Source organism: Tenebrio molitor, chromosome 1, assembly GCF_963966145.1.
Source record: "Tenebrio molitor chromosome 1, icTenMoli1.1, whole genome shotgun sequence".
NCBI lineage: Eukaryota > Metazoa > Arthropoda > Insecta > Coleoptera > Tenebrionidae > Tenebrio > Tenebrio molitor.
The window spans coordinates 12,666,377-12,810,555 of NC_091046.1; the positions used below are offsets into that span (position 1 = coordinate 12,666,377).

The window sequence follows — 144,179 nt, forward strand, 5'->3', positions numbered from 1 at the left end:
TAAAATACAAAATAGATTTGCATCAATAATATAAAACACATAATGTATTCAATTTGAATAGTAAGAAAAATTTTGACTAGTTAAGAACTAGCCAGAGATATCAGTTGATACGTACAGTATCGACTTGTTACCTGATTTAATTACCTACACATTAATTAATTTATATCTCTTTAAATTTAACAATAAGATATATATATAAGATATATATCTCTTTAAATTTAACAATAAGAAGCAAATGATATAATTGCACCATGAAGACAGACATGTTCTTATATTGTCAACATGTTGTGAGTTGAAATTATAGAGAACATTTTACTAAACATGTGAGTTACCTACTGTACTTCTGCTAAAATATTTCTGTTGTCAGACTTACACAATTATTTGTCACTTATTTCAGTCCATCAAGGACTAAATTTGATTTGAAATTTAAAAGAATGCTCAGTTACACCCTTTTATTTAAATAAATGCTATCCTTTCAGATTTCAAATAGAAATTAAAGACATTTATTTTAATCAATGAGAAGTACGTAACTCTTTAATAACTAGATAAGTAAGTAGGTATAGGTAACAATTGCACAATGTACGACGGCTGATAAAGTTTCCACTTAGTTCAGAGATTTTCTTCGCTTGAAAACACAAAAATAAGGACAATCTGACCATTAACAAAAATTAACAAGACGCTTACAACTATCTGAAATACCCAATAAAATGCATATACCTATTTATGTATAATGATATGCTCATATCATAATATTGTTATTAAATAAATGGTAAGATGTATTTTTCGACGTTTGTATACCTACAGTACTTATGTTGGGATTAATTGATTCAAATTTACGTAGATTTTCCTATACAACATAAAGAACACACCACTAGTAATTAATAAAATTATAAAAAATTAAATATCTATAGTTTACCCCTGTCTATATCCGCTTCTTGACAAATTTAGTACCTAGTATATTTTATTCATTATCGGTTAGTAACGTACAGCTTTTCGAACCTCTTAAAGGTTGGAAGTGAGCAATTACCCGCGTACAATTCAACCGGTCAGTAATAGTAAAAAAAGGAGTTAGTAATGAGTCGTAATCGGTTAGTAAGGAAACCTATAACTAACCTGTGAGGGCGCTACTGTCGCACCAATCGTGAAAATCTCTGTACGTTTTTTCGGTATCGTAATTTGCTTTTCTCAGGTATTAGATTGAGTGTTAATTGGTGTGCGGATTCCCGCAATTCTGGAGAGGGTTGCACTATTTCACTATCGCACATTTTGTTTTTTAAACAATCTGAACAAATGTCAATTTGGTTTGACTTTTGTGAACTAATAGTATATTAAAAGACAAGTTTCATAAGACCAGTCTTGAAGCACGAATTCAAGATTAAAAAACGAGTGGCGTAGCCACGAGTTATTTTAAAGAATGAGTGCTTCAAGGTCTTATGAAACGAGTTGTTTATACTATTTTTTGTAATTTGCCCTTTTTAAGCCGTTTTTAAACAAAAATGTTTACTCTCCTCGATTTAGGGATCTTCGTGGCGGTTTTAAAAGTGAAAATTTGATCAAGTCTTCAAAGTCGCCTTTTGTTTTATCCAAATTCTGTCACAAAACACGAATATGAAAGATAATCTTTCATGTACGCCCGCTGAAATATGTGAAATTGCCAAAAATACGGTCGCGAATTTGTTGCTTGATAAATCCCGATAAATAATCCTTTGCACATTTTGTAATTTAAACTGACACGCATGACGAATCAAGTTTTGCCAACCTAAAAATTTTCGTAAAATGTTCCGTGAAATAATGGCTATAAGGACATCCCAGATGATGACGTCGCGTTCGTTAATATGTCTATTAGAGAATCAAAATGGAAGCAAATTACAAAAAAAATATTACAATCTCAATCGTGCGCGCCTACTAAGTTTTAAAATTTGGTCGAAATAAACGATAATACTATGACACTATGAGCGTTCAAATATAAACCGGAATTTGGCTGTATTTTTTTATTTAACTGCAATAAGTACCTATATTATTTTTACACTATTTCTTCACATATTCACCCTCTAAGTCTATGCACTGTTGTCATCGTTGTGAGAGTTTCATAATGCCACGTTTATAGAATGTTTTTGGTTGGCCGCGAAGCCACTCTTGCACAAACTCGGCAACTCCATCATCGTCTTGAAATTGTGAGTTACCAAATGCCTTTTTTAGCGGTTCAAAGAGATAAAAATCACATTGTGATAAATCCGGACTATAAGGTGGATGTGGAAGAACCTTCCAATGCATTTTTTCGAGGACATTTGTAGTCAACTGGGCAGTATGAGATCGGACGTGCAGCAGAATGACACTCCTGACTGAACAATTTCTCGTTTTTGAAGAAAATGCTGGGTTAACTTTTTCAGTAAGCAAGTCAAAATAATAAGGGTCATTCACGGTACGTCGTTTTCTGAAAAAAATCGGTCAAGAGAACACTGTGACTGTCCCAAAAGACGGTGGCCATTACTTTACCGGCTAAACGCTCAACCTTCGCTTTTTTCTGTTTTGGGGAGTTTGAGTGACGCCACTCTAGACTTCTTAAACTTGTTACATCATTAAAAAATCCTGGGTTTTTGATAAGGCGGATTCTTCATAGTGTGCTTCCGCAACGAAGACATGAAATGCCTGCTCTGTTATTTTGACAATTACTCAATAAAAACAAATGAAGTGACTATGACATTATCCACCTCTTCTAGATACCCCATTGCAAGAATGTTAAGAAGGAATTGCCGCTAGGGCCATTCGTTTGATTTTGAGAATAAAATTCCGGGTCATATTTGAACCCTCCTCGTATTATGGAGGTTGGTTTTTATTTATTTTTTATTATTATAACGCTGCTTATTTTATTAAATGATTGATTGTGAATAGTTAAAATAGTGTACAAACCTCGGCGAAAGTACCATTCCTGTGTCTCGAGAACTAGTTCACCTCGAGGGCAAGAAATTTAAAAAACACCCCCTTTTTTATTATTAATAAAAAAAGTATCAAAGTCTGTTAAACTGTTTTTCATTTACAAAAATTTATTTTTCAGAAGATTAACCACAAATTTGCCAGTCTTAATATAAAATTATTCTTGCATCACTGTACAAAATTATTTAATACATCAAAGATTGTAACATATTTTTAATAATTACTGAGTAGTAATAAGTCAAATTATGTTTATTTCTTTGATGTAAATTTTATTCTAAAAAAAGCTAATACTAAAGTATTCTAAGTAATAAAGTACACTCGCACATTCTCGTTATCAACAATTCCAATTAAATTTTTGTCAGTTGTTTTAATACACTACGGTACTGTTCCTTTAGCTTGATAACTAAAATTACATAACTGTCTTGGATTCTATTATTTGGTAATGCTGGAATGACGGAATAACGTAACTTCTTGTCTTTTTATTGTATCACAGGAGAATTCGTTTTTGTTTACCAACTATGTAATTATGTCTTTTAGAAACATATTACCTGCTCTAAGTATTACGATAAGTACTAGTTGGAAAAAATACGAAGTTACTCACTAAAAATTTTGCCAGATATAAGGCATGAACTTTTTCCCAAGCTTCCTTATTTTGCGACAGAACTTCTTTTAATTTTGCCACAATCTAACCTTGCTTTTCTTATATGAGTCCAAATTACGAAGATGTATATTTTATAGGGGTACATTTATGAGTTGTTTATGTAAAATTTGAGAGCACCACCTAATTCTTCTCAAATGTCTACTTGGTTGTTACTTATTAGTTCCAATAACTCATGCTTCAGACCAAATTTCTCTTCTCCAAGCGGTTTTCATTTCTTTATACTTCACCTACTGTTCAAGATTCTGTGAAGAAACAAACTCTAAAAGCGCCAACTTGTATACATTAAATCATAACAATCTTAACTATAGATCTTCAAAGTAATTCCTTTCAAAAGGAAAACTACTTTTGGTAAAATAATTATTGGTGGTTTAAAAGTTTATATAAATTAAAATCAGTTATATATATTCTGAAATAAAAGTTTTCATTAAAATGGATTTTATCAGAATGTTTAAATCAAAAAGATTCAAAACAAATTGTTAAATAAGATACCAGACGGTCAGTTTGATGATACTGCTACATTCATATTTGCATCATGAATTTATACGAAGATGCGAAGATATATTAAAGTTGAAATAATTTCACATGAATCGTTGAAAGTACCACTTGTGCGTATGTTGAGTGAACATTTAATCGCTGCACCAGAAGTGAGCATTGCACTTGAAAAACCACATCAGTATAAAGGATTTGCGGATATTAAGTTCGAAATAAGCACCCCAATAGCCAGCGGGTGATTTAATAACAGACACTTCAGTTTTGCCCTTTTTATGAAAAAATATGTAATAACCTCAAAACAAATATTTAAAGTACGAACAAAGCATTAATTTCAATCTCCCTGTGTGTCAAAAGGTAATCAATCAGTCAACTATACAAGTTATGCAATATTCGGAAATTAGAAAAATGTCCAAACTTGTTCAACTTTTCAATAGAACATCCTTCTTAACTTTTGTCGGCGGCAACTTTGAGCAGCTTTCTGTAAAAGAATCAAGAGCAATATTACTTACAGATGAATAAACCTCCCATACAGGACTCATTAAAAAGGACGTAAACTTCGAAACCAATATCCGTCCCAATATCTGATCGACATTGCACAAAATATAATACAAAATAAATACCGTCTCCTTTTTATACGTTTCCATTCAGTCGCCCGTCTCCCTTTAATTCAACTTACAGATGTTTAAAAACGTTTTTGTAAAATCAAGTGAGCGTTATGAAGTTTCTGTGTAAACATCAAGTGTACTTTGACTCATTGCTCGATCAAATGGAAGTGCAAAAAAGAAAAGAAATGCACCACAGCCTCGGCATAATATCGTCTGAAAGATATTACTTATATTGAACACTTTGTAGTAAATATAAATTAAATAGAATGAAAACCTTATTTTTAAATAAATATGTATAATACACTGACCGGCAAAAAAAAACGGCCATCCGAACTGTTTTCTTTTTAATCGTTAATACGAGTAAATGCTTACATACTCATTACTTTAATTAGAAATTAGTATTAATTTAAAAAACCATTCATTATTGATTCAGGATGCTCAACTTACGCAATAAAAAATAAGTTAAACACAAGAAAATAAATTTTAGCCACAATTACCTTATAATTGAAGTTTTATCCACACTTATGAACCGTATAAAGTAACACTTTATCTACTAGTGGAATAATGAAATCACTTTATTCCACTAGTGGAATAATAATACGATAGCAGAACTTCCTCATTTATTGTCATTACCCCCCCGTCCTTCTTTCCAATCATTAAATTCTGAAAATACTTTTTCATAATGTTCCCTGGACTTCGCAGGCAATAACTGGCGAGTCGGTTCTTCAGCTTCCTCAAGAATTGTCTCAGGAACAGGATCACTTTCTTCCATTTTCACCAACTTGCACAGCGTTTTGTACAAATGGAGTCGATAAACAATCAAAAATAAATAGCGACTATTCAACACCTCCCATGTTTTTTAGTTAATTTCAATGATTTTTGAGGTGACATCCGCTGTCAGAGTGTAATGTCAAATCATTTTTTGATGACATGAGATGAAATTTTGGCGATTCTGATTTTAAATCGCTGTAATTGTGGATAAAACCTTATATTGCATTCGTGTTTTAGTCGCATTTTATCCACTTAAGAATATTAAACGCTCGTGCGTTCGCACTCGCGGTTAAAAATTCTTACGTGGATAAAATGCTATCTAAAACACTTATACAATAAATAACTATAATTTGAAAAAGTAACAAAAATAATAAAAATCATTAAAAACACCATTGTTGTTCGTAGAACTCTTAGAACACGTCAAACTTACTTCCAAAACATTTGACATAAGCCTATTTGATTTTTAGTTTCAACAATTGTTAACGAACGAAGTGTGTAGTAAACTGCTAAAAAATTTGCAGTGGGAACATTCTAATCTTGGCCATTGAAATAAAAACCAAAGGGTGTATATTTAACATCTTAAAACATTGATAACAAAAAATAATATGGTTAACCCCTATTAGCCTAGCCCATCAGATTCTACGATTTTAACACACTTTAAAAAAAAGTTCAGGGTGGCCGGTCAGTGTAGTTATTTATGCAACGAGTTCCTGTGTAAATTGGGCTTTTCTAATTGCCCGAAGGACAAAATTAAAACACGAGCGTAGCGACGGTTTTCAAGCCTCGAGAGCAATTGGGAAAGTCCAATTTACCCAGAAACGAATTGCATACAAAATTGTATTGTTCGAAACGACATCCCTGAAGCTTCCAAATCTTTTAAAAATGGTTTCGCATTTGCTTTTGACACTTTTGACAAATTTTTCAAGACCTGTCAGAAATATGACGTTGAATGTGTTCTCTAGAGCAACGGTTCGTTATCTGCTTATTTTGCTTTAGGGCAGTTGTTAAGAGGCAGTTTACAAAGGAGAAAAATTAAAATTTAAGACAGTTGAAAACAATAAATAACTTTACGTTTTTTTAAATAATTGTAACCTTATCAGTGCGAACGAGATTAGATCTCTCAACAATATTTTGGTAAAGTTTACATATTATGCAGTTTTCATATATCGAGCGATCCATATTGAATTTGTTATTAAAGTTGGCGCTGGAACTGAAACCGTAGTTCTTTTTGAATCGATACACTTATTTAAATAAATCGATAACAATCAATCATGTTACAAAATGCTATCAGTGGAGTTAAACGAAGGGCCCGTTTGTGTTTAGAACAAAATGGTGAACACTTTCAGCATCTGTTGTAATATTTGGTGCGATTCTGTTTTAAAATTTACCCATATTGCTATATAACAATGTTGTAGTTGCTATGATATGACGCTGTTGATTGGTTTAATCTATGAAAAATCAATATTGTTCAATAACAATATTGCTAAATTTTGAAACAGAATCGCACTAATTGTTAATAAAATAAACATTACCATTGTAATTTTTCTCTTAATCCCTCGAATCCCTTAATTCGCCATTTTCTGTTTTACAATTGTCATTAAATGTGACGTTTGTCACGATAGTTCAAAACTAGACATGCCTTGACAGTTCCAGCGCCAACTCTAATAACAAATTCAATGGATCGCACGATATTAAAAAACATTAATGGTTGTCAGCCATAACTCTTCAAACATCAGATGCTTTGTTGATATCTAAAGATGATTAATTCTCTAGTAAGGTTCCACAATAGTACCTACTATGGCGGCCAAAAATTTTAGCCGTCAATTTCTGTCACTTCAAAAAAACAATGTGTAAGCCACACTTTATTGTCATTATGATTACCGTCTTGATTATGAATGGTAATTTTTGGGTGGTAAATTTCAAAATTCGAAATTATTTTGCCATTTTCTACTACACAGACGTTTACCTCAGGTTATCTATGTACGACTACTCTAATTTTGTTCATTCATGACGGATTTTTGGAATATCTGAGCTTTAAACAGTTTAAATTGATTGTCAGAATAACAATATATATGTCAAAATGACAAGAATCGAATGTAGGGTTACGGTTCCTAAAGGTTTATTTACACTTTACATGAATGTCAAGATAGTGACGAAACAAGTTTAGAAAAGTATGATGGCAAGTTGCTTCAGCAACATTAATAAATAATCAAAAATGTTTTCCAAATATGTACTGTCATAAATTTTGAATATTCCAATTTGGAGAAGATGGAAGCCCAAAATAGTAAAGCAGAAAGCACGTTTTCTTTAGGAGAAGATATTTTAAACGCAGCTATGGAAGCGTCCTCCGGTTTGTTCCAAGAAAAGTCGAAAGAAAAATATGAAAACTGCTACAGCTAAACTCGTTACTATGCTGAAAATTACCACTAAATGCTAGCAACATAGTCCATTATTGTATAAAATGCGAAAATTAGTAGTTTATTTAGCGAGTCCGTGTGTAAATTGGGCTTTTTATGAGTGGGCCAGTTTAAAACGCGAATGAAACGGGCGATTACCTTTGCCAAAAAGAGCCCAATTTACACAAGAACGAGTTGAATACATTTTTTTTGTTCGACGAGCCCCTTAAAGGCTCCAAATCGCTTAAAATCTTTAAAATTAGCTTGACGTTTCGTTTTGACAAGTTGTGACATTTATCAAAATCCGTTCAGACAAGAGAAAATTCTCAAATTCTGACAGTGTCGAACAAAAAACATGATTTAATCATTTATATTACAATTAGAATAGTCAAAATATTTGTTTTGTTTCAGCGACCAAAGTAGATGTGGTCAAACAGCCTCACTGCTGGGTAAGTTTTCATCAAATTTTACAGTCAATAGGAAATTAACTGTAAGTACAGTCGATGGACAAATAAAACTGGAACAAAATGATAAACATAAATTCAAAATTTACAAATCTCCATCGTTTAATTACGGCTTTCTCACAAATAGATTAACTTTGGTATGACAGATTATACAGACACTGACAAATATATTGATAGTTGAATAGTCTAATTTACATAGCTTAAATTTTAAATGTCCCAGTTTTATTTGTCCATGGGCCGTACATATTTATATGAATTTGTAAAAAAAATAATTTTCTTGAATTTATCTTATCAACTTAATTAACATTGCAGTATGAAGTGTTTTAAGAATTCAACAGTACATTTACTATATATGTATGTATGTTTTTATTTCGTTCACTTCTACATATAATGCGTTTATGTAATAAAATAATTGTCTGAGGTTAACAGTTTCTTTATAAAACTGAAAATGTAAAAGCTTAACGTTATTCTACAGTAGATATCTCTTACATTTTTTAAATTTTAAATCGGTTACCTATTATTTGATAAATCTGCATGCACGAATAGGTAATTATTTTGCGATAATAAATACATTTCAATTTTGTAACAATAGATAATCCACTTTCAAAAATAGATAACTGATTGTGATTTTATGTAAAGAAAAATGTAATTATACATTTAAAAATTTTGAATTTTAAGATATGTAGTCTCTACCAATATCCGCAAAGTTGATCGAGTAGGTACCAAAAGTTAAACTTGAAACGAAAAGATTCAAGGAACTGAGAAAAATGTTGTTAGCGTACCATAAAAATAAAGTTATCAAACATGAATTTTCATAGACATATTTCAACAATATTTTTTATAAGAAAGAAAACAAATTTTGCATTTTAAGACTTTTTACTTCTTTACCTGTAGTAAAGGAATGTAAGAATTACGAGGAGATACCCACGGAAAAATGTTGTCTGCTTAACAGCTAATTGAAACTTATTTTCCACATTCTAAAAGCTCACTTTTGAAGCACGTCTTCACTTTTCCCATTAAATTACACACTCTAACGGTCATGCGAGGTGTAAATTTCCCACTATAAAACAATAAACATAAAGTCGTGTGTTCCTCTAATAGAGTTGTCTAGTAGAGGGGTTGATTGAAGGGACGAACCCCTCTTCACAGCCACTTCAGCTCTTATCTGGGTTTGCAGTCGGGCTCTCGATGGCCATCACGGCTACACTGCTACTGGAGTCTTGAGATAACAACCGTAAAAGGCTGTTTGTCTGACCCCAATTTACGCAACGCACTTTTCTACAGGGCTGTATTAACTTAACTGCCGCCACACCACCGTGGAGTAAATAATGCAAAACATCAGAAAAATAACTTGTCTGAAATGGCGTTCTTAACATTCAAAATTATGAGGCATCCGTGTAGCAATTCCAGACTCTGAAGGTTGAACCAAGTACAATCGGATAGTTCCCCCTACAAAAACAAATTCATGTGAAAGAGGATTTGCATTTTTGTCTGGCGATAAATTCGAGTGTAGTTGATGATAATGGAAACCGTCGTCATAGTACCCATAGGATGGTCATAACACCGGTAGCGATCAATGCATTGTTACCCAAACCAAATCAAACATGAACACGTGCGTGCATTTAGTACTCTAATGATGATCGGTTAGTTAAATGGAGTGATCTTCATCGAATAATGGGGTGGTATAGGTTTATCCGCCTCCTGCGAAGTTACCTGGATTAAAATAATTGTATTGGCAAGGACCGTTCACCCCATTAAACTAACAATTTAACTGAAGATTATTATATTTACAACCCTTCTGTTTATTTTAAGAACTATGCATTCAAGCTCGAGAAAATTCCTAGACTACTCTCTAAACTACTAACAAATGGAAGCAACTTAAATCTTATTAAGGTAATCTTGAATGTCATCCTCAATATTAAGGGGGGACAATTTTTTTGTACCTTCACATATTTGTCTGTTTTTTCGTTTTCAAAGTGTAGGTCAGTTTGTAAAAATCTGATGAAAGATAAATTCTGACCGAAAAACAAAATTGTTTAAAAAGATGAGCGTCGCGTTGTAGAAAAATCATTATCAAAAATGTGGTAGTGCCTAAGATAATGCCACACCAGTATCAAGTGAGCACCAGCAGAGAAAAGAGCTCAGATAAGTCAACTTTATTTCTTACAGGATCATCTTCAAATATTTTTTTTTGCCTTTTTCCGTTTCCGGCTTTTTCTTGTTAATTCTTGGTGAATTAAATACATATTGCTATAATACTCTAATCGTTCTTACTCTTTCAATTTTATTTATATTGTTACTCTATAGTTTACAAATTAGACATATGGGAATAAAAAAAATTAAAATTATTTTTAGTAAGTACCCTTTGACACGTAGACCAAGGTTCTTTCGTAACTAGTAGTTATTTTGAGGAAAGCTAAAGAAGAAATAAATGTTCTTGACAGTTCTCAGTGGATTCGGATTCTTTGCATAGAAACCTTTTAAAATTTATGTTCGGTACAGAAAATCAGCTATTATAGAGAATTAAATTAAAAACAAATATATTATAACAATTTATCTAATTTAAATAAAGAAACTGCAGCTGCAACTGTCGTCGCCTGCCGTCGGCCTAGGAAGAACTCTTAATTGTTGCGCAAGTTTTAGTACAAAATAAATTTAAAAATATTTAAAATTCCCAATACTCAATATAATATGTATATGTCACCGTCTTACATTATGATGGTCCATGTAGTTTTAAATAATTTCAAAACTGTGATCAGAGCGGTGGATAAGTTTTGGTTGTAAATATTTGACATTGAGGTTTAATTTTATACTGTCGTTCCAAGATATGATGCTATTTCACAAACCTTATTGACAAACAATATATCTACACATACGAGTATGTCATTTCTGATGTTCTGCACGAACAAAAATATGAATCATTAAATTGGCTGTACGTTCTCTATTTTATTTTTCTAAGCTTTAAACTTTTATCGACATTCTGGTGTCTCAATAGTTTGTTATTGATGGTTTACTTCACAACTTGATCAAAATGGTCCAAACAGATGTCTATAGGGCCGATAAAACTGAATAAAACACATTATTTACTTACTTAAATTTAAGTAAGTAATAGCATAAATGGTGTATTTTGCTCCATTTTCATTTTTGTCAAGGTTTGCAGTAGCACTCTTACCATTTAAGACGCTTGTCTTCTTAGATTTGTAATGAAAATTTACTATACTGGACATTAAATTATGATTTGAAACTAAGTCTGCGAGATATTATCACCTTGCCTTATTCCTAACAAATCTAGCAGATTTTTCGCCCTGGATTCGATACTGAACTTTTGAGACATAAATATTTTGAAATGAGGTAAGTGTCAATTCTTTGACCAGGAGAAATAATACAATAATAATAATTTTTAATTTACGAGCCTTTGGAAAATTTATATAAATAGTCTAATTGTCAAAAAAAAATTATTTGATCTAAAAATAATATAATAACCTCAAAATTTACAATTAATTCATGTTTTTCAAAATTTTTTGCCTAAACGAACGCGAAAAACGTTGTGCGCACCTCGACCAAAAAGTGCCTTTTGTCCTCGCCTGTTTTCAAGTCTCGGCTGCGCCTCGACTAGAAAACCCAGACTCGGACGAAAAAGATGCACTTTTTGGGCCTTGATACACAAATAACTATTTCATCAACTAAATTACTGATATAATAAAATGCGTCAATATTTTTTTTTTTGTATTTACCCTCCGAAGTGTTCGGTGAGTTAAGTCTACTAGATATAAAATTCTGTTGTATTTCGGGTGGGTGTATTCCATAAGAAATTAATTTAAACTTTTTTTATATTGGAAACAATATTGAAACAAACATGTATGTTTTTAGTATTAAAGCCATAAAAAATTGTATGCAAATTGATATTTTTTTGTAACGACAACTATTATCATGAAAATAACAATGAATAAATGGAATAATTTAAGTTCATATTTTCCGGATGATGTCCTATAATTTAAAAATATAGATATCTTATACTAAAGATCGTAATAATGCCCATTATGCATAAAAAGAATATTTTTTAACCTTTAACTAGTACATATAATAACAAAAGATAATAAGTACAACAAAAAAAATGCTATTTTCTTGATTATATAAATAAAATTATTTTCAATTAATTATGGATTGGATACAGTTTGAGTTTAATCAATAAAGAAGCATGTGTGGCGTGCGAGCAGAAACCCAACAAGTTGGAACGGAAACGATTTGACGCCTTTTAAAATCCTTTAATAACCTCCTTAACACCCCCAAATATTTGAAAAATCACTAAAGAGAAGTCGTCAATCTGAGATAAGATAAATTCGGCTTAGGAATCTAAAAAAGTTGTCATCAAAATTTCGGGTGTTTGATTACAGCCTACAACAAGTTGGACTTTATTGTCCTTGATACAAGCGTCAGGTTTCTTTGACACCTTGACCCAAGAAGAGGCGTTAGCGACGACATAATCCTGAAATACAAAAGAAACGTCATGCCTTGCCAGATTAAGACAGATTAAAATACATTTTAAACAACTAACGTCTAGGGAGCACAGTGTTTCTTCGGGTCCTGTCAATGGGTGCAGTTTACATAGGGGTTGTCGGTTGGTGAGAATTCCCAAATTCTACCCTTTCTCTTTAATTCAATCAAAACACTCCAAACACAAGTGGGTTAACGTGTCCGTTAGTTGAACATTAAACAAAAACTAATTCACGGTTAGAACAAGCAAAATAAAATGTGAGGACTAAAACAGAAGAAGTTGTAATTATTAGTTCCGCTGCGGTCTTTTTGTTTCTTGATTAATTAAGGAATAAATTGAACGGCATCGATGTAATTGACGTGCACTTTTCAGCATCAAACAATCTGGCTAATGGTCCATCATTAACGTTATCAGAGTGATCATGTCGTGTCTAACTCGATTGCCACCCTCTGTTTACCCCTAATAAGACGGAGGGGCCAGTTTCCGACATCAAAAACTCCGGGCTAGATTTAAATCGCATAAAACGTCAGCATCCTAATTGGCACAAGGGGCTAATAGACTATTACCCCGTTCACATAACAGCAAAATTCACAAACACCACACAAAGCGGCATCTTGTGTCATCTTGACTCTTTGTACGATCTAATGACAATTACGAGAACGTCTCTCTTGAATGAAACCCAATTTTTTGAGTTAATCGCGTAGAAGAGTATCTGAAGCGTTCGTTTGGTAATAGGAAGAATGTGCATTGACCAACGGGACAAGCGTTTCGGGGCGTTTTTAAGGGAAGATGTTTGTCTGATGCCGCCTTAAGCTCTCGATAATAACAGTATTTTCTACATTAGTGACCAATTCTTGCGTTCTTAGATTCTCCGGCACCATGCTGTCTGCAAACTGTCGTGTCCTTTTCTTTGTGTCGGAAAGGGGTGACACTCTAGGCAAATAGTGAATGTTGATTTTTTAAAGCTTCATCCACTAAAAACGATCGATCTTCAATGGGTAGGTACATTCAACCGACTGTTGCACGGAATAAGATAAATACATTCTATTTAAATTGCGAAGAACAGGCACAGGACACAAAACATTTTAGAAAATTTACACTATCTGCTTCACCAAGTTAAATGAGGATTGTTATTATCTGTCATACAGGGGATTCTCAACAATCGGTAGAGCTTGTTTAATTAACATAGCGCATAAAAAGGAATGTAAAGAGAAAAATTAGGACGTCTTGATGTACTATTTGACAGCAAACTGTTTTCTGTGGATCATATATCAATGTTGTTTCAGCAACCACTAAATTCCTAAAATTTATAGTTTTGAACATTAGATATATTATATTATAACTATTATTAATAGATACAACTTGAACATAATATTACACTTATGCCACAATATAAACACAGAAATAGGTGAGCCGTTTACATGCAAATCCGAATATGAATGTAAAAAAGAAGAAAAGAAATGACAAAATAATAAATATGAACACACTATAGATCTTACGCTTCACATTTGCATTTCAGTTAGATTTGAAGTATGTTTATAAATTTTTCAACGCCCGTATATACAGAGTATTTCACGAGTAATAATGAGCCCGGCGGAATTGAAAATGCAACCCACAGTACATTTCCAAAGTTAACGTGGCTGTTTTTAAATATCGTACGATTTTTACGGTTTTTCCACATAGTAATTCCTGACTTCACTTGTTTCATTATCTTTTTAAAATTAATTATTAAAAATCTTCATGTCTACATGTTATTTTAACGTATCAAAATGGAAATATGTACATGTAACAAATTTATCTCTTGTAAAATTTTGGCCAGCTTTTTAAAGAAATTGATACGGTTAATAAGTAGAGTAATAAAATTTAAGACTGTTTAAAAATTTTACATTCAAATTTACACGATAACAAAAATTACAATCATTATAATATGAAGTCGTAAAAACAGTATCAGAGATGCTACAAAAATGGTTTTATTAGCTATATCTGTAGTCGTACATTGAGTATTTATACATACTTGTCCCTATTATGTTAAGCTAATTGGCTTGATAATAATTATTCGTATAAAAAAAAATTACCATTTGTGAATAAATGTATTACATCTATTCAATGGTTCCTATTTTAGATATAATATTATAATCTCATTGTAAAAAAAGGTGATTTATAACTACAGCAAACTCTTCATTTACAGATGCAATCCCGAAAGCGAACTGACGTTTCCGGGCTTTGGAAGCACTTGCGGCGGAAGTTCCTCAAGTATGGCCTATTTAAAGTCGGCCCCTTACCCCGTGCCAGGTTTAGGTTTACATGGATTACCGGTGGACTCACTTCATTCATCCATGGCTGGATATCCAGGAGGTAATTACTGCCTCGAACATCAGTTTAATACATTACTTCAAGTGCCAAAACTTTTACAACAGCTCATGAGAGCTCATAACATTTTCACCACAATTACTTTGGGTAAAATTAAATAATGAATAAAAAATAGGTAGCTTTTACTTCAATAATACTTTATTCATTATCGTATAATTTAAACATTTTACAAAACTCCGCATATACATTTTTAGTACAGTGATGTTGGTATAATTTTAAATAATAAAATATTGACAAATCGTAATGTATTTTCGGTTGAATAAATACTGGGAACAAAGAGATTCATATAAAACAAAATAATTTCGTTTGTAATTATTGGTGAATAAATATGATAAATCCTTACAATTACGTTTTATGTGCTCGATATGTTATTTTAGGTAAATTATTTAAATTTATTGCAACCGAATCGACACCAAAGTACTCATTTATGTTATTAAATAAAATGTATGCACCCACGTCCACATAATGCGCTTCTGCCGAATTCCACAATCACATCAGATTCATGATACGTTTTATTCTATTTTATCGTTAATCGTGATTGATTTATTAGTCACATGCCGCATGTGCCACCGCGAAAAATTCCAACTGTTAAAAACCATTCCCGAATAAATATGACGCCCTATTTTTTTATCGGCGAAATTGTGTTCGATTGTCTACAAAGACTGGCTGTTTCGCACCTTTGAGCCGTTTTAATGAGTGAGGAGGATTATAAAGGTGGTAATCCTGATTCATGTGTTTGCGCAGGTAATCAACGAAAACAGCGCCGGGAGAGGACGACCTTCACCAGGGCTCAGCTCGATGTCCTGGAGGCCCTCTTCGGAAAGACGCGGTACCCTGACATTTTTATGAGAGAAGAAGTCGCTCTTAAAATTAATCTGCCAGAATCCAGAGTTCAGGTAATTTGAAGTTTTTTCGCGGAACGAACAGGTGTTTCTTTAACGAGAGATAAATTCGTCCCGCACGGTAAATTAAAATTTATTGGGGAAATTCTTACACGAGACGCTAATGCTGTCTCACGTGCGACACAACAGACATTTTTTAAATGACGAAAGCAGGTATGTTTTGCTTGTTTTAATTATAACAACATTCTCTTACGGCTAAGTAACAATTAGTACATATTAGAATCAGAAATTACAAAAAAGAGTTAAAAAAACTAAAACAAAGAATTAAAGACTTAGGGACGTGGTCGAAATCAATTCTTCTTCTGATTTGGCAAATAGAGCGGTGCAGTAAAATGTAGTTTTTTAGGACTTTTTTGTAAGTAAATTGCATTCACGTTGTTTTGACATAATGGGAGGCCATAGAAATTTTGCAATAAAGCTGTCTGTTGAATTAGGTTATGTTTTTCTAAGTTTGAGGTTATAAATAGCATAAATGTCTAGTGCATTGTTGTCAATTGTATGTACTATGGCGGACAATAAATTTAGGCTGTCATTGAGTTGACATCAAAATGTGAAGCTGGCATTATGTTCAACTAACCCCATTTTCGATTTTTGTCATTCTTGTCATCGTGACAGCGATAATCAAAATTAAAATTGGGAAAAGAAGCGTGCACCAGAGAGAAGTGCTACTACAAATCAGTTATGCTAGTACGTCATGATCTGTAAGTTACGAAAAAGGCGAAGGAAACGCCAAACAGCTTGAAAACCTTCAGTTTGACAAACTGACACATCAGTCATAATGACAATAAATGGTCGCTTGCATTGACTTTTTTGAAATGTCAGAAATTTGCCGGCCTAAATTTATTGTCCGCCATAGTACTAGTTTGCAATAGAAGAATACCTACTCAGACATCGAGGGAAATTCAGTAACATGTTAAAGTCCATTCACGTTGGATTTTCCTAGTCAAGGTCAAATAATTCAATAATGTGGCGGTGTGATTTTTACTTCAAAAATGCTTTAGCTGTGTATGTCACCAATACGGGCTGATAAAGTAACCAAGTCATTCGTAGACTGTAGAGGTTATGTTATTCGCTGTCAGCAAAGAAACAGTCATTTTTCAAATATTGTTTTTAGAGGATAACAATAGGTAATAATACATCCATTTTGTGATCATTTGCACTAAAAATAGTGTCAGTTGTTAATCGGTATGATAGGATTAGGAATAGGAACATACAATAGGTACCTAACTCCTACCTACTGATGTTTGTTGCTTGCGTTGTTGATTAAGTGAAAAAACCCTTAATGACTACAGTGATGACTGATGAGAAACCAGAATAAGTTATAGAAAATGAACCCAATACGAAATTGTGTGAAGTTTCTTTCATTGGAAGCGATGGAAGTAAGGAATGCATCTAAATGATGGAACAAATTTGGCAATAAAATTTCAGTTATTCAGAGACACTTATACGTTTTGATTGTGGTTGTGACGTTTCAAGAATGTATTGTTACAATTGCATACCACAAAAGAAAGGTGTATTTTGATTTTTAATGATTTTTTTCTAATTTAAGTTTTTTCGATGTACACATTACCTTTAAGATAACGTTGTATTGTTAAAACTGCTCAATAAAGGTCGTAAATAGATTATAATCATGTTAATACATACAATACATTAAATATTAAAGAATTCTGACTAATTAATTTTCGAACTGAAGCTATTTTTTCTTGAGTCCGTATTAGCTTGCGGGTTTCGTCACATTACGTCAGTTGTGGAAGGTTAACCCAATTTTAAAATTAACCTTTTTTTCTTTTCGCCATGGTAAAATCACCCAGGAATAGAATTTTATTAAAAAATCTGTGACTTTATTTCACACGTCAAACTAACATTCAAAATTAAAGACGTCAAATCGCTCTCAATTGCTCTATCACGAATAAAACACGATAATGTAAAAATTACTAGGAAAGGAGGCGCAGGCTTGCAACGTGAGAACAATTTGGCAGAGAAAATCCAACGTGAATGGACTTTATGTTCATTTTGATAGGTCCGCATGTCAGGCACTTTAGTGACGGAAATCAATCAGTGTCTCCAACGTTAAAAAAATAAATCATGGCCTCCCATTATGTGAAAACAAAGTGAACGATGTTTAGGAATAGGATAAAGTAGCAACCGAGCAAGATATTATAATTAAATAAAATATTCTCACGTTTATTAATCTAAATGTTACTCTTAATGTAAATCTCAATATTTTTCTAGATAACTAAGGTATTTACATATCTCGTGTAAAACAGTTCAAGATTAATTGATACGTCTAGACCTACAAAGAATTCCACACGTGCTCTCCTGCTTAATTCATGCCTTTAATTTATCACAGATAAGTGATAAGATTCCTACATACTCGTACATACGAGTATATCCGTTCTGACAGGCATTTATCAACCAGAAAATTAATTTTTGACTTATACAAGAAACAGATCTTTTCAACGGGTAGTGAGAAATTGTTACTCATCCCTGCAAACATTTTGGGTGACATCTCTATTCAGTGTTGCCAAATTCAGGTGTGAAAAATGTGAAAAAGCAAATTAGATATTGCTATTGTGACGAAAAAAAGAGATTAATTTTGTACCAAAACTTGAAATTAAAACGATTAAAACTTGTAAAATAAAGTAAGTTCTATAGTTTGCTTATCAAAAAATTATTACGAAAAACATTTACAAATTTCTTGATATTTAGATAATTACTTACATGTGATTTTACAATATTTTGACTAAGACTGTACGTAAAAGTAAACAGAAGCACACTGAATTCAATTTTCATTGCATTACTGTTAAAGTTCTTAACGTAACTGTAGTAAAACGTGGGATATGAGTGTAATATTGCATACCGACGTCAATTATATGCATTTTGTTCACTTTTTATTGATTTTAAAACAGGTACATAACCTCAAAAACCGTGTTTTTCCACATACATACATACATAATTAGCGATTACATGGAAAATCCTCGACCAACTTTTGTAAATTCATTAGAAAAATCTATGATATCGATACTTCATGTGTGAAAAATTTAAGGAAAATTGGCCATTTTGAAATATGTTTTTTATCAATTTATATACGAGCATTGATCGATTTCTCATAAGAACGCGTGTAAAATATCCCGAAACTTTAAAAGGTAATAACTTTAAAATTCCTCGATCAATTTTTTTTTTTAATTTGGCACAGTACTTTACCATGGATAAAAGGACTATTGTACCAATTTTGAGCAATTTTCGCCATTTTTCAATGTTACTCCAGTTCATCCTTAAACAAATTATAATTAATAATAATTAAAATGTCAACCTAGAACTACGATTTTAAGGTTTACAAAGTTACAAACTTCAGTTGCTCACTCATGTACTCGTAAGTAACATGTTAGTGGCTCAGATTGAAGACTGACAACAATTAAATATTATATTTTTTGGTCAAATCCAAGTTGTTAATGTGGTACATACATATGTACATCATAGGTTTTTATCAAAATATTTATATTCTTGTAGATGAAATAATAATTTCTCATTTAAACAAAAATATTTTGAAGACAATGGTTTTTACCAACTCACAATAATAGGTATGTTTAGGTGGGTACAATAGTACCCACCATTAATAAATGATGTTTACTATTTCTACAACTGTTCAGATACATCTACTTATGTATTATATGTATTATTTATTTTGTATCATATACAACGCATGCTTCAAAACATGAAAACAGAATTCCGTAGGTAATGTTGAATATGAAATTATTCTGAAAACAATCTCCCGAACAAAAACGGCGTGTAGGCGGTGTGGCGGGTATATGGTTTTAGTCATAGGTATCAGACACAAGTCCAAAGACGGTAGTTGATAATCTATTATTTATAAAGGCTTTGTTATAAATTTTACACAGTAATAAATTATAGGTAAGTGGGGTAAAGCCCACCCTAAAAAGCCGTCGTAGGCTTAACCCAACCAAAACTGTGCATTGCGCAACAAATTACTGTAATTGAGAAGGTATAAATGACAAATGGCGCGCCGAGGATTGTCATCCATAAAGAAACAAACACACGGGAGAGCAATTTGTCGCCTCGGGTCCTAGGGGTCCCTTCGTAAAGGAACAATAGCCGTGGGCGAGGCGTGCTTGTGCATTACACGGTATAGCTAATAAGTTAACGACCAGCTCTCAACAATTGTACCATTCACTCTCAAATGGATCGCTTTCTAATGTGCTCCTTACTGATTTATTATGACTTTGCATTGTGCATTTCGTTGCGCCCCTGCGTTTTGCGATTGTCATGTCGGTTAACGATTTTATTGTTGGCACACGTTCAAGATCACTTTCGCTATTGGAGCTTAAAGCTCTTTTCTAGCGGTTAGTAGGTGGCGGCCAACCAAAAATCAAAATCAATTGATATTCATTGCAGCAGACGATAAAAAAATAGAAATATGTATAAGGTCTTGGAACTCGGTACATTTCACTTATGGGCTCTACACGTGAACAATGTTTACAGACGTTACTTTCAGAAATTTTAAGTATTTCTCCATTAAAATTGTACTTTTAAAATTAGGCAAACAAGGCTACAATTATGACGTTGTAGCTAATAACGGTCAACAGATCGAACAGAGAAACCTTTATCTGCATTGAACAGAAATTCTGTTCTCATTTCCAGCAATTGTGAGGATTCCTTTTGTCAGAATGTGACACGTAGTCTATCGATTTTCAGTTATGGGGTACTTGATATCACAGCTCAGTTACATTCTTGTATACAGCGCACTGAAAACTTAAAATTATCGCGACGTGAACTTCAATTAAGAATATGTTCCTTGAATAATGTATATCACGTACTTCGCAGAAGAACATATGTTGTTTTAAATAATTACATTTAAATTGGTAAGAGCGATGAATTACTTCAAGTGCGAAAAAAATTGCTTTATTAATTCACTTTGCTGATTAATTCTACTCACGTTTTACCATAAATATTTATAATAAATCATCCGTCACACCCGACGGTGAAGTTACGTCTGGTTAGTCATTAAGCCCGACCGGTACATTCAAGACGGTCCTTGCAAAAAATGTATCCTTTATATTAAAAGTCCTGTCACAGTGACGGTGAATATCACAAAATTAAGGCTGATGCATAATGATTTAGTACATTTCAAGAACTAGCTGAAACTTGTTGTAAAAATTAAAATTGAAGTGAATAATAATTTTTTTGGCTCTGTAATTATGTTTTGTAAATAGTAACATGCAGGTAAACACCGTACAGGTTGGATTGAGCATTGCTAAATCGCATTATGTTGGTTAGCTGCATGTTACTATTTATAAAACATAATTACAGAGCCAAAAAATTAAATTATTTGACCTTGAGAGGAAAATTCAACGTGAATGGACTTTAATGTCCATTCAAAAATCAAAAAACCACCACCTGTTGCTTTAGGTTGGTAAAATTTAAAAAACCCTAGTTATGTTGGTAGTTATAAATCATAACATTTATTTGATTCAAAATAAAATTCAATTGCTTTGAATTTCGTTTATTGATTTATTATTGATTCTTATTATTTTTACTTAAACATGCCTAGAAAAACAAGACACTTAATAAACATTTAACCTCAAAATTACAAGTCTCACCAAATTTTACACTAGACAGCGTTGCCGATAGTAATTATCGAGGAAAATGCGAAGTTGGTGGTTTTTTGATTTTTGAATGGACTTTATTTGTATTTATGGAACAAAATCCCATTTTTAAGAGAAACGTTATAGTTTTATTAAGCATCATAATATAATAATGTTTCTGACGGAGCTTTATTCTATTCATTATTATATGAATTATGTGGCATTAAAATGAAGATTATCGTTTCTAATCTATAACATTAACAAACTTATTAGAACACAAAGAAGTTATATTATCATGCCTATTCAAAGAAATTATCCTCTACATATTAAATAAAAAGAATCTACATCAACAAGATGTGGAATGAGTGATAATAACAATATAACCATAAAATATTTTAAATACGTTTTCTTTATTACTGAGGTTTACATTTTATAAAACAAATTAGAAAAAATTGAAAATGAAATGGTAATACCTATGTAATGTAGTTTATTTTCATGTATCAAAAAAATTTGAATTTTGTAGGTAATTACTATAGAACGAGTCATTTACTTTATTTAATTTACCTCCTAATGAAAAACATGTTTTAAAAATACCATATTGTTGACAGCAAACCTAACGATTTATTTTTATTATTTTCATATCTGTTTTTTTATTTTATATGGAAGATTTTTTCGTTTTCTACAACAGCGATCCATCAGTTATAATTTTGAGAGTTTTTAGTTAGTATCTTTGAATATTTTATGAGTTGTTAAAGTAGGTACTGACGACACTGAATATTTAGCAATTTATTGTCTGTTTATAACAATTTATAAGACGGTAACCACAGTTCTTGAACATTATTTTTTCAAATGTTGGGAGTAGGTAAATAGTTCTAAAGTAACAATTTTTAGTTTTGGTAAAATCTGTTGCTGCAGATTCTACATATAATAATTTGCAACTATTTATGTAGTGTTTTACATTTGAATAGTGGTTCTGTTTTAAACGCCGAACAACCTATCACTATTCTTTTTATTTGTAGCCGTTTCATTCGTGATTTCAAAAAACGAAATCTTCACCGTAACGAACCAATACTGTTGTGTTTTTCAGGTATGGTTCAAAAACAGACGAGCTAAATGCCGCCAACAACAAAAACAACACAATCAACAACAAAGCGTTGAGAAAACAACCAAGTTAAAAAATAAAGCGGCCACCATTTTGACCAAATCATCACCGACACCAGTTTCGATAAACAACAATACCAGTACGAGGTAACTTGATTTTTAGTTCTTTTTTATCCGCCTCTCATTCTCGAACGATTTCAGTTCTTCGGCTAGTTCGCCGAGTGTGACGGCGGCGCCACACCTTAGAGACAGTCCGAACTACATCAAACCCCAACTGCACGTTTCTAGTGGAAGTACCAGCTCGCCGACGGTAACTCTTCCAGTGGTCTTCAACAATGCTCTAAGTTTGAAATTGCAGATTGCTTCGTCGACTTACACGAACTCTGCAAATTCAAGCATTTGGTCGCCGGCTTCCATAGACAGCTTCACTCTAGAGCAACATCGTTCTTGGTGCTCCTCCTCGCAGCCCCCGGTTCTCAGTACTACAAACTCATCTACCAATTGTTACAACAACTATCCTTATTACTCCAATATGGATTACCTCAGTTCGTCGACGATGGGACATTCTCAGTTTGGAGTATGATTTAATATTTGAATTTGTATGCACAAAGTTAATACAAATTTTGCTTCAGGAAAATAGTTTAGAATCCAGTTGGGGCAAGTCGCGTGACGAATCCTCGTGGTTTTACAATTCTGGCTGGGAGAGAAAATGAAAAGAAGCTGACAGTAAGGATAATTAGAATCTTCAATTTTTAGTCGACGGACAGACTTACCTAATTCTTTTGACCTTTTAACATTGTATGCTATAATGGCAATTCAACAATAGGGCGACCACGACACATTCCTTATACAAATTAATCATAATGTAGTAATACAGTCATATCTACAACTTGTATTCATCATAGAATACTCCTGATACACATATTTAAAAAAAGGATGAAATAAAGAAACACGTGCTGTTAAATCACCTTATACTCTAATGTTAAAATAATCAAGTAAATTAATTATGGTACATACTAACTTCACAACTTATGAATTGTAATCGTAATAAAAACAGATTAGCCTATGAAACTTATACGTATATTAACAACTGACCCCAGTAAAAAAATAACAATTTTTAGTTTTGGCAAAAACTATTCCAGATTCTATAATAATTTGCGAGCATATTTTTTTACATTTAAACAAATAAAATTTTTACATTGGTAAAATAAATGTTTAAACTAAAACAAAAAGTGCTAATGTGTTAAATTATTTGTTAAAAACCCAAAAACTGACTAAAAAATAAAATCTAATAACCATTTTTGTTTTTAGTTATTGATATTTGATATTTAATTATGTATTACACATCCTTATTACTTGAAAGTTAGTTAAATAAAAAAAAAAAGTTTATTATTAAAGAAAAATTAAAGTTTTTGAAAGTTGTTCTTAAGAATTTATCTAATAAAATTTCACTATTTTAATAATCGTCCAAAATCATCACTTTATAACTTATCTGTTTCTATGATGAATACTTTCATAACAAATAATGTGCAATAAAGAACTATAGAATATACGCAATTTCATATCACGAAACTGTACATACTAATAGGTGGAAAAAAGATAAGCTGTAAATTATTAGCATACGAGTAGACTCATAGTTTTGACCAATACAATAAATTTTACGAATTTATCATAAATAAGAAATGCCCTAATATTAACTAGTCAAAATAATTAATTGTGCCAAACGGGCAGCTGGAATATACTTCATCGAAATATCATTTGATAATTTTTATATAATTCATGTACATATCTTTAGATTAGTTAAAAAAAATATCTGTCTAATGTTCAGTGATCGTTAGGAAATTAATTTAAGGCCTAAATTAAGTAAACGAAAAGGTACATGACTAGATTTAACGTTTTCTGTAAAATAGTTTATTTCCATTCAAATACATATTTGTATCTTCCCATAAAACTACATTGTACAATTTATGATTTCTTCACGTTGTATAACAGATGCTGAATCAAATAATTTCTGGTTTTTTTATCTAAATTTTTGACAATGTCCATCGCCTCGTCCTCTGTTTTCCCAGCCTTTACATAAACCTCACTCAATAATTCTAACGCAGGTTCGTATTTTCTACATTTCAGTTCTGTGAGAGGTATGTCATAGTACAATATAACCTAAAATAAGAAAGTGAAAAAGAAATAATTCTCCTAAGTGCATTACCAACCGAATTTTTGAACGTGATGTAGACAAGACAAGTGACTGCTTGCTCGTTCACCGTCAGATTATAGTGTCCGCTGTGAAAAGCTTGAACAGGTTCGTCCAAATGAAATCTGACACAATTTTTGTCCTGGTCAAGAATGTAAGTTTGGCCATCCCAAGAACACACAACTATGTCGTCAGACCCGTTTCCGGTAACGTCCAACTTGGTTAAGGCAAATATTTGATGGTCGACAGCGATAGCCCTGAATGCAAAATAAGTTACTCATTTAAGAACTTACAGTCAACCTACCATAGTATAACTTCATCTTGAACCAGCATTATTGTACCATCCAACGTGGCAACTGCGTACGGACACCTTTTCACGACCTGGCTACTCTCGCCATCTTTCAGAGAACCTCTATCACTTTCGTTTGAGCCTTCCAAGGTTCCTGTTTTAAAGTCACCCAGAATTTCAGTTGATATGTTTTGATTTCTCATTCTAGAAATGCCCAAGAACTGGTAGTCCACAGCCGATCCCGGTATCGTATCGCTGGGTGCGCTATCAAGTTAAACATAAAAAAATCTACAACAGCAACTTTGAACTTGCTTACCTACTCGAATTGCTGTGTTCTAAATTCTCTTGACCCGTGCTGATCTCCTCCGGCTGACATTTTATTCTCATGAAAGTGCCACCAGGTTGCGCTATTAGTAGTGACGGTTTTCCATCACCTGTGTGATGCAGTGTTATGGAACCGATCTGGTTGGCACATTCCCATTTGCTTAAAGCTATTAATTTGCCACGACACTGTACATTATCTACAAGCGAACAATCAAAATGTGAACCACTTGATTTCCTTAAAAATCTACTTTCTTCGCCTGCGTCGTAACTGATGTTAGCTTCAATTGAAGACTTGGTAGGTTCGTTGATCCACCTGTAAGACCTTACTACTCGGTCAGTTAAACCCAAAATCATCTCAATCATTCCGTCATCATCGATATCACCCAGTACAATGTTCTAAAAAAAATAATTATGCAAATACATACATGGAAAGAAGAAATCTATAATAATTTAAATTAAAATCTTGCTAACAACAATTAGATTAAAACAGATGAGGGAAATTATTTTCCAATTGCTTTAGATTGTTATTTTTTATATCATGTTTTTTTAAATTTCAACTCAAAGTAGGCGTTGAAGAGTCACTTTTTGCGTTGTTTGTGTTTTTACTCTGCAGACTGACGAGTGGTGCGTTCACAATCGACTCTTCAACGCCTATTTTGAGGTGAAATTAAGAAAAAAACACCTTGCTTATGGATAATTAGAATATCGTGGAGCTCAAAATATTCATATTTTATAAACTAAACCTGACTTTTTCAAATAGAGGGTGTTTTTAAAAATTAGAATTGACCAAAAAAAATCAAATGAGCATGGACGTTAATCAAAAGTAACTATAAAAAAAAATAGTACGTATAAAAGCTGTTCAAAAATCAAAAAACCATTGTGGTGCAAATGACTTATCTGTCACTGTGATAAGTAATAGGAAATGTCATGAAAAATGTGTGTTATTTGCACCAAAATGGTTTTTTGATTTTTGAACAGCGTTTAACTATTTTTTTTTTTTTGTAAACATTTTTATATCACGCACCTCCTCAAAATAGTTAGGTTGATCAAAATTAAAATAGCCCTTCAATTTTTTCAAAATAAGTAAGAAGCTGAAAGTGAATGAGTAAGTACCGTGTTATCGGAAAAAATCATAATATGTATAATCTGATTCAAAATCAAAAATCCACCAACAGTGCATTCTACCACGAAAATACAACCGACAACGTCGCCAACTTTTGTTTTTAGTGTCTGCAAGTGTCAGAAAAAAGTGGGGTTATGAAAGAAAACTGTTGGACAGTGGTTTTGGTCGTAGTTCATCGTGTTTTTATTTTCATTTTGTTATTTCACTCAAAAAGTATGATATGGTCGCTACTACCTTTTTGTACATAATAATTATTTTGTGTTACGTAAATAAACTCAACAGTTCAATGTCAATTTTTGGCGGGAGGTTGAGCCAAACCAAAAAAAGTAAACCTCTTCTAGGGATTTTTTTTTGCCAACATAATTCAACAGGTGGTGGATTTTTGATTTTGAAACAGATTATACAGGGTTATTCATGAGAGGGGTACTTCTGAATTTTTATTTTGGCGCAACCAACAATACCAATGGCAGTAACTACTAAATCAAATGTGTTATTTCTTTTAAATTAGAAATCAAAGTAAGTTGGATAGATTTGTGAGAAATGTGAGATTGGCAGATAACCTGTATTTAATCAAAATTCAACAAATAAATTAGTAAATTAAGTTAATGTAAAAGGTGTTCGAAGTGTCTACCATCGGCTTCTAAACATCCGCCTCGCCGACAAAATTCTTTCCACACTCTCCATAAATGAGGAGCATGTCAGTCTTTTCGTCGTTATTATAAAAACACATTTTTCGAATTGACAAAAATTTTTTGCTTTAACGTCAAAGAGACAGAACTAAGAGCCATCGTGGATTCAGTTATAATTATTTTCAAAATTTGAAATCAAGATATTGTTGCAATGTGTATAATGGGTTGCGGTAAAAAGAAATTCAGAAATACCCCTCTCATGAATAACCCTGTATATCCAGTAAACCATAACCATCATGGTTCAGTTGGCAGCGCTGGTTTAATTATTGGCTTCTTTGACAACAGTAATATTTAAATAAATGCTGCCATATGAACCTGAACCCTAATAGTTATGGGGGCTGACTCAGTTTATTTATTTTTTTGTTCCAAATATTTCTCAAAAATTAAAAAAATACAAGTAGTTTGTAAATGTAAGTATTGTGGGTTGCCGTCAGGCTCATTATCACTCGTGAAACACGCTGTAGATGTTATGGCTTATTTAAAATTTTCTGATATTATGAAAGACATTATGTTTCATGTACCTTGGCATTTGCTGGTATTCTCTGAATATGAACACAGACTAGTTGCTGATTTTCATCCTTCTCAGTTTGACTCTTACTTGATTCTGTACTGTGCTCCAAGTTTTCTCCAGACTGTACCTGACCATCAACCTACAAATAAATGACTTTCACAACAAAAACATTAAATTTAACAAAATGCCACACCTGGCTCAATTCTTCATCAGTTTTTTCAGTTTCTTCTGTTTGTTTAGAGTGATTGTCGACAGTTTCATAGATGTAGCACCAACCATCTGTTGTGACAATCACCAAGCTGTTCTTTTGTTTATTGAATATATCACCTACAGCCACACAACTGACAAAAGTAAGGTCTATTATTTTTTGGATTCTCTCCCTACCCTACAAAATTTTATAAATAAAAATTTTTTTTTTCTCAAATTGATCCTGTGTTGTACCTTAAAAATTGCCACTTCTCCTTTGGTGTTCCCAATTATCAATTCATTGCAGCCATCATTGTCTACATCTCCCAAAGTTATGGCATTTCTGGCAACATTTCCCATAAATTGAAACTCTATACGATTAACTAACGATATTGCACGCATTTTCTATTACAATAGCTATAATATGGATTTAGAACTTAGATTAAGAGGTACACGCGAATCTGGCAAGAAAGATGGGATAAACTGCCACCGAGAAGGGGGCCAAACGATACAGGAGGCTTTTGCAGTAACTAAACCAAGTGACACTGGACCAAAATTGTTTGAGTCCATAGAGTGACCTGTGTGGTCACCCTCCACCCAACAGTGCCCTTCAGGAACTCTTATTATATGATTTTTGTAACTTATTGTGGCCACAATATCTCCTACAAGAAAACTCTTTATCTTCTTTAAATGAAATAGGATATCTAACCTTGAACTCCTACTACTCTTTTAATAATCTTCTGTGTTGGATCTTTTGGAGAGATCAGGGAAATGATATCGCCTCTCTTAATGTCGTAAGATTTCACTGACCATCGATTTAAAAAAACATAATCTGTCGTGTGTTGATGAGGGTTTAACGCTGGTTGCATGGAGATTCCATCCACTCGAGCTACATAACCAACGGAATCAAGTATTGTAATACCTATTGGTACGCCAACAATTACGCTCTTAAGTACGGTTGCAATTTTCATTGAAGCTTTCTAAAATTTAGGAACAAAAACAATGCTTAACCTCAAATATAGATAATTTACGTAATGTAAAATGACATTTCCATTCGAACGCAAAAGTACTCAAAAATGCGCGAACATTTGAAATAGTGTTATTTACATGGTCGGAAAGTTGTTGTTCAGTGTTCAATGATTGAAAATAAAAATTTTAAGCAAGTTGCCATCCTCGTTATATTGATATTGGATTGTAAAAATATAAATTTTTTTGAAGCTCGAAGTCTAAAATACTCTTAGTATTTCATGTTTCTGCTACAGCTGAATTTAAAAAAAAAAAACGGAAAATGTCAAAAAAAAACGTTTTTTTTTTTTCATTTTTGTCAGTTTGAAAATGGTTTTTTGGAAATAGGTTAGAATTATTTGAGGGTATCGGTATCTCAGTTTATAAATAAATATGTTAAATTTTAACAAATTATATAGGTAGGTATATCAGTTTCCAATTTCCCGCTCAAATGAAATCCTGGGCTGGGAAGGCGTTGGAAACCGTCAATTGTTCAATTGTTGTCCTTTTTTAAAGCGTAGATTAATTGGAGCATGTTGACAACTAACCTAAAATTTAGAGCCAAGTTTTTTTTTCTTTCTTTGCAATATTTTACATCAAAAATACATAGAATAACGTAACGATTCCTATTCTCGAAGCAAATATCTAAGGGCACCCTTTGCTGAAAACAAACATGTTCAATTATGTCCTGATTAAACATAAATAAATGTCATTCGTGTCAAACGGAGGGAAATTCAAACTTTACACTGTTCTAAACGGTTTAATGTTTCCAACGCCTACTCAGCCCAGGATTTCATTTGAACGCCCGATAGTAACAAATATTATGCAGTTTGGCGGGCTGCATTTATGTGCAATTAAATTACATAGATCTAAATAAAAAATAGCAAATGTCAGATGCAATCACCTTTAAAATTATTGCCTGGTTCAAACAAAGGCATCAATTCTTTCTTTCTTCCGGTTCAAATATTCAATAATAGTCATTATGCAACCTTTCATAGGGGTTATATTTGTGCATCGTTGGCACAAAGCACCGGTCAATATTTTGTCGCCTCAGTTGTCAAAATGGCCGCCGAAGAAAGAGCGAAATCAGAATTTAACAATATTTTAGGCAGCATTGACAGAAAATACGAGATAATAGACGTAAAGTGGACCGATGACAAGTTTTTCGAAATAAAATTCCGTACTCAAATCCAACGAAACAGTGAAGATTTCAACGAACTGTGCGACGATTGGGTCGATTTGTTCTCGGAAGTTACTAATACTGTTTGGGCGAAAAAGATATCAAACACAGGTCCGAAAATAAGGTTTAGAAAACAATATCAATGCTGGACACAAGGCGGGAAAGTGGTTCAAAAAGAGCTCCTCTTTGATGCGAGAAGGTGTAAAGGCACATTAGATATTAAAGTTTTGACTGATAATCCATTTACAAGGAGAAAAAATAAACACATTAGACTGGGATTAAATGTGGTGGTCAAAGTAAGTGCTGTAAATACTTTTGTAAATAATGGTTATCATATTTGTTTTTCAGATAAACTTCACCCACTTGCATCAAGTCGATACATCTAAACCTTTTGCATTTTTTGTACATGTGTGTGATCCCCAACCTGAACTTCCGAAACCTGTAATTCAGCCAAATGATAGGTTACCGCAGCTGGTGGCAGAGATGGTACAAAAGGGACTTAACGCCTCGCCCAAAGTCGTGAACCCAAATCCACAGCCAACTGAACATAATAAACAAATTAACAATGAAAGCAAAGACCAAACTCAGTTATTCCAAACAAATTTGTTGCAAGATCTCGAGAACAAGTCTCTGGAAAATCACCAAACTCCAATAATCCACGAAAACATACAGTTGCCCAGTATGCAGCAACAGACAATACAACTGGTCCAAAATTTGCCTATTCAGGGAATGGAAACGATTAAACTCGAATTACCTTCACATCTACAGCAGTATACTCAATTTGTAGTCAGTGATATGTCTGAACCTTTATTGATGTGTCAGTCATTGATGTTAGATACATCACAAGTAATTCCAGTTTCGACACATACATTACCATCACATTTTGTACAGATACATTCACAAAATTTACATAATCAGTAAAGTTTATATTTATATAAATTATACTTACTTATATACTTATAGTAGGTAAGTAAGTAGCTACTCAGTTGGGACTTCTTATTAATCAGTTATGTATAAAAAATGTAACTTTTAGAGACTGATGGGAGTAATATTTATGAGATTTTTGAAATCAATATATCAATGATTGTGTTTGTTATTTTGTGTTATTGAAAAGTAAAGGTTTTGATAATAAAACTTGTAAAAACATTTTTTGTTATTCTTTGTTGGTTTATGTGTGGCCTTAATGAAAAATGTAGAAGGTTACAATACCTTTGAAATGATTTAATTATTTAAACTGTTATTCTGTGCACCATTTTTTCATGGTGCTGTGCAGCGTAGACAATGGTCATGTGATAGAAATTGCTCGAACTTGTGCACAAAACAGCAAAAACATTCCAAAAAACTGGCTAATTTTACAAAAAAATCTTCCAACCATTTTCCATCCTAATCTATACAGGGTGTTAGGGAATGGTCTCCCAAGAATGTCAGGGTGAGTTTCTGAAGGAAAATATGGTCGAAAACCTTAATACCATTTTTTCCCTACATGAACGGTTTTCTCAAAGATAAAAATTTTAAATGGTGCCCCACTGTTTGGGAGCTTTTGCACCATTTTATTTTCAGAAAACGGTTTAATTTAACCAAAAACGGTATAAAGTTTTCGACCACATTTTCCCTGATAAACTCACCCTGAAATTCTTGGGAGACCATTCCCTAACCTCTGTATACTGGGTGCCCTAAAATTCGCGGAACAACTCAACGAGGCAATGTCAATTCATGTTAGAAAATAACGAGAAAAATAATTAAAAAATTCTATACCTCTTAGATTTGAAGATATGGGGGGCAGCTTTGATCTCATTATTTTTAATAAAAAAGATTTTGACTATTTGTCTTTTACTAGGCAGCGGTCTATTAATTTTGAACGATTGTGATCAGGTTTGCAATTATTTTCTTCATTAAGTATTTCCAGCATTTCCAAGTAGTAATTTTATGTTCGTTTTACCTCAAATAGCGTACGGCAACACGGCTTTGATTTTTCCCTCTCATTTCCAAGGATACAACAAAAATGAAATATTTGCAGACTATTGGAATGCATAGAATGTTTTTAAATGTTGCCACATTTAGTGTAACGAATAGGTCCATATCTTCTACAAAAAAGAAGATTGATTTTTTTAAACATTTTTACCTGATTTCTTAATGACTACTTAATAACATACATACATACTAAGGCTTTTGGAAAATTACACTCGTCTCCTTTGCCGACTCGTGTAATTTTCATTGCAAAAGCTACTCATGTCTTAAATGACACATTTTGTTGGAAAAAATTAGCCGCTCATTGTACGGGTTATTCTAAATGATTGTAGTCGAAGTAGGCGTGAAAACGGAATGTAAAATTTATGGTTGCCGCTCCGCATAAAAAAACATCAAAATGATGTGAATAAGTGAGTATACACGGGAGTTAAATTGGGTGCAAAACAACTCAATATTTCTAAATTCAATCGGTAATTTAACCAAAATAAATAAAATTCTCAACACCGCACTTTTCATCTAAAAAAGGACAGTGACAGCGGCAAAACTGATAGTTCACATGAAAGCGGCAAATATGTAATAACACGGGCATGGCCTACTTCGACTACAATCATTTAGAATAACCCTGTATTATTGTTGAAAAAAATCTGGAAGATTTGAAGAATAATCTGGAAAAACTCAATCCAGTAAATTAAAATAAAATTACATTTGCTTTTACTTTTGTGTTATTTCGCGATCTGTCCAACGTGGCTTATACTTTAATCAAAAACTGTCTTTTCATACCAAAATTTAATTTTTTATTAAGAACAACTCCATTTTGGAAATTTTCTAATTATGTTAATTCAATTCATTCTTCTTTAAAGTATTGTTTAGAGAGAATACTTAATTTACGTTTAACTGATTTACAATGGCGTCAGTCCACTTTACCGATTAGATTTGGTGGTCTGGGAATTCGTCGCATTTCCGATATTTGCCTCCCTGCTTTCCTATCTTCAATTAATGGGGTTAAAAAGCTTGTTTCTTTATTACTAAACTCAAAGGATAATGAGCTTAATATTCACCATTATGATGAAGCTTTAGCAGTCTGGGGTGCAGCAAATGAGAACGAAATACCAACAATTCCACAATTTCAGAAGAATTGGGATAATATTAATATCAAAGGAATAATTGCCAATGACTTAATCTTTAATTCACCTAGAGACTTGGCTCGTTTTAAAGCTTTGCAATGCAGAGAATCAGGATCTTGGTTACATGCAATACCTTCTCCTAATATTGGTACTCTTTTAGATAACACTTCCTTCCAAGTTTGTATTGGTTTAAGATTGGGTTGTAATCTTTGTACACCTCATATTTGCAAGTGCAATGCGAAAGTTGACGAAATTGGTACCCACGGTCTAAGTTGTTTCAAAAGCAGTGGTAGATTTTCAAGACACACTGAAATTAATTCCATTATCAATCGGTCTTTAACTTCAATTCATGTGAATTCAATTTTAGAACCAAACGGACTGTCTCGGGATGACGGAAAACGCCCAGATGGGATGACTTTAGTACCGTGGATTAAAGGTCAACCTTTGGTTTGGGACGTTACTGTTGTAGATACACTTGCAGACAGTTACGTATTGAAATCATCTGAAGTCTCAGGTTTTGCCGCTGAAATGGCTTGCAAACGCAAACATAGCAAATATAGTTCAATCATTTCGTCAAACTACGTGTTTAAAGGTTTAGCATTTGAAACCTTAGGCCCTTGGTGTAAAGAAGCCATCGATTTCATTAATGTCATCGGAAACCGACTTATCGCGGAATCAGGCGATTCAAAATCAAAGAAATTCCTTTTCGAGAGGATTTCCCTTGCCATTCAACGTGGAAACGCTGCAAGCATTCGGGGCACTTTTCCAGATTCCGCAATATTATCGGAAATTTTTATATTATAAAACAAAAATGTTTATGTAATTATGTTATTAATATAAGCTCTTTAATAATGTACGTAGTATTAGTTGTTTTATTTCTATTCCAATTTATTTGCCTAACGGCCTACATGCACAAATGTCATTTGACAGCTGATTGTGAAATTGGGAATCAAACCAATCGGATTGTTTACTTGAACATCGATCTTGCAATCGAAATCGAAATGTAAATACCTATTGGGTGATTCAAAATAATTGTGGATAAATCTGGCAACTATGTACGAAAATTTATGTGGCAACCAAGGAGGTTAAAGTAAGATGAGAGAAAGCCAGTTTGAAAAAGTGATGCCACCCGCCAAATCGTGCAGAGCCATAAAAGGTTGCTAAACAAGGGTGGTTGGTGGGGATGGTACCAGTGGCGTATAAAAGACGGGGCGCACAGATGCATTTATTGTAATTTGTAACATAAAGTACATGAAAAAAATTAACAAAAACAAAAGAAGTAAATTTATAATTCAGAAAAAACTATAAGTACATGACGGGGCGCACTGGAGCATTTGTTGTAACATAAAAACGCTTAACACCTTGTTGGGGGGGTTAAAGGAACGCCACTGGCGCCAAAGCGATGCGATACCCGGTGGGCCGTTCAAGGACCAGCATAGGGCGCTTTCCCTCCTCTTACTTTAACCTCCTTGGTGGCAACTGTGTGGGTAGGATAGAGTTGACATTTCTTTGACAGTTCATAGTCGCGCTATTTTGAAAGTTGTCAAATCAATCCACGCTTATGAAATGTCATACAAATGTCAACTCTATCCCATTCACACAGTTGCCAAATACATTTTCGTACATAGTTGCAATACTTATTCAGAATCATTTTGAATCACCCAATAAAACTGTTTGAGATTCATTGTGATTTCAAATTTAATGGAAGAAAATAAATCATTTGTTTGGACATGAAATTCTGACTTAAATTCTGGAACAAAACCGCATGGTTCCAACTCGATCACATTCCAGGCACATCACACATGCAGGGGCGCACCCACGTTTAAATATAGGTACATATTTTATAACAAAATATTTTAAAATTTAACAAAATGTCCGAGAAAAAAAGGAAAATATGTTGCACAAAAATAATTTTTATTGTCATTAATAAAAGAATCAAGTTAACCGATCTCCATTATTCAAGAATTTTTATGAATTATTAATAGTAGTTTATTTAACGAGTTCGTATGTAAATTGGGCTTTTTTTGACATGAGTGGGTCAGTTTAAAAAATAAATAAAATTTGCAATATGAAACGTGCGTAAAATTGACATTTAGGTGAAGTTCAGCACACTACCAACAAATTTTAGTTTATGAAATAAGCATAAATCTAATGTTCCTTTTTTTCTCGGAAATTTTGTCATCAAAGGGTATAGTTTGTTTATGCCATTACAATCAGAAAAAAATCTAACAACCAATAATAGTATGTAGTTTATTTCACTCGCGTTTTAAACTGGCCCACTCATGCCAAAAAAAGCCCAATTTACACTCGAACGAGTTGAATACAAGGTTTTTTTGTTCGACGAGCCCCTTAAAGGCTCCAAATAGCTTAAAATCTCTAAAATTAGCTTGACGTTTCGTTTTGACAAATTGTGACATTTATCAAAATCCGTTCACACAGGAGAAAATTCACAAATTCTGAGTGTCGAACAAAAAAAAAATCAAAGGTTACCATTTGAAAAATAAAAATTGCCCATTGTCCATAAATGGGTAAATGGTATAAAAATTATATGCTCACTCCAGTTTGTAGTATTTTTACAGCCATTTCCTTTCCTGAATATTTTTTTTCATTTGGATCATCAATAGCAAAGTTATACCGTGGACCGTTTTTTTTAAACGCCTGTATCTTTTTCCATATTTTGCATCTCTAAGTTTTTACAATAAATGTATCCATCTTAGGTATTTTTACATGAAGCCCCCCCAAAACGTAATTTCTGAGTGCGCCCCTGCACACATGTACAGCATTTCAGTAGTGCAGAATACCTACTGCCGATACAATTCATCTCCCATGTAAAATTCCTCATTTTTACTTTGTTTACACATTTCCAATAGCTTTTCACAAAATGGTCACAAACAAATTTAGGTATTGAATGGACAAGACAACGTCTGCGGGTCAGCTAGTAGATAATAATTTTATTTCTAATAACCATACATATGAGTAAGTTGCGGCTTTAAGGCTGACACTTTCTTGGATTTTCGTAGTCGAATAGTCGCTTGAATATTTATTCGAATAGTATGTACCTAATTTGAATATTCGAACAACTATTCTAATATTAGAGAGTTTTCGCATTACGTTCCGTTAAAATAACCGGTACGCTATTCGCGAGCAATTACTGTAATCGCTTATTGTAATAATGAATCGGTTACGCTATTGCCTAGCAACACCGGCGTTAGCGTACACGGCTATCTGAAAAACGTAACGCGAAAACTCTCTACTGTGTAATTCGAATATTCCAATTGTAATTCGAAAATAGAATAACTATTCGAATAAATATGTATTGGAATATTCGACTATTCGAATATTAGAATCTACATCTAGTCGAATTTTTCATTGTCAGCTATTCGAAAATTCGAATACGTTTCCTAGCTTAGACAGTCTAGACATCACCGCTGGTATCGCGACAAAAGCGCGCCGCAAAAAGAGCGCGCGACAAAAGAGCGTGCGACATAAGAGCGCGGCGACATAAGAGCGCGGCGACATAAGAGCGCGACGACATAAGAGCGCGGCGACAAAAGAGCGTGACCACAAAAGAAGGTAAATACAGGTTGCCTTTGCCTTTGCCTTTCTTAAGGCAATAATTAATTTTCATATTGAAGGTTTTGAAGAAGTCAAACCTTGTGCAAATGAAAATTTTCCTTACCCTTTAGTTATACTAAGACTTGGCGCGACCTTGACGCGACCTTGAAACACAACAAGAGAGAAAAAAAAGGCATTTGCACAAGGTTTGAATGGTGGGACACGATCTAGGAGGACGCCCTGAGGCTGTCTAGCCAGAAAAAACGCGAAAATTCCAGTCTTGTCACAGTGTTTATTTGTCTCACGCTATTTTGTCGCGGCGCTCTTTTGTCGCGGCGCTCTTTTGTCGTGGCGCTCTTTTGTCGCTGCGCTCATATTGCGGCTCTCTTTTGTCGCGCGCTCATTTGTCGCGCGCTCAAATGTCGTAGATTCATCACCGCTGTGCTTGCGCGTTCACTGTTTCATCAACCTCTCGGAACGAAGCAGTGAAGCACAGGTGCCTTCTTCCATCCAGGTCGGGTTGTTTTACAGAATATGATAGGGAGTTTTATCCTCTTCATCGCATGGCCTACAAGAGATCTTTTGTCATTCCAATCACGTTGAGGTGAGACGACAGTGTCCTTTCACCAGTCCCATTGCTGCCCTGATTTTTGATCTGCTTATTGGATGGATTCTATTTGAACCTTCGTGACTGCTGACTCCAGGGACCCCAGCTCAGTCCCAGTAGTTCTTTCCTTTTGGCATTTGGATTTTTTGGCTTTTTGTATTTAGGTTTAGGCATTTGGCATTTAGGCATTTGAGATTTAGGAATTTGACATTTAGGCATTTAGGCATTTGGAATTTGCATATAATTTGGCATTTAGCCATTTCGTCGTCTACACTAGCAAAGCACGTAACTCCAAAATGCAAAATCTTACAGGAGCAACAATAAACTGTACCAGAAACAAAATTGCATTTTGTGATTTTTTTTTAATTCTTTAATATTTCTAATTAAAATGAATGTTTAAACAGAAAAAACCTATACATTTTACCTTCTGATTAATTAAATGGGGCAAACAAATCATTTTCACTAAAATGTGGAGTTACGTGCTTTGCTAGTGTAGCCGACGATTTGGCATTTAAGTTCATATGAAGATGCCACCTGCAGTAGATGCTGAGTAGACTTTAATCAGCTTTCAAAAATTTGACATCCTGATCCCCACGTATTTTGTGATTTTCTGACGGAATTGGGTTACCTGTCAACCACTTCAATCAATGGGGATCGTGTTAAGTTACACCAAAAAAACATTGAAGTGAAATTTTAGAATGAAAAGATTAGTAAGTAGATGGAGTGAGTGAGTGAGAGAAAAATAAACCTAAAATGGAACAAAAATAAGTAATTAGACGGCAACATTATCGTAAAGTTTTTGCGGCGATAACCAAGCGGAGCAGAAAGTGTTTGCGATGGCGGTCGAGACTAATTCCACCCGCTAGTAAAAATCGAAGAGTCGACTCGCAACCTCATAGTAAAATAAAAAATAAACTCTTAACTTCATAAGCTTCCGAGTCTTGTTGGATGATAATTGTCCCTACAACTCAGACCAATGGGACCAAATCTAAACAGGGGTTCTGATATTTCCAAACCAAAAATCCCCAAAAAATTAAAAATTTATCTTGAGAGCTTTGCCCAGAAATAAAGATTTATCACCAAATGCCAACAAAACTAAAAGAACTCGTAGAACGATCACACACACGTCGTCTTCACTCTCAAGTCTCTACTTCTCTAACTGAGAAGCAAAAAAAAAACACCAATTCTCATGTTAGGTATATTTAACAGAATCGAGGAAAGGTTTGAAGAAACAAGACACAGTAGAGTTTTTTTTTTCACTTCCGAGATTACAGGCTTAATAAATAATTAGTTTGCATCAGGGATTCCCAACTTATAATATGTTTTGACCCTTCGTTAAAAATTTTAAAATAATCTGTAAATAATGAATAATATTTTATTATAAAATGATTCCTAATGGACGTTTTTTCGTTGAGAAGACGATACTCATTCCGGAGGTCGTTTTTTACCTTACGATAATCTGAACTTTACGTTGTTGCTCAAAAAATCAAAAAAGTATATTGATAAAATTAATTTTACCGAATTTTGTGAAACTAGTTGCAATATTGAAATATTTTGTAAAGTAATTATGGAACATTTATGATACATATTTTAATAGAGCTGTATTGTGTTTTATTAAAGGGTAGTTTCTTGTTTCTGAAGAATTTCTTATTTATTTGATAAAGTTAAAGGTAATCAATCAATCAAGCGCTAAGAAAGGAATGTGAAGTAGGTAATCTTTTAGGTTATTATACGGTGCGATCAACAATAATTACTTAGATAAGGGGTGGCTATGACTGTCACTATGAGGCCCGGTTGTATAAAGCGATGTCAAGTTCTTGTTAAAGTTAACATAATGTCAAGCGATCTGATTGGGGGATATTTAAAATTGGATTTGAATCAGCCAATCAAATGGGCGGATTTCCGATTTGACGCGTTGTTAGTTGACACGATGTTAACTAAGCTTTATACGGGGTCATTATAAATGTTTGTAACAACTAGTGGGCGTAGCGGCGCACCTAAAGCATAGCGCACAGCCACTACGATGAGACAATCATTTATAATGAATTAATGACCTGTACAACCGGGCCTGAAAAATTTTAACGCAAAAATGGTTTTTATTTTTACTTTGGAACATAAAAGATTCATCATTGATTCGTAATGATGTTTTTTTTTTTTTTTTTGCCTTTCCCCTTTCACCTAACAGGCCTATCAGGTACCTTTTACGGTCGGCTTGGTTTCTTTTTTCCTTTGTGGTGCGGCGGGGCTCCGGGGTACTTTCCCCGGCTACCTACGCCCACCCTCTCTCCTCTCCTTTTTCTGGACGACACAACACGAATATCACAACACACAACATCCATGGGAGGCCATCCGGCCTGGGATTTGAACCCTGCTGACCTCGCGGTGGTGTCGGGAGAGTGTCGCTCTTCCTTCCACCACCCTACCGTCAGCCCCTACTAGACATACACACACATCCATGGCCCGGCGGAGTTTCCTTCCTTCGAAAAAATCCTCCCCCTTCGGTGGGATTCGAACCCACTAGCGCCGGGACCGCGACCTTGATGTTTTTAATAATGGATACTGGACATACAGCGCTGTTGCCTGTTTGGCATCGAGTTTCTGCAAAAATTTCTAGATTTAAATTGAAACAGGTATATGCAACCAGAAATACTTCCATCATTCCAGGGCATCCGGACACACGTCGAAAATCTCAACGCCTTCTTTGGTCTAAATAATTGTTGATCGCGCGGTAATAAGGCCTAACTGAACGGAAAAAAAAGACATACACACCAATTCCAAAGAAAGTCGAGTTTGAAGAAGAACATTTTTGAAGAAGCAAATACATATAATCTGTTTCAAAATCGAAAATCCACCAACAGTGCATTCTACCTCGAAAATACAACCGACAACGTCGCCGACTTTTGTTTTTAGTGTGTCTGCAAGTGTCAGAAAAAGTGGGGTTATCAAAGAACACTGTTGGACAGTCGTTTTGGTCGTAGTTCATGGTGTTTTTTATTTTCATTTTATTATTTCACTCAAAAAGTATGATATGGTAGCTAAAACCTTTTTGTACATAATAATTATTTAGTGTTTCATAAATAAACTCAACAGTTCAATGTCAAATTTTAGCGGGAGGTTGAGGCAACCCAAAAAAATTAAACATTTTCTGGGGATTTCTTTTTTTCTGCCAACATAATTCAACAGGTGGTGGATTTTTGATTTTGAAACAGATTATAAGTACTATTGCGATCAAAAAATTTTGGACACTAATGTCATCGTGCTGTCATACATTCTAAAACGACCCTCAATTTTGATTGTGTCAATTTTGAAAATGTGAATGTCAGATTTACCGAGAAAAGTTTTAATTAATAAAAAATATAAAACAAATACCCAAATGTACTCGCATATTAAAAAAAATATATTTTAAACCGGTGTCAAATTGACAACAATTTCATCTTTCATGTGACAGTTTCAATAAAGCATGATTTAGAGTAATTTTTTTAATGTGACAGAAGTGTGATGTCCAAAATTTTATGATCGTAATAGTACCTAATTTGTGGTGATCGAAATAGTAGTTTATTTAACGAGTTTACAAACGAACGAGTTGAATACAATGTTTTTTTGTTCGACGAGCCCCTTAAAGGCTCCAAATCGCTTGAAATTTTTAAAATTACCTTGACGTTTTGTTTTGACAAGTTGTGACATTTCTGAAAATCCGTTCATACACGAGAAAATTCTCAAATTCTGACAGTGTCGAACAAAAAAAAAAATATATATTTTTTTTGTTCCATCTATTTCCGCTTAAGAATGAGCGTTAACAGTAACCTTGTCAAAAAAATCACTGACGTGCAAGGAGAGATAAAGGAATGCAAGTTGGTACACGGTCATAGGAACAATTACAATGGAAGAATGAAACGATAAATACGTAAAATATAATTTATTATTTACATATTTGGGGTATTTAAAAACAAAAATTTTTCGTAAATGAAGAGATTAATTTAGTACGTTAAAGTTACTGTGAACTGAATGGAAAGACGATGTAGTTCCCATGTATGTTTCCTGAATTCAGAAGGACAAAATGCACATATTCTGAGATAGGATCTCATTCCGTATGTAGGTATAATGCATACACAGAAATATGTAGCAGGAAACATTGAGAATTATAATTTATTTATGTTTATGTTTTAGAATAAATTACAGATAGACTGACAATAATACGTTCCGGGTGTTCTAATTCTTAGAATCTCCGAAGCGGTGAAAAAAGGGGAACTTTAAAAGTCGATTGTGATTCAAAAATGTTTTATTGTCATCAGAACATGATCGTAAAACTATACAGGCTTATTCACATAAGATGACGAGCCTGACCAGGTAAAAATGCAACCCAAAAGGCAATTCACAAAGCAATCTCGATCTCTATTACATTATCCGGCATTATCATAATTCGCATAAAACATAGGTAGCTTTTAACGTCAGCCTAATGAATGTCAATTTTCAACAGAAAGATACGTCTCTAAGATCTGGTTTCACCAACGTGAGTTAAATTTAACTACAGATTAAAATATACGAAAACATTGTTATAACAATAGGTAACTAAAGTAACGAAGCAATTTAACCCACAGTTAACTTTAACTGGCCTTGGTGAATAAAGTGTATTTTGGGTTGCATTTTTACCTGGTCAGGCTCGTCACCCTGTATATTTATGTACTTGCAATGAAAAAATGAATTGTTTTTTAAGTAGACAGTAGGCAGACTTTGGCATTGGACATTGTACTAGTATCTGTATACAATAGTGAAGAAGTGAAAACATTAATTATTTAATGAGGTACACAGTAATTTGTAGCATACAAAGGACATTTTGTACAATCTTGCAACTATTTTCGGATTAGGTAATTTCATTACCGTATGTGTATAAGAATATTTCGTGCTATCGGATGTTATTAATTTATTGCCATCATTTGGCAAGGACAACATTCGATGATTCTTTAAATTGCGTTAATAGAACCAGCAAGTTTTAATAATAATTTATTCTATAAACAATCAAGAACAGAAATGTTCTGTTTACAGTAAACATTTCCATATTACTCGTATATTTCATTAAATAAAATTTCTAATCTTTCAATTAAATCTTCACATTTCACGGTAATAGCAATGGTTGTAGTTTGATATATGGTTGAAAGGAACCATCTGGGTTTATTTTTTCATAAGGAAACTCGTGTTAATTTGTGATTGTGATGATGGATCCTCCGTCAAAATATAGAAAGTAGTGAAGAAAGTGTTCTCTTTGAAATCGTATAATCGTATATTATAAATTTTCATTTTTATGAATAATTCTTTTATCTTTATGGTTCACTGAAAAAATTCAATTTGCAGTGAAACATATACAATTCAAAATGGTTCGCCTTTCTTAGAATACCTACATCTAAAAGAAAGTGTGATAATATTAAGATAAAGTAACCAGTTGCAATAGTCCGGTCAGCGTTTCTGTCAAATTACCTGTAAAAATCAACATTCAAGTAAATTTAACGTAATTAGTTGCTTCATCACAACTTAGTACGAGTACACATCCAGTTGGCCCATACCTTAGCACTTTATTATCTACATTGCAGCAATTTTTGCTCAATAAATGACGTAACATGAGTCGTTATATTTTACCTAAAATCCTTTGTATTAATCGTCTAATTAACCCAGATTTTGGTTGTAGATAACAATACTTTATTGCTGTATTCTGAAGACTGAGAGAGGTTTGATGAGATAAAATTCTTTTTCGACAAACTGAATTTTCTGTTTGGTTCTAATTAATAGGGTTAAGGTCTCTTCTTAATATACTGTTTGGACTCTTTTACATGTTTATAATTTTTATCATGCAGTCACGCAAATTTTACTAGACAAATAGCAACAATTCTATTAAACAACTAATTAAAAATAAAATATATACAACCCAGGCAAATATTTGTAAATCTCAAGTGACAAAACTGAGATTTATATTATGATAATGACCAAGAACAGTTTCAGATTCTTGTTGAATTAATATCCAATTATTGCAGGCGTAGTGGGTGTTGTTTAATTGTTTATTAAATGTGAGATATTTAATTTTAAATTGTTATTTGCACGGTGTGTGGATAACTGCGGTTACCTTCTACGAAAGCATTTAATAAAAAATAAGAGCGCATAAAATTGTATAATAAAGAGAAAATTGTCTTATTATTATACAACCACGATACACGAGGATCTGAAATGTGCGTTTAAATTGCAATTATTTGCAAATGAGTTATGAATTATGATAATAACGAATTTCCTCTGAGACAGCTACATTAATGCGATTTAATTCTGAGCGTGCAGGATTTTTTTAAAATCATTAATTACATTACAATGAAAACTGAGCTAATACATAGTGTGATTCTGTTTTTAATGAAACAATATTTTGTCTTAAGAGACCGAACATGCAAATGTGACAGTCAGTCCGACAGTTCTCAAGGTATGTAACAACAATTATTCGTTACTCCCACAACATTACAACATCATTATCCAGTCTATTTAGGAGACTCATTTCAACGAAATTTGAACCTGGCCTCGCACTTTCTTATTATTGCGTTACGAAATTTAGGATTTGATAAATGTAGGGGACCCTAAAAGAGTCACGTGCTCGGCATCAAAGGTATCATTAAGGAATTGTATAATGGTTTTATGCCCTATTTAACTCGACTGGTTCCTCATTTCGAATTGATTCGATATGGCAATATGTGGGACGTCATAATTCATTTCGTTAGAGTATTCTTAAGTGCTTCAGTTGGAATGGATCATTCCACAAAAAATGTATAATTTGGCAAAAACTAAAAGTGCACGTCTTTCTGTTATTACAATATGGGGCCATTAATGAGAACAATTAGAACACGGTCTTATTTGACCCGAATTCAAAGTGTTAATGAGCCTACATAAAAGCAATTTCATTTTGTGGGGGACAAAGGGTAGTTGCGAAATTTCATCGATATCGTGCGAACAATAGGCCTCAGCTTGTAAAATTTGAGCATATTTTGGTATTTATCCCAGATAAGCATCGTATTTACCTTGATTGGTGAGAATAATGGATATACAACTATAAAATGATCTAATAATCACGATTCGGAAAAATAACTGTCATACAATATTATCTGAGAAGCAGACAGTTTTAAAAGAGGTGCTCGTGCAATACGTTGGGTGGTGGGAATCTTATAAGTTGGTAATTTAGTTTTCATGGACCATTACAATGGCAAGATTTAAGCATGTCTCACAACACTAATTTCAACATGGAGTTATTATTTAATCATTGTGCGTGAGTGCGTATCTGTGGTACGATTTAATTCATCAATGTTGAGGAGGTTTAATGTTACATTTCTCGTTAATTATTGTGGTTATTGAATGTGCTGTGCTTAATGTGTTCACTTGCTTGGGAAGCATGGGTGCAGATACAAGGGTAAGTAATATATTTGTTTAAAGTAATATACATATGTATTATAAATTGGGAAATTCAGTTCCAAAAACAATTTTTAAAATTTTATACAGTACGAGTGTCAAGTCTTACTGATATTTAAAAATTGCTTTAAATATGAGATAAATGATGACCTTTAAAAAAATAGGAGTAACATTTGATCCTTGATGTCGTTTAAAATATTTGAGTTGCCCCCTTTTGCGGGGTCTAACTTATTCCAAAAGCGACCATTTAGAAATACCAATTGACCTTACTGAAATTCTTACTTTTACCTGTACTGAATGTTAACATACCAAATAGGAATCAGTTTTTTTTAAAATTAATTTATATACAGTGTCCCCAAAAAAGAAGACGAGTCCATAACTCCGTTATTTATCGGAAGATTTTAATTATCTGTACACCAAATTAAATGGTTGTTAATAGGCTACAAAATGGCCTAATAAATTCAAGTATAGCCCCATGGGCTTCAAGGGTAAACTGTCAAAATATTTTTTTCAAATGGGATTACATATATTTTTTTAATAATTCTGATAGAGATTTTTATTCTGAAAACTCAAATATCCATAAATTATTCGGTCAGAAGACCAATTATTATCAAATAAAAGCCCTCGACTTCGTCTCGTCCTCTTATTTGCTAATAATTGGTCTCTTGGCCTCATTTATGGATGTTTTCGTTTATTAGCAAAAAATTTTCCGATAAAAAATGTTGCACTTGGGATATAATACATATGTGAAAATTTCAGTTCAATTTGTCATTAACATTTGATCTTTGCATAATTATTGCATATGTTTTTTCATTGCAATAAAAAGAAATTTGATGTTGAAAAAATATTGTTCATTAAAAATAAAAAATATACTATCTATTATGAGCACATAATGTCAATCACTATGTCATTCATTTGAATGCCATAATGACATACTTTACCGAACTAGTGTCATGTAAGGTGAACTTTTTTATCTTTTGTCGTGATTTCTAATGTTATCAAAGTTGCAATATCTGAATTTGCTGAAATCTCAATGTCTGACGAAATACTTTCTGCTCTGAATGGAGTATAGCTTTCATTTTGCAGTAGTGACAGAAGCGTAACAGAAATAAAAAATACTAATAAATAAATAGCCTACTACTTTGTGTAATACCATTTTTCGCTATTACTAATTATTTCTTACGATAATAGATAAAACGTTACAATTTCGTATTACGATACTTACGTCGACTATTATTCTCAATACTATTTAGTAGCTCAGATATCCAGTCATCTGCAGTAATAATAAATTCTAACATAACTACCACATTTGAGCACTAATATTATTCCCTTTCAAATATAAATTTCATTTTTAATTGTTTAAACAAATTTCGTTGATTATTTCTGTTGTTGCTATATTCACGACATGGAATTAAATGAAATAATAAATACAATTCACTTTCCTTGTTTGTTTATAACTCACGTAAATATTCAAAATTATATTATTTTTAGATTATTAGGCAATCAACAGGAATTTTCCACGTTAAATCAAAATAAGTACGTAAATATTAACAACATTGAAAACATAATTCTTATTAAATTGTGATGGTAAAGAAACAAGAAATTTTCGCGCAAACACGCGGTATGTTTACACCGGTGGCAAGGATTTTCATTCTTTTTGAGCTGATGATGATAGTAGATAATTCTAAATTATAATTGCATATTTTTCGAAGGAAGAAGAATTTTTAAATGTACGAGACAAAGGTTATACAGTGTGGAAACTACTTATGGAATAAATTCAGTAATTTCAAAACGAATGATATTTTTGAAAAACGTAATTAAAACAGGTCAACTTTCATTTTAAAGTGCGCTGGTTTTAAACTACCGGACCTATTTGTTATGTAATATCCTTCAGAGTCATATTTTTTTCATGTACATTTAAACATCCTCGATAAGGTGGTAAATAGTTAGTACGCCAATTTTGGGACACCTGTATATGAATATGAAACATTCTGAGAGGGATTTTCTCACAGTGCAAACGTTCTTGTAAAAATCTTTTGTTGTAATTTATGAGTATGTTGTTACAAAGAAAGAGAAACGAGAAGAAAAATGTTGATTACATTTTTTTGCATCGAAAATATATTCACATAAATAAAATGAATTAAGGTTTTTTGTAAAGATAAAGGAAAAAACGTAAACGACAAATTCTTGTCGAGATTTATCGGAATGGTATATTTCAATGATGAGTTTCCCGATAATAAATCATCAAAATGTGTTGATAATTTCAAACAAGTCGTGTTTAATCAGTTTTATGAAAGAGCTTTAATGAATTATGGAGATCAAAAAGATAATTTGATTTTTACAGTTTGCTGATCAGCAAAGTTCAAAACATCACTTGAATTATATCAAAATTTAAACTGACAACATTTCGTAATTAATAATATACATTTTTGATATAAATTAATTGAAGCATGCATGTTTTATGATTTTCTGCGATCCAATAAAGCTTTGATGTATTTTAATATTTAATATGAAGCTTTATATTGTTTAATAAATGTTTATACGTTCATACTTCAAAAAGTTATTTCATAAAAAATATAACAAATATTCTGTTGTAATAATTATTCTGCGAAATTGAGACTGACATACTCGTATTTATTTATTTTAATGAAAACATTTAAATATGTATTGCCCATAAAGAATTACATTTCATTTTTAATTCCATTGCAGAACGAAATTAAACATCGATGGTACTCCTACTTGACCATGACGAGCTTGTTGTTGACGTCAGTTTCATCACTGGAAGAAAATCGACCAGCGATATTTCTTTCCCCTCGTAATTTCAACCCTCATCCCTATGAAGCAAATTATGATCTGAGGGATGCTACTGATGCGAATAGAGTAGGGCCCGTGGTTTTTCCGCCATCACCCCCTGACGAAGATGACTCTGTTAATAGCAATGTTTTAACTATAGAAAGGGAGCGTGTATTCACCCATCCAATAGACAATCATCCATATGCAAGAGTAGCCCGAAAACGCAAGTATAAACTTCCGGGAAGATTCATTCACCAGGTAATTAGAAATTTCAGTTTTGTACGAATTAATATTCTGCAATAAATGAAACTAAGTATGAAAGTGAATAACGTTTAAAAAATTCCTTTGCAATGTTGGTAATGATCACGTTGTTTTAATTTTTTAACATTGAATACAAACACTTTGTATCCACGGCGTTATTGAGACATTTTAAAACAGCAATGCAAATTTGTGCTTTTTTCTAAAATTTTTGAGAACTGGTCTACCACCATGATTTTGTATTAGATTTAAACATCAATTCAATTTTAACAGGTTACAGTTTCAACACACGTTGCCTTACACAGACTGCGTAACTTTATACAGCCGCGTGTATTTATTAATCTCCAAAATTAGAAAAGTTGAGATATTCGCCATTATAAATTATTTTATTATTCAAATTTTCTGTTAATAATAGTATATTATGCAACAAGATTTATAAACGGCACTTTAGACACTAGTTTTATGGAGCCACTGTTTAATAAACGAGTGTCTAGAGGCGTTTATAAACGAGTTGCATACTATAATGTTCCTACAACTAAATGAACAACGCAAATATAACACGTAACTTCTTTATTCAAGGTTAATTTAAACATAAAATTCGAACCTGATAAACGTCAATTGACAAGTGACAACTAATTTCATTTTGAGTGTGACATAATTTTTGCTATTAAAAAAACCAGGGCGTGACTAAAAAGCCCGTTGCTAACTTCACCTCGTGACTAAAACGCACAAAGTCGCAGCTGGTCAACGTGTATTTAAAAAGCGTCCTGGAAACATATGGGATAAATGGCGTTTTAAACATAGGAGTAGAAAAAAAAACTGTTATAATTATACAAGACTTATTTTAAATAGAAATTGACAGTTTGTGTAGTTACTTCACTGAAATTGACAAGCAAAAGCAGAAATCAATTTTGCTTTGCTTTTGTGTCGATTTGAATTTATCCAATTTTATATGTTTTGTATTTACAGGTTACAGAAGCACCACCGTCGTAATCTGTAATTTTCGAGAATAACTCAAGATGATTTATGATTTGATCAATTTTATAACAATAGTTGAAATTTACGGCTCATTATTAATTACTGTGCGCTGAATTTGTAAAATTTATTATATTCTAAGGCATTTGCGTCAGTTACAAAATATTATTACGTCAATAAAGAAACTCGCTGAGAATAATGGTATCCACGAGGGTTACTTGAAATTCTCGGCTGTTGTGAAAGAAATGACCGACACCTTTGAAAATATCATTGCATTAAATTTTACATGCAAAACGTTGCACTACATGCATACAAAGAAATTCCTTGCAAACGTTATTTACCATTTCACAGAACGTGGCAGCTGGTTCAAGAAAATGATTTTCAAGGGATTCTTTTCAATTTTTTTATTCTACTTTTTGCTACTAAAAAGTAGTTTTGGTAAAACATTTTTGAAAATGTAAAATGTAAACTCCCAACAAAACAAACAACAAAATTAAAAGAAACTAAAAACATGAAAAATCATTTAATAGTATATTATATATTGAGGGAGAGAAATGCATGATTTTTCCTAAGGTGCAGTTTTTGAAAACAGAATTTAAACTTTCAAACAAATTCCTGCTTTACATTATACAGAGTGTCCCAAAAGTATCGCCTTTCCTTGGAGGTACATCATTTAGGGATGCGGTAGAGTGCTGGAAAATAGTATATTATATATTGAGAGAGAGAAATGCATGATTTTTCCTAAGGTGCAGTTTGTAGCCAGAGGGCGAAGCCCGAGGGCTACAAAGCACCGAGGGAAAAATGAGCATTCTCTCCAGAAGTATATATACTATTTTTTTCACGGTAGGGAGTAGAAACAGCACAAAAATCTCAAATTTTAAGAATAAAAAAATGATGACAAATGAGTTGTCATCTTTCGATGAATTTAATGGAATTAGTAGTTGCCTTGACAACACAATTAGATTTTTGTCACAACAGTCAAAAAAAATGAAAACTCCCATTAGATTTTTGTCACAACTGTCAAAAAAATGAAAACTCCCTAGGGAGCAAATATTTGCAAATATTTGCTCCCTAGGGAGAAAATGCTCTACTTCTGTCACGATGTTGACATCCGAAAAGTTGATTTCTACTCCCGATCGTGAAAAAAACAATATTTTTTCAACAATAATCAGATGTAAAATGTATACGTTAAGTGTTCGTCGAGAGTTGCTCAACCCTTTTTTATTTATAGATCTCTGAAGGGTTTTGTTTTTCCTAACCGATTTTTCAGGGGTGGGGTAGGGTCGGCATAGAGATGGATTCACAAAGCATTGTAATACCCGTGAGGGTTTTACTTCCAAAATTTATTTTTTCGTTCCTTGGGGATGATATAACTCCCGCTGAGAATGCATGACTTGGAACTAAAAAATTGCGTATCTCCAAGGAATAGTATTTTAATTGAGTTGATAACAGTAACAAAATCTATTCGGGTTTCAGAGAATAAATCTTAATGTTTTAATTGAGTTAAGGGAAAATAAACTCGGGAAATAATAATTTGCAACATCTGTAAGAACGACTACTTTGTTATTACAAGTGGGAATTTTACTCACACGGCTGCAGAGAGTGTTGGAGTCTCAGGCGTAAAAAAGTACTTTGTACACAAGTAGCATAAATAATATTTCAAACCAAGGTAAGAAAGTGCTTTCTTGCAGACCGCAGGCAAAGATTATAAACCGAGGCGTAGCCGAGGTTTGTAAGTGCCCAAGGTCTGCAAGGGCACTTTCTTAACAAGGTTTGAATACTGTTTTTTTCCCTACTGGCACAACTTCGTTGAAAAAAGTCAAACAAAGATGGTTATATTCCTGATTAAAACGAAAATTTTGAGAATTGAATAGTAGGCTGGGTTATTTGTTTAATTAACTTGTCATCGCATTTGAAGATTTGACGTTTGTTCGAAAATTTGATATAAACAGGGTAAAGTAATCTATTTAACATTTATTTATATATCTTAAACTTTAATTTCGGTTTAGAATCTCGGCTTTACAACTTGCTTTATTGAAGTGACTTTCATGTGTCAATAACTTATTTCACTTTTGACACTTTTGACATTTGTATTTTGGTACAGTTTTACCATGAACATTTCATGATTAACTTTCTTACCTTAGCGAGAAAGTTGAATTTTCTCACCTCAAATGAGGTATTCACAGCCTACATTTCTAACCGGTAGGGAAAAATAATCTTTTGTTGCATTATTGTCAAATAAAATTAGTGAGAAAAAATAACGTTTCAAAATATGAATCAAGTACTCATATTGTACCTATAAACAGTAAATAATAAGCCTGGCGGAATAGAAAATGCAACCCACAATACATCAGGAGGAAAAGCCGGATATTTATCGCCTCTACAGGGTTACCCTCCAATGTATTGTGGCTTGCATTTTCTATTCGCCCGGGCTCATTATCACTGGTGAAATATCCTGTATTTACATAAAATAAGTGAGCACAATGATAATGAAGTATTCTAAAGTATCCCACCAGAAATGTATTTTTTACTTTCGTTATTTCTGTAGCAAATTAAGCAGGCGTACTAAAGTGTAAAACAAAGTTGTTTACAATGTAAAATAAAGTATTTTTTCTTCAAACGTCCGTAAATTATGAAATTATCCTGCTGCATTGATAATGCTAAAGTGTCCCTTCATTGTCATGGCATCTAACGAGCTGACGAGCGGCAGATAAAGTTATTATCTCCGCTGAGAGCGGCAGATAAATTTATTATCTCCGCTGAGGGCGTCCGTGAAGTTATTATCTCCGCTGATGAGCGGCAGTAAAGTAAACTAGCTAAATCATTTGAAATTCCTACCTAGTTTCTTAACATGTCTTAAATAATTTGTTATGAAGGTTTGAAGAAAAAATAGTATATGTTATTCGGAGCAAAAATGGTTTTATGTGCTTTGGCTGGTTTGTCTGCCTCACTGCGTTCGGCAGCCAATCTACCAGCCGCAGCACATAAAACTTCATTTTTGCTCCTCATAACATAATATACTATTTGCATGACTTTTGCATAAAGCGTTATTTTAACCCTTCAAAAAAGGGAACAAAGTGGCACTTTTAGTCTTTGGGAGTTAAAGCACAGCCGACTAAGTTAATTTATTGATAGTGGGAATATTAAATTGACATAATGTGTCAAAGGAATATGTAATAAGTAATATACCTACAAAGAAAATTAAGTGCCCTTGAAAAACACAATAGAAAATGTTTATAAAAACAAAGGGGAATACATAGTGATATTTATATATTTCATGTAAATTTAACTGATTGCATTGAATATTGCACATTGAATTATGTCACGTTGACAGTTATATTATATATACAGCGTGATCAACAATGACTGAGTCTGTTGGCAATGAAACAATTGAAAATACTGGTGATTTTTGTCTAGTAATTGGCACTGACCACGCACTGACCGGATTTTTTAACTTGAGATGACATTAAACACATTCTTGGTTATGCAGGTTATGTTTATACTATTACAAAAATGAACCTTCGTTGGTAAATTTTAAATTTGCCAAATTTCATTGTTACCAACAGACTCAGTCATTCTTGATCACCCCGTAGTTTGTCTCAATTCTAAATTTCCACCACTTGTTGAATTATGTTGGCAAAATAAAAATATTTCTAAACTGGGGATTCTTATAACCAAAGTTGGCAATAGAATTATTTTATAAACATGATTCGAAAACATAAAAATTAGTTCATATGTTTATTTTGCTTGTAGAATTTGATTTTCTACCTACTTACTTGCTGCATTTTAAAAATGGTTTTCGTTCTTTTCCTGTATTCAAAAATTTTGAGTTGTAAAAACGGAAATTGACAGATAACCTAATAAATAGGGAGAGTTGTTGTTGTGTATGTCTGTGAATGTGAGGTGGAATGGGCGTGGGTGGCCGGGGAAAGTGCCCCGAAGCCCCGTCGCATCACCTGAGAAAGGCAAAAAGGAAATTGTAATGGAAAAAGCGGCCGACCGAAAGGTACCGTAAAAAGCCGTATGGCTAAAAACGGGAATGGCAATTAAAAAAAAAAAAAATAGGGAGAGGCTAAATAACCCAGGACGATCCTTACCAATACGCATGCGTTAGTAACTTGAGTGCTTTGTTGTTACATGTACCGCATGGCACTGTACCGTGTGCTGCACGTAAGGCAAAGAACAGTAGATGAGTAGAACACAAACTAAAGATATAATTATGTTTTTAGAATCTTTTAATAGGTCTATTATTGTATTCAATTTGGAGTCGTTTATGGCTATCTATTAAAGCACTCGTAGTTCGTAGTTTAATAGATCTCTAAGAAAATTTTTATCAATATTTCAGTGTATTATTGTCATTTGCACCAAAAAACTTCCAATATTAATGTTCAAACTCTACTTTTTAACATATGTTGCAGATGTAGTTGCATTCGTTACCTTGAATTACCAATTACATAATACAAAATTCCCTAGAATTTGAAAATTTATTTTTTTATTTAAAAAAATAACATAAAAAGCTCGCTTACGGGTCGTTTTCTAGACCTGGGATTCGTGCGCCAAATCAACCCTTATAAAACTCGTTGTCCAAACATTTCATCACAGTTTTTTTAGCAGCAACATCTAAAATCGTTTACTCGGAAACGCATACATTTAGTAGAGTTACCTTCAGGAAGGCGTGCGTGATTGATTATCTTAAAATCGTTTTCATTTCAAAACTAATATACTTTTCACGTTTGTTGTTGTAGAATCCTTGTTGGATTAAATATTAAAATTCACAGTTAACAGCTGACGCGCGAGTTCTGGGACACCCGGTATAAATGAGTTTACTACATAAAGAAGGTCTTTTATTGTATTGTTTCTTATTAGATACACAAGTGTTGTTCTAATTTTTTAAACAATAAATTTGCGATATTCTGTGAACGTCAAATTTAAAGAACGCGCAAAATTATAGGACTTGCGCACAAGTATGGAATGGCCTGGGTCATTTAGCCTCTCGTTAATAAATACAATCTGACGCATTTTTCACCAAACAGTGTTGCCGGTTGTATTTTCAACGTAGAATGCAGTGTTGGTGGAAATTTAGAATTGAGACAGACTTTAGATATTATTTCATTATAACTGTCTATATTATATTATTTAATATCACCGCCGTCTTGATGATTGACATATTTCACTATACATCTGCCTGGGCGAAGCTTTAGTGCCTGTGATCTCCACGGCGCCACTTTAGGGGGGAATGTCACTAAATAATCATAACCTCATAAACAAATGTAATGAATTCAGTGAAGTTGTCAAAATGCAGTGTCAAAGACTCAAAGAGTGTCGCAGTTTAAAAGTAGCTTTAATAACAACAATTTTATTAATTTTGTTGATGCTAGTTCTGTGTGATGTTTCTGGTTTTTAGCATTTTGCTGTTAGTGTTTATAAACTGGCTTTTTTATCATATTAGAACTGATATTGCGGTAAATGCAGCAACAACAAATTCCGTTAGTTGTAATGTTGTAAACCTATTTCTAGATTAATATTAAAATTATAATCTCATTTTTGGATTTGCAGTACTATTGCGGCCAAAAAATTTCGTCCGTCACTTTCAAGGCCCTGACATGAAGTGTAAACTACCCTTAAGCACCAATAACCTCGCTTTGTTATCGTTATTGTCATTTTGACAATCTGTCATTCAGTTCAGTTCAAATTTTGTGAATACAAAGAACAAGTTCCACTCTTACACAATTACCACACGACCGCTAGTCGCTAGTGGCACTAGAGACTAGAGGCAGACTTGCGGCTATTTTTGGATTTAAGTACCAAACAGAGAACCGTGGAAATTACACGAGTATGCCGTAGTTTTTAAAAAATCAAACGAAAAACATTAAGGCAAAGACAGGGAAATGAAACATTTATTTTTGTTTAAGTACTTAGCTAAATCAAAAGATAAAATGAATGAAGTTTAAAATCAATACTTGGTCATTGCTCCATTGGCGTCAATAACTCGTCTTACACGACGCGAGATGGAGAGGCATAAATCTCTGTGATAATTCCTATTGATTGCCATGCATTAGTAATCGCAGTCAAAAGTTCTGCCCTATTCCGAATCACTTGTCGTTGTTGCAAATTACGAACCAAAAATCTGGACTGCGACTTGGCCAATCAAGAACGTTTATGCTACCATTCTGCTACCCTATGTGCTGAATGCATTGAACAATTGTCTTGTTGAAATATGAAGTTAAAATTCGGAAAAATTCTTGAAACTAAAGGCATCATCACGTCTTCAAGAATCCTAACATAAACATCACTGTTGAGCCGATCTTCTAGAGACAACATTAGTCCAGGTCTATCTACTAAAATCCATGCCTATATGTTTGCCGAAAATCGACCGCTCCTTTCCGTTGTATTTGCTTGTATTTACCCCTTCAACACCCGTCATAAAAGGGCTATTGCGTAATCTATTGAGAAGCATATTATCTTCTTCTGCAGTAAATGTGCTAGGCCTCCCTGGGCCTTGGCGTCTTTCAATAGTTCCATTCCATTTTGTCTCCATTTCTGAAGAATGGACGAAATTGTACTTTTAGGTATACGAAGGTCCATCGAAATCTGAGCTTGGGACATTCCTCTTTGTGCAAGGGTTACTATTTTGATTTTATTAAAATTTGATACCGATGGCATTTTGCTTGACTTTCAAAAGTGACAAGTAAAAACATCAATCATAATGACAATAAGGAATGGACTACACCGATTTTTTTGAAATGAGGGAAAAATGACGGCCGAAATTTTTTGGCCGCCATAGTACTATGGCGGACAATAAATTTAGGCCGGCCTGTCATTGCCTTGACATCAAAATGTGAAGCTGGCATTATGTTCAACTAACCCCATTTTCGATTTTTGTCATTCTTGTCATCGTGACAGCGATAATCAAAATTAAAATTGGGAAAAGAAGCGTGCACGAGAGAGTAGTGCTACTACAAATCAGTTATGCTAGTGCGTCATGATCTGTAAATTACGAAAAGGGCGAAGGAAACGCCAAACAGCTTGAAAACCTTCAGTTTGATAAACTGACTGATAATGACAATAAATGGTCGCTTGCATTGACTTTTTTGAAATGTCAGAAATTTACCGGCCTAAATTTATTGTCCGCCATGGCGGCCAAAAAATTTCGTCCGTCATTTTTCCGTCATTTCAAAAAAATCCGTGTAGTCCATTCCTTATTGTCATTATGATTGATGTTGTTACTTGTCACTTTTGAAAGTCAAGCAAAATGCCATCGGTTTCAAATTTTAATAAAATTAAAATAGTAACTCTTGCACAAAGAGGAATGTCCCAAGTTGAGATTTCGATGGACCTTCGTATACCTAAAAGTACAATTTCGTTCACTCTTCAGAAATGGAGGCAAAATGAAACTATTGAAAGACGCCAAGGCTCAGGGAGGCCTAGCACATCTACTGCAGAAGAAGATAATATGCTTCTCAATAGATTCCGCAATAGCCCTTTTATGACGGCTGTTGAAGCGGTAAATACAAGCAAATACAACGGAAAGGAGCGGTCGATTTTCGGCAAACATATGGGCATGGATTTCAGTAGATAGCCCCGGGATAATGTTGCATCTAGAAGATCAGCTCAACAGTGATGTGTTTATGTTAGGATTCTTGAAGACGTGATGATGCCCTCAGTTTCAAGAATTTTTCCGAATTTTAACTTCATATTTCAACAAGACAATTAATTGTTCAGTGCATACAGCACATAGGGTAGCAGAATGGTTCAGGAATAATAGTATAAACGTTCTTGATTGGCCGAGTCGTAGTCCTGATTTGAACCCTAAAGAAAACATGTAGGGACTTTTGGTTCGTAATTTGCAACAACGACAAGTGATTCGGAATAGGGCAGAACTTTTGACTGCGATTACTAATGCATGGCAATCATTACCTAGGAATTATCACAGAGATTTATGCCTCTCCATGTCGCGTCGTGTAAGGCGAGTTATTGATGCCAATGGAGCGATGACCAAGTATTGATTTTAAACTTCATTCATTTTATCTTTTGATTTAGCTAAGTACTTAAACAAAAATAAATGTTTCATTTCATTGTCTTTGCCTTAATGTTTTTCGTTTGATTTTTTTAAAACTGCGGCATACTCGTATAATTTCCACGGTTCTCTGTTTGGTGCTTTAACCCAAAAATAGCCGCAAGTCTGCCTCTAGTGCCACTAGCGGTTGTGTGGTAATTGTGTAAGAGTAGAACTTGTCCTTTGTATTCACAAAATTTGAACTGATGGACTGAATGACAGATTGTCAAAATGACAATAACTATAAAAAAAGCGAGGTTATTGGTGCTTAAGGGTAGTTTACACTTTATGTCAGGGCCTTGAAAGTGACGGACGAAATTTTTTGGCCGCAATAGTACCTACATTATTTCCTAAGCGGGTCATTTCAGATAAAGATGGGTCCACAACAAAACAATTACCTATATTTGCTTAATTAATCCGTGCCATTCTTGGTGGAAATGAGTGGAAAGGATATTTTACGTTTTGTACAGTTTTGAATATAATATCATTTTGGGCAAATTATTATTCTATGAATTTGCACTCGCCACTGACCGAGATATTTTCAAAAAACGCGACGCCGAAACTTTGTCCCTCCCGCACAACCGAACCAGTGCGCAACATTTTGCTTTTGCCATTTAGAATATCCAAACTGTAATTACAATCAAAGTAATGTATCATTTATCACTGGACAACTACGCATGACTGCATGCATCATGCGGATACATGTGTGTGGACTGCATGTCAAAATTGTCACGATGCATATGACGATGTGATAGCATGACAGTTAGTTGCTAACAGCAACCCCCGAAATCAACCCTAAACGTCAGAATCATGAGAACATAGGATTTTTCGGTCTATGCCCAGGCCGCTATAGACACTCTGACTATCTAGCAGGTCGTGTTTAATATAACACTATCCCACCTCCACCCTAATGCATGTCAACGTGACATGCATTAGGTCGTGGAAAATAGTCTAAACTGGACTAAAGCCCTCATGTAATTATTGACCGCGCTGCGCTCGTGTAATAAACTGGATACACTTGAGTCTTGCAACACACTATTATTTTACATAATGAAACAAATGCCCACTTTACGCTTATAATAGTATGTAATTATAAAACAATTTTTTATAATGATGGTGGAAAAGATAGATTTATGTTCCAAAAATGGCATCCCAAAATGATAATTTTGGTAACTTTAGTTCTGGTTAAAAAAATGTTTTTTTATTGAAAAATTAGAAATAAGTTTAATACTGAGGGATACTAATTAAGATCGTAGGATTTTGTAATGTTTCTAAGGTTAGGTAATAATTTAATTATCTGCAATGTTGCCATTAAAATCTGGATCAGTTATGTTGAAATACAGTTGCATGTTATCAAACGCACATTTGCATTTTCACACAATTGTTTCTGACTCCTGCATAGATGTATAATGTTCAAATAATTAGGTCGAGCTTGGATAATTAATAAATTAAATCACAAACTTATAACTAAAGTTTCTTTTGTATAAATGTTTTATGTTGAGTTGATGTGTTTTAATAAATGACAAAAAATTAAAATTTGCTTCGCTGACTTATTTAATTTAGTTGGGATTTAATTCGTGTCATGTATAGTATAATTCCGAAATGGAAGTTTTTAATATTTGCGGAAAGCTGAAAGCGACCTAATTGGACTTAAATGAAAATTATCTTCTCGGTGCGGTTCGTTCAACTAATAACAGTATCACCAACTTTATCCTTATTGTCAAGCCCCGACACGTAATAAGGGACCTCTAAGTTTGCGTTTATGTGAGGAAAAAGTAACTATTTCGTCTAAATGACGCCGCGTTTATTTTATCAATGTTTGGTAACTTAGCTCAACGCTGACACAAATTCCTGAGGAATAATGTTTTCTTGAATATTTTTATCCTGTTTGCACGACTACATCTTATTTAAGATTCGAAATTAAATTTTAAATTTGAATTGTGTCTACGCTTTTTCACATCAAGTTTAATTAAGGGTTTAGAAATGTTCAAATTACAGAAAGAGTTAATAGCAGTCATTTAAAGAGAAAAGTAGTTTTTTAAATTCCATTAAAATAAGCTTTTTTTTCCTTGATTTTAGTGTTAAAAGTGTCACTTTTTTTTTACTTAGTGAAAAAAAGTTATGACGTCATCAACTTTTTTTAACTGTTTGGTTTTAATCCATGAATGAACGATATACATTTTCTACAAAGAAGTGATTTATTAAAATAAAAATTAAAATAACAATTTGAACATTTAGTAACATTAAACCCAGCTTTCTTTACTCTACTAGTAATTTCAGGATCTTCATCTGAATCACTCATTTTCACTTTTATTGCGACTGACATAAAACTGCCAAAAAAGATTTCAATAAACATACAGGGTCTATCAGAACTGGCGGACCAAAATAATACAGTGAATTCATAATCTTCTGGGAATATTGGAAAAATGTTCAAAAAAATCTATCTTAAATAGTGATTAGGAAAGAAGCAATTTAAACTGACCAATCCTGTTGTTGATGTTAAGTTACCTATAAATTAGTTTTCCTGCTTTATTTGTAACTATGGATGCATTTCAAATGATGCATATGCATTGTTGGGTATCCGCATTGTTTGTGCAATGACGGACGTTTTTAGGTTATAGTATTTTTCAGGTTATAATATTTCTGCTAGGATGTTCCCTATTGGGAAAACGAACTGCGTACTCCTGAGCAGCAGCTGTGGCACTCTTATCACACTGTCCATATAAGACAAGCATATCAAAATATTCTAAAGAAGTAAACATTAAGCGTTTTGTAATTGTCAGAAATAATTTATTATGACATAATATTCAATTATTATGTCTTTGCAACAATCAAATTTGTTTCGATAGTTACTAATATAATTTTTTAAGGTAATTTTATATCTACACGTGATTGGTCAATTAACAACGTTCTTATTTTAAAATCCAGTGAGGATGGATTTTTTAAAATATTTTTCCTAGTATTCCCAGAAGATGATCATTTCACCGTATTATTTTGGTCCGCCAGTTCTGATAGACCCTGTATAACGTTTCCTTAGTTACCACCACTGGCTACCGCACTTGAACAAAATGGAAGCACATAAAATCACAGTTAAAATAGGTTTTGATTTAATGGAAATTTAAAAAAAGTTATAGCCAACTCTTGTTAGCTTGCTTTTTTCACGCGTGTGGATTATTCAACTCGCCTACAGCTCGTTTAATAAACTTCCACACTTATGAAAAAAAGTTGCACTTCTAACCCACGTTGTCTAAATAACTATTACGGTTTAGAAATGTCATAAAACATGTTTTTTTAATATTAAAAAAATGTATTTATTAAGCAGATAATGACAAGACAAGAACTCAGGAAACATTGACATCTACCTACTATAGATTATATCTACAGGTGTCCCACCTAAGATAGGTCTTATATAGGACCTGGAAGTCTTAGGTGGGACACCTTATATTATTCTTCTTCATTTACCTTTATTAATAACATTTTCTTAATCACTCTATTCTATCTATTCTACCTGAACCACTTTCCACTTTTGTTATTTATTACAACAAGGGATGAAATGAAATTTTTATTTCTGTAGTAAACAAAATATTTATGTAATAATCATTGCCAATGTGGACTTTTCGTTTCTAGCATTTCCAGTCGATTTTGTGCAGAATTTTAACAAGCTTGTCAGATAAGTTATCTTTGATTGAAATACATTTAGGAACTTCATAGAACGTTATAATACGAAAATTTAAGGCAGAGGGTGACCCTTTCGATAATCTGATTCTTCTCAGATTGTCAGAAACTTTTAGGAATTTGTCAACTGGTTTAGTCGACAGAGTAAACTAGAATTAATAATAATTTGAATAATCAAATGTTTATGTAATGATTTTTATCATTCTCGAAACAGACTGAAATAAATGGGTAAATATAATTAACGGATGAAGTGTCGACACAGTTATTAAACCTTGTTAATTCCCACTTGCACCGACATTCATTAAAATTTCAGCACATATTTATTTGTTCAGTAGAGAATTGCTAAATTTATCTGAATTTTCAGAGTGTGTTACTATGTAAGTACAAATTTTACTCTGTTTTTACACATACACACCACGAGAACAAAGGATTTAGGCGTACGGAGCTGTGCTGCTAAATACCGTGCTTTCAAAATTCGGAATTAGAGTAGACTGTGATTTTACCACAAAGTTGGTCACATGCAATTTTTAAAGACAGCACAGTAGTGACATTTGACAGGACAGCACACGTGTTACGTGTTTATGCTGATCGTGACATAAAACTATTAACAACTGTCAGTGCTAAACAGTCCACCAACCGTGAATAGACAAATTATATAAATCACAGCCTACTCTAATTCCGAATTTAGCTATTTGAAGGCAGGGTAGTAAGTTGTTAATGTTTATCACATGTAGTGATTTCCTTCTCTAAAACAAGACAAAACCACCCTAGGGTTGATCCACTGCAATGAAAGAGTACAATTTAAGGTGAAGTCAAAGGTCACAACTTTGCAAACTTTATGAGAAACTGAACTGAACTGCACAAATGATAACGATTCTTTTTTCGCACTTCTTCGAATGGATTATTTAACGATACCTACATTCGTTAAGCAGACAAAACTTTTATTCGAAACAGTTTCCTCTAAGGGTGGGTACAGACTACGCTAATCGAGCCAGTAATACAAAATGTAAAGGGTGGTTTTTTAAAATCTGGCGACGAAGTTGGCGTTGGAGAGTCGATTGAGAACGCACCGTTCGAGAAAAAGCGTAAGATTTAAACAGCTGATCCGCGATTCGTTACCGTTATCTGTATAGTGCATTCACAATCAACTCTTCAACGCCAACTTCGACGCCAAATTTAAAAAAAACACCCGTTATTTTGAAGAGAGAAAAAAAGATTTTTCAAAAAGATTAGATTAAAAAAGGATCCATACTTTTTCGCCACTGTGTGTGTATCATAAAGGCAAGATTAAATAACTGCTTTTAAGTTTTAGAATTTTGAAATTACATAGATTAAGGTGGTAGATAGATACAGGTGTCCCAAAAATGGCGTACTAACGGTGCACTACGGTGTAGAAGAGATTACCGTAAACGCCAGAAAAATGTCAAAAAAATTCTATTGGACTTATTTTCTGATTTGGCGGTCTTTGAATGTGGCACTTAACAGGTCAATTATTTTGAAATATATGTATGAAATTGTCATGACAGCTACGTCTCATCGTATATATTATCACAAAGTACAAGATCACTCACTATCAATATCTAATCCTGCATAATAGAGAATTTTGAAGTTTTGGAAATCGAAAAAATTATTTTAAATCCTCTACGGTAACATTGCAAGGTAATGATGTATGAATAATTGTTTAAATAATTTATTTTTTTGTCGGAAACATTTTTTCCATATTTTTTTCATGTACATTTAAGCATCCTCGATAAGGTAGTAAGTAGTTTGTACGCCATTTTTGGGACACCCTGTATAAAATAATGTATTTTAGATTTTTATTCTTTGGCAACTACTAATGGTGGAGATATTTTTAAATATAATCTGTACTTCAGAGGAAAACTGCGGGTGTCAACGTTTTGAGAAAATCCAAATTGCAGATTAGTGCTCAGGTGAGGTATAATTCTGGGAGTTCTCGGATTTATTTATTTATTATTCTTCAGAAGGTAAAGCAGCAAAAAACAGAATGGTGATATAGAATATATCGAAATTGTTATAATAGCTACTATAAGTGTCTGCTATAGTTAAGATAATTAATGACGACTTGAGACGAGCAGATACTAATCAATTAGGTATGTCTTAGTGGTTCAGTTATTTAACATACCTAATCTTCCGACAAAAAGAAATTTCGTTTGCAAATTCACATAGTTTGCATCTTCAAATATCGAGGACCACCCGATGACGTTAAAAAATTTAATAACAGTATTGACGCTGAAGTAGGTAGTAGGTATCATTGGTTTTCAAAATTCTTTTCCATAGTCAAAAAAGTCTGTTGATTAAGTATCCAAAATAACCCAACTTGCTTTATACAAATGTTAGTGGTTTGCAAGAGAATCAAAGGAGTCAGTTTGTTTGTGTGTCACTCGTTATTTGTGATCGCTGATCGGTGATATTTACGTGAATTTAATTTAAAAAAATGATTTTTATTCTAAACGCAAAATATTCATGTCAAAATTCTATTTTGAAACAGATACGAAGAAAATGGTGACTAGGTTTACCATAGACAACCTTGTTGTATGTTGGAGTTTCGGCAAAACAAAAAAAACTTTTTTTTTTAGTACGAATCTTTGTATTTCACAACCGCTCTTTATCACTTTTTGTGTTGTTGATCATATTGTGTTATAAGTTATAACAATTTGAAAAGCAATCCATAATAGTCGTTGCATTAAATGTATGTAATTCCAAATTTTGGAATTGAAAACAGAATTATCACAAAATGTATAAAGTTAACGAAGATGTTTAGGCCACACGTTAAACTTTTAATCGTATTTGACGTTACTAGAGGCAAAGGTATCTCTCTTTCCTTTGGCTTAACTGCTAAGCAATACTCGTAATTGTTAGTGTAAGTGACGTCAGGAATACTCTTCTTCGTATTTCTTTTATAAGGCTTGATGTATTTACTGAAGATTAATTTTTTGCCGAAAACTTGAATCCATTAGCCATATAACATAGCTGGTACAGTCGACTGTACAATTATTTAATTCTGAATAGAAGATGTTATGTAAAAGAAAGAAACACTTGAATAAAATTTGAAATATGTAATTTACGTATGAAACATTAAACAGATGTAACTTTATAAAGCGGCGTCTACTGTCGGTTTGATGTTCGTATTTCAACTAGAATTGCTGAATTTTAAACAGAAAGTGGTTGAAAATATCCATGAAATGTGGTAGAAGGCCGGGCAACACGTCCGTCACAACTTACCGAACAATATATTAACTTTTAGTTTGGCCAGTGAAAAGCGAAATTTCATAGAGAACCGGTGAAATATTCATAAGTTAGACATTTGAATATATGGGCCTTGCTTTTTAATTCCCCGTGGTCGGACTCCAGTACCGGAAAGTGCATTACAGTCACGTCACACTGCCAGAACAACAAGAATAATAGCCGAAACACGTGGTTGCCACCCCGGATATATGCCAACTTGAAGCCGGAGGTTTGAGTGGAGCTGGACACGTCTCGGGTTTTGCTTAAACACTGTACGAGAAGAACTGAAATGTGCGTGATCCCCACACTGTTCTTTCAAAGGTGAAGAAAATTAACAATGATGGATCGGGTACAAATGGTATAGGCTGGAACAAAGTAATTTTTTTCTCGTTTATCATTCATCTATGAACGTCTTATTTAGAACTTTTTTCTCAGGATAAAATTATCTTAGATTTGATAAATATGTAGTTATTTATTACGGGGGAAAAGTTACAGAATTGACCTCAAAGTGCGAAGTTTCTTTATATAGAGCTCTTAGTGACTTATAATAGGTTGTAGTAGTGGCATTTGACAATCAATGCGTTGGTAATAAATAAATAATAAATCCCTGGTGGCTAAAATATTTAAATTTCCGGGGTATTTCCAAATGTTTTAGCTTCAAAGGAAAAATATGACGTCTTAACGACTGGCAAGTAGTAGAAAATGTCAACGTTTCGTATACAGGATATTTCATGAGTGATAATGAGCCCGGCGCAATTGAAAATGCAACCCACAATACATTTCCAAAGTGAACGTAGCAAAACACCGTTCACGTTCACGTTCACTGAGCATTGCTATATTCGCATAATAGTGGTTGCCTGCTTGTCACTATTTTAAGACATAATCACATAGCCAAAAAATAAAATTATTTGACCTTGAAATACCCAATCCATCCTCAATTTACTTTGTTTTATTGTTTTAAAAAGAAATTATAAATCCATGATCGCTTTCTTCCAATAATTTGATTTATCACAACTGACATTTACGAAAAAGTTAAAATACGACGATTAAAATGTATTCGAACGCAACGTTTATAAAGGTTCGTGCATTGCCGTGCTAGCTCTGAATGTCCACGGGCTTCGCCATAGAGCAAAACCATATCGGTTTTCTCCAGGTTGGTGAAAGCCATTTGTGATTTAAATTGAGGTTCTTGTCAAAGTGACTTAATATTGAATTAAATAACAATAAAAAAGTTTACTTTTTTTTTACCCATTTTTTTAATAAAATTCAATGACTCCCAAGCTTTTTTTGAAAAACTTTTAACCCCTTTTTCTCGAAAAATATTAACATTTGTATTGGGTGATTCAAAATGATTGTGGATAAGTATGGCAACAATGTACGAAAATTTATGTGGCAACTGTGTGGGTAGGATAGAGTTGACATTTCTTTGACAGTTCATAGTCGCGCAATTTTGAAAATTGTGAAATCAATGTACAATGGTATAAAAAAATCACATGCACGCTTATGAAATGTCATTCAAATGTCAACTCTACCCCACTCACACATCCACAATCATTTTGAATCACCCAATTTAAGGCATTATTGGCTCAATCGTTACCTTTAGGCTTGCCCACAATCGATTCACGCGCTGCCAAGCGGCGGAGGTCGGCGTTTTTCAGTTTGTAAACAAACAGTTTCGTATTTGACGACGCGTGAAATCGGCTTTTTTTAGCAAGAAATTAAATTATTTAGAAAAAAAAAGAGTGATCAATCGGGGAAGTGTTTGCTGTGTTCCGGATTTTAAAAATACCGAAAAAAACAATCGGTAATTGAAATTTTAATAATGCGTATTTGCCAACAACAAAGAACCTCTTATTCGTGAGAATTAAAAAACAATGAATTGTTACTTTTTATACAATAAATAAACAGTTGACGCATAACGCAGTTAATTTCAATTGCATTAATAATTTACATGATTAATGTAGTACGTTAAATATACTGACAAAGTACATGAAGTAAAACCATTGGATGTGAGGAATTATTGTCATCAAAACATTTTTGCAAAAAATCGCAATTTTGTGCCTGAAATTGCTCTTTGGCAATGATAATGTTCCAAATACTATTAAAACCGCGCTAGTTCCTATTTAATAGTTATTTGTACAACTAGTTATGAAAGTCATACTTTTTTTCATGAATTTGCAATTTGATTAACGAGGGCGTAGCAAATAAGTGAAAAAAAGAGACTTTCATAACGTGTTGTACACACTATTTTTTTGCATATCGATGTAAGTTGAGAAATTTGGTCTAAAAGGATTTATGAAAAATTACAAAAAAAAAATAGGTATGCTTTGACAATCATCTCCAAGGAAATGAAATAAAATGATGCAAAAAAGTACTACTTTCACTACCATTTTTCGTGTATAAAAGTGCTACTTTCACTACGATTTTTGGTGTAAAAAAGTGCCACTTTCATTGCGATAAGCAAAAAATATGTTTTTATATCGCCAAATCTCAAAAATCACATTAAAAACGTTCCGAACAGAAATTTTGTCGTTGAACTTGCTCATTTGTATTTAAAATATAGCAACAATTTATACAGAGTGTCCCAGAACTGGCGTACATCCCGTTAACTGCAAATGTAAATATTTATTCTGAAATGGATTCTGCAAGAAAAATTGTTGAAATCCTTTTGTGTTTAAGTTACAACGATTTTAATTTAACCAATCTTCGTAGACAAATATGAATTCAATCCATGCGTTTCCTAGGAAACAACAGCTCACGGTAGATTTATCTGTATCTTTCTGTTGTGATTTGCTAAGTTAAAATTGTTAGGTGGAATCATAGCCGTACCTACTTTGTAAACTTATCAAGAGCATTTTGTTTCAAACTGTTCGAGAAGTAAAGACAATAAATATTAAATTATTAATTAAAATATTAAATTTAATCATGACTCTAATTACGATGGTGACGAATCCATCTCTTTCTGGCAAGTTATATCTAATTGCATAAATCTACCTATTATATCGTTTTATATTTACTTTAATCATGACTCTAGTTATCGGCAACTTTAATAACGGTGTCATGATACGGCCCATTTAGACTACATGCCTTTACTTCATTATTAACTGTCGAAAATAATATTGTATTAATACATTTTAGGCATTTATTAATTATTGATTCAAGTAAAAGGTAAATTTGAAAACATTAAATTAATTCTTGTAATAAGCTATTAATAGCGAATGAATATGTTTTCATTCGCTACTGGTACTCCAGGATCATATTATTCTTTAGATGCATGTAGTCAAGTTTGTTATGGCTTTTCTGCGCTATTAACGTTTTATTTGAATCATAACTATGAATAAGTCATTACCTTACGAAATATAGCAATATACGTTATGTTGCTGGGTTCGTTGGTTTTATGTCTTGAGTCTTTGCTGAATAAAAATAATGATACAAGCCATTCATAATTCAATACAAATAAAATAATTCTTTTTGCTACACTGCCAGAACGTTTCTACTGCCTAATCAAGTGTTAATTTAATAACAATACTTAACAAATAAGGAAAAAATCATATTTAAAATCTAGATTTCATAATATGACATAATACATGCAGGTATTCACGAGTGATAATGCGCCCGGCGGAATAGGGAATGCAACCCACAATACATTGGACATGGAGGCGAAAATTTCCGGATTTTTCTCCTGATGTATTGTGAGTTGCATTTTCTATTCCGCCAGGCTTATTATCACTCGTGAAATACCCTGCACATAAAAAAATACCAGGATATTGTTAATATTATTGTAATAAAAATTCGCTGTATATTATGTAACCGTTAATACACTGAAACCTTCATAATGCAACCACTCGAGGGAGCAAAAGTTTGACCGTAATGTAGGTGTTTGCATTAGAGTGTTTATTTATTGTGTTTAATAAGGGATAATATAAATTTAAATTAAAAACAGTTAATATGTCAGTTTATTCTCTCAAATTAGTTCAATCAGCTGATTTTTTCGAAATGTGCTGATTTTGATACAAAAGTTACGGGATTTTGTCGTGATATTTTTAAGTAAATTTTTATTCTTTCTATGCCTTGTAAACAAAAATAATAATCATATGTGTAGAAAGTATAAACCGCTATCAATTGGTTAAATATTATCACTTATCAGTATTTAAAGTATACAGGGTTATTATAAATGTTTCTAACATCTAGTTGCCGTAGCGGCGCACCTAAGGCGCACAACCACCTACAATGTTAGAAACATTTATAATAATAACCCTGTAGTAAACCAAAATAAGATTAACATGAAAAGAATATTTCATATATCTACATATAAAATTTATTTATGTTTGCTGTTTAATGGAGTGCTTATGTAGATAAACTTTATACTTACCAGTATAATGTTAGCCTTTAAATTTTATAGAACATTTATCTGATACTGTAAGAAGACGTTTGATGGCTGTTGTATTGTATTGATGATAATTCTAAGTAGCATTAAGGGAAATGTGGTATAAAAATAAAAAAATATGTGAACAGTTACTCCTTACCGCATGGTAAATAATAATGAACTAATTTCTGAAGATCGTATAAATAAATGCACATTAATTATACATGTAACTATTTAACAGCTTTATATTTTAAGAAAATATTTTTTTATATAGATATGAAGAAAGTGACCACCATAGTAAAAATCAATAACCTCCACACTAAAAATGGTTTTATGTAACTTGGTTGCAATTTCGTTTGTTTTGCTTAAATTTTAATCTTTAATGCAGAGCTTAAGATATTAATTTTAAATTCAAGCAAAGAAAGGAGTAACACTTTAATTTAAACTATGGGAACGCTTCAGAATAATTTACTGCCCTTAAGGTAGACGCAAAAGAGTAGCAAAATTGTAACACACAATACCTAATAATTCTTTTGCTTGTTTTGACATTCGGTGAAAATAGCATATTACTCAACGAGCATATAATGATGGCTATTACCCACGATAATGGAGTTTGCGACCGTAGGCAATTATTGCTTTAATCATTCGAGTGGGTAATAGTCATTATACCCGTATGGGTATTGGGTGTATTCTACAACCAACAAATTTTATTATTTTCATTATCGAAATTTATTTAATATTTAATTAAATAAAAATGTATACAGACTCGTAGATTATGTTTATTTTAAAATAATTATGACATATGAATATTGCCCTGCATCATAGTTTTACGTTTGCCCGATAATTTGTAAATGCAATTTTACGATTGCTCACAATTCGTCGAGTAATGAGTCATTACTCAGGGCCATGAATAATAAATATGATTATTTAACAGTTAACCAGTTACAATACATATACATATAATGAATATACAAAGTGTCTCTCAAAGAACGTATATCATATCGAATATATGTTATCACTGAGGTGATTAAGAAAACACTTTTTGATCTTATTGCCGCTTTGGCTTTATTAGTTTTTTAAACACAGAGGTTGGACCTTGTCTCTCTAAGATTCAAGATGGACTTAGTCGGACTGCCGGGACTGTCCCCTCTCGTCCCATTCGCGCCTTCATCACTCCTCTTCCTCTTTTCCAGTCTCTTCTGCGCCTGCGCCCTTGAGGTGCCCCATTCGCGGGAAATACGAAATACGGCGGACTTGCTAACACGGCCATTCTGCATTCAGGGCGTCCTCGCACTGGTAAGACAGTGATGAAGTACTGGAATCATACCAAACAGCAGTACTGCGAAATAACGAAACATACGGAGGCTCTTAAGAGTCTTCGTAACTTTTCTCTCGCACTCTGACAGAGCGCCGTGGTTTTCGCAATGTCAGTGGTGTAGGATCGCTACTGACTGCCAATCGTTTAACTCTGGATAGTATGGGATTGCCATGCTCTCAACTCAATTTTAATGTACCCCCTTATTGTGGGATCGCCACAATTCTTACGATAAAGTCAGGCGGGATTGCCACATACTCACATCCCTCGATCTGTGGGAACGCCACAGCCGCTATAATTAAGTCATGTGGGATTGCCACATACTCGTATCCCTTGGTCTGTGGGAGCGCCACAAGAATACAGTAATCAAATGTACCTTCAACCTAATTTCGTGGAGTGGCGGTGTGTATCATGGTGGGAGCGCCTCCAGTTGTTCTTTGTAAGGAGCTCAACATTGTGGGGTTGCCACACTTTGGTTCTCTAACATTGTGAAAGTTCAACTTGTGGGGTTGCCACAATTTTGTACTTTGGTTTTATGGGGACTCAGCATCGTGGGGTTGCCACAAACTGATCCTTTGATTTTATGACTTGTGAGAGCGTCACACGGGCAACTGATTGAAAGTCTTGTTACTGTTGTTGCATGATGGGATCGCCAACAATGTCATTCTGTTACTAACAAAATGAGTCATTCATTCTGATTTTGTTGTGTTTGAAACTCAGTCTGACACGGGACAAGAGCGCTGATGTCAGCTGTTGAAACGGTGCGTCGGAACGTGAACGCAGCAATTGAGAACTATTTTAAGAACAAAGCCAAATATGGGTCAAGACTCATTCTTCAAACCCAAACAGGTGGTTTAGAAAAATCTGTTTTGTAGGAGTTTGTAATGTGGCTACAACAATTGAAAAAGCAAATACTCACGAGTGTCGTGGGTTTTAATTGTGTATTGTTTACATGGTACTTGTGTTGTTGTTCGTGGGCTGCCACTGTAGTGCGTTTCCCTTTCTTCCAGAGAAGATACCGCTCGTTCATCAGGACTTTACGGACAGTGTAGGGTCCGCTATATTTGGGTTTAAGTTTGTCTCCTCCTGCTACCTGAGAGTCTTCAACGGCAACTAAATCGCCAACTTGAAATAGCTTCGCTGCGAATCGGGAACTATCAAATTTCACGGCCCGCGCTCTTCCGATCCGGGTGATTTGTTCGTGCTTGAGTCAAGGTCGCGTCTGGATCGCCGACCACATTTTCTGCCGAAACTGCATCTCCCAGGAACTGCTGAGTCGCTGGTAGTCTCGGATTCGTACCGAACTGTAAGGTCATGGGCGAAAACCCCGTTGACGAGTGCACAGTGGTGTTGATATTATTTTCAATATCGGGTAAGGTGTCTACCCGTGTTTTCTCTTTTTCCGCCGTGAGGGTGGCGCGAAGTAAATTGAAGACGGTTCTCATGACACGTTCAACTTTTCCATTTCCTCGAGGTACACCAGTCGCAATGTGATGTAGTTGCACATTTTGTTCGTCCATTCCTGACACGTTTATGTTGTTCTGGTCATCATTTTTGATAGTCAGCACCTTGTTTGGGTTGAGCCGGTCATGGTGGAGTTCCAGGCCGTCGTCGGTTTTTAAGAGTTTTAAATGCGGTAACCCAATAATGTCCCAACCGATAATAGCGTCTAAAGTTGCTGGCATGACATCATCGGCCACGACCGTGAACAGCACTTCAATAGTTGCACTGGGCCTCCAGTTACAATAGTAATGATGGGCGCGACCTTTTAAGGTTTCTCCAGCTTTAACGATCATGAGGATGTCGCCCACATGCAGCTCGTTCTTCAATTTTGTGGCATCATCCAGCCACTCTTCTATTGCATAGCTGGTATCAGGATTGAATTCTGCCAATTTAAACATTTGGGAGTTCGGGACATCTGCGACGCATGTAGCCATGTTGGGCGTTGGCTTGGTCGCCATGTTGGATTGGCGCGCTAATTGTGCCGACTGCTCTTGTTGCGACGCAATCAGGGTTATCAGGTTTTCTTGCCAACCGACCTTTGGTCGTTTTGGTGGATTCGTCTCACCCTCAGACTCGCTGCCTTCTAATGCAGGACTGGGGTTGTCCTCTTCTATTTGGTCTGTTAGTTGATCCGCCATGTTTAGCAGGATTCGTCGCGTTCTGTCAAACAAGGCTGTTGTGGTTGTCGTTGTTATTGTTGTTGGGGTTGAATCCCACTTCTGATGTTATCACTGAGTTCAATAAGAAAACACTTTTTGATCTTATTGCCGCTTTGGCTTTATTAGTTTTTTAAACACAGAGGTTGGACCTTGTCTCTCTATGATTCAAGATGGACTTAGTCGGACTGCCGGGACTGTCCCCTCTCGTCCCATTCGCGCCTTCATCACTCCTCTTCCTCTTTTCCAGTCTCTTCTGCGCCTGCGCCCTTGAGGTGCCCCATTCGCGGGAAATACGAAATACGGCGGACTTGCTAACATATATTTGATTTTTGCCACTCTGTAGCATATTGTGGTACTAAATAGAAAAACAGAAATTATGTAAGTCCACTAATGACAGATTTTTAATTTTAATAAAGACTGTTGTAAGATGAAAAGTAATTAGAATAGAAAAACTGAAGAAAAGCACAAGCAAAACAACAAAGTCGTCGAACACACAACTGGCGCTAAGATTTAATAATTTGTCATTTGACTATTGACATCTGATTTGACAGTTTTAACTACTCGACATAGTTCGACATAATAAAATTATGGAGTCGCACAATTCCACAGGACTCTTAATATACGTTCTTTTAGAGACACTTTGTACAGTGTGGAATAAAATGATTTACATCTAGTTACCTTTGCATTACCCTTGTAAAAACACGAAATGCCGCTCTACAAAAAAAAGAAAGCCTAACCTCAAAATATAGGTATATCCAAATTCCAAATGTGATTTATTGCGAAGGGATGATATGAATGCAAAATTGAGATTGAAATTAAAAAGGAGCTAACAAAAGCAAATCACAGCTAGTGTTGAAACTGGCCACCAACGTTTGTTAATTCAATTTAGTAAATTGTAACAATTGTCAATTCGATTGATGACATTTATTGACAGAACTAATAGTTCGGCACTTCAAAAAAAAAAGTAGAGCGGTACAGGAAAATTTACATGTGCAAAAATTCCAAAGGTAACTAGATGTAAATCATTTTATTCCACACTGTATTATTTAGTAGGAGTAGAAAAAAAATTTGATGATTCTAGCCACTCATTTACCTCCGTTGTTTTATTTTACAGAAAATTAATATCTTTAATTCTGGTGAACAAAGGTCATCACTGAGAGTTAGGTCTGTCACGAAGTAGAGTTGTTTCAATATTTGTATGTCGGCAATACAGATATACTCCTGGTAGCCGTACAAGTGTATCTTTCACAATTTGGTGCTGAGCTTGTGTAGCCACCTTATACTTTGACGTCTTAATTATTTCGAATCAAAGGAAACAACTCAACCTTCTTCTGGGTTAATTTTGTCAGTTGTCGAATGCACTCTAGTAGTAACATTTTCAGTACCTAGTGGGGAGTAACCACTGTTTCAAGCTTCAAGAATCACTGTTGTATTTGTTAAACGTTAAATGTAAATTGAATGTCATTTTTTTTTTAAAGAATATGTGTGTATAAGCGGAAAAGTTATACAGAAGGTGTAAATAGTAGTTTATTTGACGAGTTCTTGTGTAAATTGGGTTTTTTTTGGCACGAGTGGGCCAGTTTAAAACGCGAATGAAACGAGCGTTTTAAAGGCCCACGAGTACCAAAAAAGCCCAATTGACACACGAACGAGTTGAATACAACGTTTTTTTGTTCGACGAGTCTCTTAAAGGCTCCAAATCGCTTAAAATCTTTAAAATTAGCTTGGCGTTTCATTTTGACAAGTGGTAACATTTATCAAAATCCGTTCACATACTCGTAGGAGAAAATTCTCAAATTCTGACAGTGTCGAACAAAAAAAATTCATTTCGAAATTGTCTAAGTTGATTGGCAACTCATATTTTGGTTTATTTGAAAACAATAAACAATAGTAGTTTGTTTAACGAGTTTGTGTGTAAATTGGGCCTTTTTTGGCACGAGTGGGCCAGTTTAAAACGCGAGTGAAACGTGCGTTTTAAAGGCCCACGAGGCCCATGAGAAAATTCTCAAATTCTGACAGTGTCGAACAAAAAATAGTTTTTACGGTATAATACTTATTTAATCAACTCTGTAACGAACAAAACAATAATGATTAAAAACTTTTTTCTAGATAATTTAAATTTCACTTCGTTGTTGATTTAATTTCGCAATATTAAGCATCACCTAAAAAACGTGTTTACAGTGATTTTCAAATAAACACCGCATACAACATTATTTGTATAATTATTACAATCTATTTGCATTAAAATGTATAGCTTCACCGCGAATTCTATCATTTTTGAATTTGAATGAATACGATTCGAATTCAAAAACTATGTCACCCTTTCAGCCACCGAGCTTTCCAGGAATTTAAATTAATTGGACTAATTCATTTAACATCAATGTAATTTTTGTTGTAATTATGTTGAAGCACCTGTGGGGGAAATATGAAAATATTTGTAAATATTCAATAACACCGGCAATCCAATTTAATATTTTACTGTTTCACAAAGTGAATTAATTATTCAGGCGCCGTTAAGAATAACGAATGTGATGCATGACTGTTGTTAGTTGTAGACAAAAGAAGAAGTGCCGTTTTTTCCGACATGATGTGTAAAGTTGATATTTATGATATTGATGATGTTGTTCGTAGAATAACGACATAAATCCGGGGGTATATGAAGCTTTATCCAACCACGCGGCGAAAGTGCTTTCGGAGCCAGCCTCTCAGTTAAGGAAGGATTACACTCTCTCCTCATTATCCGCCGTAAGTATAGACCACGTTGGCAATTAATTTATTCGGTCCGCCCTCCGTAAAGATGTTAATATTCCGGGGTTGCGCTCAGCCGGTCTTCCATGTTTTGCAGGATGGAAAGAATTACGCCTTTTCTTACAAAGTAGTGGATCACTTAACGGGCGACGACTTCTCCCACACCCAGTCCCAGAATGCTCGAGCCACGAACGGTGAATATAGAGTAAAATTGCCAGACGGCAGGGTGCAAATAGTGTCATACATAGCCGACAAAAACGGCTACAAAGCAGACGTCAAATACACAGAAAACGACCTTTCATCGCCGAATATACAAATTCAACGCATTCCGAGCAGGAGCCAAATCCGGCCGATACCTATTCCGGAGGCGAATCCTTACGATTACCAATACGATCACATAAGCGGATCGCATTTGCCTACGCAGTTGCGTGCGTATGATCGCAAGGCGGTTTTATACGCACCTTTACCAACGCAGCCGAGCAAAGATTACGATGATTACGGTACCTACGTCGCCGCCACGCCCGCCCCCACGGTCTACCCGAGGGATCATTTTTCAACGGGGAATCCTCAGCCCAAGGTGGAAGTTTACAACGGCAACGGAGAAATAAATGGATTGGGTAATTATGTCGGATCAACGGTGGCGCCCTACCTGCTCCAGGACCGCGAGGACGTCGTCGCCTCGACCGTGGCGCCCGTTCTTCAAGGATACACTCCGCTCTATATTAACACCCCGAAGTTTAGCATTGTTCAAAATCAACAAGACTCCGGGTTTGTTTATGGCAAATAAAAATTAGATTCATTACCCGGAAAACACGCTCGGAATGTTTTGCTACGTTATTGTAGGTTGGGGTACATTTTAAATTAGGTTTAACCAGGAACAAATGTGTACATAAGACAGGTGTAATGTGTTGCGTTGTACGGCACGCTTTGTATTTTTATACTTAATTTTTATATTCACTCTTATTTATTTTTATTTATTATTGTTCTGCTGCTTGATAACTAATTTGTCAGCAGACAAAATATACTTTTTTCTACAACCACTACAGAAAGTTGAGTTTTCTATAATCAGCTGAATACCGAAATGTAGCATTTACGGTGAAGTGTATAGCAAGTACGAGTATTTTCGGCACTAGTGTGGAATAACAAATATAAAACCATTCAATTTCAATCATTTTAAGCGACTATGATTATTAAACGTAGAAATGAAAATATTTGACGTAGCATTTATTGTTTTACGATTTTGGAAACACAAAATAAGACAATTAGTTAGCCATGATATGATGGTTTGTTTTCAATGATAAGTCTAATTAGGTATTTATTAGCTTTTAAATGAATGGTTGTAGAAAAATGTTGTAGGTACGTAATACATATGGAAGGTCCGTAAAGCTCGTGCTGAAATATGCCTATTTGTTCAGTAAAGTATCACTTTCCATACTAGCTACGTAAATAACTATTTTAACCAGTATTTGCAGGTTACTGTTGTATTGTTGTATGTATAGGATGTGAATAAATGAATTTATATAGAATTATATTAAGTTACACAAGCAGAAATAGAGAGACAATATCGTCACTTTGATACCTTAATAGGTAGGTACATAATTATAAAATGAAGTTTTAGGAAATTACCTTTAAGGTATTTATCACCGTTAAAAGTATTCTTTATGTCAAAGGTAAATATTTTAAAACGTTTGTTTTTGTATAAAATATTTCTTTAGTTTTTTAATTAATACGAACGAATAGTTAAATTACGAACATATGCCAACCAAAGTTCTATCTTAAAAAATTGCTGGAGATACCTAATTGTTATTAATAAGTGAAAGGACACTTATCACAAATAAGTAAAAATCTACATTTTGGAATTACCTAGTTGTAGCATTAAGGTGACGATATACCGCGATATCAAAAATTATCTTGGTCTAAAGTGGTCGAAGCATTTGTGTCAATCTTTTTTTGAATGTCAAAATCTGTCAAACAGTTTTGTTTTTTATTTTTTTCCAAACTATGAAATAATGCCAAAGGATTTTTATGCGTGGCTTACAAATTGTGTTCCACGAAACTGGCTCTGTCACTCATAAAAAAGCTGCTGGTAGGCCTAGCGTTCGTGCCGAAGAAATCGTCACACGAAACAAGTTGGAGTTTTCCACTCCATGACGACCACCTTTGACCAAGATAATTTTTGATATCCCGGTACAAAGAATTGAAACTAATTTGGTAATTTAGTTGCTTTAAACTCTTGGAAAAAAAGGTTGTAGTATACACTGTAGTACGCGTGACTAACCAATGCAACTAATGATGTGTAGAAAATTCGAGTGAAAATGGTTAAATCATATAGAAATTTGACACTAATTAGTGAAATCACATAATTGGAACATCATTTAATCATTCACATACGTTTTAGTTTTTTGTCCCCACTGAATCGCATTTTGACGTATATATTGATTGCATTATTACAGCAGATTTAATTGAATGTTTGATGGAAGGTAAATTTCATTGCCCTTCAGTACTAAGCTACATTTCCAAAGTAAGTTTCTGTCAACATAAAATTAAAGGAACGTTTATAAACTGTTTTATTTTAATGATTCTTGTAAGCTAGCAACTCACTTAAGGTGAGGTGCTTGGAGATTTTAATACGTGTACAATAGTAAATAAATTCTAACGTACTCCATGTGATTTTTATTTTTTACCTACCTGTTTTGAAGTTTTTTGTTGTAACAGTTATTTTCATTTAAAAACAGAGGACCGAAAGAGAAAGCTTACAAGTTTATTTGTTTAAGAGTGTAAACTGTTCTTCGGCCTAAGGTACATACAACGCACAACTGAATTAAAATGCCCTGTAGGAATTCTTGGAAAAGTTTTTTTTAATAATACATACGGAGAAAAGCTTGTTGGTAGAAAATTATTAGGTGGCACGTGGTAGCAAGAAAGCACTGATTACAGTAGTGTTCCTGTGTCAATAAATAAATTGGACACATGAAAATCAAAAATTCAGTCGATATTCAGGTAATAGAGGTAATTCCCGAAGAAATATTATCAGTAGCATACGAAGCTGTATGTGGTTTGCTTCCCCATAAGTCGCGAGGTCGCTACGAATTGAATATGACTTGTTGGAACCGTGGATGAGAGAATAGCAAGTGGGAAAATGTGTTGTTAGTATATTTTAGGCAATAGGTATGTTATTAATAGCTCTTTGTAATGAGAAGAATAGTGCTGTTCTTGTTTTTTGTTCATTGTGGTCCCAATGATCAACAATAAGATGTTGATTTTAGTTTCTAGTTTATACCATAAGCTCATTTTAGATTTGAAAAATATGTGTTGGTCACGAGCCAAAGAAAACTATGGTGTTCTCTAAAATGCTGCTGATGATATGTATTAAATGATTAATGCATCGCTAAATTTGCATTATGTTGGTTCCCTGCATCTCATGTAATCACATAGCCAAAAAATAAAAGTATTTGACCTTGAAATATCTAATCCATCCTGAATTTACTTTAATTACATTGTTATATTTTTTAAATATGGTTGAAATACTCGTATTTATATTAATTTGAAATATTTGGAGACTGTCGGTAGATGATATGGTACACGTAGGAGACAGAGGCTCCGTTACAACTATATTAAAACAAAAACAAACAAAAACGATTGTTCACCATCGTTAGTGATGTGTGCCTACAGAATGAGGTCTACAGAAAATAGGTAATTAATCGTTTTTTTTTCCACAGTACAAGAATAATAAGTACACTGTTCAACCAACCTGTTGAAAAAACACTTTCAGAAGGATTTCTAACGGAATTGACAAATATTTTCAACTTCCTTGTGCAGAGAGGTATACAGAGCACACTTTTTGAAGGACAGGGTTGATATTATCTGCGTGAAAGAACACTGGAGGTAAAAGAGCTTTTAGATGCTGAAGAGTATTTAGAAGATTCCATTGGTTGGGAAGATAAGATTTCGATATAGATTTCTGATCCGAAAGAGGAACCCGATAGATCGTTCGCAACTGCATCATCACCTGGAGTGGAAACTTTATCAGTTAAATTGCGAAATGACAAAAGCTTCAAAAAATAATTTTTAGTGAAATTTCGTTCCACACCGTTTCTCATTGTATTTTTAATTTCAACATATAAATGTACTGATCTAGTTAAATAATAGTTATTTAAGATATAAGTGTAAAAAGTTATCCTTTATTGCACGAACGGGTTTAAAATACGACCGAGGTACGAGGGAGTATTTTAAAGAATGTGAGTGCAACAAAGGAACTTTTTACACGTATGTCTTACAACATTTTATCTACGATCATAACCTTTTACTTTTAGTAATTATTTTATTTGTGATTTTTTAAATTGTGACAATGTGACAACTACATCAGCGTGCGTTGATCGCCACGTGCTACCTGCGTTGTTTAGCACCCAGTTTGTAAACAAAGTGTACGAATTTAAGACGCCATTTGTAAAGTGGAAACAAATTTTTGAAAAAATGTGTGAAAACAATGAAGAAAATATTCCCCCGGAAGTATTTGAAGCTGCACGTAAAGCTACTTTAAATTTACTACCCCAAAAGTCTCGCCAACAGTACGAACTGGTGTTCAAGAAGGAACAAGGTCGAAATGAATGTAACGGAAAATGTGTGTCTAGCTTATTTTGCTGACAGGGCTAAACATGTAAAACCATCAAGTCTTTGGTCGGAATACTCTATGGTAAAGTCTTCGCTGCTGATAAAAAAAAACATCGACCTTAAACATTTTTTTAAATTAACTGCGTTTATGAAACGGCAATCGGCAGGCTATCAATGTAAGAAGTCTAAAGTATTCAGCAAGGACCAAATTTACAAATTTATTAATGAAGCACCAGACGAAACATACTTGATGATGAAGGTAAATAACTTCATTGTAATTATTTTCAATTAATTATAATATTCTAAAACTGCAGGTCGTGTCTATTTTTGGAATTGCAGGCGCGTGTAGAAGGGAAGAGTTTCTCAAGATTAGCACTAAAGATATAGAAGACACTGGTTCTATCTTAGTAGTGAAAATACCTGACACAAAAACCAATAAACCCCGAACTTTTGTCATTGATGGAAGAGATCATGACATCAAAAATATGGTTGAAATTTATAGAAGATATGTCTCCCTTAGACCTTCACATACAAAACATGAGCGATTATTTGTTTTTTAACCAGTCGGTATTAATACCTTTGGAAAAATACCTAGTGACATTGCTAAATATCTTGGCTTGACAAATCCACATGAGTATAGTGGTCACACTTTTAGAAGGTAATTATTATAAACTCGTATATTATACACTCATATATTATTTACTATTATCATTAGATCCTCTGCCACCATCCTTGTCGATGCTGGAGGAGACATATTATCTCTAAAGAGGCATGGAGGATGGAAGAGTACGACCGTGGCAGAGTCGTATGTGGAGGAATCCATAGCAAATAAGATTTCCATTTCCAATAAAATTTTGGGGATAGGACAAACCAAACTCTTTACCGAAGATTATTGTTAAAAATTGCACCAACTGTAAAATGGATGTACATATAGGGAAGAATTAATTCTTTTAATAGTAAATATGAATCTATGTTTTGTTAATACCAACACTCTGTATATTAAATCACTGATCTCTAGAGGTCAGTGATATAAAATAAATATAAAAATCGTTATTACAGATTTCTTCTTTTTTGATACAATCGTGCACTAAAAATTTTATAACACTATTTTCTTGTTTGACATAATCGTGGACTAAAAGTTTTATGGCACGATTCCGTCAATTCACTAAACGTCAACTTTGGCAACGATTTTTAGTGCAAAAAGTGCCTACTTTTTACATGATCGTAGATAAAGATCGTTAATTATCATTACCGTCCGTTTTCCTTTTTACACTCCGCTGGGCTGTTTTTTAGTTTTACAGTCCGCCGGGCGTAAAGTTGAATTCTCTGCCATACTAGCTAAGATGTAAACAAACATTTTTGGTACAGTTGTGCGTACTTTTCTTCGATTTATTGATCGCAATACATATCTAAACTTCGTCCAGCGAGAGATTGGGAGATTTTAAATTTTATTAAATTAACCCAACACTACAAAATGTACTAGAATACATTAATTAGAGCATAATTTCAGGGCAAAAATGTTACTGCTTGAAGGATACTAGGTACTACTTTCTCTACGTAGAATTTAGTGATTTTTATGTCAACCAATCTCTCGTTGGACAAACTATACATACTTAATATTGTCCGATTAAAAATTTCTCAGTTAGAGGAATATGTTTCTTTGACAACAGCAAATTTAAACTACGTTAAACTTCAGTTACACAATAAAAATCACTAAGCAAAATTTCATAAGAAAAGAAACTTGTATGCACCGTTCACGTTGGATTCAGCATTGCTTAATTCGCATTATGTTAGTTTCCTGCATGTGGCTATTTACAAGACATAATCACATAGCCAAAAAATAAAATTATTTGACCTTGAAATACTCAATCCATCCTGAATTTACTTTACCTTAATGTAATACTTAATTTCTTTGCCTTGATATTGAGTCTGGAGCCAGCACTCAGAGAATTTAACACAGCTGCTACCGATTTGTTTGTGGTGTAAAAAAGGACCGTGTTTCTAGTACGATTTACGAACTACAGTGGTCGGAATGAACTTTATTTAAATGCGTATACATTTTAGAATAAGTTATTTATTCTTATTTCCGTTTTCATTAATGTCATTGTTAAAACTTCCTTCTGCAAGCTTAGACTGAATTAGACATAACTCATTGAATAAAATTTTAACCTAGTATTAAACTTTTTAGAGGTGCAATATTTAAAATACCCCATTTTCCCGATCAATAACTACATAATATCACTTAGGTACATGACGCTAAAAATGAAAATATTTATAATTCTCATACTGTTTATTATGGCACATAGTGTGCCAAATGATGGTATTTATTTTCATTCTTATTATTATATTACAGCGTGATCAATAATGACTGAGGGGGTCATTCACGACATTCATGACAACTGATATTGTTGAAACATTGTATTTGCCGCTTCGTTAACCATTTGCAAATTATCTCTGAGTTTTATGAATGACCCCCTGAGTCTGTTGGCAATGAAAGTATTGTAAAATATTGGTGTTTCTTGTCTCGTAAATCGTAATTGGCACTGAACGATTTAACTTGACACATTAAAAAAAAATAGGTTATGTAGGTTTTGTAATAAGGAAGACAGTTGACACTCGGTGGGAGGCAAGATTCAATAAATGTTGAAAATGTAAAAACCATTTTAAGAAATAAGGTATTACAAAAATGAACCTTTGATGGTAAATTTCAAATTTGCCTGTCAACACTATCAAAGCTGACAACCGGAAATGCTACCAAAATCATTAAAATTTTCATTGTTACCAACAGATTCAGTCATTCTTGCTCACGTCGTATTATACAGCCTGATTCACATAACTTTCCAACCCTAACGAAATTTAAATGCAACCAGTAATACGTTATTCATTGGTAACTTGTTTGTTTACTCTAATAAAAAATCCCACTATTTTTGAGTTACTTTAAAATTAAGGTTTTTAAACTATCATCATACTGGAAATCACAAATCACTCATTTTAGGACATTATAAACTAGAATTTTCAAACAATTTAGCGAAACATACCATACCATTCTGCATTAACTGATTTCGCAAACTAACAGTTCCAATGCATCTGGATTCTTTTCACTACACTTCTAAATTGATTAATTTTTACTGGATTGGAATCTGCGAGAAACAATCTCTGAACCAGTTACTCTTTACTTGTTATCACTACTTTAGACGAGTTTTTTTTTTGGGGTATTGCTGTTTTTTCTTCTATCTGTCAGATCATGGGGCATCCAGCGAAAGCAAATGTCCCTGACGATCATGACATCTTTATACAGTTTCTACCGAATGACTCTTCTATCATTCTTCCAAGAGCGGCTACATTTTCTTCAACGCAAATTTACACATAAATATTTAAAAAATTATTTGCAATTTTGTTGAGAGTTTTGTTGTTAGATATTAATTATGTGTACCTTCATAGTTGAGTGAAAGTGACAATGACAACATGTTGGAAAATTTGTGTACGATTTATCTCCAGAATTTGTTAACGAAGACCTCGTCAATATTTTGTTCGGTGAAAGTCTTTCAGGTTTATGTCGTGATGAATTATCATCACGAAGACGTTTCGATGAATTCGTTCCTGTTAAAAGAGTATTCGTGTCTCGCTTACTCGTTTGAGGCTCAACAGTTTGTATAGCAAGTCTGCTACACCTCCAGCACATACAAATTTGAATTAATGAATAAATTCATTATCATTAATTTACCCTTATTTTATAACAGTATGAAATTTGTATGGAAAGCGGATAAACAACTCGTTTCTTTATGGTATAAAATTAATCCTTTCATTCACGTCACTAATCAGATTCATTTTTGTTGTTTTCCAGATGGAGACTTTACTTGCCAACAATACAAAATTAATGCAAGATAAATAAATGAACTTTTAAAGAATTACTATTTAATCGCATCAACTTAGAGACCACAATTGCATTTCATTTGAGATTTTCCCTGATTAATTCAAAACTCTACAAACAAAAGTTTGCAAAGCCCATTTCACGAATCCCGGCCATTTCTAAAGATGTAATTTACCATGAAATAGAGACGGGGTTTATTTCATTTTTTACTGTCTATTTCTTACGAAGAAATGGTAATAAAATAACGCTCATATTTTTATGAAATTGCCGTGTTCCGCCAGGTATGTTTTGCAATCTGTGTGCAATCTCCTCGAAAGACAAATTACCTTATTATACCAGGATTTTCCACACCGAAACACTGAACTGATTAATTAAAGTTGTTATCTAGACACACATATCGGTACTAATAAATGGAAACGATGGATTAATTTCGATAGATTGTAAAGTAAGGCTTATTGGAACGGGCCCTGATAAAAGCTCCTCTCTGGATTAGAGCAATATGAAATTCTGCACCCGCCAGTATCACAAAGAGCAGTAATTGAAATCGTTTGCAAAAAAGCCGAACTGTGAATGGCTAATTTGATTAGCTTCAATACGGCGTTAGTTTACATTCGGGACTACATCAAACAAAAAATAATTCGATAAGAAACTTATAATTTAGGATTCTGACCTTAGGAAGCGGACAGGGAGAGGAAACGACCGAGCCATCCCCAGCAGAATTACTTGAAGTGTTTGTTGAACTAAAATCAATATTTAATTTATAATATAAATACTTTATTACACGAAATATAAATAAAACAGAGTAAAACGGTGTTTCCGGTTTACTTGCGAGAAAAATATTTATTTATCAATAGGTCCCAATTACAAAAACAAACGTCAACTTCAAACAAAAGTGTCAATAAAACTAGGAGGAAGCTCAGCTGTCGGCAACTAATAAAACATCCCCTGCAGTACTCTTTGAAATCTAAACTGCGTCATCAGTGCTTCTTTGATTCCTTTCTGAAAATTCAACTTTTTTATTTCGTATCGGATACTGTTTCATTAAAAAGGAAGAAATCAGTTCAGGACGGGGCGCTATTGTTCGTTTTGAGGAGATAATTTCGGAACGATCCTGCGCATTGGGTGAGCTTTCCAGGAAAGCTGGTGACATGCAGTTTCCGTAAGGATCGCAGCCGGCATACAGATGCGTCGCAGTTAGGGAGTTATGTCGATGTTTCATGATTATCCATGAATGTCACACTTTCGCGCATATGAAGTAAATGCAAATAAGTTGACAGCAAACTCTAATATATTCAGTGCTAATTCCTCACAGCAAACTCAACAACTCAAAACTTTCCAGTCTTAGAAAAAACTGTTTAATTCAGAGTGGCGCTGGTAAACAGTTCCCGACAGGTAATCATTATTTTCTGTAGCCTTACGACGCACTTTCTTCACTTCGTGTCCGACTTGCAAAAGCTCAAAAATATTACATTTCTTGGGATCAAAGTTTCAATCAAGGTACGTGCAGCAATTGCAGCTTATCGCAAGTTCACCTGAAACAATGTACAATTTCTTTGTAAGCGCAAAGCTTAAAGAATAGTTTTGAAGTTTTGAACAAAGCTCTGCTGGGAGAACACGGCTATTGCGTTTTGTTTCCACGCTGAAGACTGCTCCGACTGTTGGGGTGTTGCCTGCCTAGATGCTAGATGGCGACTACTGTCGCCTCCACTTGAGTTTGATGATCTTGGAGTAAAGTTGAATGAGACATAAGGTAGCTATTTATCATGCTGAAGTCGTAAAGCTTTTGATTGCCCGAGGTAATTTGTTTAGGCGGATAAAGCTATTATTAAGTACTGCGGCTAATGAAGGCAACGATGTATTTCGTCATAAAGGTAGCTCGTGCTTAAATTTTTAATATCTATCAAGGAAATTCGCTCATTCGAGACGCTCGTTCTTCTCCGCCAACATGAACGATCAGCAAAGCGTCCGAAATTAAAACAGTCGTACTTCTGAATTGTGCAAAAGCAATTTCAAACTTGAAAAATTTCGAGCATAAAACTAACAGAGCTGTGGTCGCTGGGGTGTGATTCCGCCGCGTTACTCCCACTAAAGTAGAAAATAGATTTAAAAAATGGCAAACATATACCGCGTCTGTGCTATTGTTTTTGTTTAAATTTACCTTCAATTTTTAAATGTCCCTCGATAACAACACATGCATTTTAATGGTACATTCGGAATTTCAATATAGGATATCTTGTCGTTCGGCGAAATGGAGTAAATGCAAATTTGCTGAATTCGAGAGGGTCTACTAATATTTAATTAGTGAAAGTCGCCTGGGTCCTTTTCGTTCCCACAAGTACAACGAGTTTAACAAAAGTTGAGACTACTGCAAATCAAGTGAGTTGCCCCTTCAAATAAAACTTGGTAGTCTGTCGAGATTTGGAATTTATCTTACCTGTAAGGCAGATCTCTACTTAATTACCAAAAAGTATTGGTAATCACATTTAACATAATTATGTACTTGAAAATTTTCTCTTTACGAATAGCTTTTAAAAGTGTTGTACGATGTAGAAGAAATTATGTTGCAAAACTGGAGAGATTTAGCTTGCTCTATAACTTTTACCCCTTCTTTTGGGTTGACTGCTTGTCGATACTTCGCAAGTTCATAGTAGGTGTCCAGATAAATGCGCTCCAACGCTGAGACTATATCAAAGATCAAAAGTCGGGATCTTAGGTTATTCTGTTTGAATGACGCATTCATCTTCGCACCGCAAAATTTTAGTTGCTTGCATTTTCTGCAAAAGTTTACAAAACATATTGGTAATGTTTCTCAATTTAAATTACATTATATGTAAATACCTATGTAAGTTGCAACAGATTGATAATAGAGGATGTAACAAACAAATAGATACCATTATAGTGACGTTATTTTTCATTTAAATTAGAAAAACCACAAAAAAATAAACGATTTTAAAAGGGCTGTAAACGTGAGCAGTAATTCACTTTTTCTACCGTGGACTCATTGATGAACGATGATTCATTTTCATTTTTAAAATAACAACGTATACTTGTTTAATAACTCTGATAGAGACTTTTTTTTATTCAGAGTAATGTATAAAAGTGTACTCTTTGACAAGAAAACGTTTGAGAAAAAAATATAAACTTGCCTTGATTTTGTTTTTGCTGTACAAGTTGATTCAGAAGTAATAATGAGTCCGACAGAATTGAAAATGCAACCCACAATACATTTGGGACGTAAAGCCGGACATGGACACAGTATATCCAGCTTTACCTTCCAAATGTATTGTGGGTTGCATTTTCAATTCCGTCGGATTCATTATTACTCGTGAATCATCTTGTATAATTATCAAATATGTGAAGCTTTTCGAATTTTACATTGCTATACTGGGTGCCCCAAAATTCGCGGAACAACTTAGCAGTACTTAATCATTAAAATATCAGGTAAAAATATTTAAAAAAATCAATCTTCTTTTTTGTAGAAGATATGGACCTATTTGTTACACTAAGGGCCAGTTTACAGAACAGAAATTAAGTTAATCGTAATCAAATGCGAGATACACTGAACACATTTAATTCGAATTAAATATTTAATTCTCTTTCTATAAACTGGCCCTAAATGTGTCAAAATTTAAAAATATTCAATGCATGAAATCCCAATAGTCTGCAAATATTTAATTTTTGTTGTATCCATGGAAATGAGAGAGAAAAATCAAAGCCATGTTGCCGTACGCTATTTGAGGCAAAACGGACATACAATTTACTCGGAAATGCTGGAAGTAATGAATAAAATAAATGCAAACCTGATCACAATTGTTCAGAATTATTATACGCCTGGCTAGTAAAAGACAAATAGTCAAAATCTTTTTTAATATTTAAAATAAATGAGATCAAAGCTGCACGTTTTGAGCCCCCATATCTTCAAATCTAAGACTCTTGTCAAAATCAACTTCTAAAAACTGCACAAAGTGAGTGATTATATTACTACCAATATAGTAATTATGTAGTTAGGTAGGTAAGTAAAAAAATTTAGTTAACACTGTTAGATGGGGTTTTATTACTTCTCGTTCTGTTTTTCATTCTTTCATGTGAGTGTACGCTCTCTGATACTGTTATTGTAAATCACACTGTGCATAATTACATTTAAGAAAAATACTTTAGGTAATCGGTACAAAAATAAAAGAATGTGGTGACATCTTATGAGCTAATCTATGATAAACAAATAATAACTTGAACGAATTTTTGAAAGATTTGCCATCAAAGAAGAGTTTGTTTCGTGTTTACTTTGCAATATTTATAGCTCGGCTAATAAAATTTTGGACACGTTCATACATTTTGTTGGACACTATCGGACTAAAAGCTTGTTAAAAATTGACTTTTAAAACATATAATCCATTTTTGTCTAGCTCATTCTATTGTAAAATATTGATCTCTTTTTTTGTGAACATTGGCATTACGTGGCTTAGTTGCAGAGCCATTTATTTTGCTTTAACGTCGATTTTTCAAGAAAAATAAAAACACCCACAAAAAATTGTTTTCAACGCATTGAAATATGTCCGTAATGAAATTCTCGTTTAATAAATATTTACAGGATAATTTCATATTTTTCTCATATTTCGAAAGTAAATTTTTAATTGATACTTTTCCGTAGCGCCACCAGATTTATGAACGTGTCAATTTGTCCACCTTAATTGCTCCGCACCTAAGTTTTGTGATATAAATTACGCAGGATCGTATTTATGTCAGCAATCGTGTTATTGGCTAATATTCAGCTGTGATAAGTGATGGGAATGGTCAAAACATGTAGTGTGTTATTGCATGGTTTAATTAATTTTATATCCCTACAACATGTGTTAGAATTGGCAAATTTCCAAATGTAAATTAAATAGCTATCAAGTACACTATTACTGCTAATTCCTTTTAATTGATATTATAAAATTATGACGTCTCAGTTACAATCCTTTGGAACGTTGCCAAAGTATGTACACGTTTTCTTGCTAGACAGTAAGTCTTGAGTTTAACTAAATTTTCTGCCAGTGCTTTCATCTTAGCTTTTAATATCTGAGTTGCTGAACTTCAATAATTATTTTCCTCTTCTTTATTAATAGTTTTCCTGAAATTTTCCAGAGACATTCTCGCCAAAATGGAAAGAGTTTCTTTGCCAAATCAAGGAATAATTTTTTGCAGATCCTTATTCAAATTTATATTAACAATCATTTTAGCAGCTATCAGATATGATAATAACTGTAAAATGGGTTATTAAACTTTCCTAATCTTTAGGCAATTCTCCTTGAAATTCCGTTAAAATTTATTTATGTGGCGTCATGGAATGTCTCAGTGAGGGGCTGTAGGTAGTCAAATTTGCAATTTAAATAATTAAACCGTAAGATGGCTCTAATTGTATGCATTTAAAATCCCGCAGAGTGTTTTTCTTCCATTATGTTCCAAATCCTTTGCGACGTTGCGATTCTATTAACATTTCCTTTCTTTTTTAAGCCCTAATACTGCAAATTCTTGTAAATTTAAACATTTCAAACAATACAGACAGAATAAGACGCTTTCGCATATTTGTCATAATGGCCGCTGCATCATCAGATTAAGTGGCCGCATATTTTACGAAAAAATAATGCGATCGACGTTCAAACACGCCATTTGAAAAATCCTCAAAAAAAGCAAATAAAAGGATGCGTTTTTATAGTATACAGCTTATTCACGTAAGATGACGAGCCTGATTAGGTAAAATACAACCCAAAATCTATTTTACAAAGCATTCACTGTGTTTTAGTATTTAAAAATTAAATCTGGAATCCAAGTAGGTATTCTATTACTTTGAAAAGTATGGTGCGATCAATTAAAAAATAAATCGAGTCGGCGTGTTACCTATGGCTCCAAAGCAAGCTCGATTTATTTTTTAAATGATCGCTCGGTAGTATATCTGTCATTACATTTTCGTTCATGTTTAGTATTTGAAAATGTTTTCAAACGATGACAGAACGGATATGAGTCCACTTACCTATTACTTTTGTGATTTTAATTATTGTTATTAAATCATACTGTGTTGAGAGAGCTATTATTTTATATATTATGATAATAATGTAACACGGATCGAGATGGCTTTATAAATTGTATTTTGGGTTGCATTTTTACCTGGTCAGGCTCATGAGCTTAGGTGAATACCCTGTATATAGCTAACGATGCACCAAGGTAAATCAATTTAAGTCGATGACCAACGCAGATGCGTCATTAATTGCATACTAGGTTTTGTTTTATGTGTGCAATGCGCGTGTGGGGTTGCAGTAGATAATATTTTTACCTTGTTACAAATTTTGAATTTTCGCTCTACATAGACCTATCAGTTAACATAACGGGTGTCTATTAAAATTTTCACTTGGAGTTGGCTTTGAACGAGTTTTTATTTTTTCTGTTACTTTAGACACACGCAAGAACGAACGACAAATGTCAGTCAGTATAATTGAAACATAACCAAATTAAAAGAAGAAACATTTATTGAAATGTCAAACTTGTCAGTGTCTAAGGTGCAACGGAAAACAAAGAATGATCTATAGCCAACCCTAAGTGAAAATTTTAATAGTCACCAGTTATTTTTTTGGTATAATGTAAGCAAAATTGACAAATTTCTAAAATAAGTAAAACGACTGGTAGAACGCATAAAATCAGCAAGTAAAGGTCATTTTAACAAAATTTTAAAGAAGTAATTCGTGCCTAAATTTTCTTCTTTTATTTATTTTATTATATTTACGGTCTTCTTTTACATTTTAAGTTTTTCTTTTTTCAAATATTTATTCTCTTACATTCTTGGTTTTGGAGACATGTTTTTTCTCTTGGCATACTCGATTGTTCATAGACTGGTCCCAAAGAAAAAAGGACGTAGCAATAAAAATGCATAGATAACCAAAATCCGTCCGATCGCTGGATGTTTCAAATAAATTTGTGGCCAAGCAGAGAGCGGTTTTCCCTCTCTTAAAGGCAAGTCGTCTTTTTAGTTGACAAATCCTTCAGATACTTACATAACCTCATTTTGATTATACCTTCATTTGTTGTGATAAATAACAGTAATAGACTGAAGTTGTCGGTGCATTTTCTAACCGTTTCAGGAATAAGTATTGATGGTCGCTTACTTCTACTTTTTCGTCCTGCGTTTTCTGTTTCATGAAATATTTGACAGCTGATGAAGCTACGCCATACGTTAACGGAAACAAAAGCAGTCACTAGGCTGCTTCACTATAACACAGATTATTATTGTGTATACCGGGTGATTCAGTTTGGTATTCGCGGCCCTACATCTTTTTTGTTTTAAGAAAAAAGTGTAGCAAACCATATACAGTGCATTTTTTTTAACTGTTGCCATAGGGAATTGCATGGTAAAACTTATACCCCCTGTTAACTTTTGTTCTGATGAAAATATTCAAACCATTTTTGGAACAAAGTTGGAAGATTTTTTAAACTATCGGATAGATTACAATTCAATATCCTAAACTGTCGAAAAAGTTGTGAAAAAAATATTTGTACCACGCCGGAATAATAGTACGTCGAGTGGCCGCCAGAATAGCGTCCTTGTCCCCACTTTTGATTTTTGTCACTTTCATTTAAAAAATAAATAGCGAGATATTCTCGTGGCTATGATTAAATTTCTTTATAAAAAAAACGAAACGTAAAAACTTTAACGCACAAATAATTCAACAAATTAACAGAAATTATCAAAGGAATTGTTCGAAATGTTTTTCTTCGACTATTTTGTAAATGTCGCACTGTAATGGAATTTGGTCAGGTGCTGGTTGAGCATGACCAACTTCATTAAACTATGTTATGGCCATTCCAATTCCATTAAAATGGGCTTCGTATGAAGTATGTCATGGATAGTGATGAAGTGGTGCCATCTGTTTGTTAGACATTAGTTAATTGCCGTCAAATTTGAAATTTTGTCAATCAAAAAACTCTGAAAATGCTCATTAAATGCATTATTTGTGGCAATTCTGAAAAACCTTTATTTCAATTTCCCAGCGACAGTGGAGTTAGAGCTAAATCGTTTGAGGTTCTTCGGGAAATTTGTGGTACTAGAAAAGAAATTCGTTAACATAGTTTAATGAAGTTGGTCATGTGATGGAGCAAGGTTGGTAGAACTGACTAATTTGTATAATAGGTTGCCTCGTTGCCATTTAAAGCAATAGTCTGAATTTTTTCCCCCCGCAAAAGTTACTCGTGACGTCACAGTGTACTAAACTTTTACAACAGAGTCTGTCGATCATGCATTAGGTGTTCCATCGCTAGAATAAAGCCCAAAAAGCCTCCCAATAAACCCCACGGAGCTTATAAACCTTGGGTTCTATTCGAACACCCAAAATTTCTGGGTTGATTTTACGTCACGAGTTACTTTCCCCTCCGCCCCGCAATTTTCAACGAGGCAACCTATTATACAAATTAGTCAGTTCTACCAACCTTGGTGATGGAGATGAATTGGCGATATCTAGTGAAATTTAGAATAACCACACATTTAAAAAGTTAAATATCAGGTTATGTTATATGCCATTTCATTGTCAAGAACTGTCAGTTTATGCTTTTATGACACTATGGCAGGAACATGAAAAATTTGTTAGCGTCTTAGAACCTCGAATTCTGTAATTCTTGCATCGTTTTACTTCGAAATGTACAAGTTCCACGACGAAATTCCCATTCGGAGCGGTTTTGCTGTGATCTTTCATACTTGCTTCTGTAAAAACCTATTTAGAGGAAAGTTAGCGTCTTAAAACCTCGATTTCTGTAATTCTTGCATCGTTTTACTCCGGAATGTTCAAGTTCCACGACGAAATTCCGATTCGGCGTTAGTTTGCTGTGATTAGTCTATGGCTGTGATCCTTCACACTTGCGTGCGTAAAAACGCATTTAGAGGAAAGTTAGCGTCTTAGAACCTCGAATTCTGTAATGCTTGCATCGTTTTACTCCGAAATTATCAAGTTCCACGACGAAGACGTATAAACTGACAGTTTTTGACAATGAAATAGCATATAACATAACCTGATATTTAACTTTTTAAATGTGTGGTTATTCTAAATTTCACTAGATATCGCCACTTCATCTCCATCATCGACTTGTCATTTGGTTTAATTTTTTTCGACATTTGGGATGGCCATAACATAGTTTAATGAAGTTGGTCATGGGTTGAGCCGACAGGGACGCTATTCTAGCGGCCGCTCGACGTACTATTATTCCGGCGCGCTTTAAATTTTTTCACAACTTTTTCGACAGTTTAGGATATTGAATTGTAAACTATCCGATAGTTTAAAAAATCTTCCAACTCTGTTCCAAAAATGGTTTGAATATTTTCATCAGAACAAAAGTTAACAGGGGGTATAAGTTTTACCATGCAATTCCCTATGGCGACAGTTAAAAAAAATGCACTGTATATTTGTAAATCGCTTGTGAAACTACAATAGATGATGTTGTCAAATCTTCTCTACGATGACATATGTCAAAGTTAAGTCAGTCAACTTTTTTTTTTAAATAGTACACTATACATTTCTTAGCCTATTCTTGTAAAGCTTTTTTTTCTACATTTGAATGTGTAAAAAAAGTTGACACTTACACCAGAAAAAAATCGAGAAAAATAATAAAATATGATTTAATTTATTCGAAAGCGTTATTTTCTAAAAAGAGCTAGTAAGCCAAACATTTGTAAATTCGCATGTCACTATTTACAAGACAACCACGTAGCCAAAAAATAAAATGATTTGACCTTGTTTGTTTTCAAGCCTCGAGTGCATCTCAGCTAGAAAACTGAGACTCTGATGAAATACCAAATCCATACTGAATTTACTACGCTAAATTCGCGTTATGTTAGTTCCCTGCATCTCACTATTTTAAGAATTACATAGCCAAAAAATAAAATTATTTGAGAGTGAAATACCCGATCCATTCTGAATTTACTTTATTCGAATATTAGAATTTACACTTACTCGAATTTTACATAGTCACCCATTCAAATATTCGAATAATTCGAATACGATTCCCAAGACTCATCATGTCATTCATGCACTATCAAAATTCAACTACGAGTACATATTTTCATCGTGTATGCATTCAAAGCGGTATAGTCAGGAAGAAGTTAGGTTTCGAAGCCAGATGTCATATCATAGTTATTTATTTAAATGTAGGTTATAACATAGCTATTTATTTAAATGTAGGTACAGTGGGGAGCACGGAATTTCGCACACCAATTTGTATGTCATTAAAAAAAACTATCTAGTCTAAGCTTTATTGTCATTATAATCAATCATAAGGTATGTGATCATGACTGATGTTTCACCTAAACTGTCACGAAACTGCCGCCAGTATCTCATTTTAATAAAATTATGTCAGTAAAATGTCCAATGTGTGAGAAATTTCGTGCTCGCCACTGTACGTTAATAATTGACGCTATTAATGTCAAAATTTAATTGTCTCCATGGCTAACTAGCTCTTTTTAGAAAATAACACTTTCGAATAAATTAAATCATATATTTTTTTCTCGATTTTTTCCTATTGCAAGTGTCAACTTTTTTTACACATTCAAATGTATAAAAAAAGCTTTACAAGAATAGACTAAGAAATGTATAATGTACTATTTAAAAAAAAAAAGTTGACTGTCTTAACTTTGACATATGTCATCGTAGAGAAGATTTGACAACGTCATCTATTGTAGTTTCATAAGCGATTTACAAATATATATGGTTTGCTATACTTTTTTCTTAAAATAAAAAAGATATAGGGGCGCGAATACCAATCTGAATCACCCGGTATAGTCCATTTTTTTTATTATAGTCCGATGAGCTTAGTCCGAATCAAAAAGTCGACATGACCTGCGTCTGCTTTAGACATTTGACAGCAGTGCATGGTTCTACCAATATTTGAAAATTTATTTAGCCAACATGAGACAGATAACATTACAAATTTCAATTTTTAAGATTTTGTTCTTTCGTGCTTTCTTGGTTTTTCTGCAAATTCATTCCTCCGTTTTAATTTTGTCTTTCAAAAAATCGCTCCCTTCAGAAATCTTTTGCTAACTATTTACATATCAACTAATAGGTTAGATAGGTATATTAAAAATTGTTGAAAACAGCACTACACAACCACGTTTAGACTGTCTTTCTTTTTCCTAGATTTTGTTTCGGCAACGCCATGAATTAGTTTAGCCCCTTACCGCCTTACCTGCTAACTTCCAGTCTTGCAAGTTTCCGCGCAATTCCAATATTATTTTTGCAATTTACAAATTCTATAAATGAATCTGTCCACATGCTTTTCGTTGGCATCATACGGAGGACATTTCAAGCAAAATTAAACAAAATTATCACAAATAATGTGGTTAAAACGTAACCTAAAAATTTGACGTCGCTAATGTAATAAACGTACAACTCATGTCTTGCTCGAATCACATATGCTAAAGCGAGATGCATAGTGGGACACGCTTAATACAATACGTACAAGAATTCAATAGTTTGTTTACATTATGTTGAAAAGAGATAGCAATATGACAGTTGTTCTGCTTTTTAATTGATACATCGCACTATAATTAAAAAATGGACTTTAGAGATGCTGTATTAAGAAAACTGTCCTTTCCAGAACTATATATTTAATTATCGTCGATTTTCATTATAAATATAGGATGATGGCGCTACTTCGCCCGGGGTTGGTAGAGTAACAAACGTCAAAACAACTTGAACATCACCTTTGGCATGAATGACATAACATTGAATTAATTCATTTTCATCCCCGAATCTAATGTCTAGATTGCTACTTTTAAGTAAGCTCTGAAATTAACTGTATTAGCTGTTGACAATTGTTTTAAACACGCAAAAGGCCAAGATATTTTTTTGTTAGATTGGCGTCCGGTCCTGTCATATGACGTTTCGTTATTAAATATTCGTCTTGTTGTCAATTGAGACTCTTGAGCTTTCCGTAATGTAGGTATTGGTTATTCTGTCGTTGATTTCATCTATTATTTCTAATACCCCTCTATTATTAGTGAATGAAAATTAAACATTAACATTACTTTACTCTATGGGATTTTCATAACTTGTTTATTACGAGTATATTAGAAATGAAAATATATAGAGTAAAGCTGGATATGGAAGCGGTAAATATCCAGCTTTACTTTCCAAATATATTGTAGGTTGCATTTTCAATTCCGTCGGTGTCATTACTCGTGATCGTGAATCGCCTTGTATACAGAAAAATGATAAATCATTGTAAACATAAATGAGTAATTAATCACAACACAACTTACATTTCAACTTCATTTCGTGTTTTGTTATTGCAATCGAATTGTGTGGTCTCCGAGACGTGCATTACTGGTCAAATACAGTTTGCTAATAGTGTATACATTTTTTATAAGTCAGCAAAGCCCTATTTCCTATCCTGTCATGTTTCCCCTGAAGATGCAGTTCTGGTAGATTTATTTGTAAGCAGTTTGGTTGGTTGTGTTTTTTTTTGCCAGGTTAGACGTAAACTGTGTAGAAAATGCAACAGAGTTAGGAACTCTCTATTGTTACCAAAGCAAAATAAAATGCAAGGCACGACAAAATCAAGATGTGTACAAGAGCTTTGGCTCCACTATTGTAAAATCGAATTTGAATAGTAAGCATTTGGAAATTATAATTCAGTTCGAGAACCGTGAATTGAATTGGCCTAAGCATACGTTGACAGTCTGAATATTTGAAATCACTAGTTGGCCTGCGTTTGTCCTTTGCGGACTGTGCAGTGCGGACGGCCCATCTCCTCCAGAATAAGAAATAAATACACATGGGCAATGTTCCAGCCATACATGAATAACAAACATAACTCTCAAACTTCTCCCTTGTTATTTCAATTTACGAATTATCGGCCATCTCCCCGGTCAAAGTTCATGAAAGTATACTTCGGCAATGAGCTTTGCAGCTTTTATTGTTTCCTAAACAAATATAAAGTTTTGAAAGCCTGGACTCCAGTGATGGACGCTGCAGCGACTGTAAGTGAATTGCGCACGATTTAATTCTTTTAGTGTTGGCGGTGAGAAATATTCAATTATATCGAACAGTGTAGACATTGGTAAAGCACAATTGCTCGTGTTGTTATTAATTCAGTTTTAATTAAGCATTTAAAGAGACTTTTCCATGCATGAACCGAACAAGCTCGACACATTAAGTGATTTTCATTGTGCGTTGTAACCCAGAGCTGAACTTCTTTGATCAATTAATGAAAACCAGTTGTTAGTTATACTCCACTATTTTGATAATAGCTAGTTGTATTGTATCTCCAGGGCACCCTTTATCTCTACGCTGTCATAAACACATGCAACCAAATAATGTATGCGGTGTATTCCCCGAATTAGGGCATCAAAACTGATATTTAGCCATTATGTTTATAGCTTTCGTCAGTAATTGTTTTATTTTATGGTCCGGCTATTTCACCAATGAACAACTGCGTTTTCTGTGAGCCACTTAAAAGATTCACTCGTTATTTGCGCAATTAAACAGCGAACGAAAAGATAAATCGAAGCTATGTTAGAGTAATTAGTGTATCTCATTCGTGGATTATTTTTAAAGGATTTTGAAGTCAAACTGAAATCCCTCGGTGGTGATTAAGCTTCAAAACTTTCTCAAAGTGGTTTATCTGCACAGGAATTTGTTTTGTTTCAACTGGGATGAACTTTAATAAATTTTATTTTAAGTGGTGGATAATGTTTGGAACTGTGGCGTGAAACGCCACGTAAAAAAATTAACCTCACATACGCAAAACCAAACCTTATCTGAATTAAACACATGTTTTGCGCAATAGGGTCGCCACCCTAAATCGTGCCATTTAATTTGCTTTATTCGGACAGCATGCGAAAGAACTCTGGACAATTTGCTAATCTGAAATTTTGCCTCCTGTTCGACGCTGATAAATTTATGTAAAGTTGCCCGTTTAATCGCTTTCACAAAAGCTTTCGTTTTTTATTACTACAACATCCTCCTAAATTGTTACACGTATCAATAACTAACAACTTCTTTACGCAGGTAGCCTGGATCAGATCTAGATGATTCACTAGATCACTAGAAGAATCAACAGTGATTCCAAGTTTATAATGTATTATGGGTTGCGTTGCATTCGAGAATAATGTTTATTTAAAAAAAAAATAATGAGCCACTTATGCAATTGCAATTATGTTGCAACTCTTAAGTCAACAGGAATAATCTCAGTCAATTTTAATCAATGATGGTTTCAACAATGAAGGACTACAGTGTAAGATTAGCATTAATGAAGATTGGTTGAGTTGCTAACTGTCTAAACTGGAAAGGTCCGCTATGGTTGGTCATTATCAACAAAGCTCACTTAATAGATTATATGCTTAAAGTTTAAATTTAAATTAGGGTAGTGTGATTAAGGGGGGATTATTTTAGTCGCTTGCCGATTAGGTGAAAACACTGTTGTTATTGCATTAATCAATCGGAATGTCGAGGATTAAAGATGATCTAGAATCTAGATAGTCCATTTTCTACTCTTGGCTGATTTTGTTTTATTAAGTTAAATGTGTCACTAAAATTTTAAAATTAATAATTTTTAATTTACGGTTATTTGAAGTGGGTGTAAGGACACCTTAGAAAAAGAATATTTTGTGGCAAACAGCTTTAATTAACTTTGAAAAGTTCTATTACCATTGTAAAAATGTGAAATGAAAAAAAGTTTCTTAATTAGAATTTAAGAAAATTTTCTCAACTGAGTGATTTCTTTCATGTAAAATTAAACTATTTAACTGCCTAAAATTAAAACCGCTTTGTGCTTTAACGACATTATACAACAAGACATTTTTATAAAACACAGTGTTTATTGAATGAAATTAATTCTGAAATAAAGAATATTCCTGAAAATGATGTAAAGTGTTTTCAATGCCCTCCTTTCTCAATTTCCTGATTAATCGCATTCTTGCAATGAAGCTGTTAATTAAAAAATAAAAATCAGACTTATATCTAATCTATGACTCTCCCTGGAAACTTAAAACTTTTCTTTATTTATTTTTTTAAATCTTATGAAATACAAATTAATCTAAAGTAAAAAAGCGTTAATTTCATTGATAACTATTATTTATTTCGTCTAACATAAACTGATGGGTGATAACTAATTCATACCGATGTAATAATAACAGTGGGAGCTTTTGCTTTTCTGTTGTAAAGGTTTCGAAACATTCTTATTTGTCACTGGACTCCACAAAATTTATGAGCGCACTAAAACAGTTATTACGTTGGTTAAGGCATGTTCATTTTTCATATTAAATGAACTTGTACCCATTGTGTTCTTGTTAGAAGAAAAGAATATAGAAAATAATAATTAAAATGATCTACGGTACAAGTTGTATTCACTTTTTTAAATTAATTATGTGGACTGAAGGCCCTCATAATTTATTTTTAAGTTTAAGAAACTGAATTAAGGAACAAAATGAGGTAAATATTTGAGAAGAATCTATAAGTACGAGTAGGTACATGTGATTTTTTTTTGTCCTCAAAAATTTAGTGAAGTAAATAATACCTATGTTTTTAATATTAGTGTGTAGAAACAATTTTAAAACAATTAAACTTAAAACTAGATGCAGTAGGGTACAGTAGCCTACCCCTTGAAGGAATAGCAATTATAACATTTTTTTTTAAATCTTTACTAACTACATATATTTATTTACGCGATAACAATAATAATAATAATAATAATAATAATAATAATAATAATAATAATAATAAATATATTTCCTACAGGAAGCACCCAATTACAGGAAATAATGTGCTGAGAGCACGGTACATACAACTAGATTACAAGTTAATAAGTCATAATAATGATCAACTCTTTAAAGACAACAGTCGGTATTCTACAGCGTCAAGAATTGTTTTCAAAGAGTCAAAGTGAATGTCACACCTTGTAGCGAACCGATTAAAGTTGTTACACATTAAAATAATCGGCGACTTAAGCAACACATTTGTTCTGTAGCTAGGAATATAAAACGTAGTGTAGTTTCGACTATTCATGCGAGGAACATGAAAGCTAATTTTGCTTAAAAGAAATGAACAATCAATTTTATGATGTACAAGCTTATACAGAAATGATACAACAGCATTTACTATGCGAGTATACAAAGACTTAAGCTTAAACCTGCCTAATAACATGTTGTTATCATAATTTCTTATAGGGTAAACACCGTCAAGTTGAAAACTTAAAAACTTCAAAAATTTTCGTTGTACTTTCTCGAGTTCATTAATATTTGTGATGTATATCGGATACCATATAAGTGAACAATATTCCAGTTGAGATCTAATCAATGACGTGTACAGTAACAATAGAGTTTTTGGATTGCTGAAGTCTTTACAATTTCTAAATACAAATCCATACGTTTTTAGAGCTTTGCTAACAATATTGTTAAGATGATCGTTAAAACTTAATTCCGTATCGAAAGTGACACCCAAATCTTTGAATTTGTAGACTCGTTCTAAACGATGTTGGTCAATTATATACGTATGTTCCTTGTCAGAACGAATCCGGGAATATGAGGATACAAAACATTTAGCAGTATTCAAAGAGAGCCGATTTCGAGATGACCATTCAACAACAGCGTCTAAGTTATTTTGTAGTAGATTAAAATCACTATCAGATTCGATTCTAATAAACAATTTAAGATCATCAGCGAAAAGCAACTTTTCACAGGTAATAACATTGACCATATCGTTTATGAAAAGTAGGAATAGAAGAGGTCCAAGGTTTGAGCCTTGCGGAACGCCTGAGGTCGGTGTAAAGGACTTGGATACAAAGTTTTGGTAGGTAACATAGTGGCGCCTATCTAGCAGATATGACCGAAATAAGGCAAGTAAGAATTATCAAAACCAAACTGTTCAAGTTTTCTGAGTAGAATGAAATGATCGATTTGGTCAAACGCTTTCTGAAAATCTGTATATAGAACGTCCACTTGATATTTAGAGTCAATTGCCTCTGAAACGTATTGCGAAAAATAAGCGAGGTTGGTGAGTGTTGATCTTTTTTCTACAAATCCGTGTTGATGAGGTGAAATATAGTTCTTTACGCCTGCATAAATGCGTTTATATAATATAGATTCTAAGATCTTTGAAAAATTACATATTATAGAAATGGGTCTAAAGTGTTCGATGTTTGACAAATCTCCTTTTTTAAAAATCGGTGAGACCCGTGCTTGCTTCCAAACTGTGGGAAAAGTTGAAGATTTAATTATGAGGTTGAATATCGAAAACAGTGGTGTTACAAATATTTGAGCACAATCCCGAAGAAGGAAACTTGGAATTCCGTCAAGCCCATCAGTCATGGAGGTTTTAAAAGATTTTAGTGAAGATATTATTTCCTCTTCGAAAATTTGTGTAATTGAAATAATATTATGAAAATTAGTGTCAACAACTCTCTTCGTATATTCAGGATCGGATGCTAAATATACTTGATTGAAAAAAGAGGAAAATGCATCAACAATGTCTTGAGGTGAGGATAGCGTTAGATCATCAAAATGCATCGTGCCAGGTATTCGAGAACGGCCCTTTTTCTGGTGAATGTAACCCCAAAACCTTTTCGGATCTTTCGACAGTTTACATTCAATGGAAAACATATAAATTGAATGTGGACATTATTATTGCACGCACGTGAAGTGCATTAATCGACAATGTGTGATCATATAAGTGGGATAATGCAGAATCCCACGCGTTGCATAGGTACAAAATTTGCTGTAGCACAATTCAGAATTTTTAAAAATCAACATAATTTTATTTAAATTTCAACTAATTCCAAGCAGGAAAAAGCCCTGATTCTTTTTAAAATCGCAGCAACGCCTTAGCAACTACCTAAATATTAAAATTTAAATTATCCGGCATGTTGTAAAGCGTTTATTATGACACAGCGTGCTATAAAGTGAGTCAAGTAGGTCTGTCTGTGGGATAAACAGCAAATATCACAACATGGTCCTAGATAAATCGTAGGTATTTATAAAAAAATACACAAAAATCAAATCTTTTGGGGAAACAGAACAACTGAATCAGAATTAGTATTATTACTGCCGATTGATTGAGAAAAAATTTAAAACTGTGTAGAGAGAATTCTATTTTGAAAGGTTTGTAGACTTTGAAGAAAATCATAAATTTGTGTGGTCCTCTGGATGCATAAACGTTTCAAGACGACACATAATATCAGTTTGACCAAAAAGAACAATTAATTTTTTTTTTATAAAAATCTTGAGAAGACTGCATTATCTGGATTTAGTCTAATATTACCCTTAGGAAGAAATTCTTTGGAAAAAACATGTTTAATTCAGATGAAGATGAAATTCAACGGAGAGAAGAACATAGGTAAAAAAATTTCTATTACATACATACATACATAGGTACATACTGTTGTGTCATAATATGTGCAGCAGTGAAAAGAGGAAATTAACAGAAGCAGGAAAGAACTGAAACCAAGTTCTTCCAGTGTTCAACAATCACGAGGTTTTTATAGATAGATAATCTATTTTTTTTTTAATGTCGTGTTAAGTTAAAACATCCGGTCAGTGCCAATTACGAAACAGAAAAACACCAATATTTTCCATTTGTTTCATTGCCAACTGACTCAGTCATTGTTGATCACGCTGTACTATCCGTTTATTAAACTCCGGCACTGTCAGTGTCAAATTTTTGATTTTCTTTTGGAGTGTACCTATGGTGACATACCTTTTCAGTTGCCCGTACACAAAATCTAGTTATAAAAACGCCAACAAGAAAAGTTTGGTTATGTTAATGGAGTTAATTCTCTTCTTTCCAAACAATAATTAACAATACCCTGTTTCTCTCTGGCCATTAACAGTATTCTTTTACGCTTCATGTCTTCTTCTTGGCCAGCCATTTCGTATAAGTAATATGTACTTTGAATGAAAGAAAGCAAACCAAAATGAAAACGTCAAAAGTTTATTAAATTTAACTTCAAATTTGAAATTTCATATTTTTGCGCTAACGTTAAAGTAAAAATTACTAGTCTCAGAAAGACAATGCGGCAACTTACAAACATTTTGACCGTGCGGGAGTTTAAAAAACGGATAGTACCTAAAGGATGAATGAAAAAAATTGGTATCTTACATCTTTTTTGAGAAAATGACAAATTTTATGTAAAAATTTTAATTGACCTCAAACAAGAACAAATAAATATCAAAGGTTAACAATAAAATTTAATGCAAATCTTGAAATTGTCTCCCGCCAACCATTTGGCACTCACTGACACTTTGTATTGTCGCGAGCAATAAATTAAGATCTAATGCTAAAATTTAACATTTACTGTCGCGAGCAATAAATTTTGGTCGTCAATGTCATTTCAAAATTTGGTTAGATTGTCACAAATTTAAAAAATTTCCCTGCCTTATTATGCCCATGTCAACAAAGTGTCAAAAAATGAGGAAAAAATGACAATTAACGTCATATAACATGATGATAGGTTATGATATTTACAATGGAGCATTTTCGATTGCGTCAAAGAATGACCTTGACGACCAAAATTTATTGCTCGCGACTGAATAATGTCGGGGCTTATTTCGTTTATTAATTAATTAATTGATTAAAATAAACCCTCTATTTCAAATAAACCCACACAAAATAGTACATATATTAAAGAACGAGTTTTATAAGGGTTGATTTAGCGCACGAGTCCCAAGTGTAGGGGACTTTTGTATGGGACGAGTGCGCCAATGCCCTTATAAAACGAGTTTTGCATGTTATTTTTTAGAATTTGCATCCTTGTTTTAATTTTTAAATTAAAAAAAAACAGAATGTGTCGTAAAGACGCATGATAGAAGTGAAACTTTTGTATTACAGGGAAACATTGTAATTAATCATCAATCACTTTTAAATAGCATATTCACAACAAATTGTATATTTTAATGAAGAAAATAAATTATAAACAACGATAACACTAAACAATATCGAAATGCGTAACTCATTGTTCATTTTTAAGCCTCCAAATCAAAGAGATGACATTATCGGTAAATGCCGTGAGTGTGACAAAGACAGAGACACTGCTCCCACTCAACCCAATAGTGTTTACCCCCAACACTTTTCGTCACACAAAAAGGTTGCCGATCAGAATTTCAAGACCGTCCCATAAAAAGTTTCACTTCAAAAATTAAATTTTCAAATTCTAGGGAATTTTGTATTAATTGGTAATTCAAGGTAACGGATACATCTGCAACATATGTTAAAAAGTAGAGTTTGGAAGTTTTTTGGTGTAAATGGCAATAATACACTGAAATATTGATAAAAATGTTCTTAGAGATCTATTAAACTACGAGTGCTTTAAGAGCTAGGCATAAACGACTCCAAATTGAATACAGTAATAGACCTATTAGAGACGTAGATTCTAAAAAAATTCCTTTAGTCTAATTACACACATTAACGGTCAGTAACAAATTTGATAGAATGGTATTAAACTGTAAAGGACCTGGGGCGGAGCTTAGCTTGCGCGGCCTTTAATACGTCAGTGGCGTAGAGAAAATGAGAATCACTGGGAATCACGACAGTGGCGCATCATGGGAAATTTTCACCGTAGAATAAAACGTTTAAAGCAGTTTATGATATAATCCATAATAATGAATAGGGAATTTTTGCCAGATTTGGAGGCGAAGTCTAGCATTATTATTTTATAATACTAATGTAATTTATGCATGCAGAATTGTGGATAAAAGTATTACACGTAAAATCAACTTTTTATTAAATTTTATAACTCCTGATTGTTTCTAACACACTGATTCGTGTTTCATAAATGCGATAACGCTGGCTATAATTTCGCGAGCTTGACTGTAAAATTTTCCCACGCTGGCCAAAAGTTTGATGCGAAGCCATTCCAAACAAAACCTACAAAATTCCGATGGTGTTAGTTAAGTTTTTATTTCATTTCATTTACAAGTCAATTGCTATTGAAAGTGAGGTTATAAAATTAATTTTCCTATTATTTTTTTGTACTTACGAAAACACTGTAAAGTTATCTTCAGTTAGCTTGTGAAGACAGATTTGAAGCCTTGGGTGAACTTGGTAAGCGTATAAAGCAAAGTGGTATAAATAAAATTGCACTGCATAAACATGTAAACAACTCTCTGACAAATCTCCCCTATTTTCCGGCGAATGGACTCGACCACACAGATTGGTTTTGCGCGCAGATCACGTGACCGTCCCTTTACACTTTATTACAAGTCTACGCATTATACATTTCTACCATCGTCAGTTTCTACGGAAGACGATAAAGGATTTGCTATCATTATTGTTAAATAAAGCAACAAATGTATAACAAACATTTTTAGGACAATAAAGGTCAACCAATAAGCAACAAGCAACATGTCAGTTTATAGAATATTATAGAAAAACAATTAAATATTTAATTCGAATTAAATTTTAATGCGCGATTAACACATGAATCCAAAACTTCGATTGGTTCAATCTGATCATGTGTTCAGTTAATCTCGCATTTGATTACGATTAACTTAATTTCGCTTCTGTAAACTGGCCCGTAATGTATAATAGGTAAAAATTATGTACTTTTATCATCTCGCTGTCTGAGAAAGAGCTTGACAGATGACAGAACTGTGAGAAAAATAAAAAATGTTTCAAGCCTTTGGTTTGTATAATATTAGTGCTTTTTATTTACTAATTATTACATCTTACGGAATGATAATAGATAAATACTAGATTGTTTAACAAGAAAAGAAAAGTGGGAATAACTTTCAAGAGCATGGAAGGATCACTTTACTTACGTGTTGAATTTCGAGAATAAATAATTCACGTACATTAATTCAGAACCTCGTTTGGTTTTGATTCTGTTAATTTTAAGTTAACACAAGAAGGTTTAAGGAATTAGGTTGTCTATTGTACCTTGAGATCAATTTATAATTAAAGGAGGCCATGACTTTAAAATTATATTGGCAACTCCGCTGACACGTTGAATTGTCAAAATGACGCTTTAAAATTCAATACAAAATTTGAAATGGCGAGTTAACAGTTGTATCCAGGTCAGGTGTTTGACACAATTGTTAACTCGCAGTTTCATGTTCTGTATTGTATTTTAAAGCGCCACTTTGACAAACCAAATCAAGATGTCAATGGTGTTGCGTGTTGCCAATCTAATTTTAAAGTCATAGCCAACTATAATTATAAATTTAAATGATCTCACGGTATTAGGGTTGACGTTCTTGTGAAAATTATTAAAACATTTACAGAAATGTCATTAATCATTATATATTTTGTAATAAAAAATGTGATTATTAAAAAAATATATAAAAAACGATAAGGTTGATACATCAGAATTCGGGAGCGAAAATAATTATTACAAAAGAAGAGAATTCATGTCAGTCGTTGTTTATGTACGAAATTTTTTATTAGAAAAAAACCCCACAGCACACGTACGGAATTTCAATAATGTCGTAGAATGTTTCATCTGACTAAACATATTCCTCTAACGAATCTCTGAGCCTGCCAGGCTTGCATCATACTCGGGGCTCCTTTGATAAGATATTCTCTTTGGTTTCAACTCATATTATAGAAATTCAACACTTCAACGATGCATTATTTATTTCTGCTGTTTATTTTGATTTTCGCATTGGTCGGTATAACGATTTGCCCCGCATCAACTTTTAAAAACTTACAAAGATTGTGCGTGGACTCCAAATTTGTCTAGTCGCTCTTGGTCTAAAACTCTCGTAAGTGTGCCACGTTTTAAATCCCAAGTATTGATACATTTATGTCCATTTTTAGTCGAGACACATTTTTAAAAAGTTGATGCGAGTATGTGACCAACGTAAGTAAAGGGATGCGACAGTACAACATCTTAGTTGATATTCCAGTCAGATATGTTATCCCTATGTTTACAATGTATAACAGCTCCCTTCTAGTTAGCGCAGTCTGTATGAATTGAATATGAAATTTCTCTTTGAGCAAAGACCGGCGGTTGAGGGCGCGGAGGCCGAAAGTGATGAACGGTAAAGACGCTTTGTATGTACCAAAGCTCCCCTGGTGACTACTGCACCAAATTAGATTATCACTCGTGATTACCTAACGCGCTATTTGCATAACATCTGCCATTAGATCACTCTATTTATATTATACTGGAGAGTTAATTAGAGCATCTTCAAGGGTTTTTCGCTTGTTTACGCTTTTCTCGCGCTCTTGTCTCGTCGACGCCTGTCATTCATTAGTATCGCTAGGAATTTTGGATGTGTCAATTAAGGCACTATTAAAACAGCGTCAAACAAAATTTATGTCAAATTTAATTGATCGATTAATTCAATTAACGGACCTAAATTTTGTTAATCAAGAATTTCTTGTGTTTTATGTACAATTTTTGTTTTTGGTTTTTCAATTTATATCGTGTGTTAATTAAATTTATCCTCAAAGTTGGCGTTGAAGAGTCGATTGTGAAAGCACCACTCGTCCGTCTGCAGAGTAAAAACGCAAACAACACAAGAAGTGAGGTTAGATGTAAACAACTTATCCGTGATCTGTAATAATCCGTGGTGCGTTCACAATCGACTCTTCAACGCCTACTTTGACGATAAATTTAAATAAACACCCGATACAATATGATCAAGAAAAAAAGGGGTAAAGGTCAGCTATGAAAAATACAATGTTTGTCAGTTTCGACATTTATGTGAATTTTATTTAACGATAGGGTTTCATTCGAGAGCACACATTATTCACGACAGAGGATTATTTTTGAAATGGGAAGTTAACGAAAGTTCATGGAAATATTTATTTTTTAAAGAAATATATTAGATACAAAATGTTCTATTCTAGTTTTTACAAAAAGGTTTTACATAAAAACCATGTTTGACTTTTTGAAGAAATACTTAGTGTAAATATCAGAGAATAAAAGCCTATGCGTTCAGAAATAATATCAATTGTATAATGTTATTATTAGATTATTTGATATTTTGGTAATTTCAGCTCGGGTTTAAAAGAAAAATTCTGCATAACAATTTTAATATTGTTAAAAAAGAGGATAACATAAATAATACCCCTCTGGTTGTTTATTTTTGCATTTCTTTGTTTTGTAAAAGACTGCGAGATCATTAAGGTAATTTTCATCACATTTTTTGAAGGTATATTCCTTAATTAAAAAGCCAAACAGCGTGTACATAATAAAATGTTATTATACTTTTACTGCTTATTGTGGAATTTTATAAATAAAGAATAATGGCGGTTGTATAAATAAAGAGATAATACCATAAGCACGTTTCATATTCTGTTGCGTTCATTTTGTTTGCAGAATCCGTGAAACAAGGAAACGAACGTGGTGGAAGCCTAATCTATAACTTGCCCCAACTTCTACAAACTTGATCCACTTTCAGGAATAACATGATCTCGTAGTTCGTTGAGTTCCGTTGGCGTAAACAAAACTTGAAGAAGTCATTACTCGTTAGTTACTAAATAGATCAGAAACTTATCTCAAGTTATAGAGAAACGTGAAATTTTTTAATCAACAGGTCGTAACTCACCGACGTGATCATAACAAAGTGGGTTGCTGCCGGGGATAATTAATCAACGAATTCAAATTCATTTGTACATTTTACAATTAACGTGGATAATGGAACGTATTCGAGGATAATCCAGCAAGTGTTATCAGATCGTACAGGTTCTGCATTACCGACCGCAACTGGCCGCGAATTAGCACTTCCAAATGAAGCCATTAGCCCTTTGCTCGCTAGACTGCTAGGCTGTTCTCCGATATTTAGGCGAGACGATCAATTAGCAACCCTAGTGGTGGCGAGTTTTAGCGTTCCTCTTGTGGAAGCTCTTACCACTGTACACTATACACAACACACATGAGAACTGCACGGATATTAAGCCAAAGAACAAGGGATTAGGCCCAAGCATCTAAACGAAAGTGGTTGAACAGAGGATTAGGCGCTTAGCAACCTGTTAAAAAGAACTATGGCCAAGATGCAGGCCATTCTGATGTCCGCTTTTTCACAGAATATCCTTATTGGTTTTTTCTTTTACTTGTTGCACATAGGCAGTTGCTTTTTCTAAAATATTTCCGGGATACTTAAAATTCACAGAACATCTTTCTTATAAACGTCACATTATTTTAGTACCGCACTGGTATCGCTACTGCTTCCATTCAGCTGTGTTATTAAATGTTGTTTCCTCTTAAAAATGCTTTATGTTACAGTCTGTCTCAGAATGCGTAATGTTTCTTCCCTCGAGATGCAGCTTTTAAAAGTTTTAATATCATAATTTAGACTGTAACATGTATTGGCCATGAATTTTAAATTATACTTACGTCATGTTAATTTACCGTCAAATTTTTTACTCATCCCATGAAGTTCTACAAAAAAAAAAAAAACGCCTTAAGTTGTTAGCACGACACGATGTTATCGTCCATCATAAATAACATGATTTGGTTGGGGTATTGGATCACGTGAACAAATATTTTAGTCATGTTCAAAGTCGACATTTATATTCTAATATGTATTTCAGTTAATGTTTAATACATTCACCTTGTAGCCTATACTTGTACTTAGTATTGTTATGTAGAAAATAGAAATTTATTATTCAAAATCATTTCTACCCCTGAAGAAGCTTAAAAGAAAATAAAGCGAAACTGTTAACTTTCAAGATGAACAATTGTACAGGTCATTATAAATGATTGTTCCATCGTAGTTGGCGTTGAACACACACACAAATTTTGGATGTGCCGTCAGCCTCGCAACGTTAGACAAACTAGTAGGCACATTTCCACTACCGCTAGTAGCGTCACGTGAGCGCCACCTATCGGCGATACTAGTTTAGTCCATCATGTTAGGAGGCTTGCGGCACATTCAACTACGTCACCAACGCCTACTGCGATGGGACATTCATAATGACCTGTATATTGTTATATCGCGCGTTCAAATAAAATCCTGGGAAGCCGTTGGAGACCGTCAGTTGATTAATTGGAGCATGTTGACAATTTAGAGCCAAAAAATCTGTCTTTTTTTTCTTTCTTTGCAATGTTTTACATTAAAAATAGAATAACGTAATGATTACTATTCTCGAAGCAAATACCTAAGGGCACCCTTTGCTGAAAACAATTGTCCCGATTGAACGTAAACAAATATCATTCGTGTCAAACGGCGGGAAATTTAAACTTTACACTGTTCTAAAGTTGCACAAGACAGTCATTGTCGAACGAGGGGGTTTTCGGGGCACGACGAGCGCTGCGAGGAGTGCTCTAAAGAAACGATGCAATGATATTTTAAGTTTTCTTTTGTGCAATGTGTGAAAGACAAATCAAAAGAAAATACTTATTGTTATTGTATTTTACATAGCTTGCTTGTCAGTCGATAAGGTGGAGAAAGAAAAAAAGAAAAAAGTCTTGTTTCCGTTTTTCCACAATTTCTTTCATTTGAAACTCTTGAAGACTAACATGTTTTTCAGAAATTTATAAAACAAGGTTTCATATCCACTTTTCCAACCAGCGTGGGAAGTAATTGACACTATCAATGATAAATAATGGTTGACAGATTTTTTCTTGTCGTGAAAGTTAGTTTTTCTTTTATGTTATTAACATTATCGAAACGTTCTTATTAGACATAAGTTTATTTTCATTTTCTTACTTAGGGCCGGATTTCAAGTCATGGTCGCAAATGGGTGGTGCAGCGCAAATGTGTAGCTATCTTTGTCCTACACATTAATTACCAATTTGCGTTATCTTTCTCGAAGTTGGAATTTTGCGCCGTTACCAAGTGCGACCGTCGCAAGTCAACTTGAAATCGGCCTCTTAGATAATTTTGTTTCACTTGCTTATTTAGCTTTTTAACCGTGTTGACTAATATCCTGGAAATTTTAAGTTACCAATGAAATTTTTTTAAATCCTAGAAACCATTAGCGATTTTTGCTTTAGCAAAATGATCTTGCAATTTTATTTTATTAATGTTATTTGTATTATTTTCAACTTTAAAAGCAAAAAAATAGATGCGAAGATATCACTGCCTTCGCACTCATGTGTAATTTTATTCATCCCGTTGGAGTTTTCGTTCATGTTCATGTTCATGTCAAAATAATATAAGTTTTAAAATACAGCGTGTAACAGAAATAAGTACATTCATTTTAACTGGTAGGTAATAAAACTCATCAAGAGTAACAACTTTTCTAATTTTTTTTTTCGTGAACGTTCTAGTTAATGAGTTAAAATTGTTTAAAATTTTCCAAAAATTTCGCTACCCGCCACTGGAGACCAGAAGTGACTATAAATGTGACGACCGTCTCTAAGCATTTTTACGAAATCAAAATACTGCCCATTATTAGAACCTGTGCTTAGAAGGTTTACACAAACGCCTCGTTAATTTATGGGGGGGGGGGGGGGAAATACTAAACAAAATTACCGATTTGGAAAAAAATGGTACATAGAAAAATTGTTTATCATGACGAGTTCTGTTACTGGTTAAAATATAATGTACTTATTTCTGTTACACCCTGTATGTATATTTTTTTTGTGAAATAGTGACATGTACCAGTAAAATCTTAAGCGAATTGAATGTATTGTTACAAATAGGTTAATAAATTACATTCTCTATCTGTACGACAAAAACAAATTTGCATTTTATTATGTAGTAAAAGTTTCGCAGCTTTATTCGCTCTGTTTTATACGGATATTTTAACATTTTGAGTAAACGGAACATCAAAACATAACTGTGATTGGATATAAAATTTATTAACGGATAAAAAGCAACAAACAATTTAATTTAAACCGAATGTAAGAAAACTGAAAAGGTTTTTTCTGAGTGTATTATGGAGTACAAAGAAAGCATTGTTTTGCTGTGTAAGGCGAAATCAGTTTTAGAATTTGGTTTTATGAACGGTTCTTGACTTCCTATCTCCGAAGCCGCATAAAATAGAAAATTAATTGGTAGATTCATCCCATGAAAGAGATTGAGAGGAAAATAAATGCATCGGTATTGGAAGTGGCAGCAGCAATGATATCTCCTCGCCTTGTCATTTTTCATCACCAGCGCCCTAACGGGAGTTGGCTATTGAACTTCCTTTTGGTCTGTAAGCGTGCCCCTCCTTTTGGTTTAATATTTCAACATTACACGCTTAATTGTTGAATATTGTCCGCGCCATCTCGATTCTGGGATTGTGAGGTTGTAAAATAGGATGCCATGAAAGGGTTTTACTGTTACAGCCCACAATTACTTTACATCGTTTTAATTGCTTCAGCGCTCTAGTTCCATCCTTGTCCCGGTTCGACTTAAATCTCTCCTTTCCTTTGGTGCACCGATTGCCATACTGTTTTTCGCCGAAATTTCAGTTTTAATTATGGAAAATAAACTAATGAGGCTGCTGATTGTTAGCGAACCGTTGAAAGAGGAGAAAATTACATTTGGCTGGTGAGACCGTTCAGCGGATTTGTCTGCTTGGTCGCTTTGTACCTTTCGAGCGCGAATGAAAATTTTTCATTATGTCATTATTCTTTCCAAAGACAACGACCGCGTCTGGTCGTGTTGCCGGCAGAAGAGAAAAACTACGGCAATATAGCTTTTTAATTGTCGACATTTGATTGCACACGACTAACCGGTTCTTCGAAGCCTTGTAGCTAGCAGGTCTGGTATAATTGCATTATACATGCAAAATACGGCATAAAGGGGTTAGTCCTTTTAACAACTTCTAAAATTAAATTAATCGGATACCCCTACACCTCGATTACAAGTTGCTTTTAATCAACATTACACGTTCCCACGGGATGACCCTTGGAGTAAATCGTTAAAAAATTACCGAGCACCGGAAAACAATCGCACCGACCTGTTCGAACAGAACTTTCATTATGTATTATGCCAATCTAATTTGTACAATGTACCAATTTTCATTCATTTACTCTTATTAATTTGGTAACGTATGCCGGTGGTGATTATTTCTGGATTCTGCGAGATAGAATTTTGGTGGTGCAGCGAAACGCTGCCTGTTTTTAAATAACTCCGAGGATGATGCAGGTCTGTGCTAGGTGCACAATTTCTGGCATCCAAAATTTTCTTAACAGCATTGCATAGCGTGCATAGCCACTGTGAGTGTAACATTCTTCGGTAATGTAAATGTTGGCCTACACAATTTCGTATGCTGCACAAATTTCTGCTTGTAATTGGAACATAATTCACAACGGTAATAAATTTTGTTTTTGAAAATTCTTAATGCAATTTGCAATAAGGAGAAAGTTAGGGGACGCTTTTATTTTGTATAATAATAATAATAATACATAATAACAACAGTGTATTGTGTGACAGAAGAGATTAAAGTACAACTTTTAATCTCGAGTCCACCGAGGGCAATAATTATACGAGGGTCGAAAAGACAACATATTCGGTGTATGTGCTACTTTTTATACGACTTAATCCATTTGTGTTGAGTGAGTGGGTGCAGTGATTTTAATATACATACGTAGGTATAATACGAGGATTAATATGAAATAAATTTGTTTCTTGTTTGTTTTTGTTCTTGTGAACATTTTTATGTGCTTTCCAAAACTACTTTTTATTTTCTCGTCCGGATATTACGTTATTGTTGCTTGAACACATTATTTCAATTTCAATCCCACTATCAATAAATTTAATTAAGTAGCCATAGTTTTACTTCCAAGGGACTAAAAGTGCGGCTTTACTCTTTTCCGAGAAACTAAAATAACCTTTTGTACAAAAGTTGTGGAAAAAATATTTTTAGCTGTAAATTGGATAATATCTATAAAACTTTTGCATTCAACGATTTATTTTAGATGAAATCTAATTTCGTTAAAAGCTTTTTCAATGAGTGCTTGAACAGAAAAAATCATAATAAAATTTTTAACATGTAGGACTAAAAACTCAGAAACATGTAGAAAAATCAAGTGAAGTTTTATATTTAGTGAATTGCTCACATCGGTAACTAAAAATATGCGTTGTTTGGGGATTAGTTTAGAATGATAACAAAAATAGGTACAAGATATTTCACGAGTGATATCGAGGCTGGCGGAATTGAAAATGCAATCCACAATACATGTTACATGGCCATAATGAAAATTTTATAATCTATTCAAAATATCAAAAAATGGGAGTTGTCATTCAAAGAAATAGAGGTAACAACATTGCGAGGAAACACAAAAGAGCAGAAAAATGAAAATAATCGAAAAATGTTTCTTTTCAAACAATACAGGTTCTTTTTGAAAATCTTTTAAGGGTGGTCAAAATAATATCTTAACTTTCAGATAATATGATAATAATACCTAGAAGCCCGTAGAATAATTTCATTTAAAAATATGCTATTGTATATTGCTGACAATTAATTTCCAAATTTTTAACAATACATCCAGCTTGAATTCTTTTTGGCAAAAATAGACTAAATAGTCTCCTTGAATTGTTTTATCAATAAGTTCATATCTAAGTAATTGAAGAAGCTAAACTTATATTTTGAGAAATGTTGATAGGTATCTATTTTTAATTCTACAGTGTGGAATAAAATGATTTACATCTAGTTACCTTTGGAATTTTTGCACATGTAAATTTTACTGTACCTCTCTACTTTTTTTTTGAAGTGCCGAACTATTAGTTCTGTCAATAAATGTCATCAATCGAATTGACAATTGTTACAATTTACTAAATTGAATTAACAAACGTTGGTGGCCACTTTCAATACTAGCTGTGACTTGCTTTTGTTAGCTCCTTTTTAATTTCAATCTCTACTTTGCGTTCATATCATCCCTTCGCAATAAATCACATTTGGAATTGTGGAATATTTTGAGGTTAGGTTTTCTTTTTTTCGTATTTTTACAAGGCTAATGCAAAAGGTAACTAGATGTAAATCATTTTATTCCACACTGTACTTAATCCAAATAATTAAGAATATTTTTTACACTGCTGATGGCACTAATTAAGTATGGCAAATTTTACAAGAATACATACATAATTTAAAAAAAAAATAAATAATGACGAAAGAGGAAATTTGGTATGTATAAAATCCAGAGTTTGGAGATTAATTTATTGACGAATGATTAATGTAAGAGAATTGTGAATGAATATTTTACAGTTTCTCCAGGTCGATCTTACAAATCTTAAATATTCTAAAGAATATTTTAATTTAAAACCTCATGTGTGCACTTTAGGTTTGTTTAAGAACGTTATTGGTATGTTGTTTGTGTAAACTGAATTTTTTTTAATGCTCTTAAATAAACTAAACAATCAAACATTTTTCTTAGTGTAACGGTCTTCCGTTGCTCTTATCTTGATTGAATGTTGTATAATGTTAATTTCCAAGTTTCTCTTTTCACATAACTGTCTCAAAGTCATTCCTCACCGAAGATTTGCATAACATTGGCCTCTTTTTTTTTCAGAAAATGAAAAAATCAATTAATTACATTTTATTCAAGGTAAAAACACTAGGATCTGATGTCAATTCACAATTTGAATGATTCTAATATCCTTCTTAATTAATTGTGGCTATTTATTGTTCGTATCTTCTACACAATATTTTTACAACAATTTTTCTTTTGATAAATTTAGTATAAATTTTGTTGTGCCAACGGTGTTCGAAGAAATAACATCGCAACGAAGCACATACACGTACCTACATCGCGGTAATGAAATTTGTAGGTGCAGTCTGAATGAGGGGAGCAACATCTTGTAGAAGAGCAACAGTAATAATTTTAGAGAACCCTTGGTTATATCTTAGAGGCAGGCGGTTTCCATGACGTTTATTTAAAAAAAGATACTGTTATTGCTTGTCATTTTATCAATTATTCAGCATGTATATAAATTCTTCTGGTTCAATTTCATTAGAATTCATCCCATCACTCCCCGTATATTAATATTAGCCGTGGCAAAATTGCTAACCTCGCTTCAAATTACAAAACTTATCAATTATTTATGGAGGTATGATATATTGTTCAGGAGCACAATTACATATTTATAGTGTACAAATATGATGAATGTTCTTTGAAAGTGGCACAGGGCAGAAGTTAGTTGAATTTCAGTAGGGGCAATTTCACTTTCACCCCTCCTTTGTAAATAAATAAAGGGAGAGACGTGAAACTAGATCAAAGGAAAAAACTTATTGCCTCCTAACGCAATATATAAGTACCTACTTGAAAATTTACTTATTTTTCAATTTAGCCTTTTACCAATGGGAAAATTCTAGAAGGATTCGGATGTCTTCGATGTATTCAAATAGAACCGATAATGTTTTAACGTGGCATTCGATGCGTTTTCTTTTTCATTTTTTTTTCAAGTGTAAAATTTTCTTCTCGTTCCTGCCGAGTGATTAATTAAAATGAATTTTGTTTTTTCGTACTTAATGTACCCAATTTAAATACCTTTGAACGATTACAGCTCAAAGTTGGAGTCATACAAAATACAACTTGTATACTTAATAAATAACTCGTTTCCTTAATGAAAAGAGAAATGACTGAAAAGAAAGTAACGTAGAACTTTATTGAAACGAAAATTTAATAAACTTCTTATTTTTCCAGGATTGATTAAAATTTCAAGAATATTATGGCCAATTTATAGACCTTTCATCAACCTGCCGTGTGCTTTAAAAGAAAACGTTTCGTAACTCCACCTAGGAACTACGAAATGTGGTCGAATTATTTCATATTTGTACCGCATTTCTTAATAGCCTTCAATCAATCTCTATACGTCTACAAGGCGAATATAAATGTGGCAGGGCAGGAAGAGAAGCTGAGCGTAAAGGGTTGAAATTTATATAACAAGTGCTGTATTGGATAGTGGAGAGAACATATAGGTTTCAAACGCTGTCAAAACGTCAATTGGAACAATATATCCAAGACCGAGTGTGTCATTGATTCAATTTGATCGGTGTATCTTCTCTTTTCTCCTCAAAATAAGATTCCGAGAGCAACACGAGCTTAGAAATTCGCTGACAATCACGTAGAAACTGCTTACAATAAACGTCACAAACCGACGAGCCAGAGATGCTTTATTTGTTTAGGAAAAAAATACGAAACTTGACTGCAAATTAAAGTTGTTCGTTTCCTTTGTGTAGGGGGTTTTGTTCGATGGTATCAATACAAGGGTCTTTACACAGCTTCCGCGATTTATTTTTATTAAAGACGCTGACAATAAAACGAAACTTCATCGTTAGACGATGGTTAGTGAGGTGTTCGCAGAAAAATTGATGACAGTCCTGTTGGCGGCACCTCCACCTTATAAAATGATTAGATAGAGTAAGGCTCCGCGAGGTGGCGTCTCCTGCCGCGTATCCTTCTAAAGGCATAGGTATACGATACCCGAAAAAAATAAATCAACTAACGCACAACCGTGAGAATTTACGATGCGTGAAATAACTTGGACGTTTGGAAAAGCTGCAATTTCAAAGTTTTGTTATTTCGTAGTGCGACCCTTCTTTTTAAAATATTCAAAGCCACCAAATGTGATACGGAAGAAGGTCGGTAAAAATGCACCGACTCCCTTTTTTCCACATTTGATTACGATATAGACGTTTCGAGCGAAAGGGAGATCGCCGATCCCATCAACCGTATTTCATGACGAGATTGTTAAAACACAACGGGATATTCGTCATAACGTTGAAATGACACGTTTACTGATACCATCGAGATTTATACATACACCGTTTAATGTGTGACACCGCTGCGAAGCTTGACGTAATACGAAACCCTTGCTTTGGTTCTCGTCAAAAACTCTTGCTCGGAGTTGATGTAAATTTCGTTTTTAATATTTTCTGCAAAGGACAAATTAAAACGGAGTCGGGAATTAGACGAACAAAGGTGGGATAACTACCGCGTGAACAAAGCGAATCAGATATTTTAACGCTTTATTGTCCTTATTGTTACGTGACAATTTATAAATTTATATGACACCTCTGATCGTTATGAATTATCGATATAAAAACTGCGACAACATTTTGTTAAAGCTGATGTTTTAATACGTTTCACAAATTTGTAATGTAAATAGGACTTTAATATATTTTTACTTTTATGTTTCGTCATCAATTTGGACAATTTCCAATAAATATTTAATTCTTTCCAAAGGGCCCCCGATTTGAAATTAATAATTTTCAAATCTGTTTTCAACATTTATCGGCAGATTTTTTATAGATAATAAGTATATTTTTACGTTAACGTTAATATTAGGGTCAGTAAATATCGCACGTTCAAATTAAATCCTGGGCTGGGAAGGCGTTGGAAAACGTCAATTGCTGGGCTTTTTTAAAGCGTAGGTTAATAATTGGAGCGTGTTGACAAAAAATTATTTTTTCTTTGCAATGTTTTATAATACCGAGCGATCATTTAAAAAATAAATCGAGTTTGCTTTGGAGCCTATGCTATAGCATGGGTTGCCATAGGTAACACGCCGACTCGATTTATTTTTTAATTGATCGCACCGTATTAAAAATAGAATAACTTAACGATTCCTATTTTGGAAGCAAATATCTAAGGACACCCTTTGCTGAAAACAACATGTTCAATTATGTCCCGATTAAACATAAACAAATGTCATTCGTGTCAAACGGCGGGAAATTCAAACTTTACACTGTTCTAAACGATTTAAATTTTCCAACGCCTACTCAGCCTAGGATTTCATTTGAACGCGCCATAATAGGGAAATCAACAACTACATTTTTCCTAAAAATGTGCTAAAAATATAATTATTTATACATCGAAACATTACCAGCCGTTCACTCCCTAGTGTAATTATTACTTGTTTATTAAATTTTACTGTTTAACAATTATTGTGTTACGATGAAAATTATGTAAATGATTTGATTTTTTCATGAAATACTGAAAATCGAATCTATTAACGTTAGTTAAAATCTTTAATTTTTCTAATTTTTTTGAACCACGTCTTCAAATTTTTAACTTTTTTCAAAGTAATCAAAATGAAAGTAATTTGCCGACCGCTTTTATTTTCAACGTCATTTACACGAAATATTTTGACTTGGATATCACTTTGATGCTTATGAACACTAGGTGCCAATAAAATAAAAAACGCACCACTCAGAAGGGATGAAGTTACAGGGTCGAAATTTTTACCAAATAGCTAGCCATATCTTAGGAGTTAATGATGAAAACAACAAAACAAAAAACCTAAAACTTCGGTTTTTGTGAGAGTTCTTCTGAAAAAGATAGGTAGTGTTTGTCAGTATTTTTTTGATCTGGAGTGTTAGAATTCTGTATTTTCTGCGAAAGTATAAAGTGGTAGAGGGGTTGGACTGTCTCATGGGCTGTGACCTTGGAAATATACCAGTGAAAAATCTGTAAACGAAAACTGAAAATGTCGACTACTGTTGGGTATTGTGGATAAGTATGGCAACTATGTACGAAAATTTATGTGGCAACTATGTGGGTGGGGTAGAGTTGATATTTGAGAGAGAGAGGGAGAGAGAGAGAGAGAAGGAGAAAGGGAGAGAGAGGGAGAGAGAGAAGGAGAAAGGGAGAGAGACGGAGAGAGAGAGAGATATCCCTTACGACACTAACGTAATGAATGACGATGTTTTCCGGTCGATTTGTAGAGGCTACTTGAGACCAATGTTCGTCATTGATGCAAATCTGACTCATAGCCCATATAACCCATGAGAAAATCCAACATCTCTAAACGTCACCAATGTCTCGAATTGTCCAAAGACAGCGTATCCAACAATTGTCGAAGAGGAAAGGGGCGAATTGTCGGCATGCACGAAGCGGATTTCCCGTTCCGTGAAATGAGGCTGCGTTTGAAACGAAACCATTCTGCGGTTCTTGTTCTTCGAGCATGGTCACTGTGGTCTGAAGAAGACATCCAACATCGTCAACCAGGAAGTGAACGTCCTAGAAGAACGAACGAACGTTAAGATCGGCGTCTCCGTCAATTGGCTGTAAAGAATAGGTTTCGCCCTTCAGCTGCAATTGGAATGGATTAGGACCTAAGACAAAGGGTATTAAGTCGAAACATTTATCGACGTATTGCATCGTTTGATCTTCGCTCCTACCGGCCGTGTCGCGTTCCACTGACACAATTGCATAAAGCAGCCAGATCAAGTCATGTTTTGTGACGAACTCCGACTTTGTTTGTGGCAAAATGACCACCAACTAATGGTTAGAAGATTCCGTGGAGAGAGACGCAATTTGCTGTACGAGGCCATGGCGACGTAACATCAGGTGTTATGCTATGGGGTTCCATGGGCATTGGGTACAAATCCCCTTTGGTCTTTATCAGAGGCAGATTAAATGGGGATCGATATATCGAAGAGATCTTAAGACCCATTGTGTTACCTTTGATAAATGAACACGCTGTAGTAGTTTTCGAGCAAGATAATGCCCGATCTCATATCGCACAACACGCAGAGGTAGAAAATCTTCCTTGGCGTGCTCGTGTTCCTCAACAAGCCAACAGTTTGGAGAAGCTGCGTCGTCACCTACAGCAAGCTTAGTTAGGAAGTTAAGGAATGTATTGCTAACTATGATGACGCGACACATTATTAATTTTTTCATTAATTTTTGTTATTTTTTTCCAAAGTGAAATCAATTACTTCTTTACTTAACAGAAATAAACTGAAAATTTTAAGTTTGTAACTTGACCCCTTCTTGGTGGTTCATTTTTATTGCCACGAAGTTTATTTTTGAGTTTTAAACTCGAATTTTGGTCTTTAAAATTTCTTTCAAGATAATGTATGAGATAATAAATATGAAGAACCTTACCTTTATTTTATTGTCATACAAGGAATTACATCTACCTTATTAACGGCTCTTTCCTATAATTTTTGAAGTGAAACTTTTTATGGGAGGGTCTTGAAATTCTGATCGGCAACCTTTTTGTGTGACGAAAAGTGGTGGGGGTAAACGCTATTGGGTCGAGTGGAAGCAGTGTCTCTGTCTTTGTCACACTCACGGCATTTATCGATAATGTCCTCTCTTTGATTTGGAGGCTTAAAAATGAACAATGAGTTACGCATTTCGATATTGTTTAATATTATCGTTGTTTATAATTTATTTTCTTCATTAAAATATACAATTTTATTGTGAATATGCTAGGTATTTAAAAGTGATTGATGAATAATTACAATGTTTCCCTGTAATCCAAAAGTTTCACTTCTATCGTGCGTCTTTGCGACACATTCTGTTTTTTTTCATTACAATTACAATAAATTGCGGATGAAGGGAACCATGAAGCGGAAGAAAAAAAAGAAAAACAACATAATGCTAGAATGCCGGGTGGGGCATCGTATACGCGCACGCGAGAAATCGCGACTTCTAATTAAATAAAATTGGCGAAATTTTATATACCTGACTAATTATTGAGAAGGTTTATTTGAGAATATTTAAAAATTTTTTTGTTAATAAATAAGGCCGTAACAGTTTTATTAGTTTTCTGAAATTAACTGTTAATTTACCTATAAAGTTTTTACACTAAATGAATCTGTATCTGCTAGCTCATCGAACCCTGGTGGCACAATTACAAATTTTGACTTGGTTAGCTAAATAATTCGCTTTTTTATTTAAACGTAAACCAGACGGGTGATTTACGGCGCATGGTATAATTTCCCAACAAAGGTATAGCCGACAGTTTTAAACCTTTTTGTCATAAAATTGACAGTTTCCATTGTCACCTAAATTTACGATAGCACAAGTAGCAGGTCATAAATAAAAATGATTTTGAAAGTTGAAATGTAAAACTGCGTTTAATTCAAAATCTAATTGGTATTTTTTTCCGTAGATTTCGTAAATAATTATAGAAAGTGAATCTGGGTAGGTTAGTATAAAAATCAGAATTTGACTTTTTGGTTGAAATTTACATTTTAATTTTTTTTGGCTTTGTTTGTAAGTAAAAAATGATCAAAAAATTATGAAATGTACCTTACCAATAGCCAGGTAAGTCTGAAAAATTTCGACAATTTTATTTAATTAGAAGTCGCGATTTCTCGCGTGCGCGTATACGATGCCCCACCCGGTACAACGTATTTACGTAAGAGTACGAGCCTGACGAACTCAAATGCAACCCAATATTCAATTTTCATGAGTAACTAGGTATAATAAATCATATTTTGACAGAAACTAGTTTGGACATCCCAGAAGTTTTTCAGATTTCCCCTTGTTCACACATTTGCGGAAAAGCTCTCCACCGATTGTGTTAGTTATGGATGTCCAAAACAACAATTTATAATTTTTAATGCATCTAGTTTCCATTGTCAAATGTATTTTGTGTTGCGTTTTGGCTTCGTCAGGCTCGTACTATTACGGGCAAAAAAAGTGGGACATCAACGTCATTGTCTTGACTTTTAATGTGAAATAACTCTTATCTGATTCTAACCCTATTTTGAATTGATTGACGTTGTCATTAAGTATTGTAGGTTGTAGGGAATGATGGTAAGTAAGCACGTAGTTAATATTTATTTAATGCAAAGTCCCAATCAAAATCTACCTTTATCAAAAGAAGAGGGCATTTGGAAAAGGAAAATAGGAGTATAAAATCAATTTTGAAACTGTAAGCTAGAACAGTGTCAAAAAATTACAATAATTTTTCAAAACTGACAGAAATTTGATGTCCCACTTTTTATGCTCCCAATAGTACTCTTAGGTGAAACACGATGTATGTGAAAATGAAATTCTTAACAGAAGATATTTTTGGTTCTTGTTGTAGTGCTGCTAATATACTTAAATTCTACTTTATTTATTTGATATAGTAGAGAACTGATGATTTTGACAGTGAAGTTAAATAACACTAACAAAATGATGTAGATCTATCAAGGTTATCGATTAAAAATGATATTGAACCACCATGTTTAAGTTCATTGTCAAGATTGTTGCTATTTTAGTATTATCCTTCTTTTGTTACTTACTCTTTTTTCCTTGCTTGTTCGTCTCAATCTTTGTTAGTGCGATTTATAGCAAAACCTGATAAATAATACCGAGTGACTATAAATGATTGAAAGAAAATAGTGGATTGGCAACACTGATGCAGTTGGTAGTGCAAGTCTTGTCGTGCATTATCTGTCAGTCATTTCTATTTAGGTTAGGTTAAGTCACGAAGTACATTGTCGATTTAGATTTTTTTGACGTTTGTTTCAATTTTAAAAATTACGTGTGTCATGCCAACGATGTCGCCAACTAAAGATTTCAAATGTGTTACCAACATAACAAAATAATTTTCAATCATTTATAGTCACTCGGTATATATATATAGCAATATTTATTGACTGCACTCGTAAGTAGGTACAAGCCAAAGGGCCATTGACCGAGGTCTTTCAGCCCGTGAATTTATCGAAGCAGTGAGTTAGTCTTCTTCTTCGTGATCGGATCCGAAGATTGTTCTTATGAGTGATTCTTCTTTGCCGTCCATGTCGAAATTTAGTGCCAATGTGGATAGTATCTCAAAGTTGGATTTTTTGGCGGCGAATCTCCTTTTCAGTCTAGTTACAATTCGGTGTGCGATTGGTTCTATTGCCAACTTGTTGTAAAGGAGCGCATTCGATGGATTGTGCAGAGGATTATTTGGATGTCTCATTTTGGTAATTTTCCTTAGACAAGTGGTCTCTGCTACTTCTACTCTTCTTTTCGCTGGATTCTTTGTTTTAAGTAACAGTAACGCTCCATATTCTAACATTGGCCGGCAAAGCATTTTGTAAATTTTTGCTGCTGTGATGTTATTGATTCCTTTGTTTTTGTAGGTGAGACTGCGGAAATGTTTGGCCCTAGCAATAACATTTTGCTTCATTACGTCAGTATGCTTGTTAAAATTCATTTTTGCGTCGATGTAGACTCCCAAGTATTTGACAACCCGGCAAGGGATCGATTTTGTACCACACATGGTGATGGTGGGAGAGTTTTCTGATATCTTGTGGTGAAATATAAGGAGTTGCGACTTCTTTGGATTAGGCTTTAGTCTCCATCTATGGAACCACTGGACTGTAGGCTCAACGAGTGATTCGAGTTGTTCCATTGCGTTTCTTAGGTTGTTGCTGTGCGATATCAGCACAGTATCATCGGCGTATTGCAAGATGTATAGTTGGCTGTTTAGATAGTTAGCTTCTTTGTGTCTGAAGTTATAGATGTCGTGACAGTATATGTTGTACAAGATTGGTGCCAGAGGAGACCCCTGAGGAACCCCCTGCTCCGGCTTGAACTCTTTCGATACATGGTTATTTATTCTTACTGATAGGGTTCGATCTTCTAAGTAGTTCTTTATTATTGACACCAGGTATTTTGGACAGTTTAATTTGAATAGTTTATATAAGAGACCCTTGTGCCAAATGCTGTCGAAAGCCTTATTTATATCAAGAAACAGAGCCACTGATTTTTTCCCTACTTTCTTGTTTTCTTGCACGTTGTTGACCAGAGTAATTAACGGGTGAATGGTTGAATGGTTTTCCTTAAACCCAAATTGATACTTAGGAATATTGTTTGCGGTTACTTCAAGCTTCATTTTAATTATTAATTCAAAGTTTTTTCCTAACACTGGTAGCATAGTAATCGGACGATAGCCAGACGGTTCCTGATGGTTTTGATTTGGTTTGGGAATAACGATGACAATACCTTTTTTCCATTCTTTTGGGAAGTATCTTTCTCGTAGGCAAAAGTTGTATATTTTTACTACGTATTCGTGTATTTTGTCGTCGAGCTTGCGTAGGATATTTTTTGAAACTAAATCATGCCCCGGCGCTGTACTCTTCCCTCTATGTAGAATATTGTAGTAGTCAGTCGCATCTATTTCTGTGGTGTTGTTATCCGTAACGCTGTCATTAGCAAAATATCGGTTATACCAATTCGTTACTTTTTGAAAGGTCTGTGTATCAAATTTGGGATTAATTTCTTCACGGAATGCCGTAGTGTAGTAGTCCTTCAATATCCTTGCTTTGTCTGCGTCCGTGTCGTAGCATCTATTATTTTCTTTGATGGTTTGGATTGAAGTAGAGTTCTTGTACCGCGACAATCTCTTGACAGTTTCCCAGTAGTTTTTCCCTTTCTTTTCATTTATCGATGCACATGCTTCTACCCATTTAGAACTTCTGTATTCTTTGATCAATTTCTGGATATTTTTGTTAAGATCGTTGTACTTTCTTTTTATTTCTGGGTATTCATTCTGTCTGAAATCTCTATACATTTGTCTCTTTAGTCGTATAAGTGAAAGTATGAATGGGGGTAACTGACTTCGGTAGAAGTTGATCTTCCTAACTGGTGAGTTCTTTTCCACTAGAGATGATAATGTTTCAGAAAATTCTCTTATTCGTGCAGGGTTTATTGCTTCGTTTTGCCACATAGTAAGTCTTGTTAGCATTTCTTTGTTTACTTCGTCAATCTTGCAATTTTTGATGTCTATTTTGTGAATTTCTTGATCATCCTGCGGGGAGATTTGCATGTTCATTCTGACTACCATGGCAAGATGGTCTGAGCAGAGGTCACTTGTTAGTTGAACATCTTCTATAGAACTTGCTATGTTTCTTGAGTACAGCAGAACATCGGGGGTGGTGCTTGGATTGTTTTCCATTATAAATGTGGGGAGCGTGGGATGGCGTTTGAAGTTGGAGTTATCAAGAAATATTTTGAGTTGTCTTTTTTTTTGTTTGTTCAGATTCAAATCACCAATAATTATGCAATATTTATACAAACTTGCTTTTGTGAAGATGTTGTTTTCGATTCGTGCCATTGGATGAATGTAAACTAAAAATATGTGGAGCTTGTCATTCTGGTAAGGAGTTGTGAAGTGAAGTGCCTCATTAAGTGGATTTGTAATGTGCAGTTGATTTTCTTTACCCATTTTTATACTCGGGTGTACTTGGATGAGACTTCCTCCACGGGAGTTTTTGTTGGTAATGTTGCCATTTTTTTGAATTGTGTTCTAATTTTGATACTTGATGTTTGTTTCTTTTTTCGTTTTAGTTTCGACAAAAAGACGACAGTTGATGTTGTTATTTTCTGTGTAGTGATTAATCAGTTGAACTTTGTTGGAATAACAGTTTATATTTGAGTAGAGGATGTTAAGCGACGTTGTCGACATGAATTTGTGTACCAGTACCGTGTGTAGGCTCTGTCGGTGAGATGGATTGCGGCGAGTTTAGGTCAAACATGAGGATGTAGAGTCTATTCCCGGAGAACACTGCAGAGGTGTCGATGTTGTATTGTGAAATAAATTTCTTTCTCAGTTTCTGTATCAGTTCTTCTCTATTTGTGTGTTTTGGATTATTTATTTTGTCGATGTATGTGTTAATGATCATGTCGTGTATGGTAACTGGGGAATGTATTTTGGAGTTCCGGGTAATACTGCCGTCCAAGTCCCGGGTTTTTTTGTTGATTGATCTTATAGGGTTATTGGGTATTCCTGCAATCGGTTGAGTGGGTCTCTGTGGACATTTAAATGACCATGCTGAATGCCCTTCTTCATTGCAAGCGCTGCACTTTGGTGGAAGCTCACTAATACATCGCCTGGTATGGTGGTTACCCCCACACTTATTGCACTTTATGGGTGTTTTGCAGTCTTCAGTTTTATGTGTAAATTGTTCGCACCTACTGCATGGTTGTGGAGCAGGCGCTGGCGGCAGAGCTGGGTATACTGGGTAGTGTAGGTTTTTGTAAAAGAGTCCTTGGCTGAGCAGTTTTTGATAAGAATTTACGCATCCCGTTATGAATCGTATCAGTTTGGTGGGTTTATTAGTTTGCTTTGACACTATTCTTTTACAGTAGCGATGTACTATGTTGCATTTATTGAGATAATCACTTATTTGAGTTTCGTCTATTTCGTGTTCTACTGTAGCTATAATTGCGCAATAGCTATCTGCAGGTTGACTTCTTGGAGTGGTGGTATAAGGCGTAGTTTCAGCGTAGTTAATAATTTTCTTTTCCGAAATAAGTGTTTTTAATGTGTGAACTAATACACTTTTGCTGGTGTCTGATTTGAGCAAAAACCCTTTTTTAGTTTTTATGATAACATCTGTGGAGTTGGGATGCTTTTTGTCCCAGATATCAGACATCTTCGTGCGGCTATCAGTGGTAGCGGTGATGTAGAATAAATGGTTATACGTTTTGTTTCTAATTTCTTTCATTTTATCGGAAAAATTAATTTGTTTTGTATTGCTTTGTGTGGAATTATTAGTTGTTAGAATGTTAGAATTAGGCGTTAGAATGTTTTCTTGACTCGTACCTTGAGTAGTATCCATTTGCGATAGTTCGGTATCGGTGTTGTTTTGTGTTGTTTTTTTCGGTCGCCCTCGTTTACGTTTTTTTGGTTTCTTGAAAACCATCTTTTCGTCGCCACTTTCTTCACTTTCGATCTCGACAGATGTTGCCTCACTCGGCATATTACACAAGCAAATTCTCGAGTTTTACGGACACTGTATACAATGCGACCGTCACTAAAGACGCTCAACCCAAGAGTGATAAATAATAATAATAATAAAATTCATATTGTCTTTCGTGTTACGGCAAAAATATGTATCTAGTTAAAAAACGGAATTATTATGTAACATATAATTATGTTATTAAAGAGCACCCACATAATTTATTCATTAACTGGATTAACTTAAGAAGGAACAGAAAACGATTGCATTAGTGAAAACCGCTTTAAATTAACGTGCCAATTATTAAAAATTTACTGTTTGTAATTAGAATTAGGTAGCTATTTCTAAGTTGTTCTTTAACACATTTAACAGTACATACACAACAGATTAAACATTTAAATTATTCTATAAATTTTAATTTAGAGGAACGAACACCTAGCAAGAACTGCTACTTAAGAATTGATCGAGAAACGTGGTATGTGCGGCACAATGAAATGGATACCATCAGAATATCTTCAGAGTGAATTGCACCGTGTAAATGGTTGCTTTAATAAGAGCCCTGATATTGCAGTGTCTTGTCGAGCTCAGAGACTGAATGTCCTTTGAAAGGTATGAATTATATATTAAGTGTTCTTCAAAAGTCATTTTTCCTTTCCCTTCTTTTTATCCTGCGATGAGTAGCACCTTTCAAATCTCGCATAAAATGCTAAATTAAAATTTAACAGACCTATAAAAACCGCTACAGCTACTTTCCTGGATAAAAGTTATTTAACATCAAATGCTTACTGGAAACTAAACGCTAAGTAATAAAATTTTAACACGAGATGCTTTATTAATATTACTAAATTGTTCAGAAAGCGTGGTAGGAGATATTCAGTTTGCGATTAAAATTCCCGTAAAATTTTTAATTTCACATTTTACATTTATAATCTTTAATTGTTACGTACAATACGCGAGAAACTTAATTGAAAGTTAATTTAAATCATATAATAAATGTTGCTTTATTGGCATCGAATGTTAAAAGTTTGTTCAATAATAATTAATGAAATATTTTAATTTAAATTAGTTTTCAAAGTTTACTTGAAAGTTTCGACTAGTCGCCTAGTGTCACTATTCGTCATTGTCCAATCCAAAGTTATTGTCCCAATGCTTAGCCATTTACAAGTGTTGACACTAAGATGAAATTGTTTATCAGTAGTTACTGATGGACTTATTTATTACGTCTAGGCAAAAGCTCAACTAAAGATTTGAGATTATTATTATTTATTATGAATGTCGTCCAATTGTTATCAAATGGTCTCAGACGTCAAACGTCCTAGTCTTAGAAACGTCCAAAAACAAACAAAATTGTAGATTATATCATTAAGAGTAGAAGCGAGTCTTTTTGTGCTAAGCCCAGAGATTGAAGACCGAGACGAAGTCGAGGTCGGTACCTGGGAGAAACACAAAAAGACCTTATACTGAATGATACAGTATTTTATCTTCAAAGTGGATCACAAAAAAAAATCAGACATGAACTCACTTATTTATTTTTCTTTTCCCGCAGTTACATTAAAATTGGAATCTACAAATTTGCAGTTTTCAAATTTTAAGGCACTAGTATTGAACTTTTTAACTAAGATAGCAAAGCCCAAATCTTCGATATTATCTCTCATTGTCAAATTGATGAATTCATCGCATTTCAAGCGCCGTTCAGACATAACCTACAATAATACTTAATTTATAATTCTTCCTCTAGGGTAGGGAACTCAGAAATTTTACCTTTGTAGCCAGGTACTTTTCATCATGAGCATTATGTAGCAATCATACACTTTTCGGGACTTTGGTGGGACTAGATCCTACATACAGTTTGCCGCGATCTGCATCTATTCTGGAGGCGCGCTATGCATTGCGTTTTCAGTGGCATCGGGTATACTTCAGTTATTCGCTAAATATAACAAAAATGATGAAAACGTAAATAGCAAATAATTACAACTTACAAGTGTTTATTTTCTAACACAGAACGGTCATCTTGCGCTATTTTTGATTTTGACATCTGACATCGATATCCATACCATGGACACGCCCACATCGGACGACTCGTGATAGACCATAGTGGATAATTTAATTATTAAATATTTTGTGTATTTGAAACTGTAGTTGATAAATAAATTGTGACAAGTAAAGAGCGATCAAATTAATTTGTAATCGAGTTATCCATGAAACCGAAATCATATGTCGTTACTTGAACTCCACGTTCCAATACACAGCGCGAAACACAGGTTAGACTTGATACGGTAAAATAAATAACCTTACATTTGACTCAGTCGAGCCGCGTGTGGACACTTCTACTCCTAGGACTTGAAGTCCGCTCAGAAAAATGCCCTTTTAACCGTTTCTATGGATTTTCAACTGCTCGAAGATGCAGGGTGTATCTGAAATACGTGTGTTAATTTTAATCAATTTATGAAACTTTTCTCTACAACATTTTGCAAAATTCGCAAAAGGTTTCCTCAATTTTTTGCCTTCCAATTTTTACCAAACGAGTCGTTTTGTGTAATTAGCTACTCTCTATTTTTTCGTAACCATGAGAATTTTAATTTTAATTATTTACTTTTTTCTATTACAAAGTAACTTTTTTTACAAAGCTCCGTTTCTATCACAACAGAAAATTGTCACCCTTACCTATAGGCGGGTATATACTTTGATGGCTAATTTATTCCAAATTTTAAATCAATTTTTCGTAAAAATGCTATAGAGAAAAGTTTCATAAATTGGCGAATTCTTCCACTGGTTAAAATTAACACACATATTTCCGGTTACACCCTGTATATTTTCCAAAGCAGGTCAAAATTATTGTCGAGACATTTTAGAACATTTTAAATCACAATAATTTTTGCCACATCTACTACAATTAATCAAACTTATTTCGCTATCAAAAATAGATACGAGTATAACAATCAACAGTATTTATTTGTCGTCTAGTAAAATATTAAGTATAATTTAAGCTGAAACTTAGTTTCACGTTTTAGTAATTAAAATTTGTAAGTCAATTACAGTTACCTACCTACCTTTAGATTTTTATGATCGATACAATTATTTTTACTAATACATTATGTAATAATAATTCTAATCAGTTTTCACAATTCTCATATTATGGTTGTAACTAATTAAGAATTGATACTCTGCTGATAAATGCTGTAATATTTCATAAAATTTGTGTAATTTCTTTCACACTTACCGCGACTAGAGTGTTTAAGTAATAATCTTGGGGAGCGTAACGTGTTTAAGCGGTAGTAACTTTGAAGTCTCGATTAAACTTTGACATTTTATTAAAAACTGTAGCAACTTTTTATTTAATATTTACAAAAGGAGCGCATTTTTAGAAAGGGGTGTATTCAATAAATTGTTGGAACATCTGGCTCTTATCTTATGATGTTTAATTTACTACAAGAAAGTGTGAGAACAGTAAAATGTATTTTACTTTAACATTAATACCTTATACCAACACAATAAATAAATTACAAGTAAGAATACGCAATTAACGGTGTGTGAATCTTTGTTTGTCTCACTTCACGTATCGCTACATAATCTTTTCTTTTTGATTGCATTATTTTGAATCATTTCAAAAAATACAAAATAGTTATAGTAGAAATATGCATAATCATATTTTGCAATCTTTAAAAAACGCAATTTGTTAAATATGAAACATGATTAAATATTCTTTTCCAATATTATTTTTCTAAGTGGTATTTCTAAAGTATCTGCGTCATAATAGTAATTATACACCAAGGTAGAGAAGACATTTTTTTAAGCCGAGGTAGCGAAGCTTCGAGGGGAATAAAGAAGTGAGGCTTAAAATTGTCTTCTCTACCGTGGTGTATATATTATTTTTTTCACTACTAGATACGTTAAAACCCTTTCTAATAATAATTATGAATTAAATTATTTTGTCCGATGCCACGATCCGAGTTCTCATTTTTCAACGTTTGCTATGAAAATTGAAAATCGTCTGTCTACGTACTCTACGTTAACCAATGAAATCAAAGAAAATCTTTCGTTGCTAGGTGACGGCTGTTCTTTATTAACCACTGGTTAATAATGAAAAATTATTAACTAGTAGGAGAGAAATTCTACTTCTGGGTTCAGTTCTAGAGTCAAAATGACGCCTTCTAAGACTAGTAGTGAAAAAACTGATTTAGTACATACCATAGAAATATTTAGAATACACTAAATTTAGTTATATACCTCAACATTTCATTTTTATCTAATAAGAAATTTTTACGATTAATATTGCTAAATTTTAGAACATTATTTTTAGATCAAAAACAACATAATTAAAAATCTACCTCTCAAGCAGATAAATACCGCGTGATCAATAATGACTGAGTTTGTTGGCAATGACACAATAGGAAAGTACTGGTGTTTTTTTATTCGTAATAGACACTGACCGGATTTTTTTTTAAACGATATTGAAAACATTTTTCGTTATGTCGGTTATGTTTATGCTATTATAAAAATGAATCTTTCATGGTAAATTTCAAATTTACCAAATTTCATTGTTACCAACAGACTCAGTCATTCTTGATCACACCGTATTTGATAATACCGGGTGATCAAGAAGGATTGTTTAAGTTTAAGCAGTACAATTAAGAAAATTTTTTAATTCGGTTATTTATAACACTGCAACTGGATATGTTTTGTTGGTTTATTTTACAAATATCTGATATAGGTATAGCATTAACAACGACAAGCCACCAACAACCGGAAGTTACTCCTGTTATACGATATAAAATACGATCCAGTGTTACCAACTTAAACAGTCCTTCTTGATCACCCAGTAGTACCGTGAGTCGAAAAAAAAAATTAGAGTAGGCGCTGACCAAACATTTCAGTTGGCAATTCGTGAGATTTCAATTAACAGATTTCAGTCTTAAAAGTTAGGTTAGTGATTTTGAGAATGTTGAAATCTTGATTTTCATAAAGAATCTTGTGTGACCTGTCGGTTGTAAAAGAATTTCCTCAGCTAGTGCAATGAAACAATGAGATTTAAAACTCCCGCACCTTTATTTAACGTCAACGGTGAGCACGGACCACGCGCACGCCTATAAATCGGTCCGACGATCACCGATCAATCAATATTATCCAGAAAGGTTGTTGTCGGTTGTGGGGGCTCTTATTGCCAAGGAGTAATTTCATGCACAACAGACACAGGATAGAAAAAAAAGTGCAAATCTTTTTTAAGGATAAGCTTAACTGTACCAAATGATAGGTTAGTTTCTTGGGTTAATCTCTGCAATAATTCTTTGTTCACCCTCTTCAATATTTTCAGCTGATCTTTTTGTCGTTCGTGTACTGCCTTTTCCTGTTTCCAAAAACATGTTTACGCATTTGTAGACTTTCTGGGCAAGTTGTTGGTAGAGTACCTTGAAAGTCCGGAAACTTTTGTTGAAATTCCTCAAAAACTCAAAGTGCTAAAGAAACCCTGGACAATGAAAATTTGTTGCTCTAAAATGAACATATTGTAAGAGCAAATTTTAATAGTCAATAATTAATAATGACAATTACCATTGTAATGACATTTGAATTAAAATTTTACGTGCTGCCAACTGAAGTGTATTAGTCATTGCAATCTCGATTTTTTAAATTTTCGATCGCACGGTAGTGAAGTCCATGATTTATACCCGCGGTGTATTTTGTAGCTCGAGGGCGAAGCCCGAGGGTTCTACAAAGCAATGAGGGTAAAAATCATGCACTTTTAAGGTGAATATACTATTTTTTGCAAAACCCAACGATTTGAATTAAAAAAAGCCGGAATTTTGTAAATTATTTTTAAATGTCAAGTTAAGTTTAAGTGTCATGTTGACAGTTAAATAGTAGTTTATTTACACACGAACGAGTTGAATACAACGTTTTTTTTTATTCGACGAGCCCCTTAAAGGCTCCAAATCGCTTAAAATCTTTAAAATTAGCTTGACGTTTCGTTTTGACAAGTTGACATTTATCAAAATCCGTTCACACAGGAGAAAATTCCCAAGTTCTGACAGTGTCGAACAAAAAAATAATTTAAAAACTATGGGCCGTATGATCTCCCATTCGTTAAGCCTTTCATTAGCTAAATAATTGATTAGACAAAGTGAGAGTATATGCCAAGCACTATGTTAGACAGAGACAAAATAATTTAACGACGTTCTTTAACTTTAATGAAAGGGAAATCATACGGCCCACTGGGTTTTTTTCAATTAAAATCATTGGGTCGTGCAAAAAATAGTATTCACCTCGGAAGTGCATGATTTTTACCCTCGGTGCTTTGTAGGACCCTCGGGCTACAAATTGCACCTCGGGTAATAACATTAATTAATATGAAATAAATATGTATCATAAAAGGTTGAGTTAGCTATTCTTTTTTTCCCGTGGAAGTATGGCTATGTTTTTTTGCCCACGCGGAAAAAAGAGCCACAAAGGTCGTGCAAAATAACACTTTACATATTAAGGCGCTTGTTATTTGTTTTCATTTTTTTTGTTTCTTCTTGCGTGAAATAAATTTTAATGGACCACTTGGTGTTCATATACTACAGGGTCATTATAAATGATTGTCCCATCGCATTTGACGTTAAAAACCCATACAAATTTTGGATGTGCTGCCAGCCTCGCAACGTTGGACGGCACATTCAACTACGCCACCAACGCCTACTGCGATGGGACAATCGTTTATACTGACCCTGTATATTGTGTCCCTTGCCCAAATGCACTTTATTACTAAATTAAAGCTGACGTAAAACTGTCATCATCACACTGACGATGACGACACAAAAACTAAACAAAAATACATTTCTCCCAGAGCTGCAGTGATTTTATGGCAGGGTACCATTGCATAAACGTTAACGACACCGACAATAGGTTTAAACCACAGCTACAACCGCCAATCGTAAATTCATTCAAGTACTACACTGTAAACTGACAGGTACAGAACGAAAGTGACGATTGACAGGGGTCTGTTTAAGTAGCTTATCGACATCTATAACTATTGCCTTGCCATAAAATCGCTGCAGCCGTATGATAACTAACTATAAAACTATAGTTTGTCTAGCGAGAGATTGGTTGGCATAAAAATCACTAAATTCTATACTATACTACTTACGAGTATCATGGCAAATGCAACACCCAGAAATAGCATATTTTGATGAAATTTTGTTCAATAATTGGGCCATAACTAAGATAAAACGGAGAAAGTGGCCACATTTCGTCTCACACGATGAGCGATTGCCCTATAGGAAAGACCTGCTTCTCGCGTTCCGGACTCCTTCAAATGGCGTTACGTGTTGGTAATGGGCCCGTCCTCGTACTAGAGGCATACTATAGCTTTAAATTCTGCGATGTACTGAATTTTTTGATGATAACTGATCGTCAAGAATAAGGGAAATGCATGTTCGGATAAGAATAATCTAAAAGATACTGGTATTTTCTTCAGGTGTTTCTTTCAAATTATCATTAATTTATCTTTCGTTAACACCTTTTATCAAAATATATTCACCATTTCTGAGTGTTGCGTTTTCCATGATAAGTAGTACAGGGTCATTATAAATGACTATTCCATCGCAGTTGGCGTTGAAAATCCACACAAATTTTGGATGTGCCGCAGTCTCGCAACGTTAGCCAAACTAGTAAACTTGATTTCCACTACCGCCAGGAGCGCCACCTGTCGGCGATACTCATTTTATAAGGCGTGCGGCACATTACACCCTGTCACCAACGCCAACTGCGATGGGACAATCATGTATAATGACCCTGTATATATCCTTCAAGCAGTACCATTTTGTAGTGTTGGGTTACATGCTTACAATTTAAAATCTCCCAATCTTTCGCTGGACAAAGTATAGACTATTTTAAGTAATATCTACTTAATCTCTACTCTGTTGCTAGCTTATGTCTCCCTTTGTCGGTGTTTATCAGATTAAATAGGAGACCCTTTTATTTAAATTTTCTTGACTTTGACACAACTTTAAATTTACAATTGTCCACATTTCTAATTAGTTTTTAAAATCATTCATCAATTCTACACTCTTTATCAATAATGTGTTGAACAACACTTGATTTCTCTAAACTACCATATTTGGTATGCAGCATGTGTTCTTGAAATCAAGTCCGATCTCTTTGTTTACCCAATAAATTTATCTTGACAAGTTGACAACTGATTTCTTTTCTTTTCGCCCTACTTTATCTTTGGAGTTGCTGAGAAGACTTTGGAGGTTTAAATCCGAAGTTAAAATCACGATCGAGACCCTAGATTCTTGGTAGTCCCTTAGTGACGGAATGGGTGTAGGGAATTGTGTCAAAAGGTGTCTTCTCGTATCTTTTTGAAACACTTACTAACAATTTTTTATGTTTAAATTTCTTAACTTACTTATCGATTAGATCTGGTTCGAAACCACTTGGCCGCATTCTTAATTATTTATCGAATCTAAATTTATTTAAAGAAAAATTTTAAAGTTTGTTAACCAAAAAGTTAAAGCTTGTCATCTTATGTTGAGTGCACTGATGGTAGTCAGCTCTGATGAAGTAAAGTGTGTTGGTATCTTCTGTATCTACATGAAATTTTACGTTACATATTTAGTTTAACTCATCTTTACTAAAGCGACTTATATAAAGCTCAGCCAAGAAAAAGGACAAAGAATTACCCATTGCCGAGATATATTCAACATCAAGGAACATTCCTTGATTACCTGCTGCCTGCTGCTCGAAATTCTCCCGTAGTGGGTCTCTAACTAGACCAAAGTCTGTGAAAGTGGGACTCTTTGAAAGAGAGAACTAACATCTAACGAAAGCAACACTTTACTCTCCTTTTGCAATTTAATATCCTTGACTTTATTAACAAACTCCAATGAGTTTTTGAAAGAAAAACTGGCAATTATACAGTGAATTTTTTTTATCGATGAACCATAGGAATTTACGTGGTGTAAACTTTGTTGCATGTTAATGATTTTTCAACTGCTAATTTCAAAATTATTTTTCGCACACTTGCAGCTTACTTAATTTTCTACAGGTTCTGGTGGTTTTTTTTTTTCAAGAAACATACACACAATGGTCCCAAAAGGTGAATTTATGCGCAGAAATTTTGGGAGTTCATATTACTGGACCATTTTTATTTATTATAATATTAATACACTATCCCACCTCCACCCGGCGGCACGGCAATTTTGCCGGAGTACATACACTATTACGGATAATACTATCAAGTAATAGTGCAGTGCTTATCAACATAATTACCGGCGTCTCGCCTCCACATTTTATTACTTTTATTATTCTACCATTTTCCAGACCGATTAGGTTACTGTTTAGTGGCTTTTAGCAAACAGTTTGAGCATTTAAAACAGCAGAATATTTGTCCACTTGTTTAGTTAAAAATTTACAATTTAGGTTCTAAATGTTTAGGCCCGGTTTATTCACTTTCAAGTAAATTTATCTGGCCAGTAGTTGCTATGATTTAGAATCTGCTATTGGTATATCCATGGTAATGACCGTTCAAATAAAGTTACTTGAAGGTGAATAAACCGGGCCTTAATAAAATTGTTTCCCTGGGTCTTTTTTTCTTTCGAATTGGGAAATCTTTTAATAATAGGGGTTAAAATGTTTGCTTTTCAGTTTTAGAGCTTCGTAATGTATTTCAATGTCAGTGGACATAACCTACTAACTTTAATGAAATATAAAAATGGCTTAAAATTATTAATTTATTTATTACATTATTTTATTTATTACATTTAGGCCCGGTTTATTCACCTTCAAGTAACATTATTTGAACGGTAATTACCATGGATTTACCAATAGTAGATTCTAAATCATAGCAACTACTGGCCAGATAAATTTACTTGAAGGTGAATAAACCGGGCCTTAAAAAACAGGCGTCAACTTTTGTTTAGTAATAAAATATAACGGGTGACTATTAAAATTTTCACTTAGGGTTGGCTATGGATCATTCTTTGTTTTCCGTTGCACCTTAGACACTGACAAGTTTGACATTTCAATAAATGTTTTTTCTCTTAATATGTTTCAATTGTATTGACTCTGACTGACATTTGTCGTTCGTTCTTGCGTGTGTCTAAAGTAACAGAAAAAATGAAAACTCGTTCAAAGCCAACTCCAAGTGAAAATTTTAATAGTCACCCGTTATTTAGTACTATAAGGGAAACAATAAACTGTTATTTTATTCTATAATTTATTAATATAATTGCTTTCTGGATTAGGTGTGAGAATAGCCTGGGGCCAATTATTATCAAAGGATTTAATCTTTCTTAAAAGTATTTTATTTATTTATTTTAATATTAAGTGCGTGAAGACAGTGTTTTTTTGTGCATGAAAAGATCTTTTAAGCCGAGACGCAGGTCGAGGCAAAAAGCCTTTGAATGCACAAAACATCTTCACGCACGAAATATAAACAATATTTTTTCGATAATTGCTTTTAAAATTCAAATTTTTCAAGGAAATCTGAAGTATATCAACCAGTGACCATGTTGCTAGGTAACTAATAAAACACAGTGCGTGAAGTAAAAAACAGAAAAAGTTATGTGCCTGAAATCGCATTTCACACACTGTTATGTATTGTTTCTATAGTTACTATAGTACTAACAATGTAAAAAAAAATACACGTAAGAAAATGACCCACTTCACGCATGAATAACTATGCGTGAATATCAATTTTTTGAATCAATTATAGAAAATAGTATATTATACACCAAGGTAGAGAAGTTTATGATATAAGGCGCGAACGCTATAAGAGACTTCTTTGTATGGTGTATATATAATTTTTTTCGCTATTACGGTATCATCAAGAATGACTGAGTCTCTTGGTAACAATGAAATTTGGCAAATTTGAAATTTACCATCAAAGGTTAATTTTTGCAATAACCGGCATAACCAAAAATGTTTTTAATTTTACACCTTTTATCTTGGAGCTTCTTTATGTGCTCTGTCTAAGAAAGATGGTGGAATGCGCCCAATTGCTATTGGATCCACCTTTAGATGTCTTGCATCGAAATTAGGATGTTATTATCTTTCTGGAGAGATTTCAAATTACCGTCAACTAAAACAACTTTGTTTCGGTACCAGAAGTGCTTGCGAAGCAGCTGTGCATTCCATAAGATCATATTTAACTAATTCTTCAGCCCAAGTTGTTTTGAAGATTGACGTTAATAAAAAAGCTTTGAATTCTGTTGAACGTGACTCCCTGCTGATAATGGTTCTCAACAAGATTCCCCTGATTTAACGTTATTTTTCTCCTTCATACCTGATGGAATGGAAGTTTAATTTATTCCCAAGTTGGTTGTCAACAAGGCGACCCCCTTGGTCCTTCTATATTCAGCTTATCAATTCACCCGACAATTGAAAGACTTTCGTCGCATCTTAATGTTTGGTATCTGGATGATGGTGCTTTAGGAGGTTCAGCTGAAAGTGTTTTAAATGACTTGGAGACCATTACAGTTAAATTCGATAAACTTGCATTATTATTGAATTACTCTAAATGTGAATTATTCTTCTCTTCTCATGTTTCTCAAGAACGCAAAATTAATATTTTGAAGAAATTTGTATCTCTTTCTCGGGACATTCGAAAGACCTCTGCAAAAGATTTATCTTTACTTGGTTCGCCGTTATTTGAAGATGCAAATTCGACTTGTTAGTGAAAAATATCGAAAACATAAAATCTCATATGGCTTTATTTCTGCTACGTCATTCATTGCCTTTGGATCCCGAAACTTAACTATTTTCTTCGTTGCTGTCCTTTTTGGAAATTCAAAAATTATTGTAAAGCTTTTGATGCAAAAATTCAATCAACCTTGGAAAATTTTTTGAATATTCAATTATCTTCAAACTCCTGGAATCAAGCATCACTTCCGTTGGACTTTGGTGGACTAGGTATTCGTTCAGTGACTGATTTATCTTCAGTAGCATTCCTTGCTTCAATACATTATTTAATTGCTCTCATCGGATGTATACTTTCTCCTTTAAACAATACCTGTCATAAGCTTTGGATTGTTGGAAGTTACTCTGTCCCGGCATTGAGATACCTGATTCACCTGATTTGCAGACTTTGGGATGCTCCAATTATCAACAAAAATTTCATGAAATTTTGGATTCTTCTGATCATCTCAATAAAGCAAGACTGATAACCGTTTCCGAATTGGAATCTGGAGCCTGGTTAAAAGCTCTACCATCTTTTAACCTTGTGGTACTTTATTGGACAGTCAAATACTTCAAATAGTTGTTGCTCTTAGAATTGGATCTGAAATCTGTCATCCCCACATTTGCATTTGTGGCTCTCAAGTTGTAAATGGGGTCATCATGGTCTTTCGTGTTTAAAAAGTGCTGGTGGAATTCCGCGCTACAGTGTTTTAAACAAAATTTTAAAGCGTACCTTTTCTTTAGTTAACATTCATTGAACCTCACGGATTGCTTCATGAAGATGGTAAAAGACCAGATGGGATTATTTTAATCCCTTGGAAACATGGTAACACACTTGTCTGGGATGTAACATGTGTCGGTACCTTGGCTGCAACACATTTAGATGGTTGGTCTAGAAAATCTGGTTCCGCTGCTCTTTCAGCCGAAAAATTAAAACACAGCAAATAGGTACTGTAGCATTGAAGAAAGTCACACTTTTGTCGCCTTTTCTTTAGAGACCTTGGGCCCATGGAGCCCAGATACCAAATAACTTTTTAAGGATATAAGCAAGTTGCCCCTTGAAAAATCTGGTGTTTCCGAATTCCCTAGCTATTTCCAGCAAGGAATAAGTATTCCTATTCAAAAAGGAAATGCTGCCAGTGTTTTGGCAACTGTGGCCAAAAGCTCAGTACTTGAAGAAGTTTTTTTATTTGTTTAAAATTTAGTTTAGTCGTGTAACTTGTAAAACTGTATTATTATATTTATTTATATTTAAAAAAAAGTAGGCATTGAGTTCTTTATTAATTTTTCTAATGTTCTCACCAGGCCAGCTTAATTCTTATAATAGATAAAAAATATTCGATTTTTAAAACGTTCAAGTCAAATACCTTAAAGATTTTTCGCGAGAATACCCGGTATATATACACGGCAGGGATATATACACATTACAAAACAACAACAAATTTGAATATTATACATAGTTTAGTGTCGCTAAAAGAGATAAATATTGTTGTTAATCAATATTGCATAGCTGGATAAATTATAATAGTGGTCAAAAATGCAGCATTGTAAGGGATAACCGCGTCATAAATCCGGGCTTAAGCTGCACTTGTCTTCGACTGGCCTTCAACCTGATCTACCGAATGAGATAAGTTATGCAGAAATCTGCAACTGTTGTCGGTCATGCTCGTATGAGTTTCGGTGAACTTGGTCCTTATTGCGCTTATTTGTGTTTTATTTAGGAGTCTGGCGAGAGAACTTGGCAAAATAGAGCCGGAAAAGCGATTACGTTTCGGAATTGTCATGGAATTTACATGCACACAGTGTTTCGACCGAAATTACAATCTCATTTCCGCATTGCTTTAATAATTTTAATGAATGTATTAGAGTGCGCTTTGTGAATCGCGGCGATATTAAATCAAGGTGAACTTTGAACAAGCGATCGTTTTAATTCACAATTTGCCATGGTTTTAATAATAACTGTACTTCGCATGTGTTCACTCGAGGCATTTAATAAAGATTGAATGTAAATTTTCGATATGCTGCACCAAACGGTCCTGTTTATTGGTCCAGCGGTTTGAAATAATAATCAAGCTGTACTGCATCTAGGTGCATGCAAAATTTATTTTTCATCAGGAGTTACACTGACGCCGCTTTGTTAACGTTTTTCCACGTTGACAGCGATAAATAACCACCGAAACCGTGTCCCGAGTGCAGTCCGATTAAAATTCCAAACACCTGTGCAATCGCCTCTCGGCCTCTCTGTATTCATCTGGAGAGCGGCACAGCTAAGCACAAATTGTATCTATTGTTTTAAATTGATCGGGTTCGATGAGAATCTTACACCCTATTGCTTCTCCATTTTCTACTACACAACCCTCTAACGCCTCAAGCTTTGTGGGCTTTTAAACGTGCGCAGTTATAGCCGCCAGATTATTCGATATATTTTCTTTAAATCATTCAAATAAAGCTTTCACCGGGACTGTTTTTCCTCGGATAAAATAATCTCCTTTGGAAGGCGCGGCAGGACGATTTTTTGTTATTCCCGGAAGCCGTTCCCTTATAATACTAATAATAATTTATTTGTTTCAACAACGAGTTCGCGGTTTTAATGAAAAAACGTTTCTACACAAATAGATGGGAGATATTTTAAAGGGTCCTAAACAAACAATAATTTAATTAAAACTGAATATGGTTTGATGAATTTGTACCCCCATAACTGAATATAGAAGTTGAAATAAAATTTCTATTTACATTGCTGGGATGGATTTTTTCCGGTTTAAAATAAATGCGTGAGGGGTCGCTATTCATATGGCCGATTCGAATGAATAATTTAAAAGAATATAGAACCTGGATGTTCGCAGTTAATCAGGTACTTGTTTTTTTTCTCACTTTTCTCAGAGCTGTGTTTGTATGCAACACCTGACGATCTCAAACAATTACCCCGACCGTTTATTATGTGGCATTATAATTTAGAAACATTTTTTATACCCACCATGAATAAAATTCGTATTTATCTTTCCTCTGTATAAAACAGAACAACCACGAATGGTGTGAAATAGAGAATTTATTCTTCAGAGAGTTTATTTTATAAAAAATTGCGAAATAAGGAAACAAAAAGTCCTTCTAAGTACTATAAATATCCAGCATATACTTGATAATAAATAAAGTGGTTAGGTCTGCTTTCAAAACTGACAAAATGAAAAAGGAGCATCCTGTCTAAAAAGTGTCTTCCTTAAAAGAGTTTAAGTGGGGCGCTGATAAGAACTGAGGATGGCAATTCTCCTACAATACAGTTTTATCACTACATATTTTTCGACGTGTTGGGACATTCTTTCTAGAGAGAATTTCTAGGGTGAAAAATTGATTTACTTTATAACTTTGCGTAAATTTCGAGAGGATTCTTGAAAGAAATACTCTGTCACTAAACTGCTTTTAATTCTCTTTTTATAGCATCGGGATAAACAGCACTGTTGAAAATAGAAATTTACATTTTCTTTAAACTTACTCGAAGTGTTGCGAATTGCGAACAAAAAAACTTGCAGTAGAAGAAATCTCCTTAACATAAAGTGATCGTAAAAGGTAAGATATTTTCTATTGTGTACTTGCAAAGTCATTTACATTGAATTAATATATTTAGCGTTCTCTGGAAAAGTAGGAAGAACCTTCAGAGTGGATGCTGGACAGCCGTTTACGTCCGAATTTGTCTCCAGGATTTCAGTTAATAAAACGTTGTTGCAGATTTACTGTTATTTATAAAAAATTACTGCTTATAAGATGAGCTAATTTCGCTGAAATTTTCGTAGTAAATATTTTTATGGCCTTAAATTGCCGAGACCAGACGTCGGTTTGTTGGCGGAAGGATAAAAGAAATAAAAAGGAGATCTAAAAGAGAATTGTAATTATGCTTCAAATACGTTCCGCAAATTTGCAACACAAATGAAAACATTTAGCCAGAAATTACTGAAATTATAACATTTGATGATTATAACTTTTCTCACAGAAGACGTGACCCAAGGACGAATTAGAGGGGGATTCGGGTGATTTGTTGATATATTTTTTTCTTCGCCGCTTGAAATACAATAACAGTTTCTCGAATCGGTTTTGTCATTTTAATCACAGCCTGATGAACTGTTATTTTCTCTGATGTTTCTATTAAAACGTTGGTAACAAAATGCTTGTTTTTATTCTTGGAAAATTGTTTCTCGGTGACAACGAATTAAATAATTCGAGCAAACAATCTGATGTGACTTTGCAATTATCCGTTTTCATTCTGTGTGAAATTATATTTGTTGTTTCAGTAAGCAAAGTTTTTTTCTATTTCAGCTTGGCTCTTGGCTCAAAGTAAATTCTCCAGAATTATAGCTTCTGAAATTAAATAAAAATAAACAGACGCGCACAAATAACAATTTGACGCCAACAACATTCAGCCATATAAGAATAGATCACACAAATTACTTTACGTTTCAGGTGTGATTATTAATACGGTTGTAATTCTTTTTCAGAGTGTTTGAGCACTATGGAATTACTAATTACGAAATAAAAATTAACTAACTGTTTTCTCCGAGGTTTTCTCTGAAAAAGCAGAAGAAAAACGGAAAAAGAGTGGAGGCACAACGAGAGATACAAGGTGATTCACAAATAATAATGAAATGAGTCTAACACATTTTTGTGATGCAACCAACAGTACATGTCCCCCATAGCTTTTTAGATTGTGTTTTTATTAATTACATATTTCACATAATTACATATTTTGATTAAATTTGACAAATGTAATGTCGGGGATCTTAACTATGTTGTATAAAATTAAAATGCATATTTTTTAAATCCACATAATCGGTACAAATGTAATGTTGGCTGCAGGCTCATTATTACTCGTAAATAATAATAATAATAATAATATTTTTCGCGAATTCTACTATGAGTAGTTATTTCATATTGTTAATAAATTAATTAAAAACTAAAAGTCCATCCCTTATTTTTTAATTTTATACAAGAAAACGAGAAATTAACTACGTTTATTGTTTTCCAGAAATGGAATTTTCGCTTTAAAGTGATCGATTAATAACTCAACACATTAACCGAATGATCTTGTAATCTTCTGGAGAATGATTTTCTTTGGTATAACACTGTTTATAGACCGTATTATGTGTTGTATTATCTACGCTACCTTTAAAAGGATCAATTTGAGATATAAGCACGACATTCGATAATAAACTACTGTTGCAATATTTGCTTATTGGTCCCATTTGTCATTATCTGAAAGTAAGTCTGCGATGGTTATGTTGCAATATTTATGATCATACCTTGAACAGTGTTGGTGTTACGAAGACACATACAAACACTACCATTTATTGTACACAAGACTCTCCTATAAATCCTCATAGGGCATCATAGCAGGCCACGGTTCTCTCACAACCGTCATATTTCAGGAGCGATTTGACAGTTTCACTACTGTGCCACCTCCATAACTTCATACTGGATTTAAAGTCTGTTTACATCGGGAAGATATTGTTTGCCTTCGTCAATTGGAAAATGCCATTCCAACCTTCAATTTGTCCGACGATTTATAAGACGTCTCGGAATCTCACGTGAAATCCCCGCTATCAAATTTTTACCGGCAATAGTAAAAAATTTAAGAATGTACGCTTTAAAGGACGATTTTTTAAATCCACTTACATTTTGTTTTGAAAGCAAAGCAAGGTTATTCCATTAAACTTTTGAATAATTAATTGTGATAAAAGTACGGTGCTGTCACTTGCTTAATTTCATATTTTGCGAGGAAAAGAGTAAAAAATGAGTTTAATCCTTTGTCCGATTAATTATTTACTTAGACCTTAAAAAACAATTTTTAAAAGTGATTTACTAAAATTTCCAATTCTCTTTACCTGTAAAAATTTATAAATTAGCAGTAATTTCATTTATGGCTCGAGCAATAATTTTTATTGTAAGTGAGGTAGAAAATAGAACAATTTTCTTTGGTTACTTTTTTCTTTTGCAAGTAAGATGATGTCACGATATACGAGAAAATGGCGAAGGTCTTGCAAATGTATATTATGTTCATATTTTCCTCGTTTTAAAGCTGTGAAATACACGAGTTTACAAGATCTTGTGATCTTCAATTTAATTTTAATTAATGGCCATATTTTAAAGCACGGGCTCATATGAGATCTTATTAGATCTAAAAACAGGAATTTGAAATGAATGGAGTTAACGAAGAGATCCTTATTTCATGCTATCTTGCATGGAGCGGAATATTGTTCGCAAGC

General features: G+C 33.7%; 5 protein-coding genes and 2 long non-coding RNA genes across 9 annotated transcripts; 4 read left to right on the forward strand and 3 right to left on the reverse strand.

Annotated features, from left to right (window-relative positions):
- The first annotated feature begins 8,268 nt into the window (after positions 1–8,268).
- On the forward strand, positions 8,269–24,092 carry LOC138126672 (homeobox protein OTX2-like). The gene is made up of 7 exons (XM_069042440.1): positions 8,269–8,308; positions 15,007–15,173; positions 15,933–16,084; positions 22,781–22,941; positions 22,996–23,104; positions 23,153–23,371; positions 23,427–24,092. Exons 1-7 carry the CDS (start codon positions 8,283–8,285, stop codon positions 23,505–23,507), a joined length of 915 nt encoding a protein of 304 aa, XP_068898541.1. The 5' UTR covers positions 8,269–8,282; the 3' UTR covers positions 23,508–24,092.
- Positions 24,093–24,689: 597 nt separating this feature from the next.
- LOC138126648 (KICSTOR complex protein ITFG2-like) lies at positions 24,690–28,649 on the reverse strand. Its single transcript, XM_069042428.1, has 8 exons — positions 28,363–28,649; positions 28,115–28,306; positions 27,932–28,060; positions 25,847–25,994; positions 25,591–25,795; positions 25,290–25,538; positions 25,005–25,242; positions 24,690–24,954 (listed from the first exon to the last, which is right to left on the reverse strand). The coding sequence occupies exons 1-8, from the start codon at positions 28,507–28,509 to the stop codon at positions 24,760–24,762; spliced, it is 1,503 nt and encodes a 500-aa protein (XP_068898529.1). The 5' UTR covers positions 28,510–28,649; the 3' UTR covers positions 24,690–24,759.
- LOC138126686 (mitochondrial inner membrane protease subunit 2) lies at positions 28,487–32,339 on the reverse strand. Of its 3 annotated transcripts, none has more exons than XM_069042446.1 (3): positions 32,232–32,339; positions 28,817–29,087; positions 28,487–28,769 (listed from the first exon to the last, which is right to left on the reverse strand). In XM_069042446.1, exons 1-3 carry the CDS (start codon positions 32,322–32,324, stop codon positions 28,525–28,527), a joined length of 609 nt encoding a protein of 202 aa, XP_068898547.1. In that variant the 5' UTR covers positions 32,325–32,339; the 3' UTR covers positions 28,487–28,524. The 3 variants fall into 3 exon arrangements, with proteins under 3 accessions (XP_068898547.1, XP_068898558.1, XP_068898565.1); XM_069042457.1 differs by lacking the exon at positions 32,232–32,339 and adding an exon at positions 30,017–30,158; XM_069042464.1 differs by lacking the exon at positions 32,232–32,339 and adding an exon at positions 29,139–29,271.
- Positions 30,175–31,438, forward strand: LOC138126660 (uncharacterized). Its single transcript, XM_069042433.1, has 2 exons — positions 30,175–30,588; positions 30,641–31,438. Exons 1-2 carry the CDS (start codon positions 30,175–30,177, stop codon positions 31,211–31,213), a joined length of 987 nt encoding a protein of 328 aa, XP_068898534.1. The 3' UTR covers positions 31,214–31,438.
- Positions 32,340–44,692: 12,353 nt separating the features above from the next.
- On the forward strand, positions 44,693–77,231 carry LOC138134987 (uncharacterized). Its single transcript, XM_069053650.1, has 4 exons — positions 44,693–44,975; positions 47,684–48,025; positions 74,452–74,565; positions 74,666–77,231. Exons 1-4 carry the CDS (start codon positions 44,886–44,888, stop codon positions 75,353–75,355), a joined length of 1,236 nt encoding a protein of 411 aa, XP_068909751.1. The 5' UTR covers positions 44,693–44,885; the 3' UTR covers positions 75,356–77,231.
- On the forward strand, positions 48,042–50,076 carry LOC138135124 (uncharacterized). The gene is made up of 2 exons (XR_011160875.1): positions 48,042–49,573; positions 49,747–50,076. It is a non-coding gene; the product is annotated as an uncharacterized lncRNA (long non-coding RNA).
- A 26,529-nt stretch (positions 77,232–103,760) lies between the features above and the next one.
- On the reverse strand, positions 103,761–104,260 carry LOC138134140 (uncharacterized). The gene is made up of 2 exons (XR_011160652.1): positions 104,033–104,260; positions 103,761–103,920 (listed from the first exon to the last, which is right to left on the reverse strand). It is a non-coding gene; the product is annotated as an uncharacterized lncRNA (long non-coding RNA).
- Between the last annotated feature and the right edge of the window lie 39,919 nt (positions 104,261–144,179).

What these genes read in the sequence shown, in the direction of transcription:
- LOC138126672 (XM_069042440.1), top strand. Translation starts at nt 8,283, where the DNA reads ATGTGGTCAAACAGCCTCACTGCTGG. An exon ending in AACAACAATACCAGTACGAG is followed by an intron (nt 22,942 to 22,995) that starts GTAACTTGATTT and finishes GAACGATTTCAG; the next exon opens with TTCTTCGGCTAGTTCGCCGA. An exon ending in TGGGACATTCTCAGTTTGGA is followed by an intron (nt 23,372 to 23,426) that starts GTATGATTTAAT and finishes ATTTTGCTTCAG; the next exon opens with GAAAATAGTTTAGAATCCAG.
- LOC138126648 (XM_069042428.1), bottom strand. Translation starts at nt 28,509, where the DNA reads ATGCGTGCAATATCGTTAGTTAATCGTATAGAGTTTCAATTTATGGGA. An exon ending in GAATACCAGCAAATGCCAAG is followed by an intron (nt 25,995 to 27,931) that starts GTACATGAAACA and finishes TATTTTTTTTAG; the next exon opens with AACATTGTACTGGGTGATAT. An exon ending in ACATCACGTTCAAAAATTCG is followed by an intron (nt 24,955 to 25,004) that starts GTTGGTAATGCA and finishes TTCTTATTTTAG; the next exon opens with GTTATATTGTACTATGACAT.
- LOC138126660 (XM_069042433.1), top strand. Translation starts at nt 30,175, where the DNA reads ATGGCCGCCGAAGAAAGAGCGAAATCAGAATTTAACAATATTTTAGGC. An exon ending in GATTAAATGTGGTGGTCAAA is followed by an intron (nt 30,589 to 30,640) that starts GTAAGTGCTGTA and finishes TTTGTTTTTCAG; the next exon opens with ATAAACTTCACCCACTTGCA.
- LOC138126686 (XM_069042446.1), bottom strand. Translation starts at nt 32,324, where the DNA reads ATGCATTCCAATAGTCTGCAAATATTTCATTTTTGTTGTATCCTTGGA. An exon ending in GTTGCCGTACGCTATTTGAG is followed by an intron (nt 29,088 to 32,231) that starts GTAAAACGAACA and finishes CCTAAATTTTAG; the next exon opens with AAAGCTTCAATGAAAATTGC. An exon ending in AAGAGTAGTAGGAGTTCAAG is followed by an intron (nt 28,770 to 28,816) that starts GTTAGATATCCT and finishes GTTTTCTTGTAG; the next exon opens with GAGATATTGTGGCCACAATA.
- LOC138134987 (XM_069053650.1), top strand. Translation starts at nt 44,886, where the DNA reads ATGTTACATTTCTCGTTAATTATTGTGGTTATTGAATGTGCTGTGCTT. An exon ending in CGGGAAGATTCATTCACCAG is followed by an intron (nt 48,026 to 74,451) that starts GTAATTAGAAAT and finishes TGTTGTTCGTAG; the next exon opens with AATAACGACATAAATCCGGG. An exon ending in CTCTCTCCTCATTATCCGCC is followed by an intron (nt 74,566 to 74,665) that starts GTAAGTATAGAC and finishes CATGTTTTGCAG; the next exon opens with GATGGAAAGAATTACGCCTT.